This window comes from Haemaphysalis longicornis, unplaced genomic scaffold (assembly GCF_048455015.1).
Source record: "Haemaphysalis longicornis isolate Haplotype H1 unplaced genomic scaffold, Haemaphysalis longicornis Haplotype H1 scaffold_2, whole genome shotgun sequence".
Lineage (NCBI taxonomy): Eukaryota > Metazoa > Arthropoda > Arachnida > Ixodida > Ixodidae > Haemaphysalis > Haemaphysalis longicornis.
Genome location: NW_027526295.1, coordinates 73,979,355 through 74,123,533, shown reverse-complemented (window position 1 = coordinate 74,123,533; position 144,179 = coordinate 73,979,355). Strand labels below are relative to the sequence as shown.

At 47.6% G+C, this 144,179-nt stretch overlaps 2 protein-coding genes across 5 annotated transcripts; both read right to left on the bottom strand.

Annotated features, from left to right (window-relative positions):
- Positions 1 to 60,644: 60,644 nt before the first annotated feature.
- On the bottom strand, positions 60,645 to 120,904 carry LOC144168073 (uncharacterized). The gene is made up of 7 exons (XM_077697156.1): positions 120,787 to 120,904; positions 120,071 to 120,294; positions 117,165 to 117,265; positions 115,580 to 115,685; positions 110,200 to 110,364; positions 66,421 to 66,552; positions 60,645 to 60,836 (listed from the first exon to the last, which is right to left on the bottom strand). Exons 1-7 carry the CDS (start codon positions 120,902 to 120,904, stop codon positions 60,645 to 60,647), a joined length of 1,038 nt encoding a protein of 345 aa, XP_077553282.1.
- LOC144168992 (uncharacterized) lies at positions 97,710 to 108,753 on the bottom strand. 4 transcript variants are annotated; one of them, XM_077697997.1, is made up of 4 exons: positions 108,510 to 108,753; positions 107,813 to 107,899; positions 101,160 to 101,613; positions 97,710 to 98,390 (listed from the first exon to the last, which is right to left on the bottom strand). In XM_077697997.1, exon 3 carries the CDS (start codon positions 101,572 to 101,574, stop codon positions 101,206 to 101,208), a length of 369 nt encoding a protein of 122 aa, XP_077554123.1. In that variant the 5' UTR covers positions 101,575 to 101,613; positions 107,813 to 107,899; positions 108,510 to 108,753; the 3' UTR covers positions 97,710 to 98,390; positions 101,160 to 101,205. The 4 variants fall into 4 exon arrangements, 2 of the variants coding, with proteins under 2 accessions (XP_077554123.1, XP_077554122.1); XR_013322323.1 differs by lacking the exon at positions 101,160 to 101,613 and having other exon boundaries at positions 97,713 to 98,390; positions 108,510 to 108,749; XM_077697996.1 differs by lacking the exon at positions 97,710 to 98,390 and having other exon boundaries at positions 101,000 to 101,613.
- Positions 120,905 to 144,179: the final 23,275 nt, after the last annotated feature.

Here is a 144,179-nt window from a genome sequence, read left to right as displayed (position 1 = left end):
TAGACAAACTATGTCTCGGGAGGAGAGGCAAAAGGCAGATTAACTCTGCCTGACGGCGGCCATCAACCGCGGATATGTAACATTGCAACATTGCACAGCAATGGTTAGAAAGAAAACATGATAACTAGCTATACAAAGGTGATGTAGAAAAAACAAGATTACACATTTTTCGAAATAATATAGTAGCAATCGCAATAGCCGCACAACACAAAAAATTACAAACTACTCAGAGTAACTATACACAATTCCACACTTAATTGCAATAAAATGCAGGAAAAGCTGAAATTGTACATTTATCAAATTAATGTAGCAGCAAGCACAACAGGCACACACAAAAAAATTATAACAAGCTACACAGAGTAGCGAATTCAGCCGCCACTCTCGCTGTGTCCGCTTCATTGACCACGGCTTTCAGCACCTTCCCGCCTACCGAGTCCTTGCTGCTGATGGCCTGCACCCCACACTCGAGGGTGTGAGTGGCTTTGCTCGCTCGTCACACCGGTGAACTTTAGTTCCCAAAAAATCACTGCCACCTTCCTGGATGACGAGAAGTCGCATGCACCGGCAACAAGCTCCCGCAATTTTCCCATACTACAGTAACTTCCCGCCTCTGACTCTGCTCTGCTCTGCTCCAGTCCAACATCCTCCACGATGTCCCCGGACACACGTGGCAACCGGCCAGCCCCTCATGCCCCCGTGACCACCGTGGCCACGGACCTTCGCCTCAGCGCCAGCGACCCACTCCCGGAGTTCGCGGACGCGCGCCGCAGCCTGCCGCCCTTGCGTGCTCCTGAGAACTCCGCAGCCACGGAGCACAGAGGCACGGCCTGCAGCCCAACACTGAGGGTGCGTCGCACCTACAGCCTATCGCGCTCGTTCTTAGGATCCACATCGGCCACCGGAGCCATAACAACCACTGAACTTATGGCCAACGCCAGCAGCCAATCCTCACAGTGTTCGGGCGCCCCAACGCCAGCCCATGCCCCGTACCACCTCCGCAAGAAAGTGCCTTCTGACCGAAGAAACTAAGATCCAGAAAACACGGCAACGCAGCCTTCTACCCAGTGTCAAAACAGTATTGAGAAAGATTACTGAAAAACGCATACGTTCTGAATGGCGCGTTTCCGCACTTGCACGGTACTTGGATGCCGAGGTAGCTCCCATGGGTTTGAGGGTTAGGCTGACACCTGCAACTGCCGAACTCTCCCCATCCAAGATGAGGAAGTTTTCTCTGCAGCATAAGAGAGGGGCTACGAGTAAGGCTGAATGTACGGAAACATGTAGTTCTCACTGATGATGTCCAAAAGGCTCCGATGATACGGCCAAAAGAGCCAGCGTCTGTATACTCGGGCCGCTGGCCTGGGTTCAGTCCCACACTAGAAGGGCAAGGTCCGGCCTTTCGGCGTCCTCCTCGTGGCTCGTGGACGGCCGTCACGCTTTACGCAGGAAATCGCTTCCGCGTTTTCACCCCATGTGAAACCACGTGCCGTATTGGGGCATCTCTTCCCCTCACCCGGTTCAAACTCGCGTGTCTTCACTTCCGAACTTTGTAGCCGGTGAATGGGCTGCCATACTTTGCAAGCGCTTCTTGTACATTCATATTTTTTAAAATCGGCAGCTAAAGTTACCTATCCTTGGAGCCCACTGCCGGACGTCAAAAAAGCGGCAATGCCATCTAGGGTGATACTGAGCGGCAAGAGAATGCAGAAAGTGGCCGTAACAAGGTTGCATTTTTCACGTGATGTTTCAAAGTTTGGTGGCGGGAAATAATAATAAAAAAAAAAAAAAACGCGGGGCCCAGCCGTCCGGCTAGGAAGTAAGAAAAATCGAACATAAAGAGAGCAAGTGGCCACAATTCTTCCTTGCCATGCTTCTTGTCGGTAGCCTCTGCAGCCTCTTCCCTTTTTATTGCCAATGCACTCCCACGTCACCAGCATCCGGCGCGCAGAAAATAAAACACTGCGAAAAATCTGAGGGTCGCCTATAACGCGACTGTAATCTTAAGCCGTTTCTCTGTTTAATGAACCTCACAGTGCGTTGGTGAATTGACATAATGGGATAATAGCCGCCTGTCGCACAGGGGGGCTGGGGCTCGTCAAGCTGTTTTGCGGCTTTTTCCGGCTCCCTTGGCGCGAACGTGTTTGTTGTTTATTCGCGCAAGAACAAAATAAATTTAATTGAATTCAATTCAACATCTCACTTGGGCGAGCGAGGACTGAATGAATACCACTGCACTCTTACACGTAGGTTGGGGGTATTAGAACTAGATGTATTATTGCCAGCCCAAAGCGCCTGCTAAGAACACGCACAAACAGCAACGACAAGAACTGTTCGGAAGGCAGATATTCCCGCAAGGCTTTCCCGGAATTATCCTCCGCTGGGCGGTCGGAGCCAGCCATGCGCTCCTGTGCACTCGAGCGATCATGAAAGCTGCCGCAGAGGCCAGGCGATGAGCCGAAGCATGGACGTCGGCAGGGGTTTGTCCTGAGGGGGACAAACCCGTTGCATATCATTAGGAGGTGCGGGAAGGTAAAATACAATATTCCACAGCATCCAGCGGATATAACGAAGCAATCTCGTTTCAGAGCGGGGCACTTAAGCGCCTGCTTCTGTGGTTTCGCGTCGTCCCTCGACGTCGGCATCCTTGTAACCGAGAAAAAAAAGGCGTCGCCGAAGATAGAGCAGGCATGAAGCCGGAGGACAAGAGAATGGCGAAAGTGTAATGGAGAGAGCGGTATACAGAGGCCGCGGGAGACGTCCTAATCGGCGGTCACTAGAGCCGCTACATGAAAGTATTTTAGTGACACTGGCGGCGACGCGTTACAAGATAACGCCGGAGTATACATATAGCGCGACGGCGCGATCTCTGATGATGCGATCTCTTCCTGAACCAAAGCAGCTATACGGCGTCGTCGAGAAGACTGCAGCTTACGCTGCGCTCAAATTGCACATTAGGGGGTGTCACAATCGTCAGCCAATTTTTCGTCATTAAGTGTTTGAAAACAAAAAAAGTGTTACGAATGAAGTTTCAAGATTTTATTTAACGCAAATAGGTCACAAGAAAAAGACCTCCTTACACAGCGGCAGCACTTTATTAAACGGAACGACCTAGTGCACGGATTTTTGAAGCAACTGACTCACACCGATCAGATAAGCATTTAATATAAATGATGTTGTGAGTCAAGATTGCAAAAAATTGGCATTTTCTCTGTGGAAACCTTTCTTAGATGAATAAGTAAAAACACCCTGCGTCTGCAGGCGCGCGCATTCCAACGTGGTTTTCTCTGTGGACGCTCTTTTCCTCCCCTTTTTCATTTTTTTTCCTAATACAGCTGAAGCATGCCGAGTCCCGACAGACATTCATCGAACACCCTCGAACAAAGCCCCTGTGATGAATGGCCACGGGTGCGATTGACCGCACAATCGAGCCAGTGGGAACTTCAGCGACGACGACAATAAAGACGGGCTGTGCGCGCGAGTGATCGCAGATGCTGGAACGATGACGGAATAGAGTTTCATGCTTATATATATAAGACCGTTCCGACGAGGGCGCCGCCATATTGCGTGCGCAGCGCCCTCTCGTAGCTGGCCGGTTTGCTGGCTTGGGCGTTTGCTCCGCGGCACATGGGCGCCTATGGCGGCTCGGTGCATTTTTCGTTGTAGCGCATTGTACGTTCCTTTCCGTAATATACTTTAAATGGGAAAGTTGTTGCATAGGACCAGTTTAAGCGATCTGGCTTAAATTGGTAGCTTTTAAGGCCGCGGTGGAGCTGAAATTCGCTTCGAGGTAGCGTGGTCCACGGTAGGTAAACGATACCGTGTCGAACACGTTTGCAGTAGTTCATGACATTTTTAGCGGCGAAGCTCCCTAATTCATGGGTCTGTCCATCCCTTGTGTCTCGTGGTACGTGACCGCCGCATGCTTTCGGAGATGTCGCAAAGTGGGCCGCGTTGCACGCGCAAGAACCGGCTGCAACCGGCAGCGCAAACTCGGCACCGAGAGCGCGAGCTTGTCTGTGTTCGCCAACGGAGGCGCGAGCGCACGTGCACTTCGAGGGGGAGATCACGCAAGAGATCACGCCACGAACGCAGGCAGTCGTTCTCGGAGATCGAACGAGACGCAAGGACCTTTGATCGTTTCCTCTCGTCTTGTTCGGGCACAATTTTCGCCCTAAATAAAAGTTCTTTCTTTACCGTTGTGTCCACTGATCTCCACTAGGGTTGCTGGATGGCGCTTCGAGCTCTCCGGCGCACGGCCGCCGGAAGTTCGCGCGCTCGTCCCGGAAGTCGGGCCGTTCCAGCATAGCGCATGCTACGCATGGGCTGGTTTCGCACGCATTCCGCCAAAAATGCCTGCTTGTTGCGCCGTCAACTGCACAAGCAGACCAGAGTAGTCGTCTGGGAAGACGTTTCACTTGGAGGTATTACAATATTCGGGACGACGTGCGTGATACGCAGCGAAACGCAAATGTCATATCAGTTTCGTTTTTAAGCTGTAGCTCTTGTTACGCAGATTCCCTCGCTCTAAGCCGGATTTATACCGGCGTTGGGTGGCAAACTTATACCCTAGTTACACGGCGAAAGTAACCACAGTTAAGTTTAACCGTGGTTACTAAACTTTAACCGCGGTTATCGCAAACTGCGGTTTTGGATGTTACACGCGAAATTGCAAGTTTGGTGACCGGAGTCACTTGATTATGAGCGCAACAAATATAATGGACACTTTTAACTTCATGATAAAAAACAAAAGAGAAGCAGTGTGACGAAAAGAAATATCGTTAAAGCATTCGCTTCTGACACAAACGCAACGCACTCGTGCGCGGCGAGAAGAGGGGCTTCCCCAACAGCTCGCAACCGGCATGGTTTGCTGAGGTCTGTTCGGTGTTGGGAACTTTCAGCTTAGCACAATTTTTCACCGCACTAACATCCATTTTCTCGCATGCGGAGGTTCTTTTCCGCGATCAAATTGATTTCGAAGAGCGGCGATGCGATAAGCTGTTGCTGCCGAGGTCTGGGCCGGTTCGGGCCGCGAGCAGTGCCGTGCGGGCAGGCGCGCCGGCGTGTTTACAGGCACGGCCGACGCGCGCGCCGATCGTTTCCGAGTGCTGAAAACGCTTCAAGATTGCCTGCTATATCCATTTTTGGCGGACGACGCGCGGAATTTACAAATTTAGCACGGCTTTTGTCGTAGTTGATCGGGCGGATCGGGAAACGAGCCGCTGCTGACGGGCAGTCGCGCTGATTGCGAGAGCGATGCTAAGAACGCAAGCGCGTCTTGAGGACAGCTTTGGGGCGCCCGCTGTTTGAGAACCTTTGTCTCTTCCGAACGCCAGGTGATTTTTTTTTTCGCCTCCGCTGATGCGCCGCCACTTGCGTCCGAACTGAATTGTGTGATTTTGAGCACTGCGGCTGCGGAAACTGTCGTTAGCGTGACCGAACTGGCCAAGCTCAGTTTGCGTTAACCATCGTTAGCGACGTAACCGCAGTTTCGTCTGTCGTGTAACGCAGCAAACTGCGGTTTTGTCTAACCGCGCTTTTCCTTAACCGTGGTTAACTGTGCCCGTGTAACTAGCTCTCCATTCCCAGGCAGCAGGCTGTGCAGTGACCACTTTACTGACAACTGTTTTGACAGAAAGGGCGCACGAACTCGGCTACAGCCTGACGCCGTGCCCATGTTGTTTTCTTTCTAGCATAAATCCCTAGCATAAGTTTCTAGCATAAATCCCGTTAGAGCTGCGTCGTCTCCTCTCAAACCAAGACCCAAGTGACATTTTCGTTCTCCTTTGCAATTAAATTCTGCTTCATATTAACGTCCCATATTTCGGTATAGCATAAGTTGCGATCTGAACGCGATGTGTACAGCCAAAATGCAATAAAGTGAGAAAAAAATGCCAAAATGCACCAATGGGGACGTATATCAGCGGGTGAGAAGCGTAGCAGACGCCTGACTTCCGGGACGAGCCGTTGAACTTCCGGTGGCCGTGCGCGCGGCCGGCCGCGACAGCGGCGCAGCGCCATCCAGCAACTAAGTGGAGATCAGTGGTTGTGTCCCATCCTACGTGACAAATTGTGGTGGCGGTGCGGGGTAGTCCTCGATGGCGCGGGGTCTTTCACCAGGTCTCGGCCTGGGAGCATTGACTCCGAAAATAAAAGTTGATTTGTACAGTGTACGCACACAGTCTTACGTCTTTCTTAATGATGTAATGGGCGAACTTTCACGGGAGAGTTACGGTTACCGATGATCTCCCCCTCTCGAGCTTCGCCCCACTTATCATCATTCATTCCGTGGATATGGCGTGATTTTTTTTTGTTTGCGTGTGTGTGCCCGGGATCACCTAAAGCGGGTATTTTGATCGCTTTACTGCAAAGACTGATGTTTATTAAAACGATCTAACCGTGATACGCTCGGCGCCCATGGGCAACAAACAGAAGCGTGTGTTGACGTCAGTGTAACAGACTTCTGGTTTCACATCCCTTCAGGGTTTAATACAGGTAGTTTTGGGTGGACTTAGTAAATATCTGGCATATTACATAGTTTGTATAAAATATTATCGATATATCAACACTGCCGCCAACTATAAACAAAACTTCCTCTCTTTGGAATTTCAAGCTGCTCTGCAGCACAATTTAGCCGTGCAACTAATGTACAACATAATTAAAATGAACAGCACAGCTCCTGGAGAGCGTCCGCCGTTGGCCAAATTATTATTAGGCGTCCGCCGTTGGGCAACCAGACAAGCGTTCGCTTTTGCGTTGCTTTTATCTAGGTTTGTTGTTGCGGACAACGAGACATCACATTTGGGTAATACACTGAACTATTTGCTGGAGTGAGTGAGTGAACAATTTTATTTTGCCCGAGTCCGGGATGGGGGAAGAAGGGAGGTGGAATCCCCTTCAGTAGCCCCTTCCCCCCTTCCGCTCAGATTGGCTGGGGAAAGGGACAACCTAGGGAGGTAGTAGTCACTGCGAAGATCGCCAACTCCAGCCCACGTAATACTTGGAGCCGGGTATGCCTAAATGTGACCGGAGCAACGGTGGATGGAACTAATACCATCTGCGGCACAGGCAAGTTTCAGTAACCCCTTTTAGTTTGGAAAGAAGGTAGAAGAATTTTCTGCCACTACTCCAAGGTAGGACAGTAAGAGCTCAGAAGAACAAAATTGCCTAAACTTTTGTGTGCTTTAAAGTGTGAAACTCACAAGCTGCTAGTATGGCTCATTTATCAGCAACACGTAATTAAAAGAATGCGTAAATTATTGGTAAACCCACACGCGCGATGCCTACGAAGCGTAGTCAAGGCAAAGGAGCAGGGGCCCGCCGTGATCGCGCGCCCACTCCAGAGAGGAGGAAAGGCGGCCGCGCTCCGCGACCGCTGAGTACGAGAGTACGTTTCCCCCTCGCCCGATGGAACGGTCTATTCGCCCCGAGCGCGAACACAGTCGGCCCCTGGCGGCGGCGGGACGAACCGCTCCTAGTGTGGATGGCGCTCTCGCGTCGTCTGCTTTTTCCCGTTGCGTGCGGCGCAAGACGCGTGCTGCACACGACAAAACAACCAATATGTGTGCTCGTTTGGCAGTAAGCAATGACATAGTTACGTCTGCTTGCGCGTTTCCTCTAGAAACACAATAATCAGCGGCCGTTGCGGGTTAATGCGCTGGTTTAATTCCACGAAACATCTTCGCCCTGGTCACCGCTTGAGTGTGAAACGTTATAAACATTGCTTCCACACATTGCACTTTTCTTATTGTTGAGTGCAGTCGTCTGCCGTTTCGGGAACGTCGAAGGGTGCTTTTTGAAGGTGGCGTGGTGATTATTTAAAGGATAAAAGTTTAGTACGCGAAACGGGTAAGAAGCGACAAGACCTGTGCATATATACGCGTGCAAATTCCACACCCTTGTAAAATTGCGCTGTGTCCTTATAGAAAGAAGAAACAAACAAAAACATTTACACTGCACACGACCCGTGCGCTATCGCCCATACATTACCGGACACGTATTTTACACCCGCAAGCTCCTGTTTGATCGTGTTCTTCCCGTACCTTTTCTAAAATAAAAAACCATTTTTGGACACTCGTTGTTTACACTGAGTTGCTAATTTTACGTATTGTTTAAAATGCGCTTCTATGGATGCGCAAGAGTATTTAGGGGGGATTTTTCGGCAAAATTAGGCAGTTGTGAGTTTGCGTCTATCATGTGAAATTTCGTGTGTCATTTTCATATATATCATTTTCAAATCCTACATGAATCACCTTGTCCAGGAACGTGTCTCACTCAGCATAACCAAATGCCTAAATGGTCACGTCTTAACCTCTTAAGGTGGACCTAAGTTTAAAGAAAGAGGAGAAAACGCGTAATATAATGCACGTTGTTGCCCACATGTGTGAGGGGTGTGTGCCATGACTCGCTGTTTTTTTTTTTTATTTTTTCCCACAATGCTTGCTTTCAATACAATTTTGAAAAAGGCGAGCCACAATTCCTGGACAATCCCGGACCAAAGGGGGCCCGGCCTGGTTAATCAGTTTTGAAAATACGTACTGCTTTTTCACCGCTACAGAACACGACGCCTAGTGTAGCTTCGGTTGTAAGTAATACTGATAACCATAGTTAGGCTTTTCGCGTTACATGCGTTCTCTTCTCGCTGCTCTTGCAACGTTGGCAGGACCCCCCCCCCCCCCCTTCCCGAAAAAAAAAAAAAAAACTAAGTGCACAGAATTTCATTTTTTAACCAATCCTCAAGAATTGAATACCAAGACAAAGTCGATATTCAGTTTACAAAACAACGTAGTTACCCGGAACCCGTTGCGCTGATTCGCAACGAGAAATAAAAAGGAAATGTTTTACTACATCTGCAACAGCGCAACTTCATTTATTGCCATCTTTAGGGTTCGTAAGCGGCCTTATACGCAAGAATGCAAACACATCTCGCTGTTGCAGTCACCTGTTACATTTTAAAAGGAACGCAAATGGTCAACAGAGCAGCCGTAACAGAAAATTTGTGCTCACTGTAAGGTCCCAGAAGCTTGGTTTGCACACTGTAAACCTGCTTGTCACTTTACGAAAACCTAGCTAAACTGAGTGCGTTGACAATTCAATTCGCAAGTTCACTTGGGACGAAAGCCGTAAATAAGTGATCCGAAACCGTTATTCATCAAACCTTCCTTCAGAGTCGTTAAAATTTCATTTAAAAGACCCGTTAGAGCGGTTACATTTATATCTCTGCGCTGATCAAAATTCAGTAATTTTATGCCTTTTGAACACACAAAAAATATCGTAGGCTATTAGAAAGAATTTCGGGGAAGTTAAGTAGTGTTACCATTTCAGGGCATCCCACAAATGCAAGAATGCGTCATGCCACCAGTGAAAGCGATTGAGATTGCCGTTGTAAACTGAATTTCAGAGATCGAGGCTTCCTGATTCATGCTTTTATTGAAGGCTCAAAGCCATAGTCTGGAAAGATCGAGCTTGCTACGAGCCACAACGTACAAGTTCATTGTCACAATTGCGGCCATTCTGAGATTCCCGATGAGTCGTCGTTTTTTTTTTTTTTGCGTAGTAATGAAAACTGACTGCCGCTTTCATGCTATACATTGAACGTTGAGGAACCGAACTACAGCATACCACTCTTGTTTTCACCTTTCGTGCGCACATACGGCGGGAAAAAGGCACGAAGCGCGCCCACAGTGTGCATTCTTACGGGCCGCTCAGCGGAGCATCCACACTAGCAGCGCGACGCTGTCGCCACCTACATGTCGAGCTCGCGGCGAATACTAAAGGGAATTCTGTCGCTGCAGTCGCGGGCCGATGTGGGCCCTGCCATTGCCGCTAGCGACGTTCCTCGCCTACTTGGCTCTAGCCGTATGGCTTGTTTTTTCTCTCGAAGCCAAAATCAACAAAAACATTTTTTCTTGTTCATCGTGCATGAAGCTTCTACATAATCACTGACAAATTAATCTTTTTGGATGTTCAATTTTATAATAACAAAACAAATTTCATGAACCTGCTAAAACAATAGTGTCGCTTTTTTGCAGCCAGCGCCAACTTTTCAGCCTGTTCATGAGCCATGCCAAGGACAAGTGGAACGTGCCTGCCCGGTATATGACGGAACGCTCGCTGAAGTGCGGCTCCACTAGACAGTGGTGCCAGATATCCCTCTAGTATATATTAATATGAAACTCTATCGACGACGGTTGGAAGGCAAGCGGCGGAACAGGGCGAGATTACGTGGAAACGACCCCGTGGGACGCCTGTTCCACGGGCCACCTTGAATAAGATTGTCGCTACGACAAGACTCGAGAGTGCGTCTGGGCGCCGTAATCGTGGTGCTGGTGCGCCGACTGCTGACGCTTTGCGCTGGCTGTTTGGTGCTGCTGTTTCTGCTGTTGGAGCCGCTATAAACACACCGCGACAAAACGTCAGCTGACTTGCTTATCGGGCATTGCTCTCGAACCTTCCGAACGGCCAGACTATATTGTGTACCTTCGAACTGTTGGCTGCGGTTTTCGTGCGAACTAAACCTGTCCTGTCTATGTTGTATCGTCGTCTACTACGCTCACGTCCTGTGCTTGTTCTTCATCCTGCTAAATATAGTCTTGAACGTGTTAATCAACGTTCCTCTCTGCCTGCGTGGTCCTTGGCCCATTCATAAAAGTGGCGATCCTGCCACTTTAACTCGCGGGGTCACGTTAAACGCCCAGACACGACATGTCGCGTGGAGTAGGATGGCCGCTGGCAAACCGCGATTGATATCATGATGTATCTCTCCGGCGAACGCAAGTACATCTACAAGGTAATAGTGAAATTTGTGTTCTTTCACGAACGACGCTAAAGTTCAGCTTCACACTCGAAGCTGCCGAAATGGTGCTATTTTAATTGACTCGCAGAGATTCCTTTTTAAATCTTGTCCGTTCCATCGATGCCTTTAGGCGATGCAGTATGCACGTAAACCAATTTCGGTGGTTTCTCGAAATTTTTTATGTCGTGACGATAGCACAGAGTCCAAGTAAGGGATGAAGATGCTACGAGTCTCGTTGCGGGGTTCCGAGGCGTTTGGACGGCCTGTATTTGGCGTGCAGTGATTTGCAGTACACGCGATTGCAGCCAAGATGTCCCGCTGTCTCCTCGTTCTCTTAATTTAAATGCGCAAAGATTTATATGCATTATCCTGTGCTCGCTTATTGCCGCTTCCTGGCGGAAACAAAGTTGGGCGTATCGTGCTCTCTCGTGTACTGTTTTATTCTAGTTTTACCGCATCTTCTGACATACATTTTCTTAGTTAAAATTTATACGAACTGGTTGCGTTTGAGTATACCACGTACTAGTCGTAAGTAAATATTGTAACAGCCTCACGCTTTGCGATCTACCGATAGGAATATTAGCGTTACCGGTTGCCAGACGTCAAATCAAGCGACATTTACGTCGCATTTAGCCCCGGAACTATGGTAGTTGTGATGACGGACCCCGCTATCACCTCGTGCTAGACCTTCGTACGGAGCGAAAACATCAGGTGCGGAATATCGAGAGATATATTTTGGTCAGCCGAACGAAAACGAGAATACACACAAAGTGAACACACAAGGGAGAAGGTACCCGGAGACCTTAGAAGCGCACACTTTCACCGGAGACTGAAACAGGGTTCACTGATCTACAGTACAATCAAAGCATAGATAGTCTCTCCACGACCGAGTCCGTTAGTCACACGATCCAGCCATGTCCGTGATGGAAGCTGACAATACTCGCGGAGAGGGCTTGCGCTTTCTGTGGGACCTCGGACCTACGCCGCGATGAGGAACCCCTGGCCTGTTGGTGGTGCCGTGGGTTCGCTTGACGATGTGCGGGCCTAGTGTACTTGTCGTGTAGCACACGACCACGTCAGGGCTTGGGTGCTTCGCGCTGATCCAGGTCTCCGCTCGGCCTACGCCCCGAAACACCTTGAGACCACAAACGGAATGGCCAGGGCTTCCCGGAACATCTCGACAGGATCCACCAGAACGGGCCTGGGACTCGCGAACAGCGAAGCTCTGGCAGTCCGAATTCAGGAACCCGGCACACCACGCACCGAACCCGCCTTGACGGTATTCCGGCCACTAAAAGCCTGAGCGAACGCCATTTTCTTCCTTCTCTTCCTCCGTAGAGACACACACCTCGTCCTTCTTCGCCTGGTCGACTCCACAACACCACGTTCCGGCACAGTGCATCACCACAGTAGTATTGTTACAGTGCCTAGAATATACTGGCTGGTGTGTTGAGGGCTGGCGCGGAGGAGGCCTCACGTGTCACCCGCGCCGTCCGCGCAGCGTTCCGGGCGCTCCCCAAGCGCTGCGAAGCTTCGAGTTAGCCGAGCAGCACGAAGCAGGTGTTTGCTTTTTCCGTGTATTTGTAGCGTTCGTTACAAAACGCCATGTTATATAAGAACTACGTGAGTACGTTTAGAGTGCACGCGTTTTACACTACCAAAGTAGATAAATTTGTGGCGTAAACCTCGCCACCTGCTCCCGCACTCAAAAAAATGACCTTGTCAGTAACCACCCAACTGATTTTAGGGGCAAAGCTCCTCTTGCTCAGGCCTTGTCCCGGCTGTACACGGCAGATTGATGATGATCGTGGCAGGATCCCCCTAAGGATTGGCCAAACAAAGATTGTCCGACGAGGTCAAAACGTTCAACGCGTTCGTTGCTACCCAAGAAGGAGGAGAGGAAGAAAAAGAGGTTGTCGTTCGTCGCCTGCGAGCTGAAGACACGTACCGGGGGTACGCGACACAAGACACTCTGCAGAAGGAGACGGCCAAGGTGGCTAAAATGTCACACACCGAATTCGCCAACTTACCCATGGAGATTCTCATCGTCCCAAACAAGCCCTACATAATCACCACAAACATCGACGTCGTCGACGGGCTTGTCAACGGAGCGGTGGAAAGCTTGACGTGTCGAGTCTTTATATGATGTGTGGGCGAATGTTTCACGGTTTTACCAATGAGCATTTGAGCTTCCCCCCTCTCATCATCATTCACTTCATTGAGATGGCGGGATTTTTAATTTACCTTGCTCTTGAGAGCAAGAAATATCAGAGAAAGTTAAAAAACACTTACCACATAGCCTACAATCGGCTAGAGATGAAAAAAAAAACAAACAAAGAACGGCAACTTTGAACTTTGCAATTAACCTGACACTAAAACAAATTTTGAGATTCAGAAGCGCCTTCATTGTTGCGCTTTATATCAGAGGCGAAATAGAAGACATTATGGTAGCGACATTTAAAGCGACACCGTCGATTTGTTTAAGTGAACATTGATATTTGTAAATGTCTCAAAAGGGCGCTACTTGCCGAAGACAAATGATTTAAAACCTATACTTCACCTATTACGCAATCAAATAATTACACAGAACATGTATTATATTTTAAAACTCCTGTCATAATGACATTATTATTGCCGTTTGAAATCTGTGAGCAGCTATTGTGCTTCACAACGCAGAAAGTTAAAAACATTGTTATATCTGCTACTTTAAATTGTTTTACATGAAGGGCCTGACAAACAATATAAACCACGATTTATTCTATGTTAACCAATCCCAAAAGTTTTCTCGTGATTCAAATAACCAACTAACCAGATAACTCAGTGTGATGTTAAGAACTAAAACATTGTGTTTAATGCAGCATCTAAAGGTTGGTGTATGCCAAAAAATGCCAACTGTTTAACCTGCTTGTCTTTTTTCATCCTAAAAAACAAGATTTTCCTGACAAAGCGTGGTGTTACACTACCGTCAAAGTGTTCTGCCTCAATGAGTCGGGCCACTGGCAAGTCTATGAATTAGATCTAAGGGCATCTGGAAACTATAAAAAATGATAAAAACATTGAAAACAAAAATATGTGCTATATGCAATAAATTTACTGCTGACATGAAACGAAGTACTTTATTTACAGAACACTGAACAGAATAATTGACCATTGAACATTGAAAAACATTTATTTCCTGTCTGAGCGAGAGGACACTGGGACTAAGGCACAGATGTCCTGACGTAGAGCAACTAAATAAGATACGCTTAAGAGTAACGACACTGACGCACGGCGGCAGCCATTTTGGAGCGTGACGCCAGAGTGGCCAGCTTTATGCGCCCTATTGCGGCTGACATTGACGGGCGGTATTTGTCCGGGCGCCGTCTGGCAACCATGACAGCTGTGTTTAGTTTTCGAAGATTTAGAGGCAGCGCGCCGGTGCGATAAGGACAGGCTCGGTTTGGCTAGCGTAGCTTATTTAGTCGCTCTAGGTTACGCTGAGCCGCTTTTCAAGTACGCTGTAGGTTACGCTAGGCCACTGTCGTTCTTTCCCAGCGGGAAGCGATTCAGGCGTTTTCCACCTTCCCGCCGCTTGAAGCAGCTTAGTACAGAGCATCCCGGCATTGCTGCTCTGTCTGGGGGCTTGAGAACGCCCTGTCAAGGTGTCATACAGCCGCACTGCGCTCCAAAAATCACGACTTATCGAAGTGCGCGTGGGTGGCAACACAGAGGCACCAAAATGTCAGCGCCCATGGGTCTTCCTGGGGTAAACAAATGCCACGTGACGTGGTTCGACCAATGGCCGGTGTCGGCGGCATAGAACAATGACAGAAAAGAGTGCCGATACTCTGATACCTCATCTAGTGGTTCTAGCCTTACGGAGGTCCTCAGCCCCCTAAACACTCAGCAACGTAACTTTCAGTACACTAGGCTATGCATGCAATCGAACACAGAGAGAGAGAGAGAATGCTCTTTAATGTGAACTGGTGAGGTCAGCCCTGCTAGGGACAAGGCTTGCTACACCAGATGGGGGGTGACTACGTTGATGAGTGGTGCATATCAGACATCAGGGTTACAGTAGGAAGAAGACAAACATGAATCGAACAGAGCAAATAGTTCGAGAGTATGAGAAATGTGGTGAGCAAAAAAAAAAAAAAACAAAGAATTACAGTACAATTGAGAGAACTCTCCGTCATCGAAAAATAAACAAAAATAATTTTTTGTCTACGCATACTATACACACTTATGCACAGTTCAACGCAGAAAAAAGGCGCTCAACTACTAACTGCAAGGCAAAGTACGGTAGTATGAGAAAAAAGTGTAGGTATATCGAACAAACAAATCAAGTACTCAAGAAAGGAGTCGAGAACTATACACACTTCGCACTACTGGCAGCGGCGCAACTTAAGGTGTTTTTGTCGCTGCCTGTGACCTTCTCTTGCCTTGTTCAGGCCCTTAACATAAAATATGAACCTTAAAAACACATAGAGCTTGACCACTTCGGACAAAATTTCTTTTTCATGGCTAGAGCAGCCAAGTTGCAGCATTGAGAGAAAACGTAGGCACTTTACCAAGTCGAGCAAGCTCTCTTCATGTAGAATGTTCTTTCTCAAGAGGTGGTGAATTCGTCCTCCATTAGCTCAACTGCAATGGACAGGGCAGAACTAGCACAAACAAGCCCACCGTTGTCAAAGCCGACCGGATGCGCGCAGCCTGTCCGAGAGCATCTAGGACCTCACAATCGACACGAAATTACCGACTCGATACAAAAATCGACATGATATGACAGCACCGAAGGCACGAGCATGGCGGAGACACATTTTCCTTGAGCTAAGTTCCACTCTGAGGCCTTCTTCGTCGTGATACAATCTCCTGAACGCTCTCCCAGCTCGCTTGAGCGCTTGTACCGAAGTCTCCTCGCAGTTTGCTGTAATTAAAGATTGGAACTGCTTTTCCCCAGCTCCGAGGAGCCTGCAGGCACTGGACATTCCAAAAAGTATCCGTCTAGTCTGTATCATGAAGTGAAACCGAAGACGGCGACGACAAACCAGACACGCTCTGTGGGTATGTTTCAAAAATTCCCCGCATTTCCCCGAGGGGAAGAATGTGAAAGTGCGAATGCAGGAGTTGAATTTGCGCGGTTCGGTAATGTTCGCGAAAGAGAGATCACACACACACACACAACTACAAAGAAAGAAAGATGCATTTATTCACAGACACCTATTTGTGTTGTCGTTGTACTTGATTGCTAGAGCGGATCTCAGCTTTAAAATTTCGTGTCAGTACTCCTTTAAGCGGGTGCATTAGCCCTTCTCACGCCCGATTCCTGGCCAATCCCCCACGTGGGTATGTGCCATGCACAGACACCTATTTGTGTTGTCGTTGTACTTGATTGCTAGAGCGGATCTCAGCTTGGAAATTTCGCGTCAGTACTCCTTTAAGCGGGTGCATTAGCCCTTCTCACGCCCGTTTCCTGGCCAATCCCCCACGTGGGTATGTGCCATGTCAGCGGCCAGGCAGCGCGCGCCCATCTCCCCCCGTTGCCAAGGAAGACGAGGAGACTCCTGGCCAATCCCCCGCGTGGGTATGTGCCATGTCAGCGGCCAGGCAGCGCGCGCCCATCTCCCCCCGTTGCCAAGGAAGACGAGGAGCGCGCGCACCCGCAGCGGTTGCTATGTGGACGGACGGCGGTCACCGGAATTCAGGGTCGCTTATAAAGTGCATTCGCACTTAAAACCCCAGAGCACCATTATCATCAGCGTCTTGAGGGGTCATTCGCCCCTCCTCACACGAGCGGGCCAATGAAAAGATACCTGCGACAGCGGCTGGCGGGAGGAGCGACCCCGAGGAGAACAGCGAAGGAGTCGAAGTGTGGAGCGTGACCGGGATGTACGGCGGTCGGGCGACTCGACCCGTGTCGTGCCCCAAGAGGTCCTCCACGACTGCAGCAACCAGGGCTTCTCTTCCGAAAACAAGTCGGGTCGTCAGAAATCCATAGAGGAACGCGACGCCCCAAGACAGCTGCGTTGGCATCTCTGCAACGTGAGCTGGGAGCGCACTCGACCACCACTGCCACGACATCAGCTAGACCTTGCAACTCCGCAACACCACGACTGCGCCTCTGGGACGTGAGGTAGGACAACCCCTTTCCCGCAGTGAACACTTACCGTGGCCTTGTCGTTAACCAACTTGAACTCTTTCACGTATATTCGAACGGTGCTTTTTCCCTTCATTCCCTGGCTTTGAATGTTTCCCGTTTGCTTGATCTCTTTAGAATTTTTTATACTGCGTTGTCGCAGTCCCCTTCTGTTCTTTCGTTCTCCGCCGTTCCTTAGTTTCTTTATTCTATTGTGTGTAGTTTGATCTGCGTTTCGGTTATCGTAAACTAGTCTCGTTTCCAAAGTTTCTTCTTCTATTTATTATTGTCCCCCGAACCTGACATCTGGCATGGCACTTACTTCCCGATGAGCTTGGGCAGTTTATTTCATATGCGGGCAACGAAGGCTGCTCTTGCGTGAAGGACGTGGAGGCTTCGAATTCGTGAAAACTTTGAAGGTTCACTCCCAGATGTTTATGTTGCTGTTAGATTTTTTTGCGCTTGTGGGTCCCGAATTTCACTGGCGAACGGTCATTCATCAAGCTGAAATCGATCATAAACAGCGTTGATCAGCGGTGACTGACAGCTGCATCAGCGATTTGTCACTGCTAAGTTTGGGGACAGAGATTCTTAAACGCGTCAACGTTGAGGATGTCGCCAACAAACACTTTTTCTAAAAGATTTAGCTCCCAGAAGGATGAAAATCTTTTAATAAACCTTTCAAATAAATTTCTGCGCTCAGTCGGCATAGTCTTGGAGAGCTTAAATTTGGGTTTCTGGATGAAATCACAAAATAGCCATACGATTGGTAGCTTATTTACTGTAAGGATGTGCGAACAGTTTCTGAAAAAAAGGACTACCTGGTTACTTCGGCAGTGCTCACACGCCGCCGACCCAAGCATCGGCTGCCGAATACGCTTCGCGATACAGGAGTTTGGCGGCTTTTATGCACCCTCTCGGCGAGCAGCGCCCCTTACGGCCTCACCACACAGTCATCGCCGGAGGGGCCACCCTCCCCCGCACGGAATGCGTGCGCTCCGCACACTAGCCAGTATATTCTAGTATATCCTAGGCAATATAGTATTTTACACCTTATTTCCAAAAAAAAAAATATCTGTTTAATACACCCACGGAACACCATTACAGAAATTTATGACCCCTCAAATGCCAACTTCCACGGGAAGAAAAGTAGGTCTTTCGCCGTCGACTCCTGGGATGATTTTACGAAAAATGAAGCTGGAAGACGCAGACAGTTCACAAAATTGAGCTTACTGCACGTTCCAGGTCTAGCTCACTTGATTTTCGAATAAACGTCTTACTACGTAGATGTGATTGGATTAGAAAAAAGTAAAGTTATCTTACCTCACCGTGTACCAAGGCGACAGGGAAATGCTGAAGATGTTCTCTCTTTTTGCCCGGGTAAGAACAACATCCCAGATGTATCCTAATTAAGCGCATGCATCCCAATTCAAAGCCATCTAATTCCTTTACTACACTCCACCATACCTGGCAAGTTATCGCTGGGTACCACAATATTTTAAATATTTTAATTACTGAAAGCACCACTGGCGATTGCACTTTCACCCAGCATGATTGCGCTCATAACAATTGATGTTACCAGTCTTCATGATTATGTGCTGTGATTGTAACAACTGTAGAAGCAAATGTTTATGCCGAACTCACGTGGTAAATACACGAGGACAACCTTGTAATAGGCCCTCCATTTCAAGGATTGAAAAGAAAAATGGCCACGGCTGTAAGGTGCTTGCTATACAGAAATGCAGGGACTAATCCCAGGAAAATGAAGCGAACATGAGTGCGGGAATCGGATCATTGCATCATACCGACACGTGTTTTAAAAGTATTGTAGCAGAAAGATATCACTGATACCTCCCGTATACCCTCTTTTCTGTAGTAAAATATACAGAAGAAATGCGGAAGTTCGTTGCGAGGTGTCCGCAATCAGCGGTGACAAGGCTATAAAACGTATGGAAGTAATCGAGCTGCACCAGTGTACCGATTTATGTAGCAGGGTTCGATATAAGTGCCTTCGTGACGATGTAAATTTTTCAGCACTTCTAAGCCTTCAAAAGAAAACTACTATAATGACTGTCGCTGCCAGCCGACATAAAATGTGCACTTGACACTCTCCTTGCGGTTTCATCAAGTTTGTAAAAGGGCACCTAGTGGAGCCTATTGAGAGATGTGGCCACAAGGGATGAGGAGAGGACTCCGAAGAGCTGTGAGTTATGTTGGCGCAAGCGGGGGGCGCCTGTCTTGTCGCTCACGACATTTTTAAGCGGTCAATGTAATGAACGCGCGCCCTAAATTGCTGGAAAGTTATTCTTGGAACGGAAGCTACACTTCAAAGAAAGAACAAGGTACTGCTTTTTTTTTTTTCAGAGCTCCTCTCAAATTTGTTTCGTTGAGGTGGAGTTTTCGCATCTGGCGGTGTCCTGAGAGGCCATGGCTGTACGAATGGGCTTTTGCGTGGTCCTAGCAATGATTGGTAAGGCAAAATTAAATTTTACGCTAGCGAAGTTTTCATACAATTTGTATGCGATTGTGAAAATGCAGTCACAAAAAGCAAAACGCTAAGTTGCTGAGCCAATGAATTATTCGGATCTGCCAAAAGCGCAAATTTCCTGACATAGAAGCTCAAAATTTTTAGGTGCTTTTTAGCGGGTTGTGAACTGTACTGTAATTCGGTAAGATTAAAGCTGGTTTGTAAGCGTTGGGAACATTTCTGCATAACGAGAACGAGAAGTACACGGCGCTACTATGTGCACGTAACTGTTCACCCATTCGTTCATCAATTCAGTTGAAGGAGCAGTCATTGTTGCTGGGTAAACGGCGTGAAGTGCCCAGGTAGGTGCTGAAATATGTCGTAGATAAAATGTGACAAGGGTTTCTTTTGGAATCGGCAGATGATGTTATGTCACGGACAGCTAAGCTAGTGGGTAATGATTTTTTTAAGGAGATGCAATTGGTCGAGGATAGAATGAATAATGCAATATGATGTAGGAATCATAGAAATCCTCGCAATTATAGTCAATAGCACCGCTGTCAGTGTTTCTTGTTCTGCCGAGTATTGTGAGGTATGTTCATCGCATAATCGGCAAATCTACCTTCTTTTTTTCTCCTCTGGGTAAAATCACTAGAATCGGCTGGTGTTTCCCCAGAAAGTTTCCGACGGTCGTATTACTGAGACCTTTTCCAGGTGTCAGTTTACAAAAAGGACTTCAGTGCAAGGCTCTTTGCAGGAATTAACCAAGAAAACTTCAGATTTTCTTTGTGTACTGCACTTGGAGTTGCGCCGAAGAACGAATGCATTGGCTCAATATTGTTGATTACAGCTATTATGAAGGACCCGTAGTCAACCGTTCCAACTTATCTTGCTATCTTCCAAATATATTTTCTTTTCGAATGCTGGTTTTCTGTCGCTAACACTTTATGGTGTTGTAAATAGTGTTGTATAAGAATTAGAGCGAAATTATTTATTTCCCTGGTTCTTTGGACCGACATGCTGTAAACAAGAACAGTCGAAGCCTCCAGATTTCCACCCGCATAATGCAGCTTCTGTCAATTTGTCGCTCTTACTTTCTGTGTTGCTCGAGAGGCCCCCTTAAAGCTCACATTAGTGCAGCGTACCTGCATAAAGCGCAGGGACTGCCAATGAGCGAAACCACAGGTTTGTGAGGATTGGATATTTGTGGACAGGAATTCAGAACAAAGCGTTCGTATTGATAAACACAGTTGCCTTAAGTGGAACACATATTTTAGCGCGTAAAAGCTGTAGTTAGGTAGGATATTGTTTAAGTTGCCGTGTTTCCGCGATGAGGTACCATCTTTTTCATACAGGGGGAAGTCGGGTTTTTGAAATTCATAGCAATCAGTGCAGTGTAGTAGTCAGGAGCGGAACGAAGGCGCATGCGTCGTATGTCTCATCGTTTCCATGCGCATTGCATTAACCGATAGTAGAAAGGTCGTCCACTACTTTCGTGCTTGTAGCAAAAAATACATATACCACCAGAATTCGTCTCCAATGATATATATTAACTACAAGCATTGTGTGGCTGGGATAATTACTAGAAGAATCCTAATATTCCCGAAACATTAGGTAGTTAGGCAACGTCAAATATTCTATAGGCCAGTTGCCCTTGCACAACAATGTCGGCGGCCCGAATTTTTTGTATTTTTTTAGCGCAGGCACCTCATGGCTTGTAGAACCGGAGCGGGCAGCGCTGCACATGGTTTTGGACGGGACCCAGGTGTCTATCGTTGTTCACTGAAGTTTATGCACCACACATGCAAAGCTATGTCGATAGATAATGTGACGCCGGCACAGACGGGGAGCGGGCGCTCGTGTGCGGCGAGCACGTAGTTGCCGCGGTTATTAGAGAGTTTTAGCTGACCGTTTTCGCCGTTCCGCTCCGGCATAAGCGGTCCGCTCAGCAAAAACGGAGCTAATGCCGTTCGCGGTATTGCAGGCGGTAATGCCGTTCACGTTGCACAGCGCTCCCGCTTCTTATCGGGGCGGAGCGTATTGTGAAATACGGTCAGATAAAACATCTCGCCCCCCCATCGCTAACAGTTTTCAGCGCTCTTGCGGCATGGCGACAAGGCAGGCATGTGTGCAAGGAGATGGCAGCATATTTCAGTGGGACACACACTCCCGCTCCCGGCATCTCCAACTTGCATGTCCGTGTCTTTTCCGCGGCCGCTGTCAGGTGACGGCACCGGTATCTTCGGCCATGCGTTCCGCGGTTCGCATTTAATTGTCCATGGCTGTACTTTCTCTGACTTGTTATAAATGCACGTTGTACGCAATTAGTCTGTGAGGTCGGGTTCAGACTGTTGCCGCAACTGTCGTATATCTCTAAAGAATGACGTCACTTCATGTCTCAGTCAACCGAACTGCGTGACACGCCGTTTTTAGGTGCGCAGCACCTTACGACCGCACAATGTCTGTCCGAGTCTGTGCGCATAGCATTTACAGTCGCAAGAAATAGCACAGGCGCCGGCAGGATTCAAGCCTGTGTCTGGTAGACTAGACAGAGTTAGTGTCAGTCGTCTTACCTATTGGGCTACGGCCGTCAGTTAGTACCCGAGAGTCAAACGGCTTACTCCTTCGGCTGTAACGGTGCGGAGTACCTTAGGACATCCCAATGTCCGTCCGCGTCCATCCGTGCGCACACCACTATCAAGCGAAAATCATGCGAAATTCCATTTGAGCCGTGAGTTGCAGTTTCACTTAGGGAATAATCAAGGTTCAACTCACGGCTGAGATCGAATGACGGTCGGTGCGCAAATCGGGTGTCATTTCGAGACCCCGTACTCTGCACCCTCGCCATCATCCACGAAGTGGAGATGCTGCCATTTTTTTCAGGTCCATAGCTCACAATATGGCTGTTACGTCGGTAGCCTAAACAAAGCCTGACACTGTCGCTGTTGCAAGGGGTCGCCATGCCATCCTACTGGAGACTTAGTCTTGCTGGCGAAATTATTCCTGTACATTGATGAGTTAAATAAACATTATCTTATGCTATCTTAGCTTATTTTACGTATTCATTAGTTTTTAGTTTTACAGCCAATTCGCGGGGTCGCAAAAAGCGAAAGCATGATGCCTGGCTGCCACTTGCGGGCAAACTGAGATGTTTTCAGTACGCTTCAATGGGGCCTCGTTTTAAAGCCGTGCTGAATCCTACGTTCACGAATAAAACAAAAAAACATGCGAAAATGTGGTTCTATGCAACGCAGCTTTCTAAATACTGAAGGGATAGTGCGTAATATTTTCCTTTCGGATCAATCACAGGGACTACTCTTGAGTCCCTAAAGACGAGCAAAAGACGTGTTCTACTTAAAGACGGCCTGACTATGCGGAACATGCAGCCTGTGTTTGCTGGCGTCCCCGAGAATATTCATCTTGTGTGAGCATAACTGAATACATACGCTTATCCTCTGAACCAAGGTCACCGAAACGCGTGCCACGGACGTTGATTGCAATGATTGCGGGTGAAATTTCCCGCTACGCCCAAATATTTTAGTTAATTTGTTCGCATTTAATGCCTCACATTACAGCGAAAGCCCTAGATGCCCCATAGTGTGAAATCGGTGTGGCTGTCCGGTAGACAAAATGGCTGCAGCTGTAAGGAGTGAAAAAGGCTATGGCGTTGTGCTGCTGAGCACAAGGACCCGGGCTCGATTCCCGGCTGCGGGGTCGCTTTCCTGATGAAGCCGAAAAGCAAAAACGTCCGTGTGACCGAGATTTCGGCGCACGATCCCCAGGTGGTCAAAATTATTTCGGAGCCCTCCACTACGGCGGCGCGCCTAGTCGCCTATGTAGCGTCGTCGCGTTAAACACTACAATCAATCAATGAATCAAGAGTGAAAAACACAAAAAAAAATCACATTTCGTGCGAAAGCGCGTATGTGGAGTAATTTCGATGAATGCATGAATTATTTTAAAGAATAACACTGGGTACATTTTGGTTTGTATGGGAATACGACCCGGGTTCCCAGAGTCGAAGTCGAGTGCGTTACCCTTACCCCCGCTACGTCAGCACGGTCACAGCGGAGGAAAAAGTTTATCCTTCCGTGCGTGGAGCTGACGTCATGCCACGAACCAGGTGAAAGTGGCGGCACTAGAGACGAACAAGTGCATTCCGGATACTGCAAACGCGGATTATATATAAGCTGCAGTGTTAGGTGTGGCCGGTCTGTCTGTGCTCAAAGACGCGGAAACGACATTGGAGGGTCGCTAACACGAGGTAGAAGCACAGAAAATTGTGAAGAATAGCGGCAGGGACAGCAGTAGTGTTTTTGCTTTAGAGCACATGCAAGCTACAATAAATAAATGAGAAATGAATAGGTAGATAAATAATGAAAAAAATAAATATCCTCTTTGAAACGATTCGCATCACTACATCCGAAAAAAAAATTAGAATACAATTTTCTTAACCGATTGCCGCCATAGCAAAATGCCGCCTGTTTTTTGAATACTTTTGTTTATTATATCAATGAAAGGTTCGTTTCAAGCTTTGGCTTACATCACGCACGGCCGTTTACGTGGTAGGAATACGATGCAATGCATTGTTTAGTTACCTGATTAGGCGCATCCAACGAAAGGTGATATGCCTTGTTATTTACTTTTTATGTACTCCAAGAAGGCTCCGAAAGCTGGGGTTTCTGCATTCGTGTTTACCTTTCTTGAAAGAATACAGAAATACCTCCACGACTTGGGGCACTTATGTTAAAGCGTGCACGAGTTGTGCTGGGGGACAGTTACAAAAGTGCCGCATTTTGATTTTATGCGCAGTGCTGGTCTCAGTGGTGGCAGAGGAAAAATATCGTAAGTATTTATCTTTTCCGGGCTTCTTGACACTCCCATAAAAATTTTGAATTTAAATACTCTTAAAATTGCAAAGTGCTGTCTTTCTAAATGGCAGTTGCAGACACAAAATGTTTATATAATTTGCATTGGGTTGGATTGGATGAAGTGAATATTTGGTGGCGAACTTCACAGTATTCACGAATTTCAAATGTTACAAGTGTTACTATTCAGGTGTTGCCAGAAATGAAAGGATTCTTCGCACGCTAGCTTACAGAAAATCTGTCAAATTTCAAAAGCACCATTTTGTATCATTGCGAATCTTAACACTGAAAGTTTCTAGCACCTATAATGTACAACTGGTCCGATTCAACTATGAATTACTACTCATGAGCGGCACACGCGTCCTGAGGCGAATGGCAGAACTCGTTGATTACGTGGCAGCTTACCAATCACGCCGTTTATAGGCTATTTGCGTCGGGAACTGCGCGCACATCTTATGTCCCAGAGATTGGACCCTATCACCTCTGGAGTTTCGTGAACTGTACATTTAGGGTGTTGATGGGAATATTTTGCCATGTACCAAGTGCGGTTTGCGTTGTTTTATTCCTTCGGTATTTTAAGTTATGGGATCTGGCTATTGCAATGGAATTTGCAATGCATGAACCAATTATATTTGTTCGTACAAATTTCCAGGTCCATAGCTTTCAGTTTCTGCTGATTTACGTGAGCTAAATTTTGCAAAATATCAGTAGTTTTGCACAGTGTGCATGGCCTACTATTCACACGACAATTTTTGAATTGGGAATCCTCTATTCGCCAGCAGCACTCGCTTGCTCCTGGTGTCCAAATATATAGGGCTGGACGGCTAGTCTACCTCACTTGTGGCTTTTGCTGTGGTTTCTGCTGTTTTCCAAATTAGAGATAAACTTTGTTGGAGGTATTAACTAAGCAAATTTCCGTTGCTGTGTGGCTAATTAAAATGCTATGCCGGCGTGGCGGTTTATTATAAAGGACCTCGGTGTGAGAATATCAACACTTGAAGTGTGGGCTGATGGCCATTTCATATATGAAATGTAATTTTCATTCTGATGCTTCTACAGTATTGTCATTTGCAACGGTTTCACCTTTGGTTTCATACACACTTTGAGGGAATTCTTATCCTCGCATACTGAATGGTATTGATAGGGGAAATACTCTTATTGTTAGCGCACATAACATGAGCAATTTGAAGTACAGCCAGCTGGAATTCAGGTACGCGAAAATTAAATTGGGACCGTATTCAAGGCTGAAAAAATAGGTCATTCTGGAATTGTCTGCTGTGCACCTATTCATCACTCAGCTCCGCCTAAATGTCTCTCCAAAGGCAAAGAGAACAAATATAGGATGACTGTTGCGGCTTATGAAGTTCCTCGACAGGACAGGTTACGGAGCACAGACGTAGACGGGCGGGCTTATGAAGCCTTCCAGAAATGGTGGCGGAGATACTGAAACGAAGACAATTAAATTGTACGCCATAATCATGAAGAATTGAGAACAAATGTTTTAAATGATTCGTTCTTTCCTCACACCATTAGTTTGTGGAATAAGTTGCCAAATGCTATAGTTGATTGTACCACTGACGCGCTTTTTAGGAAGTATCTGTTAGACGTGTAGTTCTGTTTTTATTTTTGTATTTATGACGATGTTCAGCGATGTATCGTAGCCTGACTGCCACATGTGTATGACCACATGTTCAATTTCCCCCTGCTATCATGCCATCTTGCTGCTGCAGGAATTTAAATAAATAAATAAATAAAACAAATTTAACGCCTTAACAGGAATAATGAAGTCAGCATTGTTGCGCTTCAATGCCATTTCGCCAGTTAGAAATACTTTAAAGCCTCAAATACGGCTGCTGTAAGCACATAGGATACAACTCCGAACTCATGATTTTCACTATTTGTACCCCTATTTCAGGTGATTACGCCGTAAAAAGGGCAACGCAGAATCAAAGGGTTTAGGACAAACGAAGGTGTGAACGACCACGAAAACACTCGTTTTATACCCATTGCAGGCCCATTTCAAGGAACCATGATGCGAAAATCTTCCTTACATAGCACAGAATACTTTGCCGAGTCTTTCATTCCTAAAAAAACACACACAAAAAAACAGGTTGGAGAGGAGTTAGGAGTAGGGGGAGAAAGTGTGGCTGAGTTTACCTTTCTCACCGCGAAACGCGCGCGCAATGAGCTACTGCGTTAGGCACAGATCAAGCTACAATGGCTGATGGGGACACACGCACGCACGCACGGACGCACCCACACACGCACGCATGTACGAGCCCGTACATGCACATGCGAGAACAGACAAACGTGCACATGGACGTGCACACCTATGCGAAAACATACTTTCGTAAACACACACGAACACGTGCACACAAAAACACACAGCCTTGCGCGGAAACGCATGCACACACGTACACAAGCGATAATATGCCACAGGCGATGTACACAAGCGATAGCAGATATGCCAGCAGGTCATGTGCTCGAGCAAAATGTGGGAGGCAGTGGGAAAAAATTGTTGTTGATTCTTTTTTTCATAGGAATGGGTAAAACACGAAAGGGAAAGGTGCATTCACAGGAGCAGTTGAATCTTAAAGGAAGCTCCTTCATGTGCGAAGGGTTCGCAAGCCTGACCCCGCCAGACGAAGTGACGCCGACACGCAAGAAACAAACAAAAAAACCGGTTTATTGCGCGACAACAAAACCAAAAATTGCATGCGCAGAAACAGCAGCTTGAAGCACAACGGTAATGGGAACAACGCCACAGCGGAGCCCTGCCTCGATTCACGCGCGTCCCCCGTACATGAAGGCACTGGCATCGAGACGCCAACTGTCGGGGCACATTAGCGTCATAGTGCGCTACTTCGGTTCGCCTCTTCTAGACGGCAGCACCATCTGAATGAGTCATAGGAAAGGACATCAGGCGCGTTTGTAGAGCTGCTCGCGTCTATGCTCATATAGCGCAGTCGGTCAGGCCGCCATCAGGCAGAGTTAATTTGCCTTTTGCCTCTGCTCCCGAGACATGGTTTGTTTAAATAAAATGAAAAATGAAATGAAAGCGCCGTTGCGGCGGGACGGCTCGACAGGCATGGGCTCGAATCCGGGCGCCGCAGTGTCAATGGAACTCTTTCTGGCGACGTCACTTCCGGGGCTGAAATGACGCGAAGAAAATGTGCGTAAAACACTTTCGTTTTAGAAATTCCGAGAGTGGAATCACCTTCCCGCCGGTATTGTTTCCATCCGCGATAATCACCTGTTTTATCAAGCAGAAGCTACCTTCTATAACGATGACAATCTCTTTTGTATTCGAACACATGCACTTTTTTGTATTCGAACACATGCACTGCATGCGTATGTTTGTATATCTTGTTATGCCTACTTGCCCTCTTCAATGCCCATGGAACTGATGGTAAAATAAATAAATTTTAACCGAAGGCAAATATAGGTCGTACAATATTCACCGTATGTATTCATTGCAGAAACAGATCGTAGGGCCGACTCAACGCAGGCGATGAGGCGGGCTGTAATGGAGGGCTCAGGAATAATTTTAACCCCCTGGGAATCTTTAACGTGCGCCGAAATCTTGTAAACACGGGCGGTTTTGCTTTTCGCCTCCACCAGAAAAGTGGCCACCGCGGCCAGGAATCGAACCCGCGTGCGCGTCCTCAGCCGCACAACGCCTTAGCCACTCAGCCACCGTGGCGGGTAGACATTGTAGAATCACTTTCAGGTCGCATCTACTGAGGGTGATTGCCTGTGATTGCTTTGCCTCAGGTAGCACGTTAATGGATCATAGCTGTGTGAGAGTGTCTTGAACAGAGAGTTCCAGCGCGTGTCGCAGAAGATGGACCCGTACATGAGACACGGGTGTTGCGAGCGGAATAAAGGGCATGGGCTATTGAATTTGCTGAACTTTCTCCCATCACTTCAACAAGCCTGCCAAGTGCAGTGTATATAGTAATAGCACAGTTTCCCCCAGAAGACGGAGTTTATGCCATTCACCTGAAATGTAGAGAAAACAAATAATTTTTTTCGTATTTTCAGAAGTTCTCTTACAAGGCTGCAGAACTTTCATATGTAAATATCAAACATTCCTATCGCTGAAAAACACAGTAGTGGGTGGCTTCCACTAAACTGGTCAATTCGTTGTCTCTGTTTACATAAATTAGAAACAAGTTCTTACTTTTCTTGTTGAGATTTTTCTCCCATTTCGGAACCAACCAGAAGGCATCAGAGAATGGAGACAACAACCGAGCTGTCCAGTACGACTGCGAAAAGCCCTCTAATGCGCCTTGGCGCAGATGTCTCTAATTGGCATTTCCTGTTGGTCACAACATCAACAGCTAAAGTAGTCAGGTGTCAGGTCGAACCAGTTTGCCTCGATTGCTTTGTCGACTCACCCTTCGCGGTAGTACGTGAGGTAATCTGTCGTTGAGTTACTAATGTCCTGGCCTCTCGTTGTTCTGCACGCAGGTGGTTCTTTCAGGTGCGGCGGTTCAAGTGAGCGGGCCAAAAAGTGCATAGACCACTGCGCCAACCGCTTCCAGTACGGCAAATGCGTGGGAAACGTGTGCGTCTGCAGAGACCATCTTTTGATAAGCGACAGGAGAGGTCCTTTGTAAGGAGGCGGAAGAGCTGCCGTTACTCCAGTGAGCGTATTTTGAAACAACAATAAACATTCGTGTGCTCAAACTGGACCGTTATCTTAACAAAATCCAGTGGATATTTTGACGTCGCTTTTTTTAAAATCGATTTTGTTTCGTAGCGTCTCGGAGCTGCCACTTCCAAACGGTAATCGGTTGGGAGGAGCATTGGTTGCCAGGACACTTTATCAACAACTCATCCATCCTTCGTGAAACTTTTGTGGGCCAATCCTAAACCTTCTCGAACACAAAAAGTTCAAAAAATCGTCGTTACCTTTCAATGTGACAAAAATGTTTAAGGCAGTAAGAAAGAAACTGGTTTTCTCTAGCTTTCCTGCATAAACAGTTTCAGCCTGAATCGGGACGTGAGCTTCTACATTAAATGTTTGGCCGCCTGCGTGTTTCCGGCTTGGTCCACAAAATTTTGACAAAGACTGCACATTGCCTACGACTTAATTGATAAGGCATTTATGGAAGGCATCTTTTAACAGCGATGCTGTTTAACCTGGTGGTTGGGCTTGCGAACGTGCGCAGGAAAACTTTGCCGAGCGGTGATATGATCGCGCGCGCCGGCACCGCAGCTTTATCGTAGCTTTGCCTCGCCACGCTCTGGCGGGACTCGTGTCGCCACCTGTCGGAGGTGCGATACAACTGGTACAAGCACGGCTTTGGGAACGCGTCGGAGGGTGGCTCGCTCTATCGCTTGTTGCGAGGAGTGGTGCAGTTTTGACGGTGCATAGAGAAGAGTTAGTGCCAAAATGAAATGAACCAAAAGGCTGAGAAGTGATCACGTCAATCGATTTCTTGATTAGCGTCCCACACGCCAGACCACAAAAGCCGAACGGTGGCAACCAAGCGTTCAGAAATTTTGAGTTAACGCTCGTCCCGCTGCTCCCTCTGCTGCTCTTGGAGCTTGACCGCAAAGCCGTTGGACACGCGTACATTGCACATACTTTATTGACCGAGTGTTCGTTGCTCCTAGAGGGGCAATCGGCAGAAAAAAACTCGAACCCCAATGCAGGCAATCTCCCGCCTACGTATGCAAGATGCCTGGGGCGATTACTGCGACGCACTTATAAGCGTCGAGATTTTTCGCTAATAAGGCCTCCGTATGGGAGCCGAAACATATTTTATGCCTTTGTTAATTACCTTTTTTTGCGCGATCACAGATTTTTAACTATGAATCTTTTACCCCACTAGATGAGGTTTCCCCAAAGCTAAATTTCCGCCCAGATGTAGCTTTGAATTCCGCACCCTTGGGTGAAGAGCAGGGCACGTCTCGTCCGCTCCCGCGTGCTACGCACGCACCTGTCGGGAGGCAGCTGCATGCGGAGAGGCGCCATGCGGCGGAATGGTTCGCTTAAGCTGGGCAACTTTAGCCTACTCAGCATAGTGCACTCCAGAAGGGGCTCATACGGACGCGAACGTCGCTTGTGCAGCGGCATCTCCTGGCAAAAAAGTAATAAAAAAATCGCGGACGTAGACGAGAAAAGTTTAGTAAAACATGTCGCGCGTGTGGTGGCGAGCGAGGACACGTTTATGCTCCGTTATTCGATGAGAAGGGCTATGACCCTACGCTTGCACCCGTAATTTTCAAGAATTGAGCACGTACGACGCAGTGAGGTAACCCGAAGCCTACCATGAGGCTGGCTGTGAGGTCAGTGGCACAACACGACTGGGAAAGAGGCCGATGTTTTTGACGGCAGGCCGCGATGTCATCCCCTTAAGTGGCGTCATCAGTAATACCGTAGTTGAGATTGATTTATCCCTTAGTTATGACAGAACACCTACTTCCAGTGACGTCGCCAAGAGTGAAGACAGGGCAGCGCGTTCGGAACCAGCAAATTGTACGTTCCAAGAAATATGGAAATGTTGCAGAAGTGTTCTACATACCTGGCCAACTCACTCAGTAACACCTCCAGATATATATAGCGATGTTTTTCTCTTGGTTCTCCCATGTTTCTTTCTTCTGTTTCTCTTTATTTTCGCTTTTTCATCGCACTATATTCATTATTCACTCCCATCTGGAGTAACAAGCCCTACCGTTAGTGGGGCTTACTTCTTCAGCTCTCTCTCTCTCTCTCTCTCTCTATATATATATATATATATATATATATATATATATATATATATATATATAGAAAGATAGGTCGGCAGTCTACAACGCCAAAGGAAGCATAGGGGTGTGGTTAGGCTGTTTTTTTTACTACGGTTAATGAAGTTAACATCATTTTCTTTAAATATACGGAAGAAAGAAAGAAGGAAAGAAAGAAAGGAAGAAAGGCGTGGGTTCGATCCCCACTCTGGGCGCGTGTTTTTCTTTCTTCCTTTCTTTCTTTCTTTCTTTCTTTCTTTCTTTCTTTCTTTCTTTCTCTCTTTCTTTCTTTCTTTCTTTCTTTCTTTCTTTCTTTCTTTCTTTCTTTCTTTTTCCGTATATTTAAAAAAAGAGGTTAACTTCATTAACCGTAGTAAAAAAACAGCCTAACTACACCCCTATGCCTCCTTTGGCGTTGTAGACTGCCGACCTATCTCTCTGTATTTAATCAATGAGCCCCTCATTTCCTTTATATATATATATATATATATATATATATATATATATATATATACACATACACACATTCAAGCACCGCATAGTTTTTTTTACTAAACACGGATTTTTTAGTCACCAAAATCTCTTCTAACACCACAGTTTGTTGTCTAACGTCGTCAACCGGTACCCGTTTGCACAAAAATTGCCCCATTTGCCCTAGTGGTGCAAGGCTGGTGAAACAGCGAGGACCTCACATGGATTTCCGAACTTGCTGCTGAGAGTTCTCCATGAGTGGGAGGCCACCATCGTTTTGTCCGCAGCCTTTCACATCTACCCCAAAGTGGACCGCGTTACGAGGCGCTAGAACCAACGATAACCGGCTTCGCGAACTCAGCGTCTGTAGGGCGAGCTATCCTGTGCTCCCTACTTCAGGCGCTTACGGACGTGAACTGTTTTCTTGGTAATTTATTTGCGAGCCCCTCACGCGACGCAATCCCCTCACGTGACGCAATCCAGGGCGCAAGCCTGGACGACGCCTCACCCTCCTCACGAGGCGCTTGCTTACGTGTGCTTTGTATTTGTTTTTTGTGACCGCTATTTGCTCACGCCACTGGACGAAACCCAAGAATAAATAGCTCTGCCTTCAACAAGTGCCCGTCAGGCTGCGGGCACTGGTCGACATCTAAAATCCTCAAAGTGAAATGTATGCCTGAGCTCCGGCCGATGCCGTACAGTTTTTGCTGTTATTTTAGCGAAGTGCTACACACCAGCAGAGAGCACATATCCGCCGTGTTGTATTGAGCAATTCTTATAAGCTAGGACTTGGACACTGCTGCAGCGCGTATTGGTACGGACGCTCAATCCATGAAGCAATGAATGAATGGGGGAACGAATTACTTGGAGTTAGAGAACTAGTAGCATCAACCACAAGAAATCTGTGCCCGCACTCTGAGTCTTGTTCATGTACTAAAAATTCCGCCAAAGTTTTGCATACCCTATATGGTTTTTTGGGTATTTTTGCTGTACTAGGCTAGCATTTAGACGTATCTGTAACACGCTATAGGTAGCAACTTGTTTGCGCTCTTTGTACTTCACGGGTTATGTATTGCCCCTCCGTCATGGGCCAGCATCTTGACCCACAAAGCATTACATGCCTGCAGTGGGGTGCTGAACAACGCTTCACAAGCAGCAACGCGTGTTTCTTTCGCCCAACATTGCATACGGGCATAGCGCCTAAGTCCATGCTGTCTTTGTGAATGGAATGCAAACGATCACGTATCGTAGATTTCCAGCAATGAAGTTTTTCTTGCACATCATGCTTAACTTGTGGCCAGGAGGACGCGACACAATTCAGAGCAAATAAAAAATGAAAGATTAGCCCTTCGACACTGTCAGGGACGAACAGAGAATCTGTGGCGTATTTTACCTTAATCGACGCATCTGTGCACGAAACAAAACCCGAGTTCGTGAGTTGCCATTGAGCATACTTCCAAGTTAGCTGAATGAAACTGAAGAACTAAGGGAATATTATGAGCCCTGTCCGCTTCACTCCGTTAAAAACCCATGTATTGAATGACAGCAGACGCGAATATCACAATATTGTCGCAAAGAGCCTTGCCTGCCCAGCTTAGCTACGCACCCAGGCGGTAGCTGCATACCCTTTGGCGAATTAAGGCGTTTGGCAAGCATGTCTGCTGCAACGCCGTCTTCATTTGGTACAATGTTACCTTCGTTTAAACACTGGACCGCGTCCAGAGCCTCACATGTCGTTCTTCCGCACAAGATTTCCTGTGTAATCGAAATAAGTGTCTCGTTTGCTAGCAGCCTTGGTTCCCCTAAGAAGCTTCGGCGGGGCGCGATGCTTGTCAAGTGGTTCCTCTATTGTTGTCCGGGTCCTCTACCGGGGGGTCTTTTCCCTCCTTCATGCTTAACCCACACACTGCCTAAAACGAATTTTTGTGCTTCGCTGTAATGGCTAACGCGTTGTTTTCCTCTGTAGTATTGTCGGGGCTTTTACCGATATAAGGTCATGTGAGCCGATTGTGCGAAGATAGCCTTCCTGGTTCATTGACGATGGAGGCGGCAGCAGCCGCGATGCCGGTAGCCACCATAGTTTGTTTTCAAGCTCTGAATCTTGCTGCCTTTGGGGCATGGTATCGGATGGAGAATTTGGCAATGAGTTCGTGGATTCTGCGAATAGCGGCTCCTGCGATGGGGTCGGTGCCGTTTGTTTCCGGCCTCCACGTGCAGTTCAAGACCCAAGCTGCCGTCCTCTTGACTGCGTCACTCTGCCTCGCGTAGGGAAAAGACCAGGGTGATGGAAGCCGCCACCGCCAGCGTCACCCCGAAGGCCGAGACTTGAACGAACCACATGGTAGGCCTAGTGGCCGTGGGAAGCGAAGACCTGCGTCGGGGCCGCATTGCATCTCTATTGCGCCGCTCGGCATGCAGCCGCCCATTTGAAACCAAGACCACATGGGAGGACAAGGCGCGGCACAATGCGAGCCCTGGCTGTCCAGGAGTAAACCGGCATGTGTTTTGTGCCCTCCATGTCCTTGGGTTCCGGCATGAGCTTGGCAGCTAAGGGCATGCAACACTCGTTGGGCTCCTCGATTTTCAGCGTAGGAATTTTCTTCTTGCGGTAGTCGGAGCTAGAGCAAGGGGTGGCCATGCGGACACTCACTCCACAGCAAATTTCACCATCTTCCCGTAGGGGAACCCTGAGTAGTATGCAAAGCAGCCATGGGGTCGAGGAGAATGACGGGCGGGGCGGGGCGGGGCGGGGCGGGAGGAGAATGAGGAGAGCGGTGCGCGCGCGCCCGTCATTTATGCCGCGGAGCTACAGTGGCGCCCCCAGCGGAGTATGCAGCGGCTACCGTCGCGCCTCTAACCCTAAGCTGATTCGCATTATCGCGCGCGGAGCTGCAGGTCTTGCCATCCGTTGCACAATCCCGGAGAGGAGAAGAGCTTCGGAGAGGAGAGGAGCGTCGTAGAGGAGAAGAGAGGAGATGAGACAAGGAGATGAAAGGAGGTAGATGAGGATGCGCATGCTCAGTGGGGGTGTGGACGCCGCACAACGGCGGAGGGAACAGGCGCGACCAAAGCTGCTCCTCATATAAAAGCAAGATGTATTTGGCGATAATCGATAAGCTCTAGCAACACAGTAGCTAGCGAGTCGCAGCCGGACAACGAGCTTCGTCTTCTTCGTTGCCTCCGGTATCACCAGACATTATGGCCAATCGCCTTAATTCGCCATAGGCTATGCAGTTACTGCATCGGTGCGTAGCCAAGGTGGACGGGCAAGCCTTCTTGCGAAAATATTAACAAGTTCAGTGCAAAGTTGATAAAATTTGGCGTATGATGTCAGTCTTCTTAATGACCAATTGTGATATAATTTGTTCTGGGATAGTTTTGATAAAACAAGAGTTACAGCTATTTTCTGTAACCATACGGGCCCCGAAAACATTCGTGTATTGGCATCAGATTGGACTTCCGCATCGTTTACGACTTCACTTTGGACTAACAAGCTCTGACAAGTAGACAAAACGCGGATAATGATATCAGCGTCTTAGCCGACAACTTCAGCATGGTTTCTTTTTAAGATACGTAAAATTTATTGGGAGCTACAAACATTCTCGAGAAGCTGAATAGGAAATTTTTTTCATGTCGATGCGGTGCCTAGACGGACAGACATCGGTCACCGCCGAGGGGTACCTATATACAGCTTCGCTGTGTTTCGTTTCCTGTTCAAAGCGGTGTATTAGCGGGGTATTTAAAGATCGTGTCCCACAACTTCCAAACTAGCATAATAGGACTTGATGGCTGGATGTTTGGTTCATGTCGTACGAAGAAATAAGTTCGCGCAAAAGACGAGGACGAATACAGAGAAAACATGACGAGCGCACTCGTCTTGTTGTTGTTGTTGCAAACTTTATTAGATAGGATGGCCAAAGGCCAGGTGGGGGTGGGGGGGGAAGGGAAGGGAGGACGGAGCACTGTTCTTATAATGCCGGCTTCAAGGGTTCTCTTCAGGAGTCGTGCAGACCACTGCTATATTGCCCGTACTAGGCCGCTCTTTGTGGCATAAATGGCGATTTCGAAGAGTGTGTCGTGTGAGAGGGATGTTGGGTCAATGTAGGTAGAGGTGTCGTGGTGTGGGGGAGTGAATGTACGAAATCGAGAAAACTTGGGGCAGTGCCAGATGAGGTGGTGGAGATCGGCTCCTCCCCGATGTCCCTACTGCTACCACTCCATCACTCGTCTTGAGATGCGCTCTTCATCTTCCTCTCCCCCGTTTTGTAATGACACGTACCCACGGAGGAGGATTGGCCATGGCTTAGGGTTTGTCTGAATATTTAAAAAGTGTCCTTTAAAATTGTAAATTAATGATGGATAAAAAAACTACGCTCCTTAGGGACGGGGTCAGATATATGATTGTACGAATCAGCTAGCATATACGTCTTCCGGTAGACATAATGTATTCGTGAAGGAGGAAGTAAGTTTCTTTGCTTGCTTTGCCAGAGCTGAAACAACAACGCCTCAAGTCACTCACTCCTTCAGGCCACCTCACCTCCTTCCCCACCCTAACTCGAGCACAAGAGATCTTCTTGAACAAGTTCCTGACCAACACCTGTACGGCACCAGAGACCATTCGACAATGGTATTATCCCCAGCACGCCCCCCGATGTCCCTACTGCTACCACTCCATCGCAGCCGATCTCCACCACCTCATCTGGCACTGCCCCAAGTTTTCTCGATTTCGTACATTCACTCCCCCACACCACGACACCTCTACCTACATCGACCCAACATCCCTCTCACACGACACACTCTTCGAAATCGCCATTTATGCCACAAAGAGCGGGCTAGTACGGGCAATATAGCAGTGGTCTGCACGACTCCTGAAGAGAACCCTTGAAGCCGGCATTATAAGAACAGTGCTCCGTCCTCCCTTCCCTTCCCCCCCCCCCACCCCCACCTGGCCTTTGGTCATCCTATCTAATAAAGTTTGCAACAACAACAGAGCTGCTAGCACCAAATGAAAGAATTGAAGTTTCTCGTTCAAGTCTAAGACGTACGAAATGGAAAGTGAGGTAACGTTTTTCTATGCTACGTGAAACGGCGACAAAAAAGTGTTCTAATGATTCGGGTTCATGACAAAACAAGCATGCGTCTGTTAATTCTAATCATGACTTGCTCAAATATAGGTTCCAATATGACTTACTCAAATATAACTTTGGAAGGTGGCACCTCGTCGTGTCCTCTCTGTCGTTGTCCTCGTCTCTTGCGCAGACTTATTCCTTCATACGTCTGAACTAGCACAAAAGTTTTGCTATTGAGGACAGTGCAGGTGGGTGATGTGCTCTGATAGCGACAGTGCATGCATAGTGTTACACACATGGTCTCTACACAGCCAGCGCTAAGTTAATCGTAGTAACGAACAATTTGCAGCCATCTGTGTCGTAACATAACGCAGTAAACATTCGTTGTGGAAAAAAGCAGCCCACCAGTAGGCTTTTGTAAATCGCGTTTCTTCTTTTTGAAGAGTAAGGGGAAGACTGAACACCCTTTGGGAAAAGCAGGCTGCTGCGCTGAAATTCGCAGAGGTTATTTTTTCCTTTAGATCTGGAAGTCGTCACTTGGCTCCTGGAATACTACTACTACTTGACGCACCTCTTTAACACCAATGTTTTTCCCGGCTTTTTGCAACACCAGCTCTTGATAATAAGGCTTAGGACACTGGTATATCTAACATCGTGAGCGAAAAAACAATTCTGCAGAAATTCAGAGAATTGTCTACTGTGCGTAGCATTCTAATGCCGCTTGTCTAGAATGTCAGTTCTTTGCAGCCAAATATGGCTATGAGTAGCAAAAGCCGGTGGAATATTTTACTGCTTTGAAGTTATTTTTGTTTCCTTTCGCCAATGATGTAAATTTATACCGTTACAGCGATTAAGTGCACTTCGCTAATTATGTTTCTTTTTTCCCAAAGATGCAAGGCGTACTGCAGAGTTCGTCCGTTTATGTAGGCGTGTAGCTTACGTGCAAATAGCCGTCCAGCAAGCGTCCTGGGAGGCCGGCGCAGCCTTCTCGTCGAGAGGGGCGATTCTAGTGACAGCTTCTGTCCCTAAATGAAATTTCGGCCGGTGTTTCGTGATTAAGTTAACATTGAATGACTCTGGTTTTACAGTTTCTTTTTTACGTGCTGCATCTTGTAGGGATCCTCCCCTCTGAGCTGTCGCGTATTTTTTGTGACCTTTATATATTATTTCCACTGCTTTGGTAAAGCCCCTTATTCCTCTCGCAATGTTCTGTGCCGTAATGTTTTGACGAGGCTGTTGCCTGAACCCTTTGGGTAGGAAGCATTACCTACAGTGGCGCCCAACGTGTATTTAGGCGGGCACAGTCCTTTGTCAGCAAGAAGATTACGCACAGGAGGAAGTTGCGAGTAAACCTTTCGGCCATTTGTTTTGCAAGTGGCAGCTGTGTTTTGAAACTGAGCACTTCAGCTTAGCGAAATGTATTTTGTTGCTGTTCCGGACTGCGCTAGACGCTCTGAAAGCCGGGCATAATGTTGTAGCTCTTTCGACCGAGTTCATTTCTTTTCATCGACCCTGCGCACTCACAGCTTTCTTTTCGGCGACACCAAATGTCCAGTTTCCCGGCGAGCGCCGCAACTGATAAGCATTACTCGCAGTAGGTTTTGTGCTGGAGCGTGCTCGGTTCATACGGTGGCATCCTTTATCCACAGGGCACGCGCAGTACTGCTAAGCTTAAAAAATGCCAGTGCTAGAATTCTTTGCACACTTGCACAAAATGCAATCTTCGCCTTGCGCACTCCTAAATAAAAGGTTCTTTTTCGTTTTCGGGATAACCCTCTAATTTGAAGAACCGCTTTTCACGCCTTCCCCCATCCGAGCGGGAAGCCCTGGCTGCTGACTTCCGCGAGCTAGGAATTCTATTGCGAAGTTTGAGGCACAGCTTTTCAGCAAACCGCAGATGCCGTCCGGCCCAAGCAGTGACGAGGGCGGGACGAGCCCTGCACCTCCCGGTGGTGACCATCTCTGGATTGAGCCCGCTCCTCGGCCTGCAGCGGATGAGTCTGCGGATGGTGCTCAGCGACGGCCGGAGCAAGCGCTCCCATGCGACAGCCCCACCGGATTTTCCGGTCAGCCCACACCCGAGCCGCATTACTCAGCCTTACTAAAGCGCTGGCCCGGACGCCATGGTTCAACCCCAACCCACGGTACTGATGATGAAGGGCACCCGGTCTCTGCCGACGCGAGCTACGGGGCCGGAGGCCACCAGGTCTCTGCCAATGCGAGCTATGGGGCTGGAGGCCACCCGGTCTCGGACAGCTTGGGCTACGGAGCTGAAAGCCAACCGACCCCAGCCAAACGCAGACGAAATACTGGTGAGTCCACCACTGGTATGACCATCAAAGGTTGGCCACTTGCGAATAATGCTACTGCAACAGCCAGCATCGGTGACGACCACAGCATAGATGGTGCCGATGTTTCAGGCAGCCTGAAAGCTCTTTTCCAGGTGCGGGCCAACCTGACTGCAGATAAGGCCTGCCAGCCGGCCGAGGTGCTCGTGGGCCGCACGTACGAATTCAAAGTACCGCAGCTGACGAAGCCCGGTTCAGAAAGTATGAGCGGCTTGAACCAGAGCGGTATGAAATTGTCGTTGCCGGTCTCACTCAATCGCATTGTTCCGGACTGACTGTTTCCGGCAATAGAGTGCCGCCAGAACCACGAGTTGCGTGAAAGGGTCCACGTTACCCTTGCTTTTTGGGTGAAATAGATGTCGCTCGCAAGGGAATACGGATTTCACAGATCTCGCCGCAACCCAGGTACTGAGACTCCTGAGCAGCCCCACAGCACCTCGGACAGCCCCACCCCCGCGAGCAGCGCGAGCAAGGCAGCTCCGTGGACTGGTTGCGGTGCTACTGGTCCTGGGCCACCTGCAACCGCGACGTGTCCGAGCGCTATGTGCAACGTCGCGTCGGCGCAATCCGGCGCCCCACTCCGTTGTCGGGCGTGCCTCCCGGACCACCACCACTTCGTCGTCTCCTGTCACTAGCCAAGGCGCCGAAGCGTGCGAGTGTAACGCTTTCACCTTCACCCACTTCAGAACGAAGGACTGAACTGCGCTCACGAGATCGACGTGCGGGACCTCGGGACTGAATTAGTGGGCCAGACAGGGACGTTTTGTGCGCGGGTTTGTGCTCATGGCAGCGTGCCAAGAACTTTTTTCTTTTTTTTTTCTTCTCAGAGGGAAGGGGGGTGGCAAGGGGGGCGGGGGGAAGTGTAGGGATTTTCTCTTCTGAGCTGAGCTGTTGGTGATTGTATCTTCTGTGCCCTATATATTTCATTTCCACTGCTTCAGTAAAGCCCCTTATTCCTCTCTCAATGTTCTGTGTTTGGACGAGGCTGTTGCCTGAACCCTTTATGTAGGCAGCATTACCTACAATCTCCAATAGCAGCTGCTGAGTTTGTGATTGCTGTTGTTAGGTTGTCATTTAGGGTGTCAATAGTCTGCTCGTTGGTAGCGTTTATATAAGCGCAAACTCGTTCAGAAGTGTTATTTTAAACACCTGCGCCCTTTCTCTGACTGACGTGATGCTGGGTTTCTTACTTTTTACGAGTTTCCTTATTTTCTTTTGAGATTTAGCCTAGCATTGCATCTAACGTTGCTTAGAACCTCCGCGTCATGAACAATAGCTCGGTTGTCACTCGTAAAAGTACATTTTCTTTTTTGTCATCCCGTCACGACATTTACAAGTGCACTTCCTACGTTTACGTAAGGACGTGTATAATAGTTTCAGGTTGTGTCTCTGCAAATCCAATCAATGTATCTCCTCCCCCTGTTACAAGTGCGTTTCCCAAAATATCCCACTGTTTTTTAGATGCGACTGCATCTCATTCACTCGCCTTGTCCATGCAGCGTCGGCGTTGTTGTCGTCCGCCCCTCTCCCATTCTCCTCGCCGCGCGAGCTGCGCTCTCCGCCGCTCACCCCATCTCCTCTCCGATGCCCCTCTCTCGTCCACACCGCTCCCCCCCACTATAAAAAAATAATAGTTAGCGGCGCCCGGTTTCGATCCCACGACCCTGTGGGCGGAACGCGAGGTACATGGTGCTCTTTACACTGCGCCACAACACCGAGACAGGATGAAGTGCTACGAACGCGCCTTATATCCTTCACTCATTCAAACTACGTCAATAAGCTACTGATACAACGCATAATGGGGCAATGATTAACACTTGCAATAAAAGAAAAGAAGCTCCCACTTGCAGCAAGAATGATGGAGTAAAGGTCGTTGCGACAGCGAAGCCCCAAGCATACCACTTAGAGAGATTGACCAAGATTGGCCACTAAAACATAATAATCATAAAACATATTAATCATACGCGTTTCCCACACGTTTCACGCGATTCCAGAATCAATCTAACGGAAACACCAAGTGAAGCGTGCACGATGCGTCGCATCTACACAGGGTTCCCCTCGCGGGGAGGTGGGCGCAATTTTTTTCTCCTATTTTTCTTTGCACCTACCTTTGTGGTAAATTCTTCTATTGAATTTGTGAACTGTGCTGTTCCCTTATTCATTGCTGACTCGATGTCTTCATAGCAGCTGCCTACGGCCTCAAGCTCTGTTGGTGCACAGGCTTGCATTATCTCTAACCTGTTCCTCTTGTTCAGCTTGATCACGCCGACTCCTACCCTCTCATCAATATTGAAAAATTCTTCTACGTTCCCTGCTATCTCCCAGTGGATCAAAAATCCCTCGCCGCGCTTTTTCTCTACGTGAGGTCCCCGATAGCACAGAATATATGTCCGCTAGACTGTTCTATTAAGCCTTCTCCTGGTCTTATTACCTGACTTAGCCCAATAACATCCGATTTAACGCCCGAAAGCTCCTCTAATAGTATAGCTGTGCTTCCCGTGTTAGAGAGAGCTCGCGCTTTCTTCTTTAGAAAGTTGCCAAGTTCTGGTTCTAGAGGTGGCCTGTCCCTACAGCTGCCTGTGGAAAATACACTAGTCAACTGCGCGCGCGCGCGCGCGCGCGCACACGCACACGCACACACACACACGCGCACACACACACACACACACACACACACACACACACACACACACACACACACACACACACACACACACACACACACACACACACACGCACACACACACACACGCACACGCGCACGCGCACGCGCACGCGCACGCGCACACACACACACACACACACACACACACACACACACACACACACACACACGCGCACGCGCACGCGCACGCACACGCGCACGCACACGCACACACGAACACACACACAATATAAATTCCGTAGTGTAAAGTCCTGCCTGAAACTGTACTCCACTGTCTGTCGTCCCGTGCTGGAATATGCCTCAGTTGTCTGGAATGGCACATGCAAATCTAACGGCGGGGCCATTGATAAAGTGCAGAATAAGCAGCTGTCCAAACGTAGACATCGCTTCCCTCATGAGTATCACCGCCTTGACTCCGGACCATGGTACTTGCAAGTGCTGCCTGATATAAAGGCTACGCGCGATACAGCTGACCTCCTATTTCTTTTTAGGCTCATACATGGACAAATTAGCAGTGCGGAGCTTCTTTCTGAGCTCCAGCTAACAGTGCCTCTTAAAAACACAAGAAAATGTAATCCTTTTTCTACTCTCAGCTCCTGTAACCGACACTGCCCGCTGTTCAGGCTACAGAGCACGTGTAACTTCTATTCTGCAGACGTAGATATTTTTAACAGCACACTCAATCAGTTCAGTTCAGACACTTGCGGAATTTTTATTCGCTAATACGCTCCCTCTTATTCTCTTACATTAAACTATATGGTATATCGCTTTGTTCCGTCATACTGAATGGATCTTGTTCTGGTTGGACTAACTTCTATTTACCTGCTTGCCTTACTATATGAATAGTATGCTGTTTATATTACTTTTTTGTTTTTTTCCACTTTACAGATTGCTGCTATGACGTTACACGATTATCTGTAGTGTGCAGATGTTCTGTTTCATCTGTACGATGTAATTACGAATTCTGTTGTATACTGTCAGTTTTGTTTGTGTTCATTGCATGTAGTGTATACACTATCTACGTTTTGTAGTGGTTTGTATGGTATACTTTGTATTATACATTGTAAAAGTTATTTTTTAGTCTTCTATCTTTTACGTCGTCAAAGTGTTCTTTCCTTTCACTTTTTTCCCTTTTTTTCACTTGTATTCATCTGTGTGCCAGCACCAATGCATCACGGCTGTTCCTGGGCACAATAAATATACATGATTATTATTATTATTATTAGAATTATTATTATTATTATGACGTAACCAACTATTTGGCGCAGCAATTTAGCGCTACATATGGCCAGCGCGATGAGACGGCAATGAACCTTTTGTTACACCATGCACAAGGCCCAAGCGTTATACTATTAGAAGAAAAACTGGTTCTTGAGAGCCTAAAGCCCATGAAACCATCTTTTTCCTGTGGCCCTGACGGAATCCCTCTAGCCATTGTTAAAACGTATGGCAGTATTTTTGTACCTGTTCTAACATATATATAAAAGAATTGCCTAAAAATAAGCGTCTTCCCTCGCACGTGGAAAATCTCTCGAGTGCGTCCAATTTTAAAGACAGGCACTACGTCTGACGCAACAAATACAGGGCTGTTTTCTCCTTTGTGCCTGCTCCAAGCTGTTTGAGACAGTGCTGTTAAGACGTTGTTAAACGTCTTATCAAGTTCTGTACAAAACGTCTTTATACCTAACTAGCATGATTTTATATCGGGAAGGTCGACAACAACAAATCTCGCCTGCTTCGTGGAGCAGGCCTCCGCAGCAGTTTCAGAGAGCGGCCGGTTGGGCGTTGTATACTGCGACCTGAGCAAGGTATTAGATGCTGTATGCCACTCGTTGTTACGTAATAAGCTTTTACTGTCTGGTATTGATGCACAAATCGTGGAATTGTTGTGGAGTTATCTACACAATCGGTTTTGTTATGTGAGTGTTAACGGCAAGAAGTCCACTATGTACAGGACAACAAGTGGTGTGCCCCAAGGCTCTGTGTTGGGCCCTCTGTTGTTTCCTATTTTTATAAACGATGTGTCAGCTGCAATCAAGAAGTCTTCGTTCCTAATCTATGGTGACGACATCAAAATATTAAAACGTATTGAGTCCGCCGAGGGCTGTGTTTCCCTCAATAAAGATGGGTCCTCGTTCTCTAAATAGTGTTCAGAGAATAGATTAAATCTTAATCCAAGGAAAACAAAGGTAATCGCTTAAAGCCGAAAAACAAACATCCTTTACTTTCCTTACATCATTGACGGCGGCCCCCTGTCTAGAGTGGATGGTATCAGAGACCTTGGAGTGCTCTTTGACAGCGCCTTAACTTACTCGGTGGGCTCTTCGCTCTCTTGGTGCTGTATGCAGATTTTCACGGGACGTTCGGCCTCCTAATTGATTCCTGAAACTATTCAAAAAACTTTGTATTCCTCAACTAGAATATGCCTCTGTCGTGGGAAATGGAACCTGTCATTCCAACAGAAACGTATAGAGGGCGTTCAGACCAAATTTATATCAATATACAGGCATAATTTTCCCTCTGCGCCTTCCGAGACTGCCTTAGGAGTATCCAGATCCCCATTACCTGTCTCTCTGAGTTGTCGGTGAACCCGCCTAGATCTCCTTTTTCTATATAAACTGCTTCATGGTATTATCACAAGCAAGGAACTACTTGCACTAGTCAGCCTTCGTGTTTCGCAAAAAAACAACGTTTGCCCCCCTTTCCATAATGATACAGCACTCAACACCCACTCACCCCTCCAAATAGTGCAGCGTCTCTATAACTGTCACTCTGGGAAACTTGATATATTTCAACGTCCCCTTCGGCAGTTTTTCACTGGGTTGTTAGCTGCGATACAATAATTATTCGTCTTTTCGGCACAGTTTTTTTGTTTGTTTATTTTACGTCGTTTTTATGTGTGAAATTTCTATATAGTTCTCGTTTCTTGTTTGTAATTCCTGTATGTTCGTGACTTTGTGGCTGTAATTGCTTCATTGACTTGTCATATATTACGGTATGCTACTTGCCTTCCAACGCACACGATTTATTGTGCCTCGAGGAGCCACAGTGATGTGTATGGTACTTTTCATCTCCTGTTGCTGTAATTTCATAAATGAGTTCCTGTATTTTGTTTCATACATTCATGTTTAATTGAAGCTTCGTGTTTTCATGTATATCTGCGAATACGCTTTTATGTCTGCTTGCTTCACCTAACTGTTGTGACCATTGTTCCACATACTTTTGCCATTGATCCACCATTAGAGTTTCTTAATCGTCTAATTTTGGTTGGAATATCATTTTATTATCCTTTGGGTTTATTTTTATTGCTTTTTTTCACTCGTCCTTCTCGTTGACTGTTTATATTGTGAGCTTCTGCTGTATATTAGTGCCCAAGTTTGTCTTCCTCAGTGCGCCAGAACCAAGGCCTCGGCTGTTCTTGGGCACTGTAATAAACATTGATTGATTGATTGATTGATTGATTAGTATTGTTTTTATTACTATTATCGGAATCACCTCCGGAGATGTCCATATGAAATCCTTGGTACAGTGCAATCGAACCTCCATTCCCTCAGATATTCAACAGGAAAGGCGTTGCATTACGATCAAAGCATTGGAACCTCTTTAGATTTGCCAGGGAGCAAGCAGAAACCTCTATGGGGCTACCGTGGATATCCGGGGTGAAAAGCAATATGAAATTTCGGATGTCTTCCGGCCGATTACGTGGAAATTAGGTGAATTCATTATGTTGGCCTATTCCGACGCCTACTCAAAGGAAGCCACAGGTAACGTATAGAAGAAAACGAGGATCCCACAGTTAGTGAAAACACTTTACGGTGACAGGTCGAATCCCTACCTGGTTCTGAGGCATGTGAGCTATCTATAGCTATATTTTTGTCATGTGGCACATGATGGCATAAGGGCTTTGACAGACCGACTATGCGGTAGCGCTCCAGATGTACGAGTTAACCGGGTGAAAACAACAATCCTAATGCCCACTCCAGTACTAGTAAGAAAGGAGGCGCCACGTGACTAGTAGTTAAAGTGATGAAGAAGGAACTCAGGGATGTAACGCGTAGCGGTAGCCCGCAGGCGTCCAATCACGCGTCTGCTTCGAAGACAGCCGAGGCGGAATTCCAAACGTGGAGACGAGAACGCAGGAAGAACTCGTCGGAAAGGCAACGCGTGGATTTTAACCTGAGCGATTGTCATCTCCATGATTCTCGAGAGAAAATGAGAATATGACTGAAAATCGGTGCGTTCTGGGAGAGAGAGAATCAAACTAAAGCTCGATACATCCGGGTTACGAAATGCACCCAAGATGTTAAAGGGACACTGAAGTGAATTTGTTAAGCGCCCGGTTTTGCTTCCACTGCGTAGACTGGCTCAAATTAACACACTTTTCATGGTTTATCCGGTTGATAAGTCGGTAAATATTTTATAAAGCGCGAAAGAAGAAAAACTACCATGCGCGGTTTACGGCGGCCGCACCAAAGGCTGTGACGACAGGAGGAGATGCACCTTGATTGGACGATGTCCACGGTTAGCATTTAAACAAGTTTTGGTTTCGGTTCTGTAAAAGAACATGCTTGACATCCGACGGCAACGTTGCATGGTCATTCTAGATTTCTCAGTAATCATCGTACCGCGCTTCTGTCATGTTGTCGGCTGTAAAATGCCGAAGATAAGCCTCCCAGGACGGCTTGGAATCGTAGCAATCCCTAGCCGAGGCCTGCGCAGTAGATGAACGCCCTCCGCGTCACCGCGGACGCTCAAATGCCATGCGCTTTCCCCCCATATTTGGAGCTTGCCTCACTCATGCCAGTATCGTAAAAAGCGTGTTCGCACCAGGCCAAGGGTCTGTTCATTCCGGCCTGTGCCCACTGCACGCAAAAAGTCGGTGCTTATGGCAATAGCACGCCAACAAGAACGCGCTAGCGCGTCAGTGTCAGCCTGCACCTGTTCTGTGAGCTAGTTCGTGGAGCAGTGAAAGCTACGAACCAAAAATGGTGCACTGAGTATAGAAAACACCGGCCAAAAAAGAAAAAAGTAAAAAAAGAACACAATGTATCCTTGGGGATTCGAACTTGCGACTTGATATATAATATCCCTGGCGCTCCAGAACACTCGGCCACGGGCGTTTTTTTTTGTATTTATTGCCTGTCTTTGACAATTCGCAACAGATGAAATCTCAACATTGTAAATATGTGCATATACAGGGGGTGGAGTTGCCAGCCACTACAGGGCTGACTGTCAATTTAAAATGCCCTTATATTGATTAGTTGCTCCATTTGTGGCATCCAATCAGGTAGTTCCTGGTGGAACTAATAACCTCAACAAATCGACCAATGCTCTCTTTGAAATACTCCCTTGCACATCTCGCATCAACATCCTCGTACAACCTTGCTGTACGTGAGCGCCATATACTATGGAGACCCAGTGCGATGATTAAATGTAAGACCCTCCATCCTCATTGTCTAATTCAAGGAAACGTATACCGTGAGGATATAGTGGAAAATCTTTGTGTAATGTACTCTGTAGCACATCCCAGAAATATACTCCCTCCCAACATTGCAAAAATACATGATCTAATGTCTGAGGATTTACAACTAAAACAATCTGTCCCCCATGGTACGAATAACCCCCTTTCTTCCATAAAAGTTCGTTCTAATAGTGTTCCTGTATGTAACCTAAACACAAAGGACTTGACCGCTGCTTGAATCTGCATTCTTTTAACCCTCTTAAGCACATCCCTACCGGGCCTTCCGCAGTACATAGCCCTGTACATGGGAACAGGGCTATCCCTTCTAACTGCCGTCCAATCTCTTTGACGTGCATTTCTTCAAAACTACTAGAACATATTGTAGCGTCTAGTATCATAAACCACCTTGAATCAATTAATTTCTTCTATCCGCAACAACATGGGTTCCGCAAAGATCATTCCTGTGATACACAGCTGGCCGAATTTACACAAGACATACTTCACTTCATGGATAATAACCCTCAGGTTGATGCGGTTTTCCTTGATTTCGCCAAAGCTTTCGATCGTGTACCTCATAATCACCTCATTCGTAAGCTAAGCTGTCTTGGTCTCCATTCTAATTTGTTAAGTTGGATTCAGCACTTTTTTTCAGGACGCATGCAGTATACCTTCACCAACAACTATCAATCAGCCCTCACCAAAGTAACCTCTGGTGTACCGCAAGGCGGCGCCTTATCGCCCCTCCTCTTTCTTATCTACGTGAACGATTTGCCCGTTTGCATAAAATCCCATCTCCGACTTTTCGCTGACGATTGCGTCATCTACACCGTCATAAACAACCCCGACAACGTTTCAACTCTTCAGAGCGACCTCGACCTCCTTGCTTCATGGTGCGATAAATGGCTCATGCCATTAAACATAGCTAAGTGCAAATCATTGTCCTTTACTCGTAAACGTACTGCAGTTTCCTACCCCTACTCCATTAATGCCACTCCCATCGCCTCGGTGTCATCTTATAAATATCTTGGGGTTAACTTGACTTCATCGCTATCCTGGACTACCCATATCGATACTATCTTCTCTGCAGCATCTAGATCTCTTGGCTACCTTCGATGCAACCTCAAGTGCGCATCGTCATAAGTAAAAAAACTAGCTTATATAACTTTCGTACGCCCGAAACTTGAATATGCGGCATCTATCTGGCATCCATCCCAAGCGCACCTAGCAACAAAACTTGAGTCCATTCAAAACCGCGCCGCCCGCTTCATATCTTCGCAATACTCCCCTAGAACCAGCGTCACTGCAATAAAACTCTCGCTCTCCCTCCCAACACTACAATCCCGCCGAATTATCGCCCGCCTATGCCTTCTGCACAGCTACTACTATCATCCCCGCTATCGGCATCACTTGCTTCAACCAGCGCACAGAACTTCAGCACGCCTTAATCACAGCAAACCCATTGCTCGTATCTCCGGCAAAACATCAGCATTTAACACCTGATTTTTCCCCCCGCAATAGTCCTGTGGAATGCTCTACCGGAGCAGTGCACGTCATGCACCCACCGCGAAATGTTCCGCTCCAAGCTCACCGACCACTTGTCTGAGTAACCTGCTTGTTATCGATAATTTGACTACCTCATGTATTTCTGTCAAGAATCCTTGATTTGTATGCACCTTAAAATTGTTATTCTATTTTTCAGGCAACATTCCGGTTTTTGGTTGTGTTTACTGTCTACATGTATTCGATTCTAGTTTCTGTATGTTTTCTTTTCCTTTTTTGTGTGTGTTATGTTTGAACATTGCTCTGTACCTCGTCACTTACCCTCCCTTATGTAATGCCCTCGGGCCTTTAAAGGTGTTGTGCCACCAAATTTGTTGCTTGTGCATTCTTTGTTGCAAACGTTTTATAATTCGTTAGAAAGCATGATACATGCTCTCACACGCACATATTCTGAGTGAAAAATTTATTATCGCACGATTCATGTGAACAGGATTCGGTTTCGGTTTCTGGGCGCCGATTCAAGCAGTGACGTCACAGCGTTGCGCCATAGCCTCCTTTAGTAGGTTATATAGGAGGCTATGGTTGCGCGGACGCTCTGCCACGCGTGTCTACCATGCGGCGCTGCGGTACGTTGCGACTTTACTGCGGCGTCTGCTCCTCCACATACGTGCTTCACCACGGAAGTAAACACGCCAACTCGTCACGTCAAGCCGCGACAGCTCCGACCTGGATTCTTTGTCTGCATCCTCGGATGCAGACAAATGAAAACCATGGATTTGCAAACCATAAAAATGCTAAAAAAAACGCTAAAAAAAAAAAAGCTGCCCCCGCCGCGAATCGAACCGGCAACGTTGACCGGATGGACGGAACGCGCGAGACCACTGAGCCAGCGAACAAACGATTCCGCTTCGCGATATGGCCGGTGTACTAGATGGAGGCCCATCCTTGGAGTCGTACGTCGGTGTTTACTAGCTAGTTTACAGAATTCCTGGCTTGTAAACTCACATTTTTTAAATAGCGCTTGCGCAGCAAGGTTCCGCGAAGCCCCCGCGACAGCTTATCGCCATCAACTCTGCTCTTCTGCGAAAGCGCTCGCAAAAATAAGTGTGCCCGGCTGCGACTGCGATTTTGCACTGAAGGGATAGTGCTTGCCGTACTTTGGTTTTACGTTTTACGTTAAAAACCTTTGCCGATACTGATCCCTTATTACCCAAATTACCCTACGTAACTGTTCTTCTGCACGAAACTGACCTTATATTTTCTACAGGCGAGCCGATCGCACACACATTCCGGGGTAGCGGCGTCGCCGAAGAGCACGGCCGAAGCGTCGAACGCCAAAATACGGATCGCATTAGCGCTAGTGTTGAGTTGTATGGGCTTCATGGAACTTACTGAGCTTATTACCCTCCAGAAACTAACAAAATAGAGCCGCGTTCATTGCGGCACGAATGTTGTCGGGGCGCAGTTCTCGCTTCTCGGTCGATTGACGACGCGTCGTGCGACCAGTCAGGCGACCGGTTTTGTTGGCGTCTTCGGTCGGCGGGTCAGTCACACTATGGCGACTTTCCATCGGCCGACGTGTTTGTGTCGCCGTCGGCGTGGTGTGACAACGCGGTCTGGCAATTCGGCAGTCGGCCGATGTTTTAACGACTCGCCGGCGTCGCGTCGTCGTCGCCGTCGTATCGGTATAGTGTGTCGATACGACCAAGCGACCAAACAAACTGTGGTAACTGGAGTTCACGTTCACGTCGCCCGAGTCGCTAGCGTTGTATGACGTCACAAACTTTGCGGCGCTGGCAATTCACTGACGTCATGGTTAGTGGCGCTAGCGATGGGTCCCGATTTCCAGAAGAGCATTTAGGTAATTTTTAGAAGCGAATTAAAATATATATTAAGCGCTTGCTGTACCCAGCACTTCGTGTTGAGGGTCGTTGCATGCAGAGGAAGCCTACAGCAGGCTTTTTACAGACTTAAAATTTGGTGGCACAACACCTTTAAGGTTGAAATAAATGAAATGAAACAGGGAACACAACATCAACAATATCATGGTACAATTTCTTACGCGTAGCCGTACTTGAATACTCTTTTAAAAATCTTGCGTTTAAAAACTTCACGCTGGCCACAACCTCCTTAAAATATCCAAAAATACCTCCCGTCATGTATTCAGTCGTAATCACGAAATAGGGGAGAACCCAGCCTACCTTTAATTGATATACTGTACGAAGAAAAGGGTCACTTACTTCTCTACAAAAAAAGAAATCTATTTACTAGTTGTCGCACAAATAAATAGCACTGGTACCCCTGGAAATATAAGGTATATAATGTACAACCAGTTTGCACTTTTGTTTAGTTTTAGCATTTAAAGCAGCTTAGGTGACTATTTGTTGTATAGCGCTCGTGCAATAAGCGTCCCCCAAATTTGTACAATATCCTACGTCTACGTCTAGCAATTGCATTTCTTTGACGGAAAAGTGTTCGCCGACGTGTGGTCATGTTGCTGACCGCTGTTCTTGTTCCCCCAGCACAAAAAAGTGCTTTTTACGCACTTTTACCCTAGTTTTACGGTGTACGGTGAAAGAATCAGTAAATTTTACTTCCTTAGTACCTATATTTACTTCGCTGGCTCTTCTCCCACCTTCAAGTGGTCTCAGATGATCCTACTAGCGTACCAGTCAGCGAAGCGTCGCATTTGCGCCTCTGCAGCGCTTGTGTGGAGCGACTCTGACTTGGAGCTAGATACAGTGTACAAACTAACAACTAACAAAGTAAAGAAAGACACATTCTGATATTCACAAACATGTCGTGGCTCGTTTCAACTGAGCCAATGAATTGCGACGACCTTTCGGCGGCCGGCGACTAAACGCGGGGCCGACTGACTCTGCCGGAAGGTCCGTGAGCCGTGCAGTAGCTCAGACAATCATCAAGCCAAATACCGTATAAACCGGAATATAGGTCGAGTTTTTTTCCAAAAAAATCCGCACAAAAGTCACCCCTCGTCTTATATAGCGGTCATTGGCAGAATGTAAATCGTTGTCTGGCAACAATGTGCAAGCGTAGTCCGTCGCCATCGCCATTCGTGTCGGACTGCTCTCTCGCACTATCAGGCCTTTATTTGATTTCGCTTTTCTCTAGTTTTTCGTCTTTTACTCGTCTATTGTGCGTGCGTGCGTACATTTCTGTACGTCTCTGTTCCGAGATGAGTGGCGGCAGTCGACGCCAGTTCACCGCGGCGTTTAAGCTGACGGCGATTGAGTCACCGAGCAGAATGGGAATATGGCGGCGCAACACCAGTTAGGCGTTTCGGAGAAAAGTGTGCGGTACTGGCGGAGCCAGAAAGCTAAGCTGTGCGCGTGCAACCCCCGAAACCGATCGTTCCGTGGACGTCAAGCGGTGCACTCCGAGTTGGAGAACAAAGTGGCGGACTTCGTCCGGGAACTTCGTCCGGGAACTTCGCTCACGATCGCTCCGGAGGCCATGCGCGGACCGGCTCCGCGAACTGTACAATGAGTGGATAGCCGGGGACATGCGACCGTGTCAAGCTGGGTGTCCTTCTCTGGGCAGTCGCTGCCCGACGACATGGTTACACGAGCGTTCAGGAAGTGCTCCATCAGCAACGCGCCTGATGGCATGGAAGATGACAGTGCGAAGCAGTCATCCTCGGACGACTCTGAGAGCTTGGACGAGTGACTTTGGCAGGCATAATGAGTGGCAGTGACGGACGGGCGTCGAAAATAAATATAGACATTGTGAGTGCGCTTATGTGCCGAATTGTTTTTTTGTCAACTTTTCCCACCTCAAGGTAGGGGGTCGACCTATATACCGGGTCGACCTATAATCCGGTTTATACGGTAATCTCTTCCTGACGTCCCACGAAAACGTCACAGAAAATGGGCGAGGATGCAGAGAGGATGACAGACTTGTCGAATTGATTTTTGTACTATATAAATTTGCGTAAACGTGCTCACAAGGGCCGAAACATGGCATAGGGACTCCGGGCTACAATTTGCGGTAGTAATCCCGCAATGTTTACAAATCTCTTCTGTGTCCCTTCAACACAGGATGCAAACCCGCAGTATGTTAGGCAACCTATAAAGACGTGTATAATGAGACAGCAAGAAACCTAGCTTGGGAGCACAAGCGAAGGAATTGAAATGCAGTCTATAGAGCTCGTATGAAGCTGCAAGCACCAAGACAAGCGTTAGCAAGGAGACTTGCGTCATCGGAGAAGCCGAAACGTCTTCAAGTTGCTTTATCGACACTGAAACTCTTTTGAAGTGCTTCCAGCAGCAGCGAAAGCCTTGCGATGACTCGTTATGGCAAAGCTTTCCGTCCGCTGACAGGCACTCAAGAGTAAGGACGAAGACGCAGCCAAGTTTTACCAAATGCGAAGCCGGTGAGATAGTCTCAAAAGTCATCTACCGCAACAGGAAAATGGATGCCAACCAAAACTGTTAAAGGAATTGCGTTGAAAGTTTTTCAGGAAGTCACTCGTCGAGACAAAAAAGGCGGAATGGTAATATCAAAATGAATAAAGCGAAGTTTTGCATAGGTACATGTGGCACAGGGCCAGAACTTCCCAAGGTGCAGGAAAAAACAATTAACATGAAGGAAAGTGCAGCTCTTTTATCTCATCGAAGCTGGCCCGCCAATGTCGTCAGCACCGGCGGCTGGTATAGGAGAAGTGCGCATTGAGGATGGTGATGACGAAAACCTTCTTTCTTTAAACCTAAAAGCGGCGGTTGGTGTCCCTTTTCCAGGAGTCCGTTGAATTTGTTTCGCCTCTTGCCCTGGCTATCAGCTCCTGCGGAACCCCGTGGCTTTTACTGGGAAGCGCTGTTCCCCACTGCTCAGCCGTCGGGCCTTTGTTCTTGGGTATTTCCGTAGTGCTTTGGTAAGCCGAGGCCAAAAGGTATAGGGTCCGCCTTCATTCCAAAGTGCACACATTGACGCTTAGAGACGTCCGATAATATTGCGTGCAGTATTTTTGGACTTGCTCCTTGCCGAGTTCTTCAACAGATGACCCATACACCCTTAACCTAGCTTAGACTGCTTTAGAATATTACATATGTGGTCAGCATGTTCGAATAGCTAAGATCGTCAGTGTGTTGGAATTCCCGGAATAGGAGGGCTCTGGATGTGGCGTGTCCGCTTCGGTCTCCTGTACGAACTGATGTTCTCGTGTCCACTACACCTTTGCTTGTCGTCCGATTTCCTACATGACATTGGCGGCTACCTGTCCTATTCTACCCCTGGCATAGTTCCTGTCGGCTTTCTGTGAGTGTATTATTATACAGGGTGATCAAAATTAAGTCGACAGTTTTTTTTTAAAATTAGGCGCTTATATTTACGTCGCGACTACTTCTACAGCGACGCTGTGCACCCAAGGGGGCACACAATTATGGGGTAATTATTGACGTCCGCGGTCTAATTAACTTTAAATTGACTAATTATATTTTTTGTAAATTATGAATAATTTTTTATAAAAACTTTGATCACCCTCTATTTATACCTCCTACATACTTGATAACGGTTTTGTATGTCTTTTTATTCTGTCCTTGGCTTCTGGTCAAATTGTTCATAAATATTCCGGGATAGATTTTACCGATGTTTATAACGATGTTCTGAGAATCTTTTTTATATTTCCTTTTCCCGTCTATGGTTCGTATTCGCTGAAGTTTCTTTTCTTTGTATAGCCCCTTTACCCTATGCTCCACCTGGAGCTTGTAAGCTTTGAAAATAAATAAATAAATAAATAAATAAATAAATAAATAAATAAATAAATGACACAAGGATGGCGACTCGGCCTATGTGGGGGCGGGTAAGGAGGGTTTTGTTTTGTTTGTTTTTGGTTTTTTTGTTTATTCAGAGCTTAAAAAAATATCGCGCATCAGCCCACTTTTTTTTTGCCAGATGAAGAAGAAGAAGAAGAAGAAGAAGGTTTTTATTTTTCAGAAATTTTCATATATACAAGATCTTTGATTAGCATCTGCATCCATAGCCCCAAGGCTAGTTTTGGATCCATACAAAGAATTTCACATTGTTTTTTTTTTTCCAAGTCCAGAACAAGGAACATATCAGGGGTTCAATACATGTCACAAGGAAGATGTGTTGATACATTACAAAAATAAACGCCAAACTTTGAACAAGAATAACGGTACATACACTTGGGAACTATACAAGGTATCAGGGAAAATACGCATTATGTGCTGCAGAGTAGACTTTCAACTAGGTGAACTATATCTGTCAGACATCATGTATGTTTTTATTGAACTGATCGTTTTGTGTCATACATTTTATTGTTGGTGGGAGGCTATTCTATATTTTTGTGCCAATAAAAGGAAGGCTTCGACACCCGTATACATTTGATATCTTCGGTAGGTTCAGGTTACTATTGTTAGCATGCCTAGTATTTCTACTAGGAAAGCTTAAGATAGATGAGTGGTACGGAGTGTTAGTACTTATGACCCTCTTGATCAGTACTGCTGTTTTGTAATCTCGTGCTTTATTGAAGTGCATGATGTTCAGCTCCTTAAAAATTGGCGAAGATGTTGCATTTCTCGCTGCTGATGCTATTATGCGCACGGCCCTCTTGTGCAAGATGTTGATAGGTGTGCAGTACGATGTGTAAGTCTATCCCCATGACTCTACACAGTAGATTAAATGTGAGTGAAAAATAGTGAAGTAAATTTGGCGCAGTGTTCTCTCGGTGAAGTGTTTCTGTGCTTGGGTAAGCTTTGTATGCATATATCCAGCTAGGTAAATTCCTCTCGTCAGTTTGCCGCCCAGCTGTCACGCTCTTTCCCACCTGTATCGCTCCTCGCACATGTAATCGGTGGATATTTGAAGTCATTTCAGTTTTACCGCGTTTCATTCCTCACGCGCAGAAGAACCGTTGGTTAACGTCGGATTTCTTGGAGGGCCGCGGTCACTCTAAAACAGCCCACAATCGCTTTTTACATGGTTGAGTGAAAACAGTGTTTTCAAAGCGTAATTTTTTGTTTGCAGTGGCAAAAATCAAGCAACCATGTAATTTTATTTAAAAAAATTATGAAAACGCCACTTTTCTGCCGATTGTTTGCCTCAAATGGGCCCACTGTTTCTCTTTCGGCAGAGACGAATAAATAAATAAATAAATAAATAAATAAATAAATAAATAAATAAATAAATAAACAAAACCAAATAGATAATTGTGCGTTCTGCTTATTTTGCCAAAAGTTCTGCCTAGTCCAGCATCCAGCGGTGGTTGAGACAAGACACAACATATAATACTGGTGAAGATTCTGCTTCCGGCAGCGCTCGTGTACGGCTCCCGGGTTCTTGGCTCTGCAGGAGCTGATATAGCGACCACGAATGGTTGCGTGAGCGGGTTTTCGATAATGACTAATAAACTACCTAATTCTGCTACCTATGCTTGCTACGGTACGGCGGGCTTTAAACACAGCTTTTATTCACGTCGACATTCATACTCGCAGCTGCCGAATCGGCAAATTCATAGACTTGTTGGCACATCTGGCTTGGCTCCCGGATGTTGTTGCCTTCGATGCGTGTGAAATAAATTATGCGGGGGCGTTATATTCAAGGACGGGGCCATTGAGAAGAGTGAAGACGACATGGTTATGAACGTCAGGGTCGAAAACCAGTGGTTATCATGAGTTACCCCGAAAATCAGGAAGTCAGGTTCACATATACTCCCTCCTTCACAACGTGACTGATGACGATGTGCATGCTGCGCTGGCCCCGCACGCGCGAGTCGCAGACGTCTACCGAGAATCGTGGTGAATGAACGGTGTACAGGAAAATATGCAGATATGAAGTGAAACTTCTGAACATCAGAAAAGCAGTTCCACTCAACGTGAAAGCTGTCGACGTGCGGAGCAGCGATTCGATGATGATGATGATGGTGCTGATGATGATGCTTAGTGGCTTCCCCGAGGGCGCCACAGCCAGAGGGGCTGTGGCGCCCTCTAATGTCAAGTTTCCGTATCAGCCTGGCGTTGATAACGAATGTGGTCAAGAGGGGGCGCCCCATCTCATTAGAGGCTTTTAAGAAGACACTGGATTGAGTTATTATTAATTTGGCGGTAAGTATTGTCTGAATTCTTGTTTTTTTTTCTCATTTTCTGTTACTGTGTAAGTGCGGCCGAGCAATGGCTGCCTCCGTGGTAAAGCGCAGCGCAAAGGTCACCCCTCACACTTTGCATATCAGTAATGCGTGCCTCTGTCACACAATTGGCAGAAATGTCTAGGCTTCTGGCATGGCCAGTGGGACAACTTTATTACGCCTAGTGTTTTCGAGTGTATCAGCTGGCAGACGACGCCGGTGAAGTATTTGGGAGTGCTCCTCGAGAACTATGTTGACAGCGACCCTTATTGGCGCAGTCAAACAGTCGAATTGCGTGAAAAGGCCGAGAAATGGAAGGGCAGCGGACTTTCAACATTTGCGAGTGCCTCAGTGTGTAATGTGTTTTTAATTAGCAAACTGGGGTACGTTCTACAGGTGTTGCACTGTTCGCGGGCACATGTACAGGCCTTGCACCGAGTTTTTGCTGTGTTGATTTGGGAGTCGTCATGGGAGAGAACGAGCCGTACGAGCCTGTTTCGGCGCGCGCGTTTGGTGGCCTGTCATTATCGCATCTGTTTCTGCGTCAAGTGGTAAATCGTTTTTTGTTTCTTCGGGATGTGAAGGACTTATTTTTGCGCACTGTGTGTCAGGTGAAGTTGGGCAGAGCGCTTCCTGATTTTGTTGTAACGTCAGCTTCTTTTTCTTTTGGCGCAACGAACGACTACTTCCGTGAGGTGGTACAAGCCACCATGTTTTTCGTGCACACTTCACGCTAGAGTACTTATCTAGTGCGACGCGTAAAAGATTGTATAACGACCTCGTTGATTCCGTAGTTCCCATTCCATTGTATATATCGCTTTAGCGTGTAGGGCCAGGACAGGATGTGCTTAAGCGTGTGAAACGTATGGCGATTGGCCCATGGGTTAAGACGTTTTTCTTTAAACTTCACTCGGGCGTCCTTGATGTGAAAACGTGGCAGAAGGAAAAGGGAACGTTTTTGCCGGGTGGGGTGGACTGCTACCCGTGCAGAAAACCCGAGACTGTAGAACACGGGTTTTTGGACTGCTGGGACGGGGTCTTCTTTTGGGACGTGCTTCAGCGGACCATCAAAATACATTTCCCCCTGGACGCTCACGGCATTAGGTTTTTACCGATTGAGAGTGACGATGTACCTTACGACCTCGTGATGGTCCTGGCTCTACGTGCAATTTGGAAATCCCGCATGGCCATACGCCATAGGGACGTTTACGATAAATGGTCAAGACAATATTTCGGTGATTCAATGCGTATGATTATTGAAGTGTGGAGGGCTCAGCCTGAGCCTCCAGAGTGGTTGCCTGTGATGGAAACACTGGCCAACATCAAACAATTTTAATCGTTCTTCTGCTGGCAAGGTGATTACTAGCACTTTTATCGTTGGAATTTTTTGTTTGATGCTGCTTGTTTTCTACTGAAATATTGCAATAAAGAAAAAAAAAGCCTCTGGCGCAGTGGGTTAGACATCAGCTTCGTAAATAATAAACCCAGGTTTGATCCCGACAAGAGGGAGCGGTTATGTTTTTGAGAAGTGGGTATGCTTTGAACCCTCCGTTTGGCTGCTCGACACCGTGATGCTGTGCTCGGTTCAGGTGCGTGATGCTGGACGAGCTGCGACGACAAGCTTTGCCCTTAAGTGCTCCGCACTTAAAAAGTTAAAGCACTTCCAATCAACGTGAAAGCTGCGAAAGGCGGAGCAGTAATTCGCCAAAGGGGCCGTGGCGCCATTCTCCACTTTTTGCTACCGCCCCTCACGCTGTTTCTTTGCCTCTCTGACTCTTCTCTTGATTAATTGAACATGGGTGTTTGTCAATGTAATTTAACTTTCCCGTCTTCTAAGTGCTCGCGCGTCTCCTCCTGAGTTGGCTCGCATCCTATTCCTTATCGTTTGTTTCTTGTGGTGCCTGGAACAGCAAAAGCGGGAGTTCGGTTTTAGGTGCAAAGCATCTCTTGCTGTCGGCTTTGTCGTCCGTCGTCCGTCGTCCATCCATCCGCCGGCCCAGGAAGACACCGGTAACACTGTCGCTCCAGGAGCCATTAAAGGATAACACACCACAGGGCGTTCAGCAAGCCGAGCATGTGCAGTGGGGGTGTGGACGGCGCAACAACGACAAGAGAGGGACATAGCCCCGTCGCATCTAATAAAATTACACCATCTTCCCGTAGGGCAACCCTGAGTAGTATGCGAAACAGCTATGGGCTCAACGCAATTTACCTTTTCGTAGTTCCGGTAAGTGAAAAGTGCGGTAGTTACAATGGAAACCAAACTGTAAATATAACGGTAGCTACGTACCTCAACCTAACGGAAACGACGAACTGAAAACTAATGGGCACTTGAATAGACCCCATGGCTGCTTTGCATACTACTCAGGGTTCCCGTACGGGAAGATGGTGTAATTTTTTTGTGCTTGTTTCCGCCTGATACGTGCTGGATCTTTTCCGGGCTATTTTCAACGCGTCATTTTGTTCATCCACATCCACTTTTGTTTGCTTACTATCATAAAAAAAATTCACAGCATATCCACGGGGTGAATGATGATGAGTGGGCGAAGCTCCTGAGGGGAAATCATCGGTAAAACCGTGACTCTTCAGTGAAAGTTCGCCCACTACATCTGTGTCCGAACGTAACGTCTAGAAAGTGTCGCTTAAACCGCGCGTCGGCACCTTGGGGCTGAGCTCGTCTGATGCGTTTTGCAGACGCCTCACGAGCTCTCACTGCATCGGGGTCTGCCTGCCGATACGCGCGCTTTCTCGCCGCTTCCCGTTCTCTGACGTTTTGGAGATCCTCTTCGTGCCGCAGCCGTGCCGCTTCGCGTACGGCAGGGTCCTCGCGCCGTTGCCGCGACGCTTGGGCCTCTCGTTCTCGAACGCTGGGATCTTGGCGGCGTCGTCGCGCAGCCAGACGACACGCTTCGGCCTCCCGCTCTCGTACGGCAGGATCTTGGCGGCGGCGTCGCGCAGCTTCTCGGAGCACTTCTGCATCGCGGGCTCGCACATCTGCAGCCTTATCCATCGGGCGACTCCGAGCGCGCGCCAACAGCGAACGGATTTTATTACAACGCTCCCCGCCATCTAGTAAACAATCCAAGAACTAAACTAGAGGTAGCCACGCCATCTAGTAAACAATCCAAGCGCATTTTTTCATCATATACAAGTACCGCCATCTAGTAAACAATCCAAGAACTAAACTAGAGGTAGCCACGCCATCTAGTAAACAATCCAAGAACTAAACTAGAGGTGGCTACATACATACGTTGAGGATGGACAGACCCACGCCCTAAGGAGCTTCGCCCCTAAAACAACCCACCCTGCATTCATAACTAAATGAGCGCGGGGACTGCCGGTTAAGTACATACATTATGCCTCAAATGTACCTGCAGTGTTCTTTGCGCTAAGTAATGTGGACATGTATGAACAGTGCCAGCGGTTCCAAGAGTTTTGAACGGTTCTGCCTATCTAGACTTCTCGTTCAAATATCCTCTTAAGCTTTGGCCGGAAGGCTGAATAGAGCGACAAGTGGGCATCTTTTCGATGCCTGAGTTTAGGTGCGTGACGCCGCGTGACACCGTGACCCCGGACGAACTACGACGACAAGCGGAGCCTGTAAAGTGCTGCGCACTTTAAATTCTGGGCGACGCGGCGCTGGCTGTCAGGCTCAACCGGGGCGTGATTGCCGGCGACCTGCCGCACCAACTCAGCGTTGCTGGCGAGCAGCGCCCGTGGGCATCGCTTGCTCTGCTCTGCAGAGCTTCTTTGAGACGGGGCGCATCAGGCGCGAGTGGGAAATGGTGCGCTGCACTATCGGCGCCGCTTCTATGCCGAAGCGGCAGAGACAGTGCAGCTCTCCACTTTGAGAACAAATTGCGTCCGCTAGGCTTAGGTATGTGCGCTGTTTATTCTCCGCGACGATTTTTTTTTCGTACCGCCAATATGACTAAGTGAACCAGTTTTTGCGGTCTACGTGCACTCCTTTACCAGCCATTTGTAAAGACGAACATGAAAACGAATTCGTTTGAGTCGCACAAACAATTCAAGGACATTCATGCTTGCAATTACAGAATATTTTTTATTTGTTCTTTTGTTCTCTCGGTGAAACCAAAAGGCGTCGCATCGCAGTCTTCAAACTTATCACTGAAACTGTTATAGATTTTTGCTTTTGCAGAGATGTCGAGGTTGTATCGCTCGATGATAACAGTGATTGGCGCAACCCCGGCCATCTTCAGCTGCTGAACCATCAATTTGGCCTGCGTCGAAAGAGAACAGAGAAAGTGGTCGGTGTAGAGATAGGACAAGTACACCGAAAAGTTGATAAGCAAAAGTGCGACCCACCGAGTACGTGCTTTAACAGCAGCGGCTTCAGTGTGCATGATTTGGCGCGTTCGGTGTGCGCAGAACGGCAAATCGGCCGAGTAGCGCTCACGCGACTGACAGCAGATAGACAGAAGTGTTCTTTTACGTAAAGCAAACCTGCTGTATACCAAGCAGGCGTACTGACAGTCCGGTGCTCTGCTAACGCTCCTGGACGACGGGGAAGTGTATTTGGACGAAAAGTGTCTTTCTGAATTTTGTCAGCTGAAGTGGGAAAGGAACGCGCAATGGTAATTGTGCAAATATCACGTCATAAAATGGTGAGGGCATGCTCTAAAAATACAACACCACCGGAGCAAATCAGCTATATGTATGAACAAAAAACAGGGGAGTCCTAAAAAAATCTTTTTAATGGACAATCCCAGCACGTCTCTGTTGTTTTGTACAGTCATGGACAATTCAAATACGAACTGCGGAGCGCATGCGCGAAGATACCGGTGCCGTCACCTGGCAGCGGCCGTGAAAAACGCACGGACATGCGCAGTTGAGATGTCGGGAGCGAGGCTGCGTGTCCCACTGCGATGTGTCACCCTCTGCACGCTCGCATCCTTGCCTTCTCGCCATGCCGCAAGAGCACTGAAAGAATTGTTAGCGGTGCGGCGCAAGATAGTATTTGCTGTCACAGTGTGCTCGGCTTACATGAGCGCCTGCTCGCCGTGTGTGCTGGCGTCACATTGCCGACATAGCTTTGCATGCGGGGTTCAGTAACTTGAGCAAGTAACGATGGATACCTGGGTCACTCCCAAACCAAGCTCAGTGCTGACCGCTCCGCAGATTTATACAAGCACTGAGGGGACTACCAAAAAGCAAACAAACTACAAAAGCAGGCCGCCGAAATTGTTGCGCAAGGGCAACTGGCCTATAGTATGGTTGGACCTGCCTATCTTCCTAATTTTTGTTAATATTAGAATTCTGCAAGTAATTTTCTCAGACCACACCATGCTTGCAGTTAATTTATATCATTGGAGATGAATTCTGGTGGTATACCTCCATTGTTTGCCACTAGCACCAACTCCGCGAAATTACTCAGCCATGACCCCGTTAAAGAAATGCGCATTCTTAGCGGCCAGTTAATTGTTGGATTCCGGAGCCACTGACCACGAACGCTAAACAATGCAGCGACATAAGAGGTTAGGCGGCATGCATTTATTTTGGCTCCATATCTGTGCGATTGGTTTCTTCAAGAAAGCATGATGAGCTCAACAGCATGGCTTATACGAGAGCGTGCACGCGTTTCCCATGGAAGCACTGGCAGCAGCTGCAAGCGAATACACGCCGCATTGCTCTACACGCGACCAACACCTTCAGCTGCAGCAGCGCTGGTACTTTCAGTGCTTGCAGCGCCCTTGCGGTGTGGCGACAAGGCAAGCATGCGAGCGTGGAGAGGGTGACATATCGCAGTGGGACACGCAGGCTTGCACCCGACACCGTGCGTTTTCCATGTCCGCTGCCAGGTGACGGCGCCGGTATCTCCGGCCGTGCGCTCCGCGGTTCGTATTTGAAGTGTCCATTACTGTACTTTCTTGTGTTGCAGGGATATTAGCATGAGGCGTGCTGAACAGAAAACCCATTGGTTTATGTTTTAATAAAACGAACAATAAAGAATGCCACCAGAGGCAGCAAAACTAAATAACGAAGTATAAAGAAAGCAACGTGAATCTGGTTTTTACTGATGTCGCAGAACAACTTCTGAAAGCAAATGCCCTCAGTAAATGGGCAGTTGATGGCATCGTCGGGAAAGTAGGGGATTCCGTTCTTGAATGAGATGTTTCTAGTGTTTTGCTGCTGTATGTTCCTCTGAGCATAAGCACATCCTCCTGGACTGCCTGCTTCCTTTGGGTACTTTAGAATACAGCCTCCACATTTCCTAGTTGTTTTGTGGCCGCAGCCGGCGCATGCTGCTCTGACAGACGAAGCCATCTAATACAGCAGTATTCTAAGATTGTTGTCAGAGACTGCACTCTCTGACGCAGAATTGGGTATGTCGTCTCACTCTGCAAAGGCTGCGGTATTGAGAGTTTGTTGAATCTCACTCACGCATCCTGACCACCTCTGGGAGCACGAAGAAATCATTAAGGTATGGAGGAACACAACCCAGCTAGTACAACTACGCATCCTAATTTCATATTTCCTAACGTCTTTGCTGAAACATGCCCACTAATAGTCACTGCCGTGATGCACACGCATTTGTCGTGATATTTTGATTGCGTTCAATGACAAATTTCTACTGCTCGACACATTTAGGCTAGCCTTTAGAAACTGTATCACCACTTGATGGTCCATCTGCGATGAATTCTCGAGCACAACTCAGTAATCTTTGGAATGGCGGCAACACAAGTTGTTCGTGCAAGAGACGGGTCCCTTGCTGGCTGGTGTTGCGTTGAACTTGAACATAAGAGAAAAGTTATCCGCCCATTTACGTGCGGTTTACGCCTCGCGGGAAACGCTTTTAATTTCATCCCAACTCGTGCTTTCAAATACAGTACTCCCAAGAAGCAAAAAATATAAAAACAGGCTTCTTTGTCTACTTGTCCTAACGGGAGACATTACTGCGTTACGGATGCTACAGCCAGTATTGTTGAATACATCGTGTTAGCTCATATTTAAGTGCACGTGGACGACTTTGAAGCTGTTTTTTGACGCCTTTTGAAGCGTTAAATGGGGAATACCCGCGTGGAGACGCACCAATTACACTTCTTAGGCCCTAACTTGATCATTTCTAGTGGGGCACGTAAAAGAATGTGGCAGTCACAAAAGCTTGACAATTTCACTACCGTATCGGCGGAATTAGAAGTAGATGATATTTGGAGATGGCCCTCAAAAGCTCAATCCACAACATCTCTAATAGAACTTACGAATGATCTTTTTTCACTTACACATAGCAGGGAGTTTAATTACAAATTTCAACGTACAGGTTTATTATTACAATCATCACAACGTAAAAAATTGACCACGTATCTCCTCCTGTCGTCGCAAATGTCGACTGTCGACGTTTGCCAAGTAAATGTCTCCCTTCGCTTTCCCGCTCACCACTCATGCTGTTTCTCTCCCGTCGCTCTCCTCCCCCTGTAAACACGCCAGAGGTTTGCTCAAGTCCATTGAAATTTAGCGTGTTCCACTGCTCCAGGCCGGGTGCCTCGATCCCAGCCCTGCCACACGGCAGAGACGCGCTTGAATCGAGGCGCCCTTCTTCAACGTTTATAGAACCACGTTGCCTTCCTCTATGTGAGTTCCAAGCGGAACGTGGAACCTACCTAGTGGAACCTTTCGTAACTGTTGGTGTTTGATTTCTTAAAATACCGCCAGAAGATATAGTGGCGCGGGCAACAGCGACGTCAAAATGAATTTTTTTCTACAGTGGATGTCGTATTTTATTTGCTATAGCAAAAATCAAGCATTCATGAATTATTTTTATAAGTACACTGCAACTATCACTTTGTATTGATTTTCTGATTCATATTTACGTATTTTTTTGTTCTTGCTCAAGAATGTTGACAAGTATGAACATTACCACCGGACTTTGGCGTTTGGATTGGGCTGTTGGGTATACACACCTATTGTGCAGCGTCTGTTTCACTTCGGACGGCTGGCTGATTCGAGGGAATGACAGACAGACTACAAGTGTTCCGTTCAGGTAGCCTAGGAAAGACTATAATCTTTAAAATGCGGTCTTAGCCCAAGAAGCAGCACTAAAATTATAGAAGGCGTTCAATACTTTATGACGGCCGTCTTAAAACTGCTGTGAACATGGCCCGAAGTCTTCATAACAGTAGCTTCAGACTGCGAGCGTCTGCATCCGACTGCACGCTGTCCGAGTTAAGTTAAATTTCTTCCGCCATTTTATGCTAAAATTTTGATTTTTTGTCGATTAGATTTGGATTAGTCGGTTGCATGGCACAAAGTAAATTTCATACGAAAAAAGTTAAAAAATCAGATCCACATTGTAGGTATCGCAATCGCAATGGCAACAAAACATGAAATAAAAGCGTAGTCACGTTTAATATCTTGTAGTATACCAACAATTTTGACAAATGATTTCAACGGAGCATAAGAGGCTCATGCTTACTTGGCTTTTCTGGGTTGCCTTGAAATACATTGCAGGTCAGCCCTTCTCTTATTGACTTGAACGAACGATGAGGCACTTCGATCTACGCAACGCAGCGCTAAATATTTTTGGACCAATGCGCTTCATCTACGTTCACATTAGCAACCACACCATTTTACGATATGTTGGGGATCACCACAGAATTTGTCAGCTCACGTGCTGCTGGTACGCCCAAAGATATTTCCAAAACCTTCACAGATTACGTTTTATGTTCTGTTCTCAAGCCTTGTCTTTCAGGCGGAGTATGCTCCCCTAGTTACACAAGCCCGAAAATAACAGGCAACTAGAACAAGACTATTACAGTTTAACTATGATGAAAGTGTGCGAAACCATCAAACCGCGAGCAGCAGGTCACAATGCTGAGATGCAAAGGTTTCAGTCTCACCGTACGTTTGTCTTGTTTCATTTTATTCTTCAGTGGCAGGCTGTAGAGTCGATGGCTTATAGAGTTTCAAAGCTTTTCAGTTTTGTGCGTGTCATTGGGTGAACTTCTACTCAAGAAAATTTGCAAGCTCCAGGATTTCAAAAACAGACAGCATTCTTGCCTCAAGGTGGCGCTCTTTCATTTTCTGCAGACTGCACTAATACGCCAGTTTCAGCATTGAAGGCGGATGTGGTAGCAAATGTTTCAAAGTGTAGTGTTATACCCTGAAGGTAGAACTATGCCATTTACGAACAGCGGACGAGGGCTACGTAAATAATCTATACCTCATAGGGATCTATAACAGTTGCCAAAAAGTCGACCCTGCATTCTCGTTTTTCTACTTTAGAAAACCGGTCAAGCTGACCACTACACCCATACAGGAGCGTTACAACAGGCTCACAGTTCCCTCCGGTGGCGTGCTCAACCTTACAAGACAGAAGAGGAAAGCTTGACAACGAGGATGACTACTGAAACAACCAGATGAAAGTTTATTATTATTTTGACACTTTCAGCCAAATCGTATGCTAAATTAGAATGAAAGGGGGAAGTAAAACGTCACAGGTGTACTGATTTGCGTGTGTACAATATGAAGGTAGTCGCACACTTGGTGTTGTACAACGCGCGGACCGAAGGGAAAGAAATCGGGGATGCAAATGAATACTCTAACAGAAGCATCTTACACAGAAGGATCATTGAGAACTTTTGAGGGGAAAGTAATAGGAATAATAATGAATAGCAAAATGCTATGCCACTTAGCGGCAGTTATTGCTACCACTGAAGCGCCTTAAAAATCATGCACATTATGGCTGCCTAAATTTGTTCTGATTCGGCACACACTCTCGATTGTTTAAAAAACCCTTCAGCACCTTTCAAAAGATGCGATCTCAAATTGGGAAATTTCGGCCAAACAGGCGAACGCAGGGCAACTCACCTTTCTGGACAAGGTTGCTTCAACTTCAAAAAAGACATCGTCGGCGATTCCAGTGTCCTCTCCTTTGTAATCACGCCTTACCATGAGCGAATTAAAGTGACTTTGCACGTACGCCGGATGAAGTTCGCAAATCTGAAATGGAGAAGGATAAATGTCTCTATTCTGACACGTGAAGGAATTGTTACCTCTGCGTCACGTATTCGTGCGCCCCATAGGATACAGGCACAGCAAACCCGTTGCCCTGGCGATATAAGTTTATTCATTTAAATCCCTTCTAGATCGCCATCGCGGAAGAATCAGACGCTTGATTCACAGAGCTGTTGAGTCCCAAAAAATGGGCGAGAAAGAAAATACAGGCGACAGCAAATCAGCGAACTCGAAGCTGAGAATAGCGCTGAAAAATATCTGTCCATGAGCAGAAAAGTTCAGCGCATTGTCTCTGAGGCGGCAACTTTCTAAGATACGTGGTAGCGGAACACTTTGCAACTAAAAATTGCGGACACGCAAGCAATTCCTGTGGGCACAATCAATCAATCAATCAATCAATCAATCAATCAATCAATCAATCAATCAATCAATCAATCAATCAATCAATCAATCAATCAATCAATCAATCAATCAATCAATCAATCAATCAATACAGTGATTTTAGCTTTCAGCATAAGTACAAAATATTTGCAAACGGTGCTTCAACCGGCAGCCAAAAACTAGCTGCGGGTCCACCATGGGAAATGCTTTGTTGCAAGCAGTCCTGCTTGCAATCACAGTACTAATCACAGTACTAAACATACTGTAGTATAGCCAAGTGAGACGGATAGGAATTACAGATACGGGAAGTTAAAATCGAAGAGTGGATCGGTCGCCCGAGGTCGATGATCGAAGACGATGATCGATGAAATGATGACTCGCTGGCTCGTTGGCAGACGGCACATAGCCGACGATGGTCTACTCCAAGTGAACTCAAAATGTACAATACGTACACTTTATTTACATTACGTATTTAAAACGTTCACGGCTCATGATCGCATACAAGAGGTCGGGCAAGGCCCGCGTGGAGCGGGGCTCGCCGCTCCTCTCCTGTCTGTCCTTTCCTCTCTCTGTTCCATCCTCAAAAGACTAAATTCCTCGGTTTTGCCACTAAAACCCCGCCCACAAACGGGACGTCACAACTTGAGAGTGAGGATGGCTCATTCATTACCCCACACTAGGCCACTGATTGGCCACCGTGACAAACAAAGCTAGGTGAGTTCAAAATAGTCACGGGACCACCTGTCTCACTCTCACACAGAAACCCAAAGGTATTCTGCAAGACACAAATATAACAGAAATAAAACCCAACCACTAAAAGCATACCTAACGACAGGAAAAGCAGACCTAACCACGCACGCCTGTGTTTACGGCCCGCGCCGCCAAAATTTCTTTCCTTTGTAGACACGTGGAGCGCCTAACAAAGCCTGGTCGCCTATACCTATTGACGCATCCCAGCCGCCCAGACGTGTGAAGAATGGCAACTTCGCCCAGTAACTTTGAGCAGTGCAACTATCATAGACTGAACGTCTGCGACCAAGGTTTGACCCCTTGACCGACCTTCAGCTCCCGTCCGGTTCGGGGATTCTCGTGGCGGTAATCGCGGTAGTTAAAATATCAACGGTCCCCCTCCGCCAGCTTCTCAGACGAACGCAAAGAAATCCTCCACTGGAAAGCTGACATCGCTTTCGGCTATTATGGAGTGGCCGACGCGTTTGCATGCGTCGTCTCCGGGCCCGCTCGTCGGGTGGACACAAAAGCGCGGCGAACAACAAAGAAGCCTCCGCGGTTTCTCCTTACGCCTCTCGCGCCCAACTCAGCTCGGCTGGCGGGGAAACAAACACAATACAGGTAAAAAAGCTAACCCCAGCGGAATATATCTAGTTGCTGGGCGGTTTTAATTACTGAGGGACCCGAACTTAACACCTACCAAACAAGAATGTTGTCCGTACAACATAAACTCTGGCAGTGGGTTATAAAACCCCACCATAGAACAAGCCAGAACAACTCGTTGCAATCGCTACATAATGCGCAGCATGCAACACTCCCAGACGTACTGTAGCCTAAACGCTAAGCAGGAACAAAACTTAACTTCTTAATTGTCCAAAAGGACACTTGCAACAAAGAAACGCAAATACAACACCAAACTCCTCATTATGCTCACGAAAGCAGGTGTGCCTTCCGCAAACTCACACTATACGAAAACGCTCAACCACACGGAATGTAAACTTCAAACTGTCACAGAGGGCACTCATTACCAAAAAAACCATCAAGAAACTACCCCTAGCCTCCAAAAAGGCGACAGCTTTAAACAACTTGACACACAAAAGCGACCTCGCTTTATACCGGGCACACGGGAAAAACACTGCCCTTGACCATCAAAAGCTACCAACCGCACGAAGGGTGTAAACACAGAAAAATACCACTCAAGTAATATTACAAACCGCAACACAGCTAGCTACAAACACCTAGTTACTCTTACCAGAGAAATAGACAGTCAAAGACTCCAAAAAGAAAGAAATGCGGCTACTTCTACAATACCAAATTGTTTAAGTAAGGTGGCATCGCCTCTTCACGCACTCGCAGGTGAATGTTCTTTCAGAATGCGTAGCAAAGATTGTTCACAGCTGCTGCGGTTCTCTTGCTGTGCTCTTGCAGCGTACTCAAAGTTCACTTCGCTGCCCGGCCCAAGCACTCAGGGAACTGTCTCACGCACAAACACCGCACATGCTCCCCTCTCTCCTCCACCTGTACACGAGCGCCACGTACTGTCCGAATGAGCTTAACACAACCCAAATGGGGCGTCCATCCTAATGGTGACGGTTTAAGCCGGGTGAGTGACAAGGGAGAGGTAGGCATTTGAAAGCTGTGGCGCACTATACCCTGAAAAGCCGAAGCTCACAGCTCAGGAGACCCCGGACCGCCAAGTATTCCCGCCTAGCGGGAACTGGCCGTCGGTCCTGGCCAAGTCAAAGTGGGCCAGTCTATACCGGAAGGGCCACTTCACATTGCCATCACCGAACTTATCGCAGGCTTTCGTGCGTGCGTCTGCACGAAACACTGCTGCACATCTCATGCAACTAGGTGAATCCCTTTGGCGCACTCTCAACTTCGGCCTTTTGGCACTTGGCGGATCAGAAACGGGAAAACAAGAACCTCGCGACTCACCCAATTCTGCAACTGGCTCCCAGATACGCACGTACGCGCCTCATCCTGAACCACCTGCTCCTCAGCGCCGTCGCTTACTCGGTCGTCGGGCTCGCATGCGGCCGACCAGAACTCGAGAGAGTGCCATCCGCCAATACACTGTCAAACGATTCTGCACCCTCGCCCGTCGGGGCGCGTGGTTCGGGCTCAAGCCCGGCGATAGGCATTAAAAAACCGCCCCTCGGGGCGCCTATCTCTGGCTCGGGTTCAACAACATGCGCTGCGGGCTCGCCCTCAAAAACTGCGTCCCTCAGCTCGTGCTCGCGATCGCACGTACTGTCTAGTAATGCGCAGCCTGCCGCCAATACACACCCATTTGGAGCAGGCGCTTCTACACTGCCATCAACCTCGACGGGGCAAGAACTTGGCTCGTAAGCCACTAGTGCAGGAATTGCCGCACGGTTGGCTTTCCCCGCTTCCCTCACGAGCCGCTGATCTAAAGCCCGTGCCGCCTGAGCAACTTCCTCTCGAGCTCCTCTATCGCCGCAACGGTTGCAGCCATTCGCCGCTCAATCTCCTCAGGCTACAGGGCCCCCACCAATGTGAAAGTATCGCGCTAACTCGACACAGCAAAACTACCCCGAGTCATGCGTACCGCGACTCTTCTATAATAACATCGGACAGCAGTGGTCGCGCCAAGGAGAAGGGAAAAAGGGGACTCACTCAGCCGCCGCTGTCCGCACTCTTGTGGTCTGAATGACCAACGAGACGAAAGATAGAACGATACGAAAGGCCCAATTCGTCACGTGATCAGCGAGCCTGAATGTGTCCAACGAGAAGAAAGGTCTAATCTAGCCTGAATGTCCAACCAGACGAAAGATCCACCGAGCCTGAAGGTCCAATCGAGACTGAATGTCCAATGAGACGAAAAATCCAACGAGACGAAAGTTCCACTGAGTCTGAATGTCCATTCGAGCCTAAATGTCCAACGAGATGAAAGGTCCACTGAGATGAACGGTCCAACAATACTAACACCCCACTTTTTTATTCAAGACACGCATTCTTTTTTAAGATTAAGCCAATAGCGATAGGATCAAGTGGGTTGTGCCAAACGTTACACTATGTTAATCAAATGAGCGTTGTAACAGTGCAGGTAGTCGCCTGCAGGCCTCACTTTTGCGTCAATATAAAGCGTTGGATATGAACGTGCCTTACCGGATGGCTTCCGTCAACCTCCTCAAAATAGGTTCACCACAAAACAAAAAGAAAGTCTGATTTTGAGTAAGCAAATCTATAAGACTAATCTGTTTGTTCGCGGCACAGAGTACCATCCTATGAATAATGGCGTGTGAGAATGGCCCAGAACACACCAAATTTCGCCAAGTACTCTTAAGCTAGAAAGGCGAACTGCTGCTCAATTGATTTTTAGCGACGCATGAGCTATCTTCTCGAGTTAGCTGGAGCACTGCCTAACGATTGACTAGAAATAATGTGCACACAAAATCATCTCAACCGCTCTGAGAATAAATAATTGCATTCAAGCAGCATCGGCGGCTGGCGCTCTCTCTCTCCTGTTCGCTCCTTCGTTTCAAGTATAGTTTTCCAACCCCCAATTGTTGTCACTCCAGGTATAGTTGTCCATATCCCCAAATGTCACTCCATCCGAGAGCGATATCCGACAGCGGTATCCATTATGCCGATATCCATTATGAAAATATCAAATGTGTTAAAACAGGGATTTCGGAACAAACTATACTGCCAGTATTTTGCGGACACCCATGCATGGTGGAGGGCCACGGATCAATTGATGATACCTAATGATCTATAACGTGCGCTCAAAGGCAGATACACTGATAGTTTTGCGTCTCGTACGCTGTCCTGCGTAGTCACCAACCACGGGTTTGTGCTCAGTAGTGCAGTCAGTACCTTGCACGCTGAGCTGCCGCTGCGTAGTAAATTAAACATAAAGGGGAGACGGGCTTAGTAAATTAAGCGTATTGTGTGGATGTGCTCAATTAAGCACTGTGGTGCTCTTGAACCGAAGAGGCCGGGTATTTATCTATTACGTCACCGCTGTTGTCGTGTGGCGTAAAATTTTAATGTTTTTCAATTGTTCGCATTGTGTTTTGGTTAAAAAACGTCTTTCAGGGCTGGTATGGCGTTTACTGGGTGACCAAAGGCTGGATCCATCGAATTGTGCTGTTGAATTTGGCCTTCTTAACGCCTTTAAAAAAGAGGCAGGTAAAGATCTAAACAACAAAAAATGAAAGAGAATTTTGGACAGGCAGCAGGGATTTCATTGAAATGCCGAGTATGTATGCGCACAGGTTGCTATTTCCTCTTAGTGTTTCCACTTCGCGCACAATTTTCTACATGTTCCTTTGTTACGCTGGTTGACTGAACACAAGCTAAACGTATCTGCCGTTTGAAAATTCCGCTCTCCGATGCGTAAGTGTTAAATATGGCGAGTAAGCTTTAAGGACGATTTTTTCTATGTTCTAAAGCTCATGCTCTCGATTTTGCAGAAGTGTAAATAGATAGAATTACTGCAAAAAAGTATTTACCGGCATTAGTGCAACACATGCATTATGCACAATCAAGAGCACCAAATATAGTTTTACCCAAGGCTTGAAGAAGCTCTGAGCCTATAGGGTCAAAATATTTGCCTTTTCAGCTTCCTGCGTGGTAAGAAGTCTAAAGATGGAACAAATTCGAGACTAAATGGAAAATATCTGTTGTAGCTGTCCATTTTCTTTCCTTTTCCTAGCGTGTATTTTACAGGTTAATGCTGGTTATCGCATTTTTCAGTGAAATGTATTAGGTTAAGCTATAATGTAAATCTTTTGGAAACATAAACGCAGATTGTTGGTGCACACCATAAAGCATTTTTAGGCCCAAGGAAGCCTTAGAAAATATATCTTACGTGCTTTATATGTTTTGTTTAAATATTGTTTTAGAAGTTGTTCTCATACGAACACTCTATTTTACGGTGACTCAATAAAAAGTGGTTGGTTGAGAAATAAGATAGGCCCTAACACGTGCAATGAACCGAAATCAATGAGCCACATTACTGAGATACCACGAGTGCTCCTTTGTGAGAAAGGGAGTTATATCAAAACACTTGGCCCGATTTTACTTGTTAGTTTTGTTGCACACCCCATAATGTGGGGAACATTGTGCCAGGTTTTACTAGAAATCAGTGTCACGCAGAAGTTATGAATGTATGCGTTTGAACCAATCGCCAAAAATATTAATCCCGAAAAATACAACAAGAAAGAATTCAAAGAAGCGCAGCGCATGCACAAGATAAGCCTAAATTGCATCTATCTCTCTCTTCGGTCTTGCTCTTGTCTGATTTATATAATGCTTCATTGGACTCGCTGAATAATGACGCTTCTAGGTCAGTCTCGCAGTTCGACTTCCTTGTATTGCTTGCTGGAAAACTTTCATTTTTTGCGTATTGTTATATACTTAATATATTGTGGCTGCAAAAAGAACAGCTAGTAGACAGAGTAAGCCATCCAGAAAGCAATGAGCTGCTTTTCTGACGCGCCCTCAAAGCCTTCGGAACTCTAACAACGCATCCAAAATAGTGCGTGTCCGCATGGTAAGAACTTGGCCTTGCTCTTGTGACAGCGTGAAGCACAATAACATCATTTGTATAAGTGTACGCAATATTTAAACGACATACCAGAAGATAAGATATTGAAGTTGGATGTTTTATCTCGATAACTGATTAATATGTGAAATTCTGGATGACAAATGACACATAAAACTGACGCCTTGATGATACTGAAACTATACAACCCGCATCCGCATCGACCCCTTCTTACGGGCTGCGAGCAGTTGACGGACATTCGCGCGCGTACGCGTTGAGTGTCAGGCGATGGTTGTAGCACCCTCCTTTCTTAGATGGAAGAGCACGTGACTGTTTGCTTCTTTGCTAAGCGCTCACGTGTCTGCCATGCGCATGAAGCTCGGGAACAATATTTTTCCGTTGATATTATTGCACACCAAAAAAAAAACCAAGAAAAACCCTTATAGACTGCCCGGATGATAAAACAGGTCGTAATGAATAAACTGAAGTCCTATTTAGGCACTCTCAGCAACGTACTCGCGACCAAGCTTGCTTTCGTCAATAGCGTTGCAAGCAGACTCACATTATACGATGGCAATAAGAGGTGCCAGGCCTAGATTTTACTTCAAATTATCGTGTAAAAGTTCTTGCACGTGAAAATGCAGAACGTCCCACAACCATGTTGCGGTAGAGGGCATTCAGGGTAACTTTAGAGTGCTCCGGACATTCATTTAATAGTAACAGCCTGAATGTCCAACGAGACGAAAGATCCACCGAGACGGAAGGTCCAATCGAGCCTGAATGTCCAACGATACGAAATATCCAACCAGACGAAAGATCACGCGCTTGTGGTCTGAATGTCCAACGGGACGAAAGGTCCAACGAGTCGAAAGGTACAATTCGTCACGTAATCGGTGAGACGAAAGGTCCAATCGAGCCTGAATGTTCAGCGAGACGAAAGTTCCAACGAGACGAACGGTCCACTGAGACTGTAGGTCCAATCGAGCCTGAATGTCCAACGTGATGAAAGGTCCACTGAGACGAAGGGTTCAGCAATACTGAGGCCCCACTGTTTTATTCAAAACACGCATGTTTTGTTATTAAGCCGATAGCGATAGGTTCAATTGCGTTGTGGCAAACGTTACACTACGTTAATAAATGAGCGTTTTGACAGTAGCGGTAGTCGTGTACAGGCCTCAAATTTGCGTCAATATAAAGCGTTGGACATGAACGTGCCGTAACGAATGGCTTTTGCCAACCTCCTAAAAATAATTCCACCACAAAACCAACAAGAAAGTATGATTGTGAGTACTGAAATCTAGGAGACTAATCTCTTTGTTCGCGGCACAGGGTACCATCGTATGATTAATGGGGTGTTAAGACTGTCCCAGAAGTCACAAAATTTCGCCAATTCGTCTTAAGCTGGAAAAACGAAGTACTGCTCAATTGATTTTTTTGGCAACGGATGGGCTATCTTGTTGAGTTAACTGGAGCACTCCCTAATGGTTGACTAGAACTAAGGCGCACACAAAATCATATGAAACGCTATGAGAATAAATAGTTGCATTCGAGCAGCATCGGCGGCTGGCGCTCTCTCTTGTTCGCTCCTCCGTTTCAAGTATAGTTGTCCATCCCTGAATAGTTGTACGCTACTCGATCCGAGAGCGATCCGAGAGCGATATCCGACAGCCGTATCTATTATCCCGATATCTATTATGAAAATATTAAACATGTGCTAAAACAGGGATTTCAGGACAAAATATACAGCCACTATTTTGCGGTCAGCCACGCATGGTGGACGGCTACTGATTAATTGATGACGCCTAATGATCTGTAACATGCGCTCAAATGTAGACACACTGATGCTTCTGCGTTTCCTACGTTGCAATGCGTAGTCACCAACCGAAAGTTTGTGCTCAGTAGCGCAGTCAGTACCTCGCACACTGAGCTGCCGTGCACTGCAGTAAATTAAACATAAAGGGGAGATGTGTTTGGTAAATTAAAAATATTGTGGGGATGTGCGCAACTAAGCGCTGTGGTGCTCTTGAACCGAAGAGGCCGGGTATTCATTCATTACGTCGCCGCTGTCATCGTGTGGCTTAAAATTTCAATGTTTTTCAATTGTTCGTAGTGCCGTTTGGGTAAAAAGACGGCTTTGAGTCTGGTAAAGAGATGAGTGGGTTGCGAAAGGCTGGCTCCGTCGAATTATACTGCTGCATTTGGCTTTCTTAATCCCTTTAAAAAGAGCCAGATAAAGACCTGAACACATAAAAATCAGAGAGAATTATGAAGACGTGGCAGCAGGGGTTTGACCGAAGTTCCGAGCATATATGTGCGCAGGTTACTATGCAATTCCCTTTTAGTGTTTCGACTGCGCGCAAAACTGTGCACTTGTTTCTTGTTACGCTGGTCGACTGAACACAAGCTATGTAAACTTACCGGCCTTTGGAAATTCCGCTATCTGATGTGTAAGTGGTACATTTGGCGATGAAGCTTTACAGGACGATTTTTCTATGTTGTAAAGCTCATACCTCTCGAGTACACAAAAGTGTAAATAGATAGAATTACTGCGAAAAAATTCTCGCATCTCCACGATGTGAATCATGACCAGTGGGCGAAGCACTAGGGATCTTTCTTAGCGTAAATCACCCGCGGCATTGTCCACTCGCCCATGTAAATGAGTGACAACGCGTGTGTACAGTATATTGTCACGAAGCCAAAGACGACGTAGTTGTCTTCAAGGAGACAACGTTTATTGGAGTGAACTTGTGCTCCCCTAACAACTGAAAGAATACCCAGGCGGCGAACCAGCAGTAAATAAAGTGACATGCGTAGGCGAGTGTCGGCGAGCGTCGGCGAGTCGAATAGCGGGGCGTCTGCTCTGCAGGCTTTTTATCTTTCGGCGTGCCTGGTTCTGCAACTCTCGATTTACATGCAGAATATTGTAGATAAAAGAAGATTATTCTAGGCTAGCGACGTTAGGGCGAAACAGTCTACTTATATGAATAAGATAGCCCGTGCGGCATAAAAAATAAAGAATGGAACACGCGCTTCGCTTGGGACACAGATAACAGAGCTGGGTGCGGCCGGGCAGTGCAAACATACAATAAATAAACAAACCCATACATGGTTCACGGCAATATATAATTCCGATCCAATCCAATCATATACAATTCAGTTTAATCCAATCCAATACAAATCAGATTCAATCCATTCCAATACTCCCCGTGCATGCGGAACACTGGGTACACGGATGCCAAGCCTCGGACAAAGCGAGGTCCAAGGTGCTTTTCCGGTAAAAAGTATTTACCGGCATTTGTGCAACACGTGAATTATGCACAATCAAGAGCACCAAATGTACTTTTACTGAAGGCTTGAAGAAACTCTGAGCCTATATGGTCAAAATATTGGCCTTTTCAGCTTCCTGCGTGGTATGAAGTCTAAAGAGGGAACAAATTCGAGACTAGAAGCAAAATATCTGTTCTCGCTGTCCATTTTCTTTCCTTTTTCTAGCGTGCATTTTACGGCACACGCTGGTAATCGCATGTGTTCAGTTAAATGTATTAGGTTAAGCTAGATGCCAAAAAGTTCGGGAAGGTAAACTGACAATTCCGTCTGGCGGTGTGGTAACGTATGATGCTCCTTGGCTACTGTTGCGTGAGTCAGATTTTCGATCCCTGCTAATGCTATGTTCATTTCTTTTTTTTTTGCGCTTTCATTTCACCAGTTCGTCCTTTGGGGAGTATCGGAAGTGACCAACCGGGTGGTGGGCTAATCGTCCGTCGGCTCACATTTAGTTCCAAAGGGTGTAATGATTGGGGCAAAATCAAGTAGTCCCCTAAAAACGAACTTATAGCCTTTTTTGCCTAAGTATGCATGCAGTATTTTAGGCCGACTATGCGGAAATAACGTTTTCAGGATGTTTAAATTTTGAGCGCATTTGGCCTTTGAGCCTACTCGGACTCGCCATCCCACAGGATGGATCAGGTTCCCATGCAGTACTCCAACTTCAACGCACCATGACCCAGCTAACCAAATTCATTCATCGCATCAAGCACAAAGTGGCAGGAGTGAAGGAACAAGACGCAATTCGACTTAAGCTTTTCTCATAAGGCACGTTATGTACAGAACACCTTACCTGTCTCTCAACACTGCAAAACGGCAAACATTCTATGCTTGTGTATGACGTTATGATGATGATATCATTCACTGCAGCTGAACAGGATATGCCTTTTTGTATGCTGTGAACGATCTCAGGACGCCGTGTCACAAGCAGAGACACACACGCGCAGAATAATACTAGAAGTAAAACGACAACAAAGCAACAAACGTGAACAAAGAATTGTAATTCTTATTTCGGAAAGTGGGGTAACCTGGCACAACTGACGACAGCTGACCTGAAACCAGATGTCTGGTATTGACAACAATGAAGCGCAGGAATACAGTATTATGATTTGTACTAGCTGCTATGCAATTATTTGTGGCCATCCTAAGCTATCGACAAAAGAGGTTTTCTGTTCGTCTGCTACGTCATTCGGCTCCTTGCTACCGTGAATCGTCATTCCTCGTTTCGTTTTACATAACCCGGGTGGCACCACCGATCCAAGATCAGCTCGCCCGTCCATAATGGCTGCTGTTTAGCCATAGTCGATAATCGATATTATGTATTTGCAGAATAAACAGGTATCTGCTGTCGTGGTTCCCAGTGCCAAACAAAATATACCACAAAATGCGACCTCCGCGTGAAGTTTGAGCACGAACGGAGCAGCGATACTCTCAGAAAAGTTTTAAAGTGTTCCATTTATCGATGTAACACCCTGTATGTCCTGGTGCTGAGTCTATGCTGCTGAGGGCATCGCCAAATTTATAGTGTTGCGGACAGATGAAGAAAGGGAATCGATGAAAAGAAGAAGGTTTTTGAAGAGTTTCCAGATTTGAAAACTGAACAATATCGTCATTCAAAGGCTTGAAGCTTGTATTTGGGCTTGCTCTGGTAACAGCATGAAGCACAGTAACGTCGTTTGTATAAGTGGGCACGAAATTTAAACGACATACCAGAAGGAAAGATATCCAAGTTGGATGTTTTATCTCAATAACTGAATAATATGTGAAATCGTGGATGACAAATGACACCTCAAACTGACGCCTTGATGAGGCCGAACTGAGAATATACAACCTTCATCCGCATCGACCGCTTCTTACGAGCTGCGAGCAGTTGACGCACACTCACGCGCGTACGCAGTGAGTGTCAGGCGATGGTCGTAGCATCCTGCTTTCTTGGATGGAAGAGCACGTGACTGTTTGCTTGTTTGCTAAGGGCCCACGTGTCTGTCATGCGCATGAAGCTGGGGAAAATTATTTGTTTCGCTGATATTAGTGCACAAACAAAAAACGAAAACAACAAAAAATATGACAAAAAACGTCCGAATGAAAAAACTGAAGTCTTATATACGCACTCTCAGCAACGTACTCGCAAGCTTGCTTGCGAGTACGTTGCAAGCTTGCTTGCGTCAATAGCGTTGCAGGTATACTCAAATTGTACGACGGAAATCAGAGGTTCCAGGCCTACATTTCCCTTAGAACGGGGAGCGAGTGGGCTGGTTGGTGCATGTTTAAAAATGTAAGAAACAACGCAAAGGACAGGACGTAGATTAGACGACAAACACGCGGCGCTGACTAACAACCAGGTTTTATTGCTTGCAGGCGGCTTATGTACACATCTACACAGCAATGGAAAGAGAAAAAAAGGAAATACAGATAGCAAGGGAGGAGGAAACTACACAAGTTATTGTCACATGGTCATCGATAAGTAAGGCCCAGTTATACATTTGAAAGATACGCGATTTCATTTTCATACAGAAGCACGGAAGGTTTGCTTACACATTTATCGCCCCTCTGACTAATGCAAAAGGCTTCAAAAATTTCACGTGTAAGTCGCCAGTGTAAGTGCCAACCAATGTTTGATGAGTGTCGTATTATTCGAAGATATGCAAATAAACGCACACGTGAAATTTTTGAAGCCTTTTGCATTAGTCAGAGGGGCGATAAATGTGTCAGCAAACTTTCCGTGCTTCTGTATGAAAATGAAATCGCGTATCTTTCAAATGTATAACTGGGCCTTACTTACCGATGACCATGCGACAATAACTTGTGTAGTTTCCTCCTCCCTTGCTATCTGTATTTCCTTTTTTCTCTTTCCATTGCTGTGTAGATGTGTATATAAGCCGCCTGCAAGCAATAAAACCTGGTTGTTAGTCAGCGCCGCGTGTTTGTCGTCTAATCTACGTCCTGTCGTTTGCGCTGTTTCTTACATTTCTACATTTCCCTTCCAATTATCGTGTAAGTGTCATTGCATGTGAAAATGGAGAAGGTCCGACTACCATATTGCGGTGGAGGGCATTCAGAGTAACTTTAGAGTGCTCCGGACATTCATTTATTAGTAACAGCCTGAATGTCCAACGAGACGAAAGATCCACCTAGATGGGAGGTCCAATCGAGAATGAATGTCCAACGAGACGAAAGATCTAACGAGATGAAAGCTCCAATAAAGTCTGAATTGGAGCTCCAGGACTGAAAGCCTGAAGCTCCAATAAAGCCTGAATGTCCAACGAGATGAAAGGTCAATGGACACGGAATATCCACTGTTGGACCTTTCGTCTTGTCGGACTTTTAGACACTGAATCGGTCCGAAGCCGAAGCGCTGGTGTGGAGCGTCTGCTCCCTGGAGCCTCTCGCCAAGATGTCCCCTCAGCTTCCGAACTCCGGCTCGAATTTTCGATCGCCGCGCTGATGGCAGGCGCTGCCGTCGAGAATGCAGCCCTCCCCCGTTGCTGCGTTGTCTTCACTGCTTGAGCGTGGAGCTTCTTCTACCCGGGTTCTCTCACCATGATGTCATCCCGGATCCTGGCTTTGTATCACCGCTGCAGCCTGTAACTTCTGCTCCATGGGGCCTGTCACCAGGATGTCGCCCCCACCCTGGAGTAGCCTCCCCATCGTCCGCCGAAAGTCATGTCGACCGATCCTGGTCGCGGCACCAATTAAAATCGAAGAGTGGATTGGTCGCTCGAGGTTAATCATCGAAGACGATGATCGAAAAATTTGTGACTCGCTGGTTCGTTGGTAGACGGCACATAGCTGACGACGGTATACTCCAAGTAAACTCAAAATGTACAATATGTACACTTTATTTACAATACGCATTTACAACTTTCACGGCTCATGATCGCACACAAGAGGTCGGGCAAGGCCCGCATCGAGCGGGGCTCGCCGCTCCTCTCCTGTCTCTTTTTTCCTTTCTCTGTTCCTTCCTCAAAACATCAAACTCCTCAGTTTTACCATTGAAACCCCGCCCACAAACGGGACGTCACACCTTGAGAGTGAGGATGGCTCATTCATTACCCCACACTAGGCCACTGATTGGCCACCGTGACAAACAAAGCTAGGTGAGTTCAAAGTAGTCACGTGACCCACCTCTCTCACTCTCATACAGAAACCCAAGGGTATTCAGCGAAATACAAATATAACAGAAATGAAAACCAACCACTAAAAGCAGACCTAACGACAGGAAAAGCAGATCTAACCATGCACGCCTATGATTGTGCCCCGCGCCGCCAAAATTCCTTTCCTTTGTAGACACGTGCCTAACAACCTAACGTGCCTAACGTTCCTTTCCTTTGTTCCTAACAAAGCCTTGTCGCCTATACCCATTGACGCATTCCAACCGCCGATTCGCGAGGCTCAGTCGTGTGACGAATGGTAACTTCGCTTAGTAACTTTGAGCAGTGCAACTGTCATAGACTGAACGTCTGGTGAACAAGGTTTGACCCCTTGACCAACCTTCAGCTCGCGTCCGGTTCGGATGTTCTCGGGGCAGTAATCGCGGTAGTTAAGATATCAACAGTCCCCCTCCGCCGGCTTCTCAGACGAACGTAAAGAAATCCTCCTTTGGAAAGCTGACATCGCTTTCAGCTATTATGGAGTGGCCGACGCGTTTGCATGCGTCGTCTCCGGGCCCGCTCGTCTGGTGGACACAAAAGCTCGGCGAATAAAAAAAGAAGCCTTCGCGGTTTCTCTTTACGCGTCTCGCGCGTACCTCAGCTCGGCCGGCAGGTAAACAAACACAATACAGGTAAACAAGCTAACCCCAGCGGAAGATATCTAGTTGCTGGGCGGTATCAATTATTAGGTGAGGGGCCCGAACTAAACCAGGGGTAATACATAGGGCGTACTACGTATTTAGAAAAGAACCCCGCAAGCTTTCCGGTTGTACACAGACGATCATACTGCGGGTTCGGAATGGGGAAACCTATTTTAGTGTGTGTTAACTTTGTGTTGTTTTTATGTTAATATTTGTTTGTAGTAATGTCTTGTTTATGGTGTTTGTTTATGTTACGTTTATGTCTAAGTTTATAAAAGTTGATTTCTGAATGTCTCTCTCAACGGTCATTCATGTCTGCTTGGTGTTGTTGATCGTCCTCCTTGGAGTTGTTTCGTTTCTTACCCAATTGTATGAAGGTGTGCTCCCTTATCGCGACCGCAATATTTTCTCACTGGTGGCTTTAACTAGCCTACAATAAATTTGCAGTGACCTTTACATGAACAATATAAACCCAACAGTGCCATTGTGAATACTCTAAGATACCGCTTTCGGGAACGTAATTTAAATAAACTATTCAGTTGGAGGAACATTTTAAAAATGCCCAACTGAACCTCCATTGAACCCAATGCGAATTCATTCAGCTTAACAAAATTCAGCGCAGTAAGCGTTTCAGTTCTATCAACATATACCATGGCACCATCCTATGTCTCCCCGGATAAATTGATTCCTTCAGCAGTACACCTTCAATTTTGTAGGATATTTTTTGTTGGGAACCGCATTTAATTACTGCGTGACAAATAATGGGGCTCATTTTAACTTCGAACTGGATTGGCTATCTAGATAATCTCTTATCCAGCCGAAGAGATAGCCATGGCCACAGCTACAGCTTTAGCTCCACAGCCGCAAGAATCATGTGCATCAGATGAAAGCGCCTGGCTCTAGGCGAAAAACGGGGTCTTTTGCATAGGCTGCAAGCAGGAGCGCACTCGGTATTTCGCTAAAGTCGACGAGGCGATTGTCACATCGCTAAAGTATTTACCATCCATGAGATTTCGTATGTTTCCTTCAGCTTTCTTTTAGGTTGTTTTCCTTTATCTTGTGGCAACAAGCTGCAACATTCTTATTTCAGTTGAGTGAACCTTCATTTTAACAAATGTTTTTCTGGGGTCCCTTGAACTTGTTGAAATATTATTTCACTATACTTTGCGCGTTAAACCCCAGGCAATTAGCTCGTGACCCAACGCGGAAGAATAGTAATCGACTTGTTTTTCGCCAGCCAGGAAGTTTCGCATGTTGAGCGAAGTGTTGAAACTGGTATATCGAATCATGGGCTCCTGTATTCTTGTTGCAACTTGAGCAATGTGCAAATTTGTAATTCGCTTTCTGTTTCTACTGTTCTTGCCTCGTCCATGCTCAAGATGTTTCTAATATCTACTACGTAGATAATAAGTTTGGTTAAGCAGTCTTTGAAAACGTACCCTGTGTGTAAACAAGATTTGAAATGAAATATTGCCTTGCAAGTTATGTCCCCTCAATAACTCAAGAAAGAAGACGTTCAATCGGCAGCATCCTTAGATAAGTCGCGAAAGGTTGTCTGTATTAGTCTGAGCGTGCTTTCTTGGCTTTTTGAGAACTCTGGGTGTGGTGCAGGGAATGTTCTTCTGCTGAGCCTGCAGTGCTCTGTAAGTTCGTTAAATGTTGTGAGTGGCATGGGTTCTGGTGTCTCCTCCGCGGCCTGGTGGACGAGATCTCGGACCGTGAATAATTGTGGAAAGCAAAATCATCCTCAGCATTGTAGACTTCCACCAGCCCTTCATCATCGACTCGAAAAAGCGGTGGCGGGATCTGCAAGTTGTCTCCGGAAGGAGCGACACACTCGTATCCATGTCTTAAATTATCCATAATGGCTTCTAAAGAATGTGGTGGCTGCAGTGACCTCTACCAAGTAGGGTGTATTTTATATGCTGCCGCACGCGAGGGTTCTTCTACGGTACTGAGCGCATCGAGACGATGACATGAGGACGAACGAGCGAGGGGAGCACGCTGTCAAGTGTTTGTCTCGTTTCATTCAAGATTTGCCACGATTACGCCAAACGCTGGAGTTTTTTTGCCAATCTCGCCAATCCTTGTAAGTGGAAATGCGCTCGGGGAGTTTGTTGGGACATGCCAATTACGGTTACCCGCCGCGGTGGCTCAGTGGCTAAGGCGTTGCGCTGCTGAGCACGAGGTCGCGGGTTCGATTCCCGGCCGCGGCGGCCGCTTTTCTGATGGAGGCGAAAAGCAAAAACGCCCGTGTGTACGAGATTTCGGCGCACGTTAAAGATCCCCAGGTGGTCAAAATTAATCCGGAGCCCTCCACTACGGCGCGCCTCATCGCCTGCGTTGCGTCGGCGCGTTAAACCCTCCAATAAATCAATCAATCAATCAATTACGGTCAGTAACAAGAGCTTTTCCGGTACCAAGCGCATGCGCACGACGACACTAGGACAAACAAGCAAGGCGGGTACGCTATGACGTGTCTGTCTCGTTCCGAGCAAGCGTTGAGACGAATCTGCCTAAGCCCTAAGTGGGTATTCTATGGGCAAGGGCTTTGCAACACGAGAATTACGGTCAGTACCAACAACTTCGCTGCTATAATGTGCCTGATAACGCTGTCGTGTTAATAACAGTCCCACAAGAGAAAAAAAAAACACACACACACAAACACACGCGCACACGCGCGCGCTCACGCACGCACGCAAACACGCACTCGTGCACACACACATACACACACGAATGCACACACGCACGCACGCGCACACACACACACACACATACGAGCGGACACACGTACGCACGCAGACTCGCGCACATGCACACACGCACACTCACTCACACTCGCGCACGCACACACACGCACACGTACACACGCACACACCCACGCGCACGTGCACACGCACACTCGCTCACACTCACGCACACAGACACACCCACTCCTCACACGCACACTTACACACACACGCACGCACACAGACACACACACATACGCACACACACACACGCGCGCACACACGCAAAGCAATCGTTCATAAAAGTATATGATGGAAACAAGAAACATTCTGTGTAGCTGTATATTTCTTAATGCACTATAGATGATGTGTACAAAATACTGCACATTATTGTGCCAATTGTAAAGCCTTTATAACGCCTTTGAATAAATCAGAGAAAGCACTCTCTAGAATCAAGGGAGCGAAAGGGAAAACTTAATCGGTGTGGATCATCGTATAGATGACATGCATTACATACCCACCGTAAAAAAATGACAAAATGGAATGATGGATATGTCACCAATCTAGCGACTCCGCATAACGATAGTTACTTCCAGTGACGTTTTTTTTGGGTTTCGTGACAACCCGTGAGGGGACACTGGGCTCGTTGCAGGACAGAAGGCTGTTTCGCTCTTTATTCTAAAACCACACACTGGCTTTCGCTGCAACACAGAGCAAAACGTGCACACCTCACTTGCAAAGCTTCCGTCCACCTGCCGGTTCTCCGTAGTAGTAGTAGGTGGTTTGATGGAAAAGGAAAAGAAATGGACTGGGGATATTATTGAGCCCAGCTGGGGGCTCACCGGCATACAACCCAGTCCGGGGGGTGGGGAATATAGAAGGGGATGAATAGGATAGGGTAGAGAAAAAGGAGACAGGTAAAAAGAAAAGTTTAGGCGCCGCGAGGAAAAGAAGCGTTGCCACAGTCACTGGGGGCCACCGAACACAGTACACATCACAAACACAGGTCCTGTCGTCATGCTGCGTCCGGGAGAAGTTCTCGACGGGAACGGTGGAGCGTAGAGGCGAGGCTGTGCTGCGATGAGTCGTGCGCGGTGGTCCGAAGTGAGGGGAGCTTGCTGGGTGATGTTCGTGGTAGTAGAGTGGTTACTGGCGAGCGGGAGCAGGCGCTCGAGGGCCCCACGCAGCAGAGCGCTCGACGCCCGAACGAAACACCCATGGCTCGCGACGCGTGGCCGGCATAATCGCGATACCGCCCCGGCCGCGCAGGAGCGAACGAAAAACACGTCCGCACCCCACGACGACCGAGGCCAAACTCCCCGGTTCTCCCTCCCACACGCTGTTCGACCTCAGTCGTCGACGTCCGGCTCTCAACTGCCCGCTGCCGGCGCCCCCAACCCGTCGCTTCTTCCCCACCACACGAGAACAAACAAAACACCGCTCCATACAATAACAGCATGAGCGGTGGCAAGGCTGAGCGGAACATTTCCGTAGAATTTGGGTGCTTCGAACTTCCCCCCGCGTGCGAAGGCCAGCACGTGACGCTTTGCCGTTGTTCGGTCCGGAAGCCCCTCCATTATTTCATTCCCCGTTTCCCGGGACCACTTCTACGCACGTCCCCCTTGTCGCCATGGTGTCCTGGCAGGCAAAACCTTGACACTTCCCACCAAAACATGGATTGAAACCTCCACAAGGACAAGCGATGTGGCAAGATCTAGTTCATTTGAGAAAAGTTCCAAAATCACGACACGCAGTATAGGACTCCGGGATGTACGAAAGTACGAGGCAGCAATTCTCGTAGTCGTACGGCCATCCGCTATAAAGAAAGTTAATAACGTCACCTGTACACCCGGACAGAAGGGAAGCGAACGAGGCACCGAATGAGAGGGACGCGAACTCACACACCATGCCCCTTGTGAAAACTACCACACTTCCGCCCGGAAATGATAAAGAACACCTCCTCATACTGCGCTTAAGAATACCACCCTACCCCGTGTCACAAGGGGTCACAGTGCCGAAAAATAGCAAACTCTGTGGAGGATAAACAAACACAAGTATCTATAAATTTATCTGGGCGAAAATTTCTCGGTGGTAACAGCAGACATTAGAGAGTTTTAGCTTACCGTTTTCGACGGTCCGCTCCGGTATCGGCGGCACGCTCAGCGCAACCGGAGCCAATGCCATTCGCGGCCGAGCGCGCCACGCATGCGCAATGGCACTCACGCTCGCTATCGGAGCGGAGCGGACCGTGAAAGACGGGCAGCTAAGACTCTCTATTACCTTCAACTGCGCTAAATTCGTGGGAACATCCACCCTCTTCCAGGCAATCTAGCCATGTTCAAGACATGCTCAAGGGAGAACTACTCAGCCATTATATATTCACTTCTATTGAGACAAGGGAGGCAGCTTTGACCAGCTCGTTACCCCAAGGTCAGCGTAGGCTGATTGACAGGACAAGTGGAGGAACCGCTGCATCTGGCCAAATGCCAAACATGAGGTCACGGGTTTTGCACCTTTCTTCTCTAAATGCCTGTAAACCTCCTCCTCTAAACCTGTATACTTTCTTGGCACCAGCCTGCCAATTCCGCAGCGGGAAGCTGCATCTATTGTGCATGTTCTTTGTCGTGCAGAAGAGGCTCGTCAACTTGCTCGACTACTACCCTTGCCACCTCAGGTGAAGACCAAGACCAGACATGATAAACGTCACACGTCAGCTTCGTACCTTGCCGAGGAATTCGGCTGTGGACGCCCCTACGCTAACGTGGTCTGGGTTGGAAATGTTTATGAGCATCAGGTTATTCTTTCATCACAGTGCGGCGGTTCAACGACCTAACTATAATATCGATCGAGTAATCAGGAATATATCCAGCCCGATCGGACGCAAGTGGTTCACGCAGCCCGCTTTAAGCCTCACTACGGAAGACCATTTTAATACGCGCGCTGGGCTCTTTCTCACCCCAGAAAGATGGGACAGCAATAGGAGACCTCTGAAATGTGACCTTTTAAGCTAGCGGGACACTTACCTATGATGACAATGTTGCAATAAAAAAGGGACATAATTGGCCAAGCGCACCAAGGGGATGGCGGAAAGGGAGAGATGGTTTTTGAGGCCCAATCCCTGCCCCTCATCCATGTATATAACCGCATGTTATATTCAAGGCTCCATCGACATATGTTCACAAAAACCATTTACTGACTCCGTAGGTGAGAAGTATCTCACCAAATAAATGCAGGAATACGATAACAGCTCATACTGAAGAACAATAAGTTAACCTAGTGGCAGCCCGGCATTGAAAGCCCGCTACTTCCTCTCACTACATTAGGCCCCACGCCCTTGAGTGTGGCCTACGTAGCGCGTGCTGATTTAGATACTGATGCGGATCACTGATGTATCACTGATCACTGACTGATCATTGTACGTAGTCGAGCAAGCTACTAAACACAGCTCGTCATTCCGATTTCCAGGTCCGAATGCCACACGTGAATGGTAATGACCTCGTTATCATTGTTGCCCAGTTCTGATAAATGAGAAAGAGGTACTGAGAAGATGACATCACACTAAACTTTTTTACACCCTTTTTGGCCGAAAAGGGTGTAAAAACCTTGTCCCATGGCTAACACCTTTAAAAGGTGTTTTTGCAAAAAAAGGGTGTATGGACGAAAAGAGGGTGTAAGAACAAAAAAAGGGTGTTGAGCTCAACACCTTGAAAAAAGGGTGTTGAGGACGCTCAACACCCTAAATAAAGGGTGTTGAGCATCCTCACACCGTTTTTGAAAGGTGATGGTATGCGCAGTACCATGGTGCTGCGCTCGTCATCACCAGGGCCTTGGAGGCTTGCGACCTATCACCATGGTGTCTTAATGCAATTCATGGCGACAGGTGTATGTCTGGAGGCTCTGTAAGTAAATGAAATGCAACAATTTATGACTAATGGCACAATTTTAAGTTATATATACAGTGATCCCTCGCGGCGTCAAACTCGGATATCTTGAAATATCGGTTAACTTGACATGACACAAAAAAAAAACGTAGTAGTCTGAACCAAAAAAGAAGCAATAATTTCACAATTTCCTGCACGTGACGATCACAACGTTGGTGCACTAGAGGGACCACTGAAAACTGTTATCAGTGTGCTCACTACACATTAGCATTGAAGTGATACAACTAGACAGAACTGGAGCCCCACTACAATTGCAATCATGTTTTCTGGTGGTAGCTTCCAAAAACAATATCCCATGTGATGTGCACCCGTAGAGAACTTGTATTGGTATTTGTCGTCACAACTTTTTTAAAAGGCAGACAACCACATTTATAAGTTCAATTGACCATAAATTGCACAATTCCTTTTGTGTCAAAAATCTTGAGACTCAAGCCGAACGAAACCACGTTTTCCGAACAAACTTACAATCGACAGTAAATGTCGCAACATAAAAAAAAGAAACAAGAATGTTTGCAAAATTCTGTGCATGAATCCTGAGACTAAAACTAATTCACAACCATAAACTATGATTGAGGTGTCTATTAATAAACAATTTGGCAACTTCCCTTAAAACTTTACAGCTAAGCACATACCAAATATCAAGATACAAGCAATTATGAACTTCCTTCCCTCCGAATGCAATGAGGTGGACAGAGCAGTCTGAACTATAAAGAACATTTATCTTTGACCCATCCTATAGCCGGTATTAATTGAAAAGTTTAGCAGTCAATTTCTTTGTTTGGCAACACTGAAATAGCCACGAACATGGCTGATCGCGCCACGGACATGGCGCGGCTCGTGCCACTGCGGCCGCACGCCGAAGAAAAATATAACACCGACGTGTGTCGCCTCCTCCGTTTCAACCGATTCTCAACAGTGGCGTCATCAAAGTTGTTATTAAAAGCACTCGCATTGGAGTCAAGGCATTACTTTGCGTTCGGCGGGCTAGAGCTTGGAATGTCCAAACCATATCATGCGCTTAGCACGGACAAGTACCGCCGTCTTGCGGAGCTCGATCTAACCCCACACTAAACATTTTTATTCCCAAAAGGGTTCGTTCAGCTTGTCGCCGCAGGAGCACCCTCATAACACAATATTTTACAACCTTTAGGGTGCCTGGATTCTGTCGCTGCAGGAGCACCCTTTTCTGCCCAAAATATCATAGTGTGTTTACTTAGCACCCCAATCTGAGGAGCTTTTCCTGCAAAATCACCCACCTAAAGGGGTACAAAAAGGGTGCATCATCCTCGGTTCACAAATGGCGCTGCAGGTGTGCAGCCACATATGGCACAGTATGACACACAATTACGGTATGAAACATTCGTGCTTTCCAAGCTCCGTTCTACGAGACATTCCATTGAAGCTCAATGTCAGCTGATAATTTACTTGAACTTTTTGACCCACCGATTTTTGAAACATCTATTTATAAAGTCTAATATTACAGCCAAATTGCAGTACAGAAGTTGTATCATTAGAGGTTGTTGATTATTCGAAACGGTGTTAAAAATTCAATTTTATGTTCATTTTGCTGAACTGCAGTGCACATCCTTCGAGCTTCACTGCACAGCATAAACGTGTTATGCAGTGAAAGCAAGTAGGCGTGCAACACATCAACTGCACAAAAGTTCTTTGAACCTTAAAACCCTTGGCTTCTCAGCACTGCATCAAACTTCCAATCACGGTAGCTACCCGCAATGTTTAGTGCCTTATTCTTGAGCTGAGCAGAAAAACTCAATATTAAGGCAGACCAAATGCAATATGTATACTTCCCTCCGTACTGTGGCTTTATTCTACCCATAAAAGTTGGGTCCTCACTGCCACTTATTTTATTTTACATTATTCTTTTTGCTTCATGAAAAATGACCCCACATAGCAATACCAAGAACTGTAAACATCACAGAACAATGCATATGAGTTCCCTGGTGAAGCCCATGGTTGAAATGTGATGACATTGTTGCTATAGCAGTATTTTATCATGAGTCTAGCTTGTGCATGGTGCCTTGCATTATGTCGCTGCTGGTGGATGTGGGGTCATTTTTCAATGTTGCAAATGAAAAGCCAACAGCCAGTGCCCATTAGTTTCGTCTAGTATTACGAGGTGCTTCATGGGAAGCATCAAACCCGTCTATAGCCCTTTTTAGAGTTGACTAGAAGTAACATCAGCAAAATAGTATCGATAAAACGTTCAGCATCTTTTTTATTAGCAGCTTTAGTGTTGCTACTTTCCATATTTAGGTTTTTTCTGCTTTTCTTAATGACATTTTTGTTTCGCTGAGAAGGTGCATAACCAATGAAAGCTTTTCTGTAAACCTTTGGTAAATATGCAATTGTTAGAAAATATTTTACTAAATAAGGCAGCTTAAACTGAGAATACTTGCATTTGGAAACATTAAAATCAATTTAAATTGATCATACATTTCTGGCTGTTTTTACACAAAGCTGCACATGGGATATTAAGTGCACCGAAGAGGAGGGCTCTGGATTAGCATTGGCAACTTTGGGATATTTATTGTGGACTTAAATCTCCACACATGGGCATTTTCACTTTCTGCCTCCACCAGGAAAATGGTCACCAATTTAGAGAGCTATTCTTACTAGTATTTGACGTACATTTTAAAATAATCTCAAGTATTATAGCCACAATATTATTCTCTACAACAAGCACCCAGCGGGTGCTGTTATAGAGAGATTGTGCACTACACCAGACCCTGTACTACACTGTCAAGAGCTTTGCCATCTACAATGACCTCTACAAAGCAAGCTAATACTGGTAAAATGTTTCATACCGTAAGTACTGCATGTTCAAAGCTCACGTGTGAAGTACAGATACTGGTGCTTCAGCAAGAACCGAGGATGAGCACCCTTCCTGGTTCTGAAAAAAAAAATAAAAATAAATAAACATGGAAAAATGCTTTAAGCAGGATTAAGAAACAGGGTTGAAAAAAAGTGAGCAAGCAATTCTTTCAAAATATGTAAAGCAATGCAAACAAATATTTATTTCAACTTCATGTCTACAAAAGACAATCTCATTAAGGCTGGTAATGGGGTCTTGGGTAAAAAAAGAGCAGGGAGCACTTGTATAAATGCTACAGGGAACCTTCAAGCCAAAAATTGCTTGAGCACTTAAACTAATCACTGTTCAACAAATTCATGAAAATTGAATGGATGAAAAACCAGCGGTAAACACAAAGAACAACGGGAGAAGCTTATCCCGCCGTTCTCTTCCGTACCCTGTGTTTTCCGCTGGTTTTTCATCCATTCAAACATGTACCAACTAGCACAGTCCGACGCCTTGGTATCATAAAAATACGAATTGTCACTCCTTACAGACAGTTGGAAAAAAAGAAAGTATAAAGCAGGTGACAAAATTAAAATGACAGCAGATTGGTTAACTTTTAATTTTAAGTGATAATATAAAAAATAATGGCATGAATGAAAGTGAGCAGCAACCAAAGGACCATGATGCTAGGCCGACATTCCACTTTGAAGCAAAATATCCGCTTTCAACGCTACATAGGCGAAACACGCAATGAGGCAACCCTTTAGGCCCACAAAAACAATATAATCTTTAAAAAAGCTACAATTTAGTTGAGAAAAACTGACCACAACAAATTGGAATTGACAACTAGATACAGTTGTCACACCCAAGCAAGCCGGCGAAAGATGAACAGATATCTAGCTGTCCTACCCCCTATTTGTGCCCTAGCCTCTGATCCGCTGCAGCAAACAAAAAAATTGTTTATATGTAGAACTATTGCTCTTGGTCAAACAGACAGTTCTAATGAAGGAGCCAAGTAGGTTCCGAAACGTTGGGAACGCTTCGGATAAAGTCCTTGGTTAGAGTATTATATTTGTTTCCATCAAACACAAAAAAATGCATGGTAAAGCGCTGACATTAACTTTGCCTACTGCGGTTCCTTCATGGTGACATCACTACAGGAACCAAAAATACAATACAGTGTATTAAAGGGGCCATTTGGACAACATAGAAGTTCGTTTCGTTCGAAATATTTCCTGTTTTATAGTGCCCCCACCACTTGACTGGCAGCAAATGATGCTGCATTCACTGAGAAATTAATTTAGGTTACAAGTCTGATTCTCCCACCATATCGTGTGTTTTTGGGATGTCAGCAATGAAGCCATAAGTGCGTGTGATCAAACAGACTACTTCGTCACTCGGGTATGCAGCCTTGCTAGCCATCAGTCCTCCCAGGTGGAGCTACCATACTCATCCACGAACTGTTGTTTGCCATTGCTTTGTTTTTGACCGCGTCTGCACCTGGCTTGTTTTCGTTACTGTAGAAAGTAATGGTTTTGTGAAACATGGGGTATCCTCGACAAACAGGGTCACGTAAGACAACATCGCCTATGCCAATCGGCCAGTGCCGTGCAGGCCAACTCCAAAGCGGCGGAGTGCTGTCCAGCTAAAACAAGCATAGTGCACGCCGTACCAACAGCAGTGCGCATCGATACTTGTATGTTTACGCGTATTTTCGTAACTTTCATTGTTTACTGCCCCATTTTTACTGCTGTAAAATGAATATGCATTACATTTAAGTGCAAATAGCTCGCTTGGCATGCTTATAAGCCCTGCCCTATTTGCGTTTGCTTTTGCCGGCCTCAGCCAATCGCACAGCTGGGGACATATGACATCATAGGTACTGCTGTGGGAAATGAGCTAGTGGGTCGCATGGCCATTCCCTTTTTCCTAATAATATAGCTTATTCAAGTGAAGTGCGCGTTAAAAATGGTGTCAGTATGATTCTAACGAGGCAATCTGTCAAATGAACCAAACTTGTGCGTTGTCTGCATGGCCCCTCTAAGCAAAGGCAAGGCAGCCAATTTTTTTATTTAGGCTGCCTTCATGCACACAGTAGTGCTCTATTGCTGCCAGAAACTCATTACGGGACTCCTGACATATTTGCAGTTGCAATAAAAATCAGAAATAGAACGAAAAATCATTGGACACTCCACAGTGTCCAAAAAACAAAGGAATAATGTGCGAGTGAGCTACCTAAAACACTGCGACAGAAGATCATATTCATCAAAGCAACTAATAAAAACCATGGCTAGTGCATAGCCACTACGCAGCTCATTTGTTAAGAGCTTATGTGCGTCCCCACAAGTTGGCTGTGTAAACCTACCGACACCTAACAGAGTCCAAGGTTCGACGAAAACTCGTCAGGGGAGGGTTATTCATTGATGAAATACAAACAGGCAGGCACTCACCTGGTAATACAAGCAGGCACTCGCCTGGTCAAAAACAAATAAACAAATAAAGACGCCTCGGGGCCCCTACAGGCCCCTTGTTCACAATGAAGAGGGGTTGACAGGTCGCGACTATCTATAGGTTCGGTGGCGCAGAGTGCGCATGTATATCTCGGGGAGATTACCCCACGACCGGTTAATCGTGTTTTTAGTTGGTTGAATATGCACTGATTCTAAAAGTAGTCGTGTCGACAGGCGCTTCTCTAATGCGATTATGTTTGCGGAATCCTAATCTATGACTTGGTCAGTAGCCAGGTGATGATCCGCCAAGGCATTTCAGCTTGCATTGCCTTTTTTGACATCGTTCTGGTGCTATTGAATTCTTTTAAAAATTTCCAGTTTCACCTATGTAGGATTAGGAACGAAAAAGAGACGCCGACCAGTCCAAACAAAACGTACTGACGTTTCGGTTTCCAGCACGAAGCCTTGTTCACAATAAATGCATCACCAGAAGTGGGTCGTTTAAGTGGGCTTGAATAATCGCTGAAAAGAGCATGCGTAGATCGGGTTTAGATTTCAGTCATTACGATTGACTGTGTTAGATGTGGTCTGAAGGATTAGTGATTCCAGATGTAGCCGTGATGCTGTCACTTTTTCTGTAGTGACGATTCTTGCATTGTCCCAATCAATCTTGTGGTCATTCACGACGGCGTGTTCGGCTTTTATTCTTTACGTCACGTGCGTGCTGCTGCAGACGATTCTTATAATTTCCTGATTCCCCGATATACACGCCGCTGCAGTCTGCACAAGGTATTTCGTATACCACACTGGGGAAGCGCTCCTTGGGAAAGCGGTCCTTGACTCTCACGAGCTCATGGCGCATCTTTTTGGCTGGACCGTGGGCCACCTGCATGTCATATTCCCATAGGATACGTGCTAAACATTCACTTGTTCCTGGAAGGTAGGGCACAGGAGCTCGCTTCATCGGGGCAGGAGGCACGTCCAGTTGTCCCCGTCGGGTCAGTTGGCGTTCCGTTGCGTTTATAAAGTGCCTCGGGTAACCGCAGCTAGCCAGGTCGTCCCGCACCTTTGCCGTGTCCACCGCCGCATCCTCGGGCTTCGAGCACAATCTTTTCGCACGCTGCAGTAGCGTGCTAACAACAGCCCTCTTGTGGGAAGCGGGGTGCACGGAGTTGAAGTTCAGGTAGCGGCCTGTGTGCGTTTCCTTGCGGTACATGCTGAAACGTGGCCTCTGGCCCTGCCGAGACACGAGGACGTCCAGGAAGGGAAGTTTGCCATCGGCCTCCTCTTCTGACGTGAACTGAATGGCACGGTCCATACTGTTGAGGTGGGCCAGCAAGCTGTTCGCCATGTCTTTCTGAACGACGCAGAAACAATCATCGACATAACGCAAGAACACTTGGTTGAGGGGCAAAGGAGGCTAGCGTGTGTGCTTCCAGCGCTTCCATGGGCAGGTTCGCCGCCGTGACCGAAATAGCGGCACCCATTGGAGTCCTCTGCCTTTGCTTGTAAAAATGGCCCATAAAGACGAAGTACGTATTGTTCAGGCAAAAATCTAGAAGCCTGCGTAGTTCTGGCACATCCATCGGTGATCTCTCGGGCAACGTCTCATCAGCCTCGAGAGCAGCGGTGCATACGGTGACAGCCAGGTCACTCGGAATGCTCGTGAAAAGGGACTTCGTGTCGAAGGACACCATCAAGTCGTCTTTCTCGATCACGGTGTTGCGAGTCTTCTCGACAAAATCGAAAGAATTACGAACGTGAGTGGTCCCTTTATTGACGAGCGGAGCCAGAACTTGGAGCAGGAACTTCGACAGGTGGCCCACATTCCAGCCAAAAAGATGCGCCATGAGCTCGTGAGAGTCAAGGACCGCTTGCCCAAGGAGCGCTTCCCCGGTGTGGTATATGAGATACCTTGTGCAGACTGCAGCGGCGTGTATATCGGGGAATCAGGAAATTATAACAATCGTCCGCAGCAGCACGCACGTGACGTAAAGAATAAAAGCGTCCGCAACAATGCTGTAGCCGAACACGCCATCGTGAATGACCACAAGATTGATTGGGACAATGCAAGAATCGTCGCTACAGAAAACGTGACAGCATCACGGCTACATCTGGAATCACTAATCATTCAGACCACATCTAACACAGTCAATCGTAACGACGGAAATCTAAACCCGATCTACGCACGCTCTTTGCAGCGATTATTCAAGCCCACTTAAACGACCCACTTCTGGTGATGCATTTATTGTGAATAAGGCTTCCGTGCTGGAAGCCGAAACGTCAGTACGTTTTGTTTGGACTGGTCGGCATCTCTTTTTCGTTTCTAATGTACCCTCCCGACCAGACGGGATTCCGTCATGCTCTCGATTTCACCTATGTAGGATGCGTCACAATCCTTGCATGGAATTTTGTAGGCAACTCCGGGGAATCTTGATTTTTCTAAAGGGTCCTTCACGCGTACCAGCTTCTGATTAAGCTGGTACGCGTTTAATACCATATTTTAATTTTAACACCATATGTGCCAAACACCCTTGCAAGAGCTTCACTGATGCCTTGGCGTAGGGGACGGCAGCGCGGTTTTGCCTGTATTCTTCAGGAACCCTTTCGGGGGAGGCAACTGAAGCCCGCAATTGTTGCGTCCTCACACGCTTTGAAGGGTAGCCGTTGCTGCGAAGGTCCTTCCTTACCACGGCTAGCTCTTGCTTGCACAGACCAGGCTCACAGCAGATTCGTGATGCGCGTGAGAAGAGTGCAGCGGCGACGAAGCGTTTTTGGCCTGTAGGATGTGCAGAGTCGAACCCCAGGAATCTACCCGTGTGGGTCGGCTTTCGATACACACTGGTTGTAAATCCTTTGGCCGACCGTCTCACAAGTACGTCGAGGAAGGCGATCTGTCCATTATTTTCTTGTTCCATGGTGAACTGGATGCTTGGAACACAAGAGTTTAGATGCTCAAATAAAGGCATTACGTTTCGGCGGTGGATCACACAAAAATAGTCGTCTACGTAGCAGACAAAGATCTTGGGGCCGTCTTGTACGAGCATAGCGCAGAATTTTCTAGAGCCTCTAGGGCAATATTCGCACAGACTACTGAAACAGAAGCTCCCATCGCTGTTCGAAACCGCTGGTCCGTTGAAAACAAAATATGTGTTCTGCAGGCCAAATTCCAGGAGACGATATAAGTCTTGCATCTCAATTGGCGAACGTGAAGGCAGAGATGCATCGTTCTCGAGTAGATCCTTGCAACTCCGGACCGCGTAATTTTGCCTGGAATTTGGCCTGCAGAACACGTTTTGTTTTCAACGTACAATGTTAAAAGCAGCGGTTTGGAACAGCGATGGGAGCTTCCGTTTCAGCAGTCTGTGCAAATTTAATGCCTCAGAGGCTCTAAAAAATTCTGCGCTATGCTCGTACAAGACGGCCCCAAGATTTTTGTCAGCTACGTAGACTGCTTTTGTGTGATCCACCGCCGAGACGTAATGCCTTTAATTGAGCATCTAAACTCTTGTGTTCCAAGTATCCAGTTCACCATGGAACAGGAAAATAATGGACAGATCGCCTTCCTCGACGTACTTCTGAAACGGTCGGCCAAAGGATTTATAACCAGTGTTTATGGAAAGCCGACCCACACGGGTAGATACCTGGGGTTCGACTCTGCGCATCCTATAGGCCGAAAATGCTCCGTCGCCGCTGCACTCTTCTCACGCGCATCACGAATCTGCTCTGAGCCTGGTCTGTGCAAGCAAAAGCTAGCCGTGGTAAGGAAGGACCTTCGCAGCAACGGCTACCCTTCAAAGCTTGTGAGGACGCAACAATTGCGGGATTCAGTTGCCTCCTCCGAAAGGGTTCCTGAAGACGGGCAAAAACGCGCTGCCGTCCCCTACACGCAAGGCATCAGTGAAGGTCTTGCAAGGGTGTTTGGCACATATGGCATTAAAATTGCACACGTGCCAACGAACAGGCTTAAGCAGAAGCTGGTACGCGTGAAGGACCCTTTAGAAAAATCAAGATTCCCCGGAGTTGCCGACAAAATTCCATGCAAGGATTGCGACGCACCCTACATAGGTGAAACTGGAAATATTTAAAATAAGAATTCAAAAGCACCAGAACGATGTCAAAAAAGGCAATGCAAGCTGAAATGCCTTGGCGGATCATCACCTGGCTACTGACCACGCCATCGATTGGGATTCCGCAAGCATAATCGCATCAGAGAAGTGCCTGTCGACACGACTACTTTTAGAATCAGTGCATATTCAACCAACTAAAAACACGATTAACCAGTCGCGGGGTAATCTCGCCGAGATATACATGCGCACTCTGCACCACCAAACCTATAAATAATCGCGACCTTTCACCCCCCTTTCATTGTGATCAAAGGCCAGTAGGGGCCCAAAATGTCTTTATTTGTTTATTTGTTTTTGACCAGGCGAGGGCCTGCTTGTATTTCATCAACACCGAACTAACCCGCCGGAATCTCCACTTTATAGACATTGAGCAATTATTTGAATTGGTTTATTGTAGCAAGCTGTCTTGTTTATTTCCTTATTTTTTTGGCATTTCCTGTCTCATTTGAAATTGGGAGACCAGATAGCTTTTACTACGGGCCATGCACTGGCGACAACAAATATTTGATTTCACTTTAAACAATTTTCGGTTATGTTTTATTGCTCACCAGCCAATGACCTGAAATACAAGAGGCTCCTAAAACATGTGCTGGCATTTCTTTCCTGCACTGCAGTACAACTAATCATGACTTTTATCATATTTTGTTCACAAATTGTAATATTTAGAAAGTATTCAGCTGAATGAAAATGTTATTTCAGTAGCATGCGCAATCAACAGGGCCTCAATGACTCTCACCACGTGGTTCACTTGTTTCTGTCACAAATAACCTGATTGCAGCCACATTCCACCCAAGACGAAGGTAACATATCCTCTGGGATGATGAATATTTAAAATGCCTTACGAGTAAGTGCTAAGCACATGAAATTGTGGCATTAAAACCGAAGATCCCTCTGCGACATCCTTCACTTGGGGCAGCGCTTGATCACAAACTTCGAGAAGTTGAAAAATGCTCCATGCGCCGCTCCAGCCAGCAGAAACAATGCAGGACTCAAGTTGGTAGGTGGACCGTTGGCATCCTGCGATTGTGAAGATTTTTTTAGTAGATGCACTTTTTTTGTACCACTGTTCATATTTCCGTTAACAAGCAGCTGAACTCCTGCAGGTTCTACGAATCATACAAGAATAATAAAATGCAGCAATGCAGAACAATTGGTAGGGTTACCTCAATTTTTCTTTTCTAGGAATGAAAAAAATGTAGGTAATCTATACACAACTACAATCAAACCTTTCAATTTTTACCTACTTCTCTCCTAACAAGCACACATACACGTTAGACATGTGAGAAAGCTGCTAAATTTATGCCCACAAACTTAATCAGGCATCAGAAATCGGCAGGGAACGACGTGTCACCTTTAAATGGCACTTTTTTCGTTCGAAACACTAAAATGGGCGAGAAAGACCCATAACTATGATTTGGTACCCTTATCTGGTATGGTTTTCAGGCTATGCTTACATCTCACTTTAGTACCTTCAGGTGGTGGAGATCTTTGAAAACTCATTGCGGGCAAGTGGGTTGTGTTCAAGATCTCGTATCTTGCCAGCATATGCTGGATTCCAGCATTCCCAAATCAACGTGACGACTCGAATGTGGTGGATGCAAGAGAAAGAATAAGCACACGCCAAGGGCGTAGCCGGGGGGGGGGGGGAAGGGAGGGGGGGTCCCGGTGCCCCCCCCCTTCATAATGTTTTATGTCAAGGCTGGAGTTATCTTTGTGGGTGTTCTTTTCCCCGGGGCTTCTCCTCCAAGCCGCTGCAGCGCTGAGGATCTCACCCCGGGTATCTCCAACCGACAAACTCAGCCTCCGATCAAAACTATACATTTATTTACAGCCCAGTGGGCGGCTAAAAAACAGTGCTCAGGCGGAGCTCGAAGACGACGGGCCGAGCTCTCCTGTGCCCGGACCGCGTCTCTCTCGTCTCCTTGTCTTCATATTCCCTCCACCCTGACGCTGGGGGCCAGGGAAGAGGGAAAAGCGAGTCCTTCGTGGGAACCCCATGTGGTGGCCATTAGCGCATCCGGTGCGAGCAGGCGCGACCCTCCTCGGAATGCGGGGAGTTTCAAGGCGCCGCGTGACACGACACATGCGTTCAATTTCTGTGCTGCTCGTCCCAGGGCCCGCGCCAGTTCATGCGTCGAAGCGCCCGACACCTCCACCGCCACTGTGAAACATAACTTCAGGAATGTTTCACACACCACACACACTTTGCGAGCGTGCTCCATCGTTCCTTCAATTGGCGACACAACAATGAGCACGACCAGTGCCCCTTGACCCTGGCTGCAGGTCACCATGACAAATTAGGCACAATCCTCACATAGCTCATTCAGAGCGAGCGGCCTTTAGAATGCGGTACGCACCGGCCGTCGTCGTCCGAAAACGCCCTTGCCATGCGCCGCACACCCTCACACAACAGTATCATGGGCCCCTCTCCTCCTCGCTTCCTCGCTCGGGAAGGGACCACTGCTGGCTCGTCACCATGCGTTGAAGCCACTCTGCACTGAGGTGAAGCTGACTGACGCTTTCGCCTCTTTCTAGGCGAACCCTCGGGTTCGGCCGCTTCTGCGCTCGGAGCGCCGTGCTCCACTACGCACCGTTGGTCAGCGTAAGCAGGAGAGGACTGCTTAGCGGCTACGTCAACGCTGACATGAAATGCTGTAGGGGCTATCTCTTCAGCCACTCCTACAGACCTACCTGCAACTGCCCTGGGCTGCATTACATGAGCGGCCGTACCCTGATTTACACTTTCCTCGCTGAATTCGCTGGAGCTCCCTATGGCAATCACATTGTCGGTACTCGACATTTGGGTATCTCGAGAAACACAAGATACAGTGTGCGTGACACCAACTGCATCCGATTCCTCGCGCAATTCCCGTGCTGCTGCATCCTGCAATGCAACTGGCCGCTTGCCCACGCTCCCGGAACGTTCTCCCTCTCTGAACGCGGTGACAACGGGCTCACGCTCGACTGAAACCAGCCCCTTCACAACGGCTGATTTAAGAACTTCATAGTTCTTCCCCTCCTTCCTGTGCGAACCCTCGTGTTCGGCCGCTACGGCACCCCTGTGCGCGCACAAAGCGCCGTTCTCTACCACACAACGTTGTTTGAAGCAAGGAGTAGCGAGGGGCTCATCGGCAACATGAACAATAACATGCGACGCTGCGGAGCCTTTCTCTCTTGCCATCAGCTTCATCGCGGGCATGCGCACACTCTCATTCAACTTTGACTGCCTGTCATTTACCAACGCAGCCTCGCGCGTAACACCTTCCTTCACCTCCATCTTTATTTCGGTGAAATTCTCTAAGCGGGATGCTTCACTATCCTGCTCCCCGGTTGCAGAAAATCTCAACGCCCACGAAGGAACGTGCGCCACTATCCTATCTTCGCCTTTCCCACGTGACTCTGATCGTGGCGGATCCCGCGAAACAGGAGGACTACGCGCGCCCAGTGAATGGGTTCCACCCAGCGCATCTTTAGGCGTACCGGAGCACCGCAGTTCACTCTCTCCCCGAGTGCTGAACATTACTGTTTGAGCAATCGGTGAGGTAGGAACATTGTTAGCTCTCTTGAAACGTCCACTCTTCGAACGTTCCGCTGCTAACTCTGCTTAAGCGATTCGCAATTTCGCCAGCAATAGCGCCTTCTGCTCAGCGAACGACATTGCAATGCTTGCTGTCCCTGCAACGTTCATGCACGCTTCCTAATCCTCATCATTATCTCGCGGCTACACCTAGATAGCCGCTAGATGTCATGGTGAACCGCAGACCCAGCATCAAACGAGGCACTGACCTGTATAGCTCGGCGCCTGTAGAGATGCCGCACCGGTGCAGATGGGTTATCCATTTATGCACCGCTCCTTCCGCCGAGGTGTCCACCAAACAATCGCCCGCCGACTTCTCGCCTGCCGCTTCTCCTTCAGTGGGCTGCTGATGCCTCCACTGACCGCTCGCCAAGCTGCTTCTCCGCTGCTCAGCAGGCCGCAGAGATTGCCTCGGTCTCCGTTGAGACGTCCGTTGAGCGCCGCTCGAGCCGCTTCTCCACCTGGGTGGCGAGCTCGCTGCTCCTGCAGATCTCGTTCAGCAGGCTGCCGCTCTCCGTTGAGAAGTCCGCTGAGTGCCGGTCGAGCCGCTTCTCCACCAGGCTGACGAGCTCGCTGCTCCCGCCGATCCCGTTCAGCAGGCCGCGACTTCTCCGCGTGCTCCATCTCGCCCGCCGGCTGGCTGAGTCGTCGCTGTTGAAGATCCTGTCGACTGCGCCAGTTATCTTCTTGGATGTTCTTTTCCCCGGGGCTTCTCCTCCAAGCCGCTGCAGCGCTGAGGATCTCACCCCGGGTATCTCCAACCGACAAACTCAGCCTCCGATCAAAACTGTACATTTATTTACAGCCCAGTGGGCGGCTAAAAAACAGTGCTCAGGCGGAGCTCGAAGACGACGGGCCGAGCTCTCCTGTGCCCGGACTGCGTCTCTCTCGTCTCCTTGTCTTCATATTCCCTCCACCCTGACGCTGGGGGCCAGGGAAGAGGGAAAAGCGAGTCCTTCGTGGGGGTCCAACCCCATGTGGTGGCCACTAGCGCATCCGGTGCGAGCAGGCGCGACCTTCCTCGGGATGCGGGGAGTTTCAAGGCGCCGAGCGACACCTGCGTTCAATTTCTGTGCCGCTCGTCCCGGGGCCCGCGCCAGTTCGTGCGTCGAAGGAGTGTGGGCATGCCCGTGAAAAAGCTGATAGCCAGAGAAACAGCCTCAGCTGCGTCGCATGTTCTAATTCATGTGACCGATGAGCCCCTCTCTACTCCTTGCGTCACACAACGGTGTGTGGTAGAGAACGGCGCTTCATGCGCGAACGGTGGTTCAGTAGCGGCCGAACGCGAGGGTTCGCACATTAAGGAGCGGAAGAACTACGAGGTTCTTAAATCAGCCGTTCTGAAGGGGCAGAGACTGGCTTCAGTTGAGCGTGAGCCTGTCGTCGCACCGTGCGGAGACAGAGAACATCCTGGGAGCGTGGCCGAGCGGCCAGTAGCTTTGCAGGATGCGGCAGCACGGGAATCGCGTGAAGAATCGGATGCAGTTGGTGTCGCGCACACTGCATCGTGTGTTTCTGGAGGTCCCCGAATGTCGAGTCCCGAAAATATGATTGCCATGGGAAGCTCCAGCGAATTGAGAGAAGGAAGTGCAAATCAGGGTACGGCCGCTCATGTAACGCAGCCCCAGGCAGTTGCAGGTAGAACTGCAATGACTGAAGAGATAGCCTCTCCGGCATTGCATGACCGCGTTAACGTGCCCACGAAGCAGCCCTCTGCTGCTTACCCTGACCAAAGGTGTGTCGTAGAGAATGACACCTCGTGCGCGTACGGTGGGTCAGAAGCGGCCGAACCCGAGGGTTCGCCTGGAAAGAGGCGCAAACGTCAGTCAGCTTCACCTCAGTGCAGAGTGGCTCCAACGCATGCTGACGACCCAGCAGTGGTCCCTTCCCGAGCGAGGAAGAGAGGGGCCCCTGATACTGTTGTGTGAGGGTGTGCGGTGCATGGCAAGGACGTTTTCGGACGACGACGGCCGGTGCGTACCGCATTCTAAAGGCCGCTCGCTCTGAATGAGCTATGTGAGGATTGTGCCTAATTTGTCATGGTGACCTGCAGCCAGGGTAAAGAGGCACTGGCCGTGCTGATTGTTGTGTCGTCAACTGAAGGAACGATGGTGCACGGGCCAAATGTGTGTGTGGTGTGTGTTTCGTGTGTGAAACATTCCTGAAGGTATGTTTCACAGTGGCGGTGGAGGTGTCGGGCGCTTCGACGCACGAACTGGCGCGGGCCCCGGGACGAGCGGCACAGAAATTGAACGCACGTGTCGCTTGGCGCCTTGAAACTCCGCGCATCCCGAGGAAGGTCACGCCTGCTCGCACCGGATGCGCTAATGGCCACCACATGGGGTTGGACCCCCACGAAGGACTCGCTTTTCCCTCTTCCCTAGCCCCCAGCGTCAGGGTGGAGGGAAGATGAAGACAAGGAGACGACATCGGGAGACGTGGTCCGGGCGCAGGAGAGCTCGGCCCGTCGTCTTCGAGCTCCGCCTGAGCACTGTTTTTTTAGTCGCCCGCCGGGCTGTAAATAAATGTACAGTTTTGTATCGGAGGCTGAGTTTGTCGGTTGAGGATACCCGGGGTCAGATCCTCAGCGCTACTGCGGCTTGGAGGAGAAGCCCCGGGGAAAAGAACATCCAAGAAGATAACTGCTGGGCTGCGGTTTAAGCAGCCTGAAAAACCGCCTGAAGTCACCTGGAGGCGCGGAACCTGCAGTTTTAAGGACATTCTTGCTCATATAAAGCTTAAAACAAGGGCTATGTCAACGTCTGATCCCTGCGCCCGCTCCAGATGCTGTACCTGTCAACATATACAGCCCGGCTGCATTTCGCGCCGGATACACCGACAAGCGCTGGGAACCTGCCACGAGCCAATCGAAACAGCCCCACTGTTTCAATGGTGGAACAGCACGGCCGGGGAATGGCAGAACAGCAGGAAAAGCCTCATATAGGCTTACATGTTGTCAGGAGCGTGTCATTCCTTGTCTTTACACTGGTACAAAGTATAATCACATGACAGAGCACGTTGCTGTATTTTGTTCAGTCAACTATCAATCCTTGATATGTTTACTTTTCTGCCGACATTGCATTTCATTGACTATTGCAGATCCATAATGTCTTCTGCATAAAAAGCATTGCTCTGCCCATCTTGTATTTCCTCCACATCAACAAAACTACACAATTCTCCCTAATGCGGAGCTTTGTTTTTTTGGCACTATTCCAGTTTCCATGACCTCCCTCTTGGTTAGAATCAGCATTCTGTATTTGCTTAACCGGAGTTTTACTGAAGCCATGTCTGTTTCGATTTAACAGATAGAAATATAATGAAATTTAAGAAACGTGCAACAAGCTCAACATTCAACAGCAGTGCAATAAGGTGTTCCGCTTAGCGAAAGTTTACTACTCGCGCTACTAGCACAAAAAATAACAAAAGGCGATTACTTAAGGACGAAGACGCACATTTGCTAGTTTCACCGCCATAATATACGAATGCGCCGCATGTACAGTCCACTACGATTCGGAGGTTGTCGCGGGAAAGCTACTCTTTCAAACGAAGCAGGAAGAACAACAGCTTTAGCAAATATTCCATGCAAGTTTCGTTATCATTGGTGTAGATAAAGGGCAACCAAGTCCAAGTCTGTGCTTGATAACAACGAATGTACAGGGCCATCCACGCTAGGTGCGAACACGGCGCAGCGTGGCCTCGCTCAGCGGAGCGCCAGCGCACAGGGGCTTGGAGGCGGGGCTTCGTGTAGTCTGCTAGAGCGGGAGAGCGCCGTGCCTGCTTTGCTGTGAAGCACGCCTAACTGTAGGCTTGCCTGTAGCGTCTAAGCGCGCTGCGACGGCGTTGCGGGAAAGCGCACTTTCCTTACTACGGTGCGTTGTGTAGTTTCTGCGTACGAGAACCCACAGCTTCCGCTTTTCAGTTCCGCGGTGCAGGTTAAATGCAAGTATTGTTGCGAACATTTCAGGACTGGCGGCTTGGTTTGGTTCAATGAGAGACGCTGTATAGAACGGCATCGTATAATTTCGGCCACTAGGATTTATTTAATGCTCACTGGCATTATGCAGAACATAATTGTCTGTGCATTTTGCCTCCGTGGAATTTCGGTCACAGCGGCTGGGTTTCGATCTGCCGAATTTCTTCCAGATGTGTATTGGCTTTTTTCAAACAAATGAATATCGCGCATCGTTGAGATGGTTCAAGGAGTCGCGAGGTCTTACCATAAAGGAGGATGCGCACAGGTGGCAACAAAGGGAGGGGCCGCTTTCTCCAAATAACTAGCCATGTAGGGAGCGCAACCAATGACGTATGCATTATAATTTAGCACACTAGAGTGGGACCGGTCCAGGATTCGACCGTAGAGTAGACGATTGTGCTGGGGGCGTGACTTCCTGGCTGGGCGACTGCTTGAACCATCTCGACGATGCGCGATATTCATATGTTTGAAAAAAGCCAATACACATCTGGAAGAAATTCGGCAGATCGAAACCCAGCCGCTGTGACCGAAATTCCACGGAGGCGAAATGCACAGACAATTATGTTCTGCGTAATGCCAGTGAGCATTAAATAAATCCTAGTGGCCGAAAATATACGATGCCGTTCTATACAGCGTCTCTCATTGAACCAAACCAAGCCAGTCCTGAAATGTTTGCAACAATACTTGCATTTAACCTGCACCGCGGAACTGAAATGCGGAAGCTGTGGGTTCTCGTAGGCAGAAACTACACAACGCGCCGCAGTAAGGAAAGTGCGCTTTCCCGCAATGCTGTCGCAGCGCGCTTAGACGCTACAGGCAAGCCTACAGTTAGGCGTGCTTCACAACAAAGCAGGCACGGCGCTCTCCCGCGGTAGCAGACGACACGAAGCCCCACCTCCAAGCCCCTGTGCGCCTGCGCCGCTTAGCTTCGATGCGCGGCTGCGGGTTGTGCGCTGGCGCTCTACGGAGCTAGGTCACGCTGCGCTGTGTTCGCACCTAGCGTGGACGGCCCTGTATAGCTTGAAACCCAAAGGGTGGCAAGTCAGTCGTGCAGGCCATTGTTGTATCATGCAACAGCCAACAAGGGAGCGAAGAGTGTGAAATCTCGATTTTCATGGTTCCGAAACGACACCGTGGGCTGGTGGCACGCTTGGCCGCTCGATAACCTTCAAATCGTGCTCGACTGTACTTCATAGCTGACAAGAAAACTTAATAGTCCCTTTTCTAAAACACGAGAATCTTGATAGTAAACATTCAGTGTTGGCCTCCACTTCCGCCTGACGAACTTCGGGGTCCGCGCGCCACTCACGAGCGCACTCATGATCACACTCACGAGCGCGGGTCCGCCTAACCACCTGCTCTGCGGACGAATGAATCGCCCATGGTCTGCCCATAGACCAGCAAACAGCAGTTTAGCTGATCATCACTATCATCACCATCTAAGCTCCTTAAAGGAGCCATGAAGAGAAAATACAACTTCGTTTAGTTTGAAAGAACTAGGATTCAGTATGTCACTCAGCTCCATTACAGCCACAAAGGATGTTTTTTAACGAAAAAAAAGCAAGAAGTATTTTAAAACTTTCAAATTTTGCGCCACAGTGACGTGTTATGAGCAAGAATGACGTCATACGGGCCCACAATAAAACATAATTTTCAGTGCCTTAACTGCACCTTAACGTTCAAGTGATGCGGTCAAATAAAACTAGAGGCCGGATTACAGACGTCCAGTCATGTGCCGTCGCGACAGGTCAGTTAGGCGGCCGCCAATCGCACAAACAAGGTTCCGTGACGTCATAGATAAGTTGCGGGAAATTGGCTAGGGGGTCGCGACTGCTTCAAACGTTTTCCTTAATATCTCCGTTATTTTTTCGAAGATTGCAGTGATATTGGGATCATTGTTATCAGGACAAAGCAGTCTTTCTAATAAACCCAACTTGTATTTTGTCTTCATGGCTCCTTTAAGGTGGGCTTTACAGGTAGTGTTGAGCATACACAAATCGCATGTTAAAGTCAGTTATTTCAAGCTTCGCTTGCAAAACAACGCGCAAGATGCCTTGCCTACATATTTCCCCGTCCCATTTTTTGGTCGACCACACCCCCCCCCCCTCCCCCCGAAAAAAATTCCTGGCTACGCGCCTGGCACACGCCCAATCAGGAGTACGTTCAGCATGCACGTCGGTTGTTTAAAAAAAAGGGTGTAATGTATTGCTCAGAAGACTCAATGCTTGCACGCATCTTGGAGCAGCAACGGCCTTGGCAGATGTGTTTGAGTGGTTTTCTTCTCTCATAACATCCACAGTGCTTTCAGGAAAAGCCCCAGGACTAGCAATTAGCATGTTCCACTTAAGAATAATGCTGCTTATACTTTACACTTTCAAATCTTTTTCTTTGTGGAAGGATGTTTCTTTATTGGCGGTACAGCACTAGCGTGCGTAAATCGCAGCCTTCAGAACTCCAATCAGGCCTCTTTAAAAGGTACAGGCAGTTACATAACTATTTGAAAAAGTGGACTGCAAGGACTGTCAATTCACATGATAAACATCCAAAAAATAGCTGAAAACAGAACTGGTAAGGCTTTATCGAAGACTAAACTACAAAGGTAACAACATTTTGGTGTCACCACCTAAGAAATATGGCTTCACTGTAAACATGACTAACACCAGGAAGTTCGTATACATGGTGATTAACTGTTACGCCCGCATTATGATTTTGGGTGAAACTGAGTTTTCCGAAATTAACAAGAAAGGTTGCCATTTAGCGGCTACATGTTAGGTTATGCATGAAACACCAATAATTGTTACGGGGGCGAGAACTTGTACATTCAAGTGATCGAACATTATTCAAGTATGGTAGCCCACTGTGCTACCAAAACTGTGTTTGAAAACTTACGTTCTGGCGGCCAAACACTGTTGACAATGCTTGTGGCTCTTGTCCGGTTGAATGGAGGGACGTGATGTGCTCAGACCGTCCAGAGGTCTAAAACAGGATGACACATGATTACCACACAGGCAAGAATGGAAATTATTGGGTGCACGAATGTTACAACTCGGGCAACACAATATTCAGCCAAAATCAATGCCCGCGTACAGCGGCACTGTACACATGGTGAGGTGGCTCGCCGCAAACGCAACGAAGCTTGGGAGGCGCGCACATTCGCTCGCAAACGATTCTCCCTCGCCATTCCCAACAAGGCACAAATGACAGCGGTGATTAACGAAGCCGTAAACGCTGCGCAGCACAGTTTAGAGGAGTAGCCGCCCGTGTTCTGATAAACTACGCGTAAGACGTGGCTTGCAGTGGTGAACTCTGAAGCTGTTCATTGTAGTGCTGCGGAATGAGAAACGTTACTGAGTTACTGAGCGCCACTGCGTTACTGAGCGCCAGTGCGTTCAGCGCTCAATGCAAGCACCACAATGTTCTTTCGCACATCGCCTTTCTAAAGACGAGCCCTCAAGGTTCAACCTAGCTAGTTCAGTTAAACAATTCACACACGCGGGCTCCTGTTAACGAATCCTTAAAGCGGCGCTGACAGCTACAAACGGCATCCAGTGAAAAGAAAGGCGGCAAATGTGTCGAGACAGCTTACCTGCAGGAAACGAAGCAGAAGAGCGAGCGACGTTCAGGGGCAAGCGCCGAACGAATTTAGCCGTCTTCAGGTGGCAAAGTTGTTCTCAAATACTTCATCGCGAAGTCGAACACGACAGACATAACCGAAGACGACGAGGTGTCCAATTAATCATAATAACTGCGCTTGTGTAACTGCACACCACAGTAAACAATCCATGAAAGACGGGTCACGGCATGGAGGGTCACGGTGTATCTGTTCCGGAATCCGGCCACGCCGCTGCGCGCCGTACTCAGGGTTTCGGCCGTTGGCAGGGAGTTGCGTAAAGAAATTAAAACGACAACAATAAATAATTGCCTCTTTTACTGACTACAACACTAAATTATTATTTTTTGTGTGCAATATAATAAAGAAGCTTAGATTTTTAAAGTTTACAAACACAAAACGCGGACTGAGTTTTTTGGCGCTCCATTTGAACGTTAAAAAAAGCAGCAGATAGTAAGATAACACTGCGCAATCAAATTTGGCAGTGTTCTAGTGTAAGTAATAGTATTATTATTTGGCGTCTGTTTATTTAGCGCCCGACTTCATGCCCCCTCCATTCCCAACTTTTGTTTTCTTTTGATATCTGCCTTGTTCTCCAACGTTGTTTCTGTAGGAGAAACTAGGTGGTCTGTTTATTGCATTTGTACACAATATTTACGGTCGCTAACCATAAGAATGGAATAAAATTGTGATTGCTAGTACTTTATAACTCCACTGAGTGACGAGAATGACTGTTGTCAGAGGGGGCTATGATTGTGCTGGTGGGGCAGGAGAGGAACAGGGAACGACGGAATGATGATACAGATGTCACAGTTCAAGGATGTGCTGTGCTCGGTGCAAGGTTGTAGAAAACAAAAAGTGGGAGGGGGAGTGTTATTCTGTCGATGTTGAATAAGCAAGGGCTGATATTTTTTCCTGTTTCAACGTCGGTGCTGCCGCTGCTTTTTATTGAATTTGGCAGCTTTTTTTTTTGCTTTTGAACATTTTTGACGAGGTTGGGTGGACGGTACAGTGGGATGTCTTTTTGAAATTATATTGCATGCATGACCTCAATCAATGATGAGCTGAACACCTTTTCCCCACCCTTTCAACACCCTTCCAAAAAAAGGGTGTTGAGGTTGGTCAACACCCTTTTTTTCACGCAAAAAGGGTGGAAAGCTACAAAAAAGGGTGTTGAGATTCAAGAAAAAGGGCGTAAGGGCCTCCCAACACCCTTTTTTCAATTATCTTACACCCTTTTTGGCCAAAAGGGCGTAAAAAAGTTTAGTGTGACCACGATAACAATGAGGAATATCTCTGGCCAAAATTTATTAACGCCAGTACCGGTAAAATATTTCTCGGCCGGTGGAATGCGCATACAAATTCGCACCTAGGTTAGAGGTTGTTTCGGTTGCAGAACAGCTTTCTCGCCACTGCTAATAATCACCTCACCTAGAGCGAGCCGGCAACGGGAGCTTGTGGTGCTGTTGGCTGGATAAGGAGCATCGGAGTTTGACTGCGTGCGCGGGACTGTAAGACATCGTGCCGAAGAATTGAGGATCGGGTGTTATGTGCAAATAAGGGCTTTGACGCTCGAACGCTGTAGACCATGTTTTGAATGATACTGAGTTGATAGCTAAAAAGCGGGCGACACCTGCACGGCGCGCGTACAAAATTATTTACTCACCACAGTGATGTTTGAATCGTGTTGTGCACAGGAGGGCTTTGTGACAAAATTCCGCACGGTGTCTTTGGGACATACGCGGGACTGCAGCGTAAAAGCGATGGCGACTGCCTTGCGGCCTGGCGTCTTCGGCAAGGCTTCCACCACGTCGCGCTTGATATGTTCACTCTGGAAGCAAAAAATAAAAATAAAAAGACCCTTGCCCGCTGGCATCAAGAGCTTGGTTTCGCTCTTCGCCGGGTCTTTCTTGTACAGCATGCGTAACGATTTTTTTAAGGTTCCCTTCCGCCAAAGCAAGATTCACAAAAGGATAGACACGGAAAATTGTTTATTGATGGTGACGTGAAACCGAGCTATAGACGAAGACGAGAAAGCAGCACAGTACACAGGCGTGTGACATTTGCTCGTTTCACGTATTCGTCTATAGCGCAGATTTCTGTCCCCGTGAGTTGCAGAACGGTGGCACCGTTTGAAGCGGCGACTCGGGTTCAAGTATAAAGCGTCGACTATCCGCTTGGTAATGTGCACAACTCTGTGATCAAAGAGCCGATTTGCTCACGATGGCAGCCTCTACGCCCATGTACGATTCATTTGATTATTACGTAAGTTGATGGATTGTAGGGTTTAACGCGTTGGCGCTTCACAGGCGATGAGGCGCGCCGTAGTGGAGGGCTCCCGATTAATTCTGACACCTGGGGATCTAAAAGGCGCGCCGAAATCTCGAACACACGGGGGTTTTCGCTTTTCGCCTCCATCAAAAAAGCGGCCGCCGCGGTCGAGAATCGAACCCCCTCTTTGTGGTCAGCAGCATAGATTCAATAATTATTACCTAAAGTGGATTTGATTGGAGAGTATGAGTAACCATGTGATGCTAAATCAATTAGATAAAATATACCCGGCCCTGTGGAAGGCATGGGAATACGTTTTGGTGAAGGCTATGAGAACATATGTAAAAAGACGGCACCCATTCAACTTCAAAACAACTGACATTTCCAAAAAAATTAGGAATTCGTTTTCGAATATTTCTGCCTGCAAATTTTACACGAAAAATCTCAGTCGAGGTGTTTGCGTACATGAGAATTATTGCGGGACTTGTGGCAACAAGCTTAGGCAGTACGGATTAGAAAGTGTTCTTAGGAGGGCAACTTGCCGAAATGGGTCTACAATGTCCATGCCACGCGTGCTAATCAACACGTGAAACTGAGAATTCCCGTTAGGAGACCAGTTTTTCAAGTTTTATTCTAGATTCGGGGCTCACTGATGAATGATATGCTAAACAGAGGCCGTCGTCATTAGGCGGCTGTTTTTAGACACATGATGTTCATGATAACGCATAACGTAAATGTGCATTTAACTGTTCGTTTTACAGCTGTTGTTACACTGCAGTATGCGCTGAGTGTCTAAGGACTTTGAAAAATAATGTAAACGACGAGTCTAACTTTCTTTGCGATCTCGTCGTTGCACTGTCTGCAGTGACGTAGGGGAGGATTTCCTCCATTTTATGTAGAACTAGTTTGCCAAAATTTAGTTTATATTGACCATGCAAAAATGAATGGTGCTGCAATACTCTGCACAATTTTTGCAGTATGAATTCTTAAGCTCTGACGCCATCTATTGTCGGAAGGCGGAATGCGTCGCCGAGAATACTTCGGGCCCGTTCACACTTGTGACGAAAGCCATCAAAAGCGACGAAAGCGACGAGATTTCTGCCGCTGTTTTCGCCTGGCATCGCTTTCGTCGCACGACGAGACCGATTGGTCTCGACCAATTTTTGTCGCCACGGTCCCTTTTGACGGAATAGGAGGAGGCGAGATTTCCGGACGTCATATCCTTCCAAAGCACCCAGATAGTGTGTCTCCACGAACGGTGCGAGCGCGAAACCAAATCTCCCATGAAGTCTTGCTCTGAGTGAGAGACAATAACACGAGAAGCAAAAATACGTCGTCGCCGTGTCTCGTGTCCTTTGCAAGTGTGAACCCCGAAGGTGGCAGTCACTGCGGTCGCATCGCTCACTTTCGTCGCTTTCGTCACAAGTGTGAACGGGCCTTTAAAAGAGCAGCTGTGGTAAGACGCGCTCAATAATAAGACTTCCAATTGTTTAGCCACCTCTTTGGAACCTTCGCTTTGTGCGCGCAATGAAGCAAAAGCAGGCTTTATCAAGGGGTACCTGTATCTGCAATCTTCAACAAGTACTGATATGCAATCATGCAAGATTATGCAAATAAACACCAATCACTTCGTTTGAGAGAAGCGCTAAGGTAGTTTTAACATGCATTCTATGCGCCCTTCCCTTCGTATGAAATTGCCCACGTCTGAATTTCGGGCCAAACGATAGGCAGGCGTTTGATGAGTAGTGCTGAAGCGCATCCACAAAAACGAGTTAAAAATTTAATTACTCGAAGTAAGCGAAATGTAATTTGTATCATTTTAAATGGGAGATTGTACACAGTATGACTACCAGCGGCATATGAATAAAGCCTCTGGCGATCCGCTGCTTTGTGCAAGCACTAGGTTATCCAGAGACACCTGGCCTATGCCTCGCTTGGCGGACAAAAATACCAGAGAATCGTTTCATCTTCGAGGCACGTCTTCCGAGCATACAAGTCCTGGGGTGTATGAAAACGTTAAGATCATACATACGAAACGCATATTTGCACGAAGATCTGTATTCGCAACTAAATCGTTTAGCCCAGACAAGAAGACAAAGAAAGTTCATGAACTTGCACTGGAATAGCCTGGCGGTTCGTTTTAAACGTTGCTAGGTGGTCATCCAGAAGCCGTGATATTTTTAAGATGTCCTTAAGGACACTTGCAGTTGACGGCAAAGTGTTACCTAAAGGAGGTCACTCAAGGCAGAGACAAGGGTTGGCCCGATGCAGATCACTCCCTTCTGCGGGTAGAGCGTGTGTTGTACTCAAAGAATTCCGAGTATTTGCGGCCACCAAAATCAACGTGGCCGAAATGACTTCCTTGAAGAGCCCCCATTTTCTTTATTTTTCAGCAGAGGCCGTCACCTTGTATTTAACCCCAAGATCCACTGATGTACAGCACTTCTCGGGAGCACACAAACGCTCAATCGTTACTTTCACAGGCCTATGCACAACAGCTTCCACGTATTTATTCATGGTTACAAAAAAGTAGACGATAGTGCAAGGCAGTATTCTGTAGAACTGTCCAACATATCTTCAACTCGAACTTTTTTCAGTTCGAAGCCACATTTCACTGATTAGTGTGTGTGCGTGGTGCCATTTTTAGTGCCGTGACCAAAGTGGGAGTTTTAATTTTCGTGTTTCTGCTCGTTCGTATATTGTATTCCAGATGTGTAGCGTGCAGACATAAGCGGTTTTTTTTTGCATATTACAGGAAGTAATAAATATTCACCGTTCATAGTCAGCGCTCGTTGGGTCCCCTGTCTCTTTGTTTGCGTCTCTGTGGAGGGTCTCTCGCTTGTCATTTGCACTTATACGGTTGCTTTAAACTGCTCCCTACTGACGAGCAGATATTTTCTACTCGCGTAACGCCTCAAAATCTTGAAAGTTATTCCCGGCCTAGCTGCTCAAGTTTTAGTTTTTTTTGTAATTTTAAACAACGGTGTATTCTCTCCAGGCTATTTTCGCTACCGCTAACGTCAACCTTTATCTTCAATTGTTCTGAAGCTATGTACATGTAGAAAAAGTTGACCGGCGTTAGAGGCCGGGCTCTGTATTGAGTGTTGGACATTCCGCTACGATTGTTCTATTCCCGCAATTGCTGTGTACTTTGGTGCGTGCATCGATTTGTGGTGTGTGTGGCTGCTACCAATGGAGTTATTCTCTGGAGAAGTGTGACATCGTTCAGAGCCAAATGTCCCAAGGGAATGGGATGACGAAACCTGTGAAGACGAACGCCTGTACAAAAGAATGGGAGGCAAATTTTGTGTTTACCGCCAACAGTGCACCATTCTTGTACGGCGCGACCGTAAATTGCAGGTGGCCGCGAAAGGGAAACGATCGGTCTGGTTGAGACAGTACAGCAAATTCGAGAATGCGGCGACCACCGGAAAGAGTCTAAGTCCGGGACAAGCTAGCTAGGGAAGTGCGCAGGGATCGAGCAGGAGCAGGAAGCAGAGGTCTGGAGGAGCCAGACAGGGAACGCGGGGAGGTCATCCACCAGACCACGCAAGGCTGGATGGCTGCGAGCCGCCATTTCATCGGTTTCGGCTCCTCAGTCGTACAGGCAAGTTGTACATTGGCGGCCTGCAGCGATTGGGTGCCTGTGTCCTGCATCTACGTCCATGAACCTATGCTTTGACAGCCTCCACACGAGGACGATTCTGGATCTAATCGACACCACTTGCTGCAACACAGACAGTCTTCAGGTCAGCGTGCCTCCTGCGGCGTTGGCTACCGCTGTGGCAGCCACCCATGACCCATGCCTGGACGTGCTGAAAAATGAGGACGCCGTACCGACAACAACCGCCCGGAAAGACCCTGGCACCAGCAATCCCCAAGACGCCAACTACTGCCACCACGTCACGGCCACACGACGTGTACGCGAGAACACTGGCAGGGACTGGGGATGTCCTGTCTCCTAGGCACACCTAGTCGTAAGGTATTAAGTAAAGGATCGTTGCACACGAAGTCGTACAGACTGTATTTAGGACTTGGTTTACTAGACATGCTTGCTGAAGAGTATCACTTTTCATTAATTTTTATTATTTAGTACATACTGCAAACCAGGTTGAGCCCAAGCCGGAGTACAATTGTTATCATTAATTTCCTAGCAATAATTGCTTAGAGACTTTCTAAGCTACTTTTGTTTTGACTACTCTTGCCCTTGTGACATTTGGTTAGTGGTTCTGTGGAGATTAGGTTTCATGTTGTGCTCGTTGTAGTGTGGTTTCTCTTTCGATTTCTTTGTATGAAAGAAATGTGTCGTTTCTTGAGCCCAGCAACGACTGTATATCGTCCATTACTTTGCGCTGATTGAGAAATTCCAAAGGTGAAAAAGTGACCTAAGGAAAGCGGCGTAAAAAAGAATCAACACCAGATAAGCAGCCGCGTCTAAGAGGGGCTATGCATATAAACTGAACTACGGCGATTAAACCTGCTATGCGTTATTTTTATCACTATAGACACCTAACGTCCACAACCCAACCTTATGACACTACTTCCACGCTTAAAACGGTGTTGACATGTGACTGGCAAATTTAGCGAAGTTCTCCTTAATGCGAAGTGCGATCACTGCAGCCAATGCCGAAACGGCGAAAGTTAAACTCACCGTCTCACAAATGGTGCGCCTTGTTTAAAGAACTATTACTTCGTAAAGAACTGTTTCTGCTCTTCTGGCTCTGCTTATGTGCGGAAGGTAAAACTTGGTCTATTCAAAAACGCCGGTCACTTACAATCGGTTCAACTTGGCTTCGCTCCAAGTAAAAGTTGGTCTGGTAGGGAGCTGTGAAGATGGCCGCACGTCCAGTCACCCTGTACACAAAAACCAAGGAGGGCTGCCTGCACCCGGCAAGTAGCAACAAGCCAACGTTACGAACACGCTGGACACGGTGCACGAACTTCTATTTTGCAGATTATTTTAAAAATTGGCAGTAGCAGAGTATATATATGTATAAACAAAAACTTCCTAAGAATGAGTTTGTCAACACGTTTACACCACAGAAAATAAATCAAACATTAGCTTCTAAACAAGGGCGCAACATTTGTCCTGCTATGCCCCTTATTCGTTGACTTGTAAACATAATATTGCACGAGGGCCGCCACAATTCCCCCTCTTCTTGTCAGTCGGCACGTTGAAACAGCCCCAGAGCCTGCCAAGCACCTGATGCATAAGAGGAAAAGTTGTCAACCATTCGTGTACTACTTTAGCGTAATTTAAGCATTGCTGCATACGTGTAACGAATGGGACATTTTCTGCGACTCGTAGAGCCTTATGAATATCTGAGCCTTGTACACAAAACCGATTTCTTTATTTTTTGTTGATTTACTTTTTCATTTGACCGTTTTAAGGGTTTTTATGCCACTGAACTTCGCAGGTATCAAATTTCATATTTATTTGTGACATTGGAATATCGACGAAATTTGTTTAAAATGAGCGCCTATTATTGTAACAGACTGCAACGCTGGAATGCAACGCATTCCAGCGCTCATTGTCTTGTAATAATTTTTCCGGGTATGCACTCATACTGAGAGAGGCGAGAGAATTTCGGAAGTGACATGCATATGAAATTACTTCGCAAGACGTTTTCAATAGAAAAGTATTTCAGATGTGGTTTGAAATATTTCGTGCGACGGTTAAAAAAGGTATTAGGGCCCTTTTACACATTGATCAATGTGAATAATGAATTTTTTTATAATCTCAGAATGCTATACAGTGGATAAGAAAATAATATATGTTTGTGGTATTCCTTTTAGCGGAGCTTCACTGGAAATATTTAAAATGTAAGAGCTCCTGACGAAATAAAAGCGACATTTTCCTGCTTGGCACTGCTCTTAATTACCCCTACCAAATTATGTAGTTTTGGGAACATGATGAAGAAGTAACTTTATTGGCATATGATAATTGAGTGGGCTTGATCATTACCGCCTTCATACATTTGAAGCATTCAATGCCTTATTGGAAGATTGGGGCGTGTCAAGAGATATTGAATCTTAAGCTCGTATTCGAGTGTTTGTATTGCTAGCCGAAGGTCCAATATCGTCTTCGCTAATCTTCATAACGCAAAAAATCCCAATTTTCCCTATGTTTTCGTAGCCAGAATCTGCCTCTCTAATGTAGATCGTAGGAGTGCAAGCTTACACCCAGGCGACCAAAAAATGCTGGTTGGTGAACTCTGAAACGTAGCTTCTGATTTACTCATTTTATCACGTTTTGTGCATTTTTGCAATTGAATGCCCTTATATGTGAAGAAATAGATCATTTGTAACATGTATTCTTTATTTGGAGCGTAAAAAGTAAGGAAATCATTTATAACTCACATGGCTATATTAGAGACGAGTTCCTTGAATGCTTTGAGCGAACCCGTGTATTTCTCGTGCCTGTAGAGACCATGGTAATCTCTCATCTCGTCAGACAACGTCTGTGCAGAAGTAAAAAGAGCACCTTCGGGTTACTCCAAAGAAGTGTAGTTTAGCGCAGTTTGATTCACGCCTTTCAGCATCACCTGTTGTGTTAAGGTATCAGGATTACAAACATCATGTAGAACACGCTTGTGTTTACGGGCGACGCGCTTCACTGAAAAACAAGTCGGCGGACTCACACTGTAAAACTCCGAATTTCTGCGTACGTTTTTCTCCCGATTGATGCCTAAGCGGCGTTCTTTGCTCTATCGTATGCGAGAACTTCTGTTCTTCTACCATAAGCGCCCAAAGAGAAAATCTGCTGCTGTTCCTGCCAGTGAGGTTTTTCCTTCACGTAAACCATTGTTATGGAAAGGGAGACGCGTTAGGTGGGTTGTGAGACGAAAAACGGTCGTAAAACTACGACCGGCTCGCCCAGGCTTTGAAATCTGTTTCTAGAAGCTGACGGATTCCACTCTGCAACAGGAATCTAGAAGGTACCAGAAGGCTTGTGCTCAATATGGGAGTCGACAACTCTTGTAGCTGTCCAGTTAGCCTCAGCTTTATTCAGTACCACCTTTCGTTGGTTGACCTGTCCTACCCTAGCCTTTGTCTGTGTTGAGATCGACATCAATTTATGACGAAGCAATATATGGTTCACTGAACGAAATGTCAGTGTCGGCGTGCGTGTAGGTGTTGGAACATTAATCGCTGAAACGGGTTCTTGGGAGCCGTGGGGTAGAAATTTTGGGAAAGCTGAAAATCATTCACCTTACACTGAAACGCCAAACGCAACACAGGAGCGAAAAGAGTGCTCGTCCTTGTTTTGTCCCTCATTTGTTTGTTTGTTCGGCGTTATAGAAGATGAATTGATTTTTCGTAAGCGTTCAATAGCAGGAGGAGTGTCACTGCGCCCTCTCAAATATGGCAGTAACGAGGCTTACAAGTAGCTACAGTAAGCGATCCATTGTCTCCCCAGAGGTAGGGAACCGTATGACACAGCCAGCTCGTATTTATTTCTCTTAAACGCGACTTTGCACCAGGCGGAGGCTACGTAAAGGACTCAGAACATTGCTTTATTCAAAATATTAGTCGATTTCTAGTACTGCCAGTGTTTGCCCGGCTGCAAGCTACCTGAATTCGTAGAGATTTAGCAATGAAACTCAACATTTCGATTCTCCCGCTGAATCGCATATATAAGTGATGTCAAATATAGTTACCTAAAATACATTTTTGAGCATTAAAACGCTGCAATTCATCAGAACCGCACGGCGAATAGTCAAACGCCCTTGGTTACCGCGGGCCTTTCTTGGAGCGACGTCGCAACAAGGCGGTAAAAGCTCTTCTGGGGGCCTTAATTACTTCCACCGGCCACTGACAGCAGGCTTGCTTTAATTTTATTGGTACCGTGGGTGTATAATTTTGTTACGGGAGTAGTTACCGTTTCGCTAAGGGGTAGCCAAGCATTTCTGAGTGTGCAGTCTCTATCCCATCTTGAAAGACATAATTTCACACACCATCAACCGAAAGAGGTTTTCTGACACGGCGTTTGAGCGTTCTAGGGCTGAATGTTTAGACCCACCACCCCTCAGTGTGGGGCGAAAACGAATACCGGCAACATTGACAGGGGTACCCGTGGCAACACACTTTGAACTGTACATGGGATAAAAAGGCATATTTGAAAGCTTGCCACCAGGTTAAACAATAACGAAACGCAGTCTCTCTTATTCTTTTTTGCGGCTCTTGAATCGCGCATTGAAGCGGACGGACCTGTTTATATACGACCGACTGTGATCACGTTGAGACAACACACGGCGGTAGCTTTCATACTTGCAAAAGATTCGTGCCAAAATAAAATTACTTCCCCCAATAGATTGCGTAATTTATTGTGGGTGCCCTAATATATGAAGAGCCACCATTATTTGAGCTAGGGTACTTGTACTACCGAAAAATGGCTGGCAGCCTCCTAACAATGGTTGTGACTCAACAAAGGCGACCATCTCAGCGGGTGTTTCGGTAATGGCGATTGGCTGGTGCCGTGCATGCCGTACATGTCCAGCGAGCTGGAAAACTGCCTGCAGCATGCTGTGTTTTGTTGCGTCGGCCACCGGTAGTTTTGTCTGCGGGGCATGCTTGCTTCCGGATTCCTTCTAATAGTTTTCTAAATATCCCACCAATTACACGACGTTACCTGCAAGTGTGTTGTAGTCTACGCAATAAAGTTAGTTATCCACAGTGGCGCCAGTCCTTTGGATGATGTACAATGCCTTATTTCTGTATTCATCTGGGAATTTTCCGCCAATGTATTTTCAATTAGAATCAGCTCCTTTTGCTTGTATTTCGGAAACCAAATTGAATGCGCAATTTATATTCGACTATAGTAATGCTAAGCTTGGTTATGTATACACGTGCATTTAAATCTCCGTGTAAAGGAATCAGTGTAATTTCCGCCAGTGCGAGTTGGAAAATGCAACCGAAAATATGCAGAGCGGCGTTTCTCATCTTCTTTACAGTTTTCTCCTATACAGGCACTTAGAAATATTACCACAGTATACTGCGTGTCCGCAGACAAACGTGACATGCGTAAGGTGTGGGTAACTGGTCGTATAGAGGGTCTGCGTCTGTTTTTGACCTAAGGACCCGTACCGATGACGGCCGGCAGAACTGCCTTTCCCACTTTGTTAGCAGTTGTGCGGAAGTGTTGGTCAAGAGCAAACGCAAATTGAGTGTGCTCTTTTCTCTGTTACAGCGATCAGTGCACAAAGTAAACAACGTAGTTGCCACCGCCGTACCCCACAAGAAGTGCCTCAAGAAGCAGTGCTTACAGCGGCGTCGGCCTTCACCTCGCCGATACTCGTTTCGTGGAGGTCAACGTCCGTCAGCCCGACGCCGTCGGCGTTTAGGTCGGTGACCACCTGGAGTATTCCTCGCACGATGGCCTGGGGCCGGGCCTGTGGCTGGTTTCGCACCGAATTCCGGGCTACCATTAGGATGAGGCCCTTGCCCGGTGCCTTTGCCATCTGGCGGCCGATTTGGCTCTTCTGCGACGCTGAGAGAATAGCGCCACATCTGCTTGTTATGCTTACCTTTATCAAGCAAACAATCTGCTCATACGCCCACAGCTATATCAGAGAATCGCTCTGCAGATACGCCGCGAACCGCAAGCGCAGAGGACGTTATACAGGCATGACCTGAAGTTTCCGCAGCACTACCTCCCCCGCTCCTCCCCAACCGGCGCAAGTCGTGTGAAGCCCCCCCCACCACTGAGTTGCTTTCAAGGCCCAGCGGGCCGGCACGAAGAATATAGGGCAGAATCCAGAAACAGCATATTGTGAGTCAGAGAAAAGCCGGTGGCGCACCCGGCAGCAGGAGCAGCGCCCTCCTCCCTCGCAAAAGCGGGAGAAGGGCCAAAGAAGGCTTCGCTATAAAAAGCGAGGAGCTAACTGAAAAAGTGAGGTTATCCCGCCGACTAACGCTGCCAGCGCATACAAGCGGTGAAGTCGCATCAGTTAACAGAGCCCCAAAAGAGATATCTCATTACCAGGCTGGAGTTCGACGTTCGCCATGTATGGCGCGTAGAGCGTGTGCTGTGTGGCAGAGATCGTGACGTCAGCAATGAAGAAATCGCACGCGGGTGGCAGCGGCACCTTGAGGTACATCTCGGCAGATGTGTGACACAGGATGCCAGCTATATCTGTAAGCCAAAAAACATCAAGGTTCAATCGGCCAACCCAGTAGACCAAACGAAGCTTGGGCTGGGGCAGGTAGGCTTTCTGCCTACATTATTGCTTGTTTTGCTTCACAATATAATGTTTTACCGTGGTGATTTGAAGGCAATGCTAAACTTGGTGGTCACAAACTCTCAACAACGTAACTACCTGAAAAAATCAGACTCTTTCCACCCCGTGAAAGGTGGAAGCCAGCGGTGGTGGTGTTTTGATGAGATTTGTTACTGTTGCGGTAAGATAATTCAGCATTTGCTAGGTTGCATTATAAAAATAGAGGCCTGATCTTTGCGTAACCGATAAGCTGCAAGGTTTCGACCCAGACTAACACAAGAAGTGAGTTCCTGTGTCGTTCACTGCATTCGTGCAGTTAAGGATTTGTAGGTAGGGCCCATCTTGGTATAAACACGTGTGAAGTTCAAGCGTACACTCTTAGGCAAAAAGGACTAAAATAGGGACTAAAATACAGCCATTAGTCTTCGCGGGTGACCGTTCATCTTCAAGGGGAGTATCTGCGGCAGAGTACGTGCCGTGAGCATAAATGCGGACTAACTGTTCGTCCCCGCCGATCTATAAGGAGTAGCGGGAAGAGGAAACGCACGCAGTTAGTCTCTCTCCTGCGTCGTTAATCCCCTAATGGCGTCGTCGTTGCCCTTTCGCGCATATGTCTGCGAACAGTTTTATATTTCCTAAACACAAGCAATTGCAGTCACTGGGTGCTTTAGATGGTGCCACGGGAGAAACTATTGATGTTAGTTATAAGAAAATCGCCTAGGGTTAGTAGAGCGGCGGATAATGGCAAGGAGCGGCGAAGCGCGATTGCCATATACGCTTCTCGGCGAGGTTATGTTGATACGCTGTGTTGCATACGATTCGTGCGAGGTAATAACGGCCAATGAAAGCTTTCAAGCGCCTTAACAGTAACGAAAAAATTAGTGACAATTGCAAAAGTGGATTCCTGAGCGTAATGAATGTGTATATGTTTAACAGACGAGAAAAAACGCATGTTGCTGATGACAACTGAAAAACAAAAATGCTCGCTACAGGTAAGCGTCTCGAAGTTATCTTTTACACTGGGTACATAATTGCCTTGGGCACCAAAGCTATGACAATGCTGCAACTGCTGTAAAACCCGCTTGCATTTCCCAGTCGCAATCGTCTAGCGACACGAATTTGAAGAATTCGGGGTAAGCAACACGGAATTCGCTTTCGCCGATGCAGGAAAATATGGCATGTTTCCTTATTCTGACACTCACACAGACGACACCTTTCACATACGTTACATAGAGCACTTAACATATGTATCGAACACTAAGAAAGCTTAGCTTGAGCTAATTTGTGCGGAAACAAATGAGTCGTCCGATCGCCCAGCTACCTATCTCAACTAGGCGACGACGAGTTGATTGTTATTTACGAGAAAAACTATGGTTGTGAGGCTCTACTTCGAATCGAACTGAGCAATAGTCCCTAAACCTAGCAAAGCGCTAAGTGCAAGGCGCAAAACGCGGTCACGTTCGCTTGCACAGATAGAAAAATTCGGGCACCAGTTGCAATGGATCTGTTGCGTTATGCACAGAACTACACGCTCTACACTAGAATGTTATCTACCGCGGCTACCACCCGGCGGCGTGGTACAGCGGATAGCGCGTCGGGTTCCTCGTGTATATTTCCGGTCGTCAGGGGTTCGATCCCTGCCGGTGCCGGAGTTTTTTTCTTTTTTCTGCACTTTACGCAGTTCGTCCTTGGGGAGTATCGGAACGTACCATCCGGGTGGAGGACTAACCGTTCGTCCCCTCGCAGTTAGTCCCCAAAGGGACTAATGATTGTGGCAGAGGCCGTTAGTCCCTGAAAGGACGAACTTTTAGTCCTTTTTGCCTAAGAGTGTACTGCAATAAGGTATGCGCTGCCTGTTGTTTAGGTACAGGTACGGTTGTGGGCACAGCGCACGTTTGAGTGCTGATAGCGCTGGAGGCAATGATCGTTCCCAGCATACCAAGCAGTCACTCGGCCCTTTTCCTTTATTCAAACGAAGTTAGGAAATATTGCAGCGAACCATGCATTAGGTTTGTTTATTTGTGTTTTGCTTTTACCTCCCGGCTGCGCCGGTCTATGTTATCTCTGTGCCAATGGAAGCGCGTGTTCCATTCTTTCTTTCTGTGCCGCATGTGTTATCTGTTCTGATAGGGAGAGCATTCCGATCTAACGTGAACAGCCCGGAATAATCTTCTTGGATCTACAATGTTCTCGATGCGAATCGACGGTTCGAGAACCACGCGCGTCGAAAGATAAAAATTTGTGGTTTGCAAACGATGTCCACGGGGAAGCGATGCAGAAACATCCCCCTCGCGAGGGGCACGATCAAATGCAGAGAATTTGCGGGGGCGCACGACGTTAAGTAGTTTGCGTTACGTTAATGTTGTTGCACTTGTGGGAACTGCTGACGAGAGAGCGCGGCGAGGAGTGCGTTCCAGCCTCGCCGACACCCGCCTTTATCATGCCACGATCGCGCCACGCGCGCGCGATGCTGACGTCACGATCACGCCACAGATGTTGTTGATCCCGCGACACGCGCGCCCCCTCCTGTTGGGCGCGAACCGACCGCGGAGAGAGCGCGCGATGCGAGCGGAGAGTAGGCGAGGAGGAGCGGGGCTGACGAGAGAGAGCGCGGCGATGAGTGCGTTCCAGCCTCGCCGACACCCGCCTTTATCACGCCACCATCGCGCCGAGAGGGCGCACCTGCGAGCAATGCGGACAACTACGGACGCCAAGAACGGGTGACATCGTGAGTTAAAGAAATGCTCTGCATTTAAAAGCCTGCAGAGAAGACGCCGGGCTATTTGATTCTGCTACGCTCGCCGACGCACGTCACTTAGTTGACCGTTGCTTCGCCGCCTCTGTATTCTTTTTAGTTGTTAGGGGAGCACAAGTTCGCTCCAATAAACTTGTTTCTTTTCTGAAACAACTGCGTCGTCCTTGGCTGCGTGACATCTGGTGAGGATCGGGGTACGCACGCTTCACGCCCACTACAACCTCTGGAAGCCGCCAAGCCAGTCCAACAAGAGCCAGCCTCCGCCTGCAAGATTTACCACCCGAGTTCGGTCTACTACCGGACAAAGCAAAGAAGAAAGACGTCGCCACCAGCACCATGGTCAACCAAGCCAATCCTCGCGTTGTTCTGCAGCAGCCACGGGAACCGCTATCATTCCGAGGAGCACCCGCAGAAGACCCAGAAGAATGGTTGGAGAAACTGGAGCGGGTCCGGAAATTCAACAGGTGGGACAACGCAGAAACGTTCAGGCATGTTTTTTTTTTACTTGGAAGATTCGGCTCGCACTTTGTTCGAGAACCACGAGAGCTCCTTGACAAACTGGGCTCACTTCAAAAGCGAGTTCACTAAGACCTTTACTACCGTGGTCAGAAAAGAACGCGCAGCGCTTTTGCTTGAAACTCGAACGCAGCACCCCAACGAAGGGGTCATGATCTTCGTCGAGGAGATGAAACGACTTTTTCGCTGTGCGGACCCAGAAATGACGGAGGAAAAGAAACTAAGGTTTCTAATACGAGGAGTAAAGCAAGAACTCTTTGCTTGCCTTGTCCGCAACCCCCCTAAAACGGTGGCCGAATTCGCGTAGGAAGCTGCCGCGATGGAGAAGACGCTAGAAATTCGAACGAGGCAGTACGACCGCCCTGTCAACGCCCTGTTCTCGGAGCCCATCGGTGCCGCAACTGGAAGCTCCGATACATTGCGCGAGACCATCCGAGCAGTGGTCAGGGAGGAGCTTCGGAAGCTTTTGCCAAGGACGCCGCAACCTCAAGTGGCTTGCCTGACCGACGTAATCCGAGAAGTCCAAAACGCACTGGGAACTTCTACGCCGTCGGAAGCACCCGGCGAACCACAAGCGATGACCTACTCCGCGGCTGTTCGTCGACCCCGCCACGATCCAGCACGTCGTCAAGAGGCCCCGCCCTACCACCGCCCACTGTCGCCCGCCCGACCCCCTGTAGTACGCAACCCGACGCCAAGGAAGACTGACGTATGGCGATCACCAGATAATCGTCCTCTGTGCTTCCTCTGCGGAGAGGCCGACCACATCTACCGTCGCTGCCCATACAAGAGACTCGGACTTCGTGGTTTCTCCGTTGACGCACCACGCCCCCAGCTTGGCCAGGGCCCATCTGACATTGAAGAATACCTGTCCAACGCCATCCGGGGACCAGCCCGTTTCACCCGTTCGCCGTCGCCCTACCAGTACCAGTCGCCGGACCGCCGTAGCAGTGCTGACTTCGCATGTGGAAGGTCCCCTAGCCCACGCGGGGGAATCTAAAGGCGGCAACTTCTGGAGGTGAAGTTGCACAACGGCGGAAAAACGAAAACCCTCCAACGACGCAACGATTCGCCGAAGACTGTGACTTACGACATGCCCTCATCCCGACGACCCGACCTAACCCTGACGTGACTCCTGAACACGACGACAACAACACGGCGCGAAGCGTACTTCACATGACCGAGCCTGCCGCTGAGACGACGACAACGAGGACGCACAGTACCTGACCATCAACACGAACAAGCCGAGATGCGGCGCCCCGACTGCATCCGGAACTCGAGGAAGGCAGCGTCCGACGTCCAGTTGTCCATCGACGGCTTAGACGCAGTCGCCCACATCGACACTGGAGCCGACTACTCGGTGATGAGCGGGTCATTCGCGTCTAAGCTGAAGAAAGTTACGACAAGATGGGACGGTCCGCATATACGCACAGCAGGAGGCCATCTCGTAACGCCAAGTGGAAAGTGCACATCCCGCGTCACCATAGACGGCATCACGTCCCCTGCTGCGTTCGCAGATTTACCTAACTGCTCCCGCGACATAATACTCGGAATGGACTTTTTGACGGACAACGGCGCAATAATTGATCTGCAGACCAAGTCGATAAATTTTTCCTCTGACCACTCCACGACGCCGCCACCGAACCCCGATGACCATGCTGCTGTAAGGATCGCCGACGATCACGTCACCCTGCCACTTCGCGCAAGCTTGATGATCGCCGTCTATTGTGAGGATGCAACTCCTGACAACGAAGCTATCGTAGAGGGTGACCAAAGGTTGCTCCTCAACCGCGGTGTCTCCGTCGCAAGAGGCATCACGCGCTTTAAGCAATGCAAGTCCCATGTTTTGGTCACCAATTTCACCGATGAGTACCAGCATCTAAACAAGGGCGCTGCAATTGTGTTTTTTGAAGAAACGCAAGAAGCAAGTCAAGTGATCGCGGTCGCTAACTTTGAATGCGCACGCGCAGATGCTTCCAATCCACCGGAACCTTTCGACGTGAACCCGGCGCTGCCGCACGAAAATCGGGACAGATTACGGGATTTGCTCCGTCGCTACAGCGAGTGTTTTTCGGTAAACTCAAAATTACGTCATACACCCCTAGTGAAGCACCGAATTATAACCGAAGATGGAGCCCGACCTACCGGACAGTCACGGTACCGCGTCTGTTCACACGAGCGGGAAGCCATCCGGACTCAAATTGACGACATGCTCAGCGACGACATAATACAGCCATCGAAATGTCCATAGGGCTTCACCGGTCGTACTCGTGAAGAAAAAAGACGGCACATTAAGGTTCTGCGTTGACTACCGGTGACTGAACAAAATCACCAAAAAGGACGTGTACCCCCTGCCACGAATCGACGACGCCCTCGACCACCTCTGCCATGCGAAGTACACCCGCCCAATTTTTTACCAATATCACGGGAGCGTCGACCATTCCGTCGATCAGCGCCGTGTGATGGAGCGATACGACAAACTCAGCGAGAGTAACCGCATGCGCATTAAGCAAAGGCCGCTGTAATCATCTTCTGCTGGGCTGTTCCAAGAGCAGACAACCACCCCCGATATTTTTATTCGCTTATCACACTGCCCTCCAACCCGCCTTTAACGGGGCGAAGACGGCAAGTGAAGGCGAGTGGTAACAGCAGTATGGGGTGGCTTCCGGCTCTTGGAACAGCCTAGCAGACCATGGCAGCAGCGGCCTTCGCTTAGTGCGCATGCGGTTACTCTCGCCGAGTTTGTCGTATCACCCCATCATACGGCGCTGATCCACGGAACGGTCGACGCTCCCATGATATTGGTAAAAAATTGGGCGGGTGTACTTCTCATCGATGGATCTGAAGGCCGGCTACTGGCAAATTGAAGTGGACGAGAGAGACCGAGAGAAGACTGCATTTATAACCCCGGATGGCCTGTACGAGTTCAAGGTGATGCCTTCCGGGCTGTGCACGGCGCCAGCAACGTTTCAGAGTCATGGACACTGTGCTAGCTGGCCTGAAGTGGCACACTTGCCTCGTATACCTCGACGACGTTGTTGTATTCGCCCGGACTTTCGATGAACACCTAGCAATGTTGGAGTTTGTATTCGAGGCCATTCGTACGTCGGGGTTAACGCTGAAGCCTGAAAAGTGCCGTTTCGCGTACGAGGAACTCAAGTTTTTGGGCCACGTCGTCAACGCCGCGGGAGTCCTACCTGACCCAGCAAAAACTTCAGCCGTTGCGAACTTCCCAAGTCTGAAAGACAAAAAGGGCGTGCAAAGATTTGTCGGACTGTGCGCATACTACCGGCGCTTCGTCGCAAACTTCGCACGCATTGCAGAGCCGCTCACGCGCTTGACGAAAGATATCACCCCTTTCAGCTGGGAAAACGACCAAGAAAAAGCATTCTGCGAGCTGCAAAAACGCTTGCAAAGCCCACCCGTGCTCGCTCATTTCGACCAAAACGCCGAAACGGAAATACACACGTACGCCAGTGATATAGGCTTAGGTGCCGTCCTCGTCCAAACAGAAAGCGGGTGCGAAAAGGTAATCGCCTATGCCAGCCGCGGTCTGTCGAATGAGGAGAAAAACTACTCTGCTTCTGAGAAATAGTGCCTGGCAATAATATGGGCGATTTCAAAATTTCGCCCATACGTGTATGGAAGACCATTCAAGGTTGTGACAGACCACCAGGCGCTGTGTTGGCTCGCCAATGTGAAGGACACCTCTGGCCGTCTTGGGCGGTGGAGCTTGCGTCTGCAGGAGTTCGACGTTACAGTGGTCTATAAATCCGGCAGGAAACACTCCGACGCCGACTGCCTGTCCCGCGCCCCCGTCGACCTACCAGCACAAGACTCTGATGAAGACAGCGCGTTCTTCGGATTCGTGACGGAGAGCCACCTAGCCACCCAGCAGCGTGTCGACCTTGACTTACGCGTCATGATCGACTACCTCGAGGGATGCAACGTCGCCGTACCTAGGACCTTCAAACGCAGTTTACCAGCATTCAGCCAGAGAAACTGCGTCCTCGTGAAGAAAAATTTCAGCCCCGGAACGAGAACGAATTACCTTCTTGTCAACCCCGCAGACCTTCGTGACGAAATTTTGGAAGCGTGCCACGATGACCCGTCTTCCGGACATCTCGGCACAGCCCGCACAATTGGAAAAATCAAGGCGAAGTACTACTGGCCCCGCCTTACATCTGACGTCACCCACTACGTCCGGAGCTGCCGTGACTGTCAGCGACGAAAAACGCCACCGCCGAGACCCGCAGGGCTTCTGCAGCCGATCGCCGTCCCATCGAGGCCCTTCCAACAGATTGGAATGTACCTTCTCGGGCCGTTTCCTACGTCACGATCCGAGAACACGTGGATTGTCGTAGCGACAGACTACATGACGCGCTACGCAGAGACCGCCGCTCTTCCGAGGGGGACTGCACAAGAAGTCGCGAAGTTCTTCATCAACCAGGTTGAGCTGCGACAAGGAGCCCCTGCAGTCCTAATCACGGACCGCGGAACGGCCTTCACTGCGGAGCTTATGCAAGGAATCTTACGCTACAGCAACACGGATCACAGAAGAACGACGGCGTACTACCCCCAAACGAACGGACTTACGGAACGTCTGAACAAGACGATCGCGGATAAGCTGTCTTTGTACGTCGACGTTGAACATAAGACTTGGGACGAAGTCCTCCCGTATGTCACGTTTGCCTACAACGCAGCGACCCAGGAAACTACGCAGATGACACCGTTTGATCTTCTCTTCGGAAGACGGCCGACTACGATGCTCGAACCACGAGGCTTAGGAACATTGCAAAGAAATGTGGTCTTGGCGCCATTTTGCTGTTGCATGTCCCGATTCCACCGCCGGCATTCTCGCTCAAAGGAATCTTTATTGTGTAGCCGCAACCCCAATTGCAATATCGGATCGTGTGCCGCCTGTAGTGCAATGGGCCGACCTACTCGTGGGACAATTCACTCTCATACGCAAGAGTGGGAGTAGAAGATCTGAGGCAGTGTTCCAGTGCAATAAATTCTGTACTTCGCCGACAACCGGTAGTCTTATTCGTGGCCTTTCACATCGCCTTTTCGACAGCGCCGTACAGCTGTTGACTGGCCAGAAAACGCCACCAAGGCAAAGGGAGAGCCATATCTCTTGACAACAATGACCGGACCCGTTCAGAAGAAATTGGGGGGATTACACGACTGTTCAGCTGACTCCGTTTTGGGAGCACAATTGAACTACCTGGTTTCTACAAACACAGGTTCCTCTCCGGCTTGCCCCCTTGAAAGAAGAGAGATTGCGTCACGTCATAAGAGTTTCTCCACCAACGGACCTGGAGACAATCGCCAACATCCTCGTCACAGTTCCACCCAGAGGTCTAGCAGCATCTCACGGCAGCTAAAGGGTTCGCCACTGGAAGGAAGAGTTGCTTCAGATTGCCCGCGTGTACAACAACCCCGTCATCTGAGAAGCTTGGCGACCACCAGTTCAGTCAACTGATTTGGGTCATGACATAACCTTCGTCATGCCTTATCTTGATATAAACGACACACAGTTGCATGAAGTTTTACACCGACACCTACCCTCAAACACGGCGTGTATTTTACAAGATGTTGGGCACTAAGGCCATTTCTGACAGTCATTCGCAACACAGCCTGCCATACTTTACCGTCACTCTGCAGGGTCCCATCATATGTTTTGAAATGAATCAATACGCGCTTACAAACAGACGCCCATTAAAGTCATTTGCAACACAGCCTGCCATACTTTGCCGTCACTCTTCAGGGTCCCATCGTATGTTTTGAAATGAATCAATACGCGCATACAACCAGACGCCCATTAAAGACCATCACAACATACATCACCACATACCATCAGAACAGCATTCGGCGGGTTTGAATTCGTACACATGCCATTTGCAGTCAACCGCTTTGCACAATGGTTCAGCGCTTCACTGATGCGATAACGCGTAGACAGCGACTCGTCTACACCTAAGTTGACAATATTCTGGTGCTCTAACATCCCTTCAGCAGCATCTGAAAAATTTTCAGTTTCTCTTAGACCATGTCGCAGCTGACAGCACTGTAACCATCTTCTCGAAGAAATGGGTTGGGTGCTTCTCTAGATTTTGACCACTGGCATACGTCCAGTTCTCGCCAATGTCTAGGCTAGCTTCGAGTTTCTAAAGACAGCCTCGTTAACCAAGTAGGGCGAGTTCCTCAGCCTCATAAGTGCTAAGTGTCACTTCAATAAAATCTGTGTCACACTGCTGGAATTACATCGACAGGCTACTTCACACTACATTATCATCTACATCCCTGAATAGGGCCTCTGTCGCCGAGAAAACCTGTGAAACCCTTAGACCTGCTTTTGCCAACGCTGCACCGCTGGCCGTCGAAAATCCCGTCTATCCACTATCACTTGAGGTCGACGTGTCGTTTTGATCAGTTCGGGCTCCGCTTCAGATTCAAGGTAATGGCAGAAGACAACCCAGTGAAATTTTTCTGCAAGCGCATTGTTTTGGGCTTGAAGAAGTAGCTATGCACCTCGCTGTGGGTAGCTACTACAAGCACCAAAGAGGACGGTGGTTCACGATCTTCTCCGATTCCATGCCAGTCAGAGTCGCCATCGAACGCCATGATACCCCTTACCCTTTAATGCTGGTGTGCAAAGCGTATATCTTCGGGAGTTTACATACGACGTTTAGACAGACAAAGGTGTTGCCCATTAACCTGCGGAACCTCTAACGGGATGGACACTCTGCATTTTATAAGAAAACACCAAAAAACGTCACGTGCAATTGACCACCATAAACTAGCTTTTGACTCCAAGGAATCCCTTCTCCGCATGACCCCCGTGGCGTCAACATTGAAGAGATACCGTTTTGCGGCGTTTAAATTGTCTGCAACAAGTCAAAAGGTGTTTTCCAACCATGCTCGCCCACTTGACATCGTCGCCGTTTCTTTGATAGCAGTCATAACATGGCCCGCCCTGCGTTCGGACCTCTGAGAAGCTCACTGCTTCCCGCTGCGTCCAGAAGCGAATAAATACAAACATTTCCGACTGGCCACGAACCTGCACGCCAAGCAAGTTCCACAGTTCAGGCCTTTTCTCGGCAAGAATAACGCTTTGCAGTTGTTTGCATATATCTCGTTGGTCCTATAAAACCTTGAAAGACTACCGGTAGTCCTGACTGTTATCGACCACTGTGCACGTTGGCCCGGGGCCTTCATTTTCCCTACATGACAAAACTTACGGTAGCTCCGTATTTGGTTTTTACGTGGTTCGTTTGCTACAGACGTCCTCCCAAAGTCGTTACCGTGGCAGTGGGAACATTCAGTCGCCATGTTGATTAAGTACATCCGCACGACAACGACGGCCTCGTGAACCGATTACACCGACAAATCGAGGCGTCTTTTATAGCGCATCGCTGTGCAATAGATACCACTCACGCTTTCAGCGTCCGGTGCGGACTTCTGCACACCTACTAAGCTGGTCCGGGGTTCATTCCTGTGCTTATCATCTGGATTATTTGACGGATCACCAGGCATCGTCCGTTCCAAAGGATCCTTTCATTATCTAGAAGCGGTGTTACGGCACCTTGGGCCCAGCCCTCCCAACCTTATCAAGCTCCACATGTTTATATTCACCGGGACCTTGAAACAGTCACACATTTTGCTCTTCTACCCACCTGTTTGACGGCCAATGCGGCCTCAATATCTTGTTCAACACCACGTCGGCTATCGCCACCGGCCCCATTTTGTACTGAGCATCAATTCTGCTTTAGACCAACCAAATATTTCGTGGGAACTAGGTACCTGGACACGGCATACCTCAAGCTTGTACAAGTTCCCGCCCTTGAGCCTGCTCTGTTCTCGCCAAAACACCCAAGTCACGTAGGCTTTGTTGCCGACCGCCGCGACACTTTTGCTAGTCATTTTCGCTCCTTCCTTGGGTGGGGACCCTGTATCAGCAGCCGCAGCTGTAATCCTGTAGACCTTCCGCTTGCAGCGGCTGCAGCCCGACGTGTATAAGGGAACGGAGTGGGCCGGCCCGGGTCGCCGCAGTTTCACGGCGGAATATATTCGGTATTTACGCCGATGAGTGCTAGTGGTGCCAGAGAATACTTTTTAATTCGCTGTTTCCAACATTTGTCCCGACGAATGCCTACAAATTAAAAGTAAGCGTGCTGTCACCTTCCGACACTGCCTCACTCAAAGGAATGGCCAAGAATTTCCATCTTCAGGGTTAATTTTCGCGTACTTGAACTGGTAAGAGAAATGTTTATTAGGGTAAATGCACAAACGTACATGCATACATATATACATGCATGCATACATACATGGAGAAATATGGGTTGGTAGCCAAGAAAACCTCGGAAAGCAAAGCGGAGGTTGTGGGAGGTCATTGAAACAGATAAAGAATTTGGAAAGAAAGAAAGAAAGCGGAGAAAAAACGCCCGCCAGGTGGGATCCGAACCCACGACCTCCAGAATACCGGTCTGGTGCGATAACCACTACGCTACCTGCGGGGCTATTTTCCCCCGCCACTTTCTGGGGTATTTATGTCAATGTAATTTTTCCTGTGCTTGGGGGTGGTAGCCAGCGCGACTCGGACTTCTCGTGGTGAAGGGGACCTTCTTTTCAACCCCCGGGCCGTCACTCGAGAGTCTACGACATGTCGAGAGTGGTCGACCAGCGTTGAACCCTCTTAAGCTTCCTATGGCCCCAAGACTGCCAGAACAGAGGCCCTCGCTATGCATGTAGCCAATCAGAATAGGAAATGAGGGGCTCGTTGAAAATAAGACAGAAATAAGGGTTGGCAGTCAAGAAAACCTCGGAAAGCAAAGGAGAGGATATGGTAGGTCATTGAAACAGATAAACAATTTGGAAAGAAAGTGTAGAAAAAATGCCCGCAAGGTGGGATCCGAACCCACGACCTCCAGAATAGCAGTCTGGCGCTTCTTTCGAAATTCTTTATCTGTTTCAATGACCCAGCACATCCTCCCCTTTGCTTTCCGACGTTTTCTTGACTGCCAACCGTTATTTCTGTCCTATTTTCAACGAGCCCCTCATTTCCTATTCTGATTCGCTACATACATACATGCATGCATGCATGCATGCATGCATGCATGCATACATACATACATACATACATACATACATACATACATACATACATACATACATACATACATACATACATACATACATACATACATACATACATACATACATACATACATACATACATACATACATACATACATACATACATACATACATACATACAGCTTTATTTCATGATAAACTTCACTGTACAATTCGTGCCCGCAGAAGCGCAAATCTCTTGTGGGCAGACTCACGATCTCGCCCAGGGCTAACAATACAAGAGGCAACTCTATTTCCAAAGGCAAAACAAAAAGGAAAACACCATATACACATCACTATAACAAGATGCACAATCGCACTCATGAAATTTCCCAAAATCTATGATTTTTGAAGTTCACACACATGTTGATAGAGTTACAGACTATAAACATACTATAAAAAAACGAAGAAATTACATCTTCAGGGTTATTTTTCACGTACTTGAATTGGTCAGAGAAAAGTTTATTAGGTTAAATGCCCATGAAAACAAACAAGTGACTTTCCTTTAGTTTCAATGCTTCGCAAAACACCCAAGAATCCCTTAAGATGAGTGAGCCGCTTGTTAACGCCAAGCGGGCGGGTGGTGTTGCGATACTTCCCACCTATCTACTACAGCCAATTAGTGAAAAAAAAACGTTCTGTTACGCTGTATTGAGGTATGGCCCATCTCCCGAAAAGCAAGCAGTAGGTCACAATTACATTTCGTCCGTGTACCGTGACGTGCTTATGTGTTCACAAAAAACTTCAAGGCAGGTTTTTGAAACGCATTATGGCAAGAGATGCTTAGCTGAGCTCTTCGTGTTACGACAACGCCCTTACTGGCAGTCACCAGCAAGGTGTCAGCGCCATACTATAGCGGTGCGCAGCGAGTGGCAACGTTGCAATTGTGACTAATTCAACGTCTTTCTTCGATCAATCCATTGAAATCAATACTGATTGGTTTTCCTGGAGCTGAATATAAACGAAACGCTGACCCTTGTGTGGTACTAGTGCCCATTTTTAATAGCTGATACTTACTCTTTTTGACGTATTTGGGATTGCTCGGCCGGTCTGCAAAAACATCCACATGCACTCCGTCACAAAATGTCACATAATGGCTTCCCAATGGTTTAGACAAAGAAAAAGCCAGAACACGAAGGGTCATACACACACTTGATTTTTACATTTGGCGCAGTGACCGTTCTTTCTGAATTTACCCTTTCTAGTTTCCTGTAATTTGTTGCAATGCATTTCAGGGCGTAACATAAGTTTTGTCAGAAGTGTATCATAAAAGGAACAGGGCGATTGTACAAACAAGAATTACCCCTTCCCCTGTGGCTGTTGTTGGTGATGATGATACGCGTCTTTTATCTCTCAGTGCCTTTGAACAGTGACTGTTGGTCTTAAGGAAACTTTATAGCGAAATACTAGCTACTTCCATTTAGGGCATTTAGAGCTCAGCAATGACGGGGAACGCGAGCACTCTTATATTTTGATTGCGGGGTTTAGTGCTCTGAAACTACATGAGAAGCGCCAAAGTGGAGGGCTACGATTGCGTTTGATGCCCTGGAAATCTTTAATGCGCGCCGAAACGTCAACGCAAGGCCATTTTCGATTTTCTCCTCCATCAGAAAAGACGCCACCGCGACCGGGATCGAACCCACATCCTAGGGCTTAGCAGCGAAACGCGTTAGCTGCTGATCCACTGCGGCGTGTCTTGTAAGTCGTTTAAACACTTTTTCGCACTGGTAATTTCCTAACCTAAATAAATTTCAGGAAGCGGTTGGCCTGTCCCAATTTTTATCAGCCGATTGGGTTCTAGTTTAAGGAAATTTAAATTTTCTGCCGTCATTGTACCCCGTGATATGGTGATGTCGGCTTGAAACCAAGCTGCAAATCTGTAAGAAAAAAATTCATTAGATTTTTTTGCTTTCATTTGAACCGCAACTGGGAAAAGCGAAACCGGGAAGTCTAATATGGCGTGAATCGGCCTAGCACGCGATGCATTGGCCCCGCAAGAAGACGTTTGGGCGTCCTTTGACCTCGCCTCGCGAGCATATGTAATGATGTTCAAATGAGGATTTGATTTGATTTGATTTGACACTGAGGGTGGCGTCATTACGGAAGCTAGCGGAGCGGTCGCGAAAGATGCACAAAGGTTTTCTCCTGACCCTACAACAAATGAAGTAGACTTTAGCCGCCCGATAAATAATCAATATCAAAATGGCGTGGATTAAACCGAACAAAGCCACTGAAAATAAAACTTTAACCCATTCACTTCACCGTTTTTTTAGTTATGAACGTTACCATATTACACCCCGAGAATTATCTTTCTCCGAAAGGAAGACGAGCCAGTGTCACTCAAAACACCCCAACTCTAACGCTACTTTCTGGTGCAATGGGAAACTTGTGTTGCATTTTTAATATTCGTTACCTGCCTCAAGAATCGCAACGAAGACTTTAAGCAACGCCGGAAGGTTAAGGTGTGATGTTTACGCAGTTCACGGGCGCTTGCGAACCTTTGCAGATGGGTGGGAAGCATTTATGACCGTTTTTAGTAGGTGCAGTAATATGATGAGGAAGCAAAAGGTGGTAAACGGTGTGCAGCAAACACAAGTTCTTTGACAATTGGTGTTCTTTGAATACTTTTTGTTAAGTTATATATTTTAGCTTTCTTAGTAGACGATGTGAACAATGGTTCACATTGTCAAGGAAATGAATATTTGTAAATTAGCGCAGTAGTACGCGAGAACAATGACGAGACCACACTGCGCTGGTCGTGTGTGGTCTCTTCGTGGTTTTCCCGTCAATACCGCGCTACTTAACCATGTTTCACTCCCTAAGTGGGTCTGCTTAGCTTGAACGCGTGGTATGTGTGCACGAGCGCGCGGAATTTGCCTGGTATTTTTAACTGCGGACACGGCACAAAAACAATTTGCGCAACAGCTTCGCTGTTAAAAAGTATGCGCCGTGGGCTCGATAAGAACAGGAGGGAGACACACTATATAGACAGCCATAAATAGCTATCTTCCTATTGCGGAAGTCTGCTGCCAGCCGCCTCCATCATATTCGTTTGTATACACGCTGTTGCAGTTAATCCCTGAATAAGGTAGAAGCCAACGTGCGTTTGAAGGCGCATGCGCTTACGAGGTGCCCCACGCCTTGGTCGCCTTCGCACTGCTTCAACCCAGAAGCCTTGGCCTCGGACGATGCGCGTCATGGCTGTGGCATCAGCCGCCATTGTGTTGCTACACCACCTCGAAAACATAAATAGTTCACCGACTCCCTCGGCTTGATGGTTGCGCTTCGCTTGAGCTGGTCCTGAACCGGTAGATCGAGCTCCAGGGTCTCTACGAGGCCATACACGGCTTGACAAGCGACAAGCTCAATGATTCCATTGCGTTAGCGCAGTTTTTCAGCAATGAAGTGCGCTTCTCCAGGATGACACGGCTGCGCCACAGGAGTGGTTGAGCCACCATGGACTTGATTTTGCTGGCGAATGGTAACCAACAGTGCAACAGTTGCCGTCATAGTATCTTTATAGTGCCCTTATAGGGTCCTTATAGTATTGTCAGGCACCCTTTTTGCCGTTCTCAGCAACGGATCGGCGTGTGGGCGCTTAGAACACTATGTTGCCACCAGTCGCAAGAAAAACTCCGCCGACATTAAGGTGCACACTAATTGGTCTCTCGTTTACAATAATGACCCGGATGGGCTTCATCCCATGCTAAACGACTCAGAGAAATTACTGAATCCTTCCAACTACCTGCTGCTCCCGCAGACTGATCTACCTGATATTAACGTCATCTCTAATTACCACCGCACTGACCTTCTTAGGGAATGCGCAACATTCCCACAGGAACAATGCAGGGAACCTGGTCTTCCTAACTTCAGTGTTTTATACATGCGGTCGTGATTTGTGCTACGTTCGAAAACCCGGTCCAATTGGGAAACGGGTGAGACTTTACACTGCTGTTAACATGGAGATAAAGTACAGGATGTTTTGTAGAAAGCTACCGCTGTTGCAGGAGACAGACAATCCCAATACCATGCTTTGGCGACTCCCTTAAAGGAGCCATGAAGAGAAAACAAAAGTTTGTTTTATTCGAAAGATTAGGTGTTTCATAGTACCCCAAGCGCTTTCCCGGAAGCAAATGATGCTTTATTCACTGAGAAATAAGGCAATTTAAGCCAAAATTTTAAATCTCCCGCTAAAATTGCACATTTGGTGACGTGAGCAATGGTGTCACACGGGCCGGTCCATGAAACAGATACTTAGTATGTCGACTCCATATAGCACCCACACGCGGGAGTCGACCGAGACGGCGGCCATTTTAAAAATGCTAGTAAAACCTAGTGCACCCGCAGCCCTAGTCATGGAATCGCCTGATCCGGAGAACAAAACTCTCGCCGAGGAGCTCGGGCTTGCATTTAACAACCTCACACCACTTGAACGCTCAACGCTTCTAAGTGCACGAGCGGCAAGAGTTGTGGGATACGCGGTGGACGGGAAAGCGACCATTCCGCGATAGCCACAACAGACGAACGCCCTGCCGTCGGCACCGCTGCCTCGTCAGCGCCGTCGCCACGGACGAATACAGACTGGTACGTATGGGCCGTATTTTTATTACGGTTAATAATAGTTCAACTTCAGTAGCAGTATCGCTTATGCCAGTTGGCCGGTGTCGTGTATGGAAAGCCGTTCGCGCGAGCTCTCTGCTTCGACCAGAAAGATACGAGCGTCAATGCGCGGTGTTTACGGCATTTTTCCTCCAAGGTCAGAGCGCCTCGAACCCGAAAATTCGTCTGCGCGACGGCGAGATGTCGAGCTCGGCCAGGCGGTTGTTTCGTACGCATTGGCGCACACGCTTGCGTGTTCGTTCGGAACTTCAACCGTTTACTCCACCGTTCTTTGTCATAAAAAGAATGTGCAGTATGTTTCACGGGCATTTAGCTCGTTATGCAAACTGTAAGCCCTGCCTAACATGCGTTTGCTTTTGCCGGCCTCCGCCAATCGCAGAGCTTAGCCCATGTGACGGCATAGGTTCTGTTGCGGGAAATGAGCTGGTGGGTCGCATGACCATTCCCGTTTTTCCTAATTATGTAGCTTATTTGAGCGAAGTTTGCGTTATAAGTGGTGTCGTTATGGTTCTAACGAGGCAATCTTTCGAATGAACCAAACTTGTGTTTTCTCTTCATGGCTCCTTTAAAGGGACCCGGCAACACTTTCTTCAACTTTTATTGAAATCGTATATGCTTGCAGAACGTAGTCACCCAACACACCCAGTACTTAGATTACGCTGTCGGAAAGTACCTCGGCGAAAAATTACTGCTCTATGCCCATCAGATAACTTGTAAACTCCCTGAAAACATTTTTCTCTTTCCCGATCTTGAGGTTCTTCGATGGCTCGAATTACGTCACTACGCCCAGGTAGCGGCTGTTGGCTGGTTTTCCTTCAGTTGCAGGAATGAACGCTTTTAGATAGCAACTTAAAAAAAAGCCACTCAAAAAAAGAAGAAATGGAAGGCGCATCTGGTCCTACGAGCAAATCACGCAGTGCTGCTCCGTGCTTGCAATAACTATAGCTTTAGCAGTGGTTTTAGTCTCGAAGAAAACAGTGCAAAAGCTTACTGAAAGTGTTGCAGGGTCCCTTTAAAGACACGAAATCGCGCCTTGTAAAACTACACCGGGAAAAGCTTGTGCGCTACGTGCTGTGGTTCATTCTATGCGACCCTCCGGGTAGTTTGCCAGAACTGCACTGACTCCGGCATCAATTTTTAAGCAATCGCAGGAGCACTTTTTGCGAAACTGCTGCCTTTTCTCAAGGGTTAGGAACCCGCTCTTTCAGCACTTAAAAACTGGATGGAAGGCAGGCCGCCGCCAAACATTCTGCTCGATGCAACTTGTGCGTCGTAGTCCCGGACTACGGCGCACAAGTTGCATCGAGCAGAACAAGTTGCATCGGAATTTCTTCGGGGCCGGTCCTCTATGCCCCGCAAAACACGCTCTCGCCAACAAAACGCGGATCCAGCCATTAAGTCTAAGTAGGTAACTATGTGAGCCTGCCGAGTACCGTGTGATAAGGAGGGTGAAACGCACAATACCCCTCCATAGGAAAAGACATATCACGAGGGAAATGAAAAAGAAAATGCAGATTGTACCACGAAGCATCACAAGTCGCGCACAAACACGACGCCCAGAGCTCGCGCCTGCTGCCGTAGGGATCCGACTGCAAACGGCGACTAAAGTAATAAAGTATGCTTCTCAAGCGTGTTTTAACTAAAGCAGACAGCGATCGACAGACTCTGCCCCGTATCCCGAGATGCGGGTGGACAAGGAAATTACCCACATGGATGAAGGTGTGATGAATTGCCACGTGAGCGATTGGCCGCGCAAGTGAGCCAGCCAAAACTACAGCGATGAGGACAAGGAGAGGGGCCGCGCGTGAGTGATCGCGGAAGGTGGAACGCAAACGGCTGGAGACGAAGCGACGGAACAGGGCGCGGTTACGTGGAAACTACCCGTGAGCCCGGTCCACGGCCGCCTTGAGCAGAACGTTCGCTAGCCTCCACCAAGGCTCGAGAGCGCGTCTGGGCGCCGTCAATGAGGTGCTGGTGCGCCGACTGCTGATGTTCCGATCTGGCTGTTGGGTGCTGCCGTTCCTGCTGTTTGAGCGACTAGAAACGCGTCGTGACTGAATGTGAAGTGACCTGCTTATTGGGCATTGCTCTCGAACCTTCCGAACTGCGAGAATATTTTGTGTACCTTCTAACTTTTCGCTGTGCATTCGTGTGACCCAAGCCCGTCCTGTCTATAACGTCGCATTATCTACTGTCCTGTACTTGTCATCCATACTGTTTAATATAGTCTTCGACGTGTTAGCCACTGTTCGTCTCTCTGTCTGCGTGGTCCCTGGCCCATTCATAACAAAAGTGGCGGGCCTGCCAGGATCTCACCTTTTACATCTGCAGGAAGAAGCTGAGTGCTGTGAAAACACGTTATTGATCATGGATTTGGAGGAACTAGTTACGATCGGGACTCAGCTGGGTGTCTCAGGACCGGAACTTCGCCAGTGGATCGGCGCTCAGCAGGCAGAGCAGCGTGCGGAGAGGGCAACCGAGAGAGAGGCACTCCGTGAAGCTGCAGAACGGGAAAGAGAGGGACGGCGAGAAGCTGCCGAGGTAGCGAAGGAAGCTGCCGAGAGGGAAATGCGAATCCTGGAGTTGAAGATTAGCCTTTAAGAAGGGTCGCAAAACACCACTGGCGTTACTGCCGGGAACGAAGCCAGCCGAAATGTGCCCGTCCTAAATCTCCAGAAGCCCCTCCACCTGTTTGATGAAGGACGCGACGATATTCACGCGTACTTGCAGCAGCACTTCGAGCGCATGGCAACAGGACCGGGGTGGCCGCAGGAAAAATGGCCCGTCAGCCTCAGTGTGTGCTTGTCTGGGGAAGCACTGACCGTGATTGGCTGCATGACTGCAGAGGATTCGCTTGACTACAGCAAGGTCAAGAGAGTGTTGCGCCAGCGGTTCAGATTCACGGTAACGGGGTACCAGGAAACGTTTCGGAAAGCCCGGGATGAAGATGGCGACATGGGAAGGTAGTCTGCGGCGAGGCTCTCGAGCTACTTCGATAATTGGGTCGAAATGGCGAACATTCTCGAAGCTTACGAATGTCTCCGCGATTAGTTAATCTCGGAACAATTCTATTGTTATTGCCACCAGAGACTCGTCGTCTTCTTGAAGGAATGCGAGTGTGCCGCCCTGGATGCCTTCGCAAACCTCACGGACCATTTCCTGGAGGCGCAAAACCTTGCGAATTTGGGGAAGGCTCCAACTGACGCGCCGGATTTTACAAGGGGTGCAGCGAAAACACTGGGAAAGGCCACACAGAAGTGTTTTGTATGCCATATTTCTGGACACCGCGCATGAGACTGTCGCACTGCGATCAAAGAGCATGGAAACTGCTCTAAGTGTAACAGGCCAGGTCACAGTTCTGACAATTGTCCAAGCGGATCAGGAGACAAAGTGATCGCATGCGCAATCTATGAGCCTCCAAGGAGAGCCGTGAAAACTGAACCATAGCCGACCACACGCTTCAACGGGCCACCGTCCTCGTGCACTAAGTTGAACCGAGTTAGACTGCATGCCCCAAGAGCGGCGCAAAGATCACACTTTGAGGTCTTGTTACCGAAAAGTAGGGAGGGAGTTTTGCTCCGCACGAGGTCACCGCTACACTTGCCTTGAAAGCCAGGCCGTCTTATATAGACAGTGCCAATTTGCGACTGGGAATACGTTGAAACAGATAGTAGTGCCGAAGATTTTCATGCAGTCAATTCTCCGAGCCGCACATGAGAGCGTCACTCCTCTTCATGCGGGCATTCGCAAGACTGCCCAGCGAATTTTAGAGGACTTTTACTGGCCGAATAGGGAAGCCGATGTTAAACGATGTGTGCGCTCATGTCACATCTGCAGCCGGACAATGACCGCCGTGAAAGTTGCCGCTGCATGTACGCTCAACGAAATGGTATATAGCAAGCGACTTCGACAGTTAGATTACAAACCGGGCATCCGCTTCCATACTCCATGCGTGTGAAACCGCAGCGAGAAGCCATCGTGCAACTATTTCTGACTGCACGCTGTGCGTGAGTGCGCTGTGACCGTGACCCGTGACCGTGACTTGTAGAATAGTTGTTTGCTCCCCTAACAACTTTGTTAAGGGGCGGGGGGTGATGTGATGAATGGCCATGTGAGTGATTGGCCGCGCAAGTGACCCAGCCAGAAGGACAGCGTCGATGACAAGGAAGAGGGGCCGCGCGTAAGTGATCGCGGAAGCTGGAACGCCAACGGCTGGAAGGCAGGCGACGGAACAGGACGCGGTTACGTGGAAACTACCCTGTGATACGCCTGGTGCGCGGGCCGCCTTGAGCAGTACCGTCACTACCCTCCGCCAAGGCTCGAGAGCGCGTCTGGGCGCCGTCATTGAGGTGCTGGTGCGCCGACTGCTGACGCTCCGGTCTGGCTGTTGGGCGCTGCCGTTCCTGCTGTTGGAGCGGCTAGAAACGCGTCGCGCCTGAATGTGAGCTGACTTGCTTATTGGGCGTTGCTCTCAGACCTTCCAAACTGCGAGACCGTTTTGTGTACCTTCTAACTGCTGGCTGTGCGTCGGTGTGACCCAAGACCATCCTGTCTATAACGTCCCACCATCTACTGTCCGGTGCTTGTCCTCCATACCGTTGAATATAGTCCTCGACGTGTTAACCAGTGTTGGTCTCTCTGCCTGCGTGATCCTTGGGCCATTCATAACAGAGGGGGTCCTAAACGCGCCGACAACGGTGTGCAGACCATACGGCTTGCATGAAACTGAGCATCGCAAAGGCGTCGTGATTCACATTGCGTGCCCACAGACCATGCCGGTAAGGCAGTGCAACAAACAAAAATTCTGCGCTTTTTTGCGTGTGCCTGAGAGGAACTGAAGAAATAACTTCCATCCAGTTGGGGCATTGTCAGCTACGTTCGAAACACGAATAAAAGTGACTACACTTTTTAGTAAAACATACATATGGAATCATTTCTGCAAAATTACCCTCTTCAATACGAGTGCAAGTAAATATTAATTTTCAAGGGCACAACCAAATTCACAGGTATTTAGAGCTGTTGGCACCGCGGCATACAGAGTGTCAATTCCGGTACTCACATGTAGTCGTTGTAGTTGTAGTTGTAGTTGTAGTTGTCGTCGTAGTTGTTGTAGTCGTAGTCGTAGTTGGAGTTGTTGTAGTTGTAGTAGTAGTTGTCGTTGTCGTTGTAGTTGTCGTTGTCGTTGTAGTTGTAGTTGTAGTTGTAGTAGTTCGGGTGGTGGTCGCGGTTGTTCTTGCACTCGAGGTGGCGCTTGAAGTCTTCGTCTTGGCGGGGGGCGGTTTGCGTGTGGTTGTTTGGGTGGTCGTACTTGATTTTTCTGTCAACAGAATAGGTAAATCCACATTACTATGAAGAAATCACTCAAAATAGACAACAAAAGGTTGTCAGGAAGCAGTTTTGGCGGCATAAACAACGGAGCCTACCTCAGATAACTCGCACGTGAGGGCGTAGGCACTTTAGGCAATGTGCTGTCTATATTCGTTGGTGGCGTATACGGGCACTAACCTCTCATGGTGCATAATAAAACAACTGCCACCAAAAGTATGCAAAACCAACTTCGAATAATTAGTACAAAAATGGGAAGGGCGCTTACGCTACACATATTTACCAATTTATCCGGCGCCATTTCTTTGCCACTCAACGACTAGGGAAAGGGCAGCAGACAGGATCAATAATACCACTTGAGTCAATTATACGTATGGTAGTTCGACGAACGAAGATCTCCAAGAGGCTGGAAGCTACGTAATCTGCTGAACCGCCCTTTTAATTCACACCTGTGAGAATCCATCAGCTTGGAACATTTATTTGATTGCAAAAAAGGAAAGCGGAAACAATCCTTGAAACCGCACGCAAAGGTAGGCCGCTATATCGACTTTTCAGAGTAATGTGCAGCACTTTAAGCGACTGAGGCTCCATCTCATAGCAGCTGCTGTCCGCGAAAACGCCTGACACGAGAAAAAAAGAGCGAAAGTAAATCACTAGGACATGCCTACACCCGCGAATGCATCACTGCTTGCAGAATTCGGAGTAGCAGCTGCTGTCTGCCTTAGATGATGTCAGGGTCAGTTTTTGCCCCACTGAGATGATGGTAGTTTATCTGTATTCGTTAGTGGCGGCCCAAACAAGATT

Coding starts and splice junctions, on each gene's coding strand:
- LOC144168992 (XM_077697997.1), bottom strand. CDS start 101,574: ATGGAGCACGCGGAGAAGTCGCGGCCTGCTGAACGGGATCGGCGGGAG.
- LOC144168073 (XM_077697156.1), bottom strand. CDS start 120,904: ATGTACCTCAAGGTGCCGCTGCCACCCGCGTGCGATTTCTTCATTGCT. Junction 115,686..117,164: donor CTCGTCTCTAATATAGCCAT/GTGAGTTATAAA, acceptor TGCCGGGTGCAG/GCAGCCCTCCTTGGTTTTTG. Junction 60,837..66,420: donor AAGCAACCTTGTCCAGAAAG/GTGAGTTGCCCT, acceptor CTTTCGACGCAG/GCCAAATTGATGGTTCAGCA.